This window comes from Cupressus sempervirens, chromosome 4 (assembly GCF_028749045.1).
Source record: "Cupressus sempervirens isolate cs-2001-9-10 chromosome 4, ASM2874904v1, whole genome shotgun sequence".
Lineage (NCBI taxonomy): Eukaryota > Viridiplantae > Streptophyta > Pinopsida > Cupressales > Cupressaceae > Cupressus > Cupressus sempervirens.
Window position 1 is genome coordinate 622,013,973 of NC_143121.1, and position 144,179 is coordinate 622,158,151.

The following is a 144,179-nucleotide window of genomic DNA, read 5'->3' on the forward strand; positions in this document are numbered from 1 at the left end:
ACTCACTTTTACATTAAAATATTCTATTATTTTATTTCTCCCACTTTAGTATTTAATGCAAGTAGATTAAAAGCAATATTTATTATTTTAATCAATAAAGTTATTTAAAGTGCATTATTTAAATGTAACCCTAATTTAATCAATTTTAATTAAACCTTCATAATAAAGTAATATTTAATATTTAATACTTAAATTCTTTTTACTTTAATTTTCTAAATTAGAACTTTAAACTAAATCATTTAAATTAAGCATATAATCAAATAATTCCAATGAATTAAACATCATCTTATTTTAATAATTTCCCTTTTTAATCAAATAATATTTAATAATTCAAATATTAAAATTAAACCAAGCATCACGATTAAACCATTTACGCAACAGAAATGAAAAGTCAAAACCACATAAAACACATAAGCAAAATTGACCAAAGTGAAAGTTAACCAACATACAAAAAGAAAGACTCGCATGTTTAAAAAGGTTAGACAATCAGATATGAGTCTTCCTTCTTAGGATAAGTATTTAGGTAATGGTTGGGATTGCATCTGGTCATTATCTTCCCATTCCTATCATTGACTTATTGTGATCAAGCACACTCATCCTGGCAATTCAAGGAAGTCGATGTTTGGTATCTACAACTTGCATAAAATACGAGTATGCATGTATACGCACGCACACACACACACAAAAGCTAAACAGACAATGACACAAAGTGCTACATCATGTAAATCTTGACTAGCAGGTGATTACGACTCCCTCCCTCAATCCCATCAGACGTGTCAAACAGAAAAGTAAATCATTCATGCACACCATACACATGCAAGTATGGGGTAAGTACCATTATGAATCATGAGAAAATCATTACATATTTAAACATAACAACTCATCATCATGAATATAAAATAATTACCATTTAGAGACCTATCATATGACATCATCATGAGAGCAATCACATTTACTAATTATGAGTGATTAAAGTATCATTGATACAAAAGTAATCATAATCATCAAATAACACACATAATGAAACCAACTAGATAATCATCACTGATATATAATCCAAGTCATGAAACAATATCATACCAAAAATCTTTGAAACTAACACATGCATGAAAATAAGCCTAAAAGAGTTCAACAGATAGATCATGAAAGCAAACTATAGGTGGGCATTACAACACAATAGAGAATCGTGTGATCCAAAAATCACTCTCAACATCATCGACCTCAAGTGTGTATATATATATATATATATATATATATATATATATATATATATATATATATATATATATATATATATATATATATATATATCTTTTAATTACTATATATAATTCCAAAAATTACAAGTGAACTAGAAAATAATAAATTATTATTTAAATTATCTAATAGAAATATAAAAGTTAGTAGTTCATATGTAACTTTTAGAATTGTTTGGTATATTTATGATAGATTTGATGACAAGATTATGATATATTCTATGATTGTCCATAAATAAAGAATTAAAACAAAACAAAATAAAATCACATGATATACAATATATTTAATTTAGCATAATAGACAAGTCAAACATTTATTGAAATAACCTTAAATCATTACAAAAAAATTACAAATTTTGTTTACAAGTTAAAGATTAAATTTTAAAAATTTGTGAGCATAGTTAACGTTCAACATTTAAAATAAAATAAAATATTATAAATTTTTTAATAAAGAATCTAAAAATAGAAATGAACTTCAATCGTGTAAAAATCATAGCAATAAAATTTAATAAAATTATGTTTTATTGCTCTGCTCTGCGAAAATGATGAATATGATGAAATACCAAAGAAAGCGGGAAAAATGATCAGCTCTAAAAATAGGCCTCCCTTAATCCACTAGGCGAATCAACACCAAGAGACGGAGAGAAGCACTCTCCAAGTTAAAAATCAATTTGAAGTGCTCACCACGATTTAGGATGAACATCGAATTTGCAAATCATCAAAAAAATTGAAAGGCTTTGAAACCCTAATCTGGCTCCACGCTAAACAAAACACAGTCATTCACAAAAATTAGAATAGCAAAAATGAAAATGGACGGCAGATTGTTCAAAACAGAAAGAAGCATAGACAGGAAGGAAAAAAATAGAGCACAATACCATATAATAGGATCGAAGGTATGGACCAACAAATGAAGAATCAAAAGGTCTTCTTTAATAAAACCAAATACATCAGCAGAGAAGATCAAAAGTCTTTATCAAGGCAAATCAAACATAAAAAGCAAATATATCAACCCTTACTAATCTCCAAGCCCAACAACATACCCTTAGGCCCATCCTCGTCTTGAACACAAGCTCCAATAGGGAGACATAAAATATGCATGTTTCTATACTAAAAAACCATCCAAATAAGCTAATTTAGAAAGGAGCTAAAACATTAGTATAATTTAAGCGATTCAACTGAAATAGAGAATATCAACACTATAATCATCAGCAACATATACAATGAATAAAAATGGCAAGAATGCTCCGAGAAATGTGTTCATGCATATTGGAATAGTCCAACAAAATTCAAAAACAATTTGGAACGGAACCTGGCCAAAATTTGTGGACTAAAGGTAAGTAACATAACTCCTCATGCCAATTTTGATTAGGAGGTGACCAACAGTATGGTGGGGTCCTGGAAAGACGGCAAGGTTAAGGTGAATGGCATCAACTTTCAAATAACGAAGGAGGTGATCGCGGCTGTCACCGAGATCCCTATCGAGGGTTGCAAATTCTTCAGGGATAAGAAGCTCTCAGCCAATGCGGTTAGGGATTTTGTGGAGAGTGAGAAGGAATTTAAGGCGTTGAAAAAAATTGACACCTACTATGTCCCCAACTCCATGAAGAGGCGGTGGAGGTATGTTTTGAAAGCTATTATTGAGTATATCACTTTGGACCCAAGGTTTGATAGAGCCCGAACCCACCACTTTGTTATTTTAAATCATTTCTAGAAGAAAGCCAGAATTTCTTTTCCTTTTTATCTGTTAACCTCTATGAGTAAGGCGATGGACAGCTTCAAAAAGAAGCCCATTACAAACCTGGCTCTAGATGAGGGGCTGCTGCTACTTATCCATGAGCACTTCAAAGCTCAAACTATTAGCAATGCCCCCCCTTAGACAGAGATTGTGGAGTCTGGAAGTTCCAGTTACTCCTCTGACTCGGATGATATTTAGAGCCTCAATTCTGAGAAAGGTGGGATCTCCTCTTTAGGGAAAGTAGCGACTTATCATGTTAAAAAATCCCCCTCCCCCATAACCCCAAGCAGGAAAAGCCCTAGGGATCTTGGGCAGAAGCAAGCTAAGAAGGCTAAGGAGGGAAGTAGCGACAATGAGGAGGATCTGGAGTCTGAGGAGGTGGTGAAGGAGATGCAGGAGGAAACAAAAGTGGACAGTGGAAGGAAGAAGTGCAAGAGGGAGAGTCTGGAGGATGTGCACTCTCAATATGAGCAGGCGTCGGTGCTACCCCTTTCTCTTGTCCATCTCCACCCTGAGGAGCAAAAAGAGGAGAAAGTTGGGTATGCAGAAGGGGAAGTGCATACCAATGACAGGAGGAAAGTGTGGATCAACTTCAATGTCAAGACTGCCAAAAGGGGAATCTTTAGGGAGGCCATGAATCCCCAAATCCTCGTGGATAATCAAGAAGAGCAGCGGCTAGAAGAATTAATTGATTCAATGATTGTGGCTATTTTGGATAGAGCCAGGGAGATAGGGATGAACCTTTTAAATAATGCTCACAATAGCATGATTGATAATTTCAGATCAATCAAATGGCTTTTCCACGAGCTTGAGGAGGTTAAAGACTAGGTGAAACACATTGAGGCAACAAGGAAAGGAATGGATGCCAACAGGAGGACGGATTCGGCTGATAGGTTCACTCTGGCAGAATAGAGGATACACAATCTGGAAAACTACAATCACAACCTTGCGAATCAGATGTTTTCCTTGTTAAGCTCCATCAACAACAACATCATCTCTCTCATGGGCTGGATCAAAGACAGAGAAATGCACGATGATGAGGATGGAAATGACAAGGATGAGGCCAAAATGGAGGACGACCCTGCAAAGGACAACTCCACTCCTGCTCAGGACCAAGGGAATCAAAGGATGCAACAGATGGAAATAGAGGAGAATCAACAAGCCTTTGAGGCTGCTCAGATGATGCATGATCTGGAGCGAAAGAACGAGGAATAACTTTTGCCTGTTCTTTTGTTTATCGCTATCTTTTGGCTTTTTGTTCTGGCTTTTGGCCATGGCTTTGATAGTTTCCTTTTCCTGGTCTTTTCTTAGTACTCTTTCCTTTGACTGGGCGTAATGCTTATTATCAGCTTTTGAACTTATACTTTTTTGGCTGGGTTGTCACGCTTATTATCAACCTTCTTATGTACTATCTTTCGAGTTTCAGGTTCCCTATAAAACCTGTTTATCTAATAAAAAACATAACTCCTCATGCAAATTAATATTGGTTTATGCAATGTTAGGATATAGAATCTAGAATGAACTATTAGAATTATCAAATTGTTTTTATAAAGGGCATCATAGAAATTTCGCAGTATGGTAGCCCAACTTCAATAAAAACTAAAATAAACAAAACTAGGCAATCAAATGGATGGAATGTGCAAACATACCATTTGAACTAAATGAGATTCACATTATTAAAAAAGTATGTGAATCTCTAGGAACTCTAATAGGATTTGAAATTAGTAAATTAAAAACAAGTAAGATAAGATTCTTAGTAAAAACACAACAAAGCAAAACCATAAATAGGAAAATTATAACAAACAAATCAATATATAAATGAACATTTATTGAATATATAGGAGAAATAAATTAAATTATGGGAACACATTTTAATAGAATTAACATCAAGAACAATCTAAAGAAAATACAAAGGGCAAGCGGGAAAAAGGATTAAAAAAAGTAGAGGAAAATAGGGCAAAAAGAACATCAGAGAAGAAAAGAAATCAAGACATGAAGAAAATAGAGATAGTCTAAGAGACTCAAAATGATAGTCCAAAAAGAGAAGAAGAGGCTAAATATGGATGGATGACAAATACAGATTATCAAAATTCTTTAGAAAAATTCAAAAACTGTAAAAATTGCAGAGCAGAGAAGGATACTGTAAGAATTTTCCTTAGGGAAAAATTCACCCAAGATCAAAGAACTCAAACACAAGCACAACTGTAGGCCAAAAGAGTATGATCAATATATCAAAGCACTCCATTTGTGATAGTTGTTTGTTGTCAACTTTGGTCTTATACCAAACTGACATATCTGAGAAGACTCCATGAGATCAATTAATGAACCCCCCACAATGCAAGAATAATGAATCAAATAACCCCCCCTAATTTATGACTTAGGCACTTTATAACCACTTGCCAATTTAGGGCCTATTTATGAAAGTAGTATTTTTGTCCACAGAACCTATAATCTAATTGCAGATCTGGAAAGTAGACAAAAAAAAATGTACTTCAAAAAAAATGCAACCTAATTATGTGTCTAGATGAGCTCGTACTAAGCATTTGAAGTGGCAAAAATAGGGATTTTCGAGTTGTAGAAAAATTTAGGAACGGAGATCTCAAACCACCTACACAATGTGTAGATCACGAAATTCTACCCCAAAACAAAAAAAATTTGCTCGAAAAAATGAGTCTATATGAGGGAGATATCATTGTTTGAAAATCATGTTGGCATTAAATCATGTTTGTTATTAGTAACAACACTGATTCAAATTTTGTATGGTTACCGAGCTCTTCATTCAGTATCCAGTGGTTACCAAGTTTCACAGTTCATACCGTGCATTCCAATGGTTACCGAGTGAATACAGGTAGAATGGAGTCCAGTAGTTCAGACTGAGTAGTTTAGCTCTTACCGAGTAGTCAGTGGTTATCAAGCTTCACAATGTCTACTAAGTCATCAATTCTTGTGATGTGAAGCCTGTGTTAACCAAGTGATGTAATGAGTAGTGTTTAATGAGTGCAAGCGTGGTAAACATGATATTTAGTTTCTACCGATTGACACTATATCTATCGAGTCTCCAATGTTCATCGAGTTTGAAGCTACATTGAGTGATTAGTATGGATTGAGCCTCTACTTCTACTAATTGCATGACAATGTCAAGTAATGCAATGGACACCGAGTATCAGAACTTCACCAAGTTAGCTTTCAGAACCCGAGTTTCTACATTTGGGCTGACTCAATAATATTGGTGTTATCTTGTGTTTTAGTCGACCTTGTAATTATGAGAACTGGATTTGTATATATGAAATGTATTGTATCATACCCAATGTAATGAAGTAGTAATGTTTTGAGAAGAGTGAAAAGTGAATGTAATGATCAACATGCGAATGTGAATAAACAACAAAACAAAGTGTTGTGCAAGGTCAAATTAGGAGCAGTCAAGTTACATCTATCACAAAGAGGTGATCAACATTTCAAGGATCTAAATCAGCAATTCTGTTGTAAGTCAGATCTACTGTTTCATCCTAACAGGTGAATTAGCTTCAAATCCTTTAACAGGGTAGACTTAATAGTCTTTGCTTAAATCTCTTTACTGAGTGCACACTTCATTGTATGTTTGTAAAACCTCTAACAAGGTGGACCTAGCAATCCTAATTGCTCCTAACAGGGCAGATCATCAGAAGTGATCATCATAAGCCTTAATAGGCTAACTTTATACTGCAGTATTGAAGTCTTGTGGATATCATCCCCACCCCAGTTTTACTTTCTATTTGGAAGGTTTTTGGGTCACCAAATATTGTGTTCATGTTCCATGAATGTTTATGTTTTAGTTTCTCATGCATGCAGTAGATTAGATATATTAATGGTGAATGGATTATGTTAGTAAGTGTTGAATTTGTCAAAAAATTTTGAGGTTACTGATTCAACCCATCCCTCTTAGTAATCTAGCTAGTCTTGATTATTTCTAACAAATCACTCCTGTAATTATTTTCCCAGAATCGTCGTCGCACCTCCAAAAATCAAGCAACTCTAGATTTCATCTAGATGTTCGATTTTGATGAAACAAAAGTTGATTTGGGGGTTTTTTGACCTTTTGAATGTGATGCAAATATCTAATTTGCACTAGCAAGAACCAATCTTCACCTGCAAAAAATCTCTCCTATGGCTTGATGGCCAATTTTTTTTTGGAAAATAATGCAGATCTGAAAAAAATAGCATAGATGCAAATTTAAAAATTAAATGTGTAGATTTGAAATGATAATACCAATTATAAATCGGTCCTTCGGGCGCCAGTTTGCAAAAAAAATTGCCTCAATTTTGGCTATGCCTAGGGTAGGCAAAATTATAGTCAAATTTCACCAAATCAACATTGCAGACACAATGGCGAGGTCTATTTTGGCTCTAGACATTCCCAATGACTGCGAAACTCCAGATTTGGGTCAAGGTGTCGAAACAAGAAAATGGTCTTGAATGACTATGTGAAGAGAAATTCCCTAAGAGCTCTGATACCATGTAAGAATTTGCCTTAGGGCAAACTTCACCCAAGATCAAAGAACTTAAACACAAGCACAATTGTAGACCAAAAAGAGTATGATCAATATATCAAAGCATGTCGTCATACATCGCTCTATGTACAAACACACTAGGAGTGCATGTATATAAAGGCCTCTCAAGATACATCTAGAATGGGTCTAGAAAGAACTAGGATATAAGATAAGCATGCTAACTAAGCACACATCTTATCTTTCATTCTAGATGAGAGGACAAGAATGAAAAGGTGTACCTCAAGTGGAGATGTTGTAGACACCATGTGCATAAAAGAGGTGTGAACTCTTGTGTTGTCAACATGACAACTCACAAGAGTACGCATACTCCTAGGTGATTAATAAATAAATAATAAAACTAATGCATTAACCTAAGTAAACTTAAGTAAGTGTAAATAGTAAATATTTATTTAGACCAACAGATACAATAGAAGAAATGGAAACTAATGTTAAAAAACTAAAGATTCTTTCCCATGAGATACTATTATTACAGAATGATCTATAAGACCAATGTATTATTGCATAAGCCAATCATACAAAACATAAAGGCAAGAAGATGTTGAAGCCAAACTCAGAGAAAGAATAAAAAAACAGAGGCAATACACAATTCAAAACAATAGAAGAAGAGAAATTGGTAGAATAGGAAGGGAAGCATGGTAATAATCAAACAGAAATAGGGTTTTCTAGAGAAATAGAATTAGAGCAACAAGTGAATCAAGAACAAGATCAAATATTAGAGAAGAATGAATAGAATCTTAACATCCCGACAGTAGAATCAACACATCAGAGTAATGTCACTATCAAGAAAAAGAAGAAGAAGAAGAGTTATAAATTCTAGTAGACATTGAGCAATGGAAAGGCTATGTTTGACCAAGACAGAGAAGAAATAAGAAAGGAGACAGATACAGGAAAAATATCCTTAGAAATAGAACAAACTAGAAAGAAAATAAGCATGCAAGAAAAAGAATAGGAAAATATGAGAGGAGAACAATTAACTTGGGAAGATTATAGAGCTATGGTGAAAAGTCCCAATTGGAAGGATGGAACAGAGGAAAAAATATTGGAGGAAGAAGGGAAAAACCTACAAGTAGAAGATTACCAAATGAATAAACTACTACTTAAAGAAATTTTAGCAAAGGATAACTAGATAATAGAAGAATTAGAAATAGCAGAAAGAGTAAACAATCAACTAAATTTGGAAAATTTGGGTATATCCATGAATCGGGAAGGGTTAAAGACACTCATCTATGGAAAACCAAAATAGAAGTGAGGATGAAAATCATAAAAAAAATTAAGGGAGGCAACAGGATAGGCAAAGGACCAAACCAAAATTATAGAAATTCTACAAGGCGAGAAGGGGAAGAACCTTCCCAAGGAACAATGACAATTGTTAAATGGAATGCTAGGGGCCTAAATGCCCCTAGCAAGAAACACTTATTAAAGTGTAACCTAACACTATTTGACACAAAAATTCTATTATTTCAAGAAACAAAATTAAGCAAAGAAGAAAGCTTAAAGTTAGGATAGAGACTAGGAACTTGGAAATTAGAATTTAAACCATCACAAGGGGCCTCAGGAGGACTGAGAATTATTTGGAATACTTGGAAAGTCAACATAGAAGGCATAACCTGCCATGCTAATTGGATGGGAAGCAAAGTTTCCAACACAAAACCTAATCTCCAAATGACAGTAATAAACTTCTACGAGCTCACTCAAACAACAAACAAATTAGTAGTTTGGAGCGAGATCAACACCTTCTTCAACACATTACAGGATGAGAACATTATTATTGGGGTAGATTTTAATGTAATATTAAAGAGAGATGAGAAATATGGTGGGATAAGGACAATATCTAGAGCTACAAAAGATTTCAAAGAATGGATAGAAAGGAATTCTCTTGTAGACATTCTTACAAAAAATGGAATGTATACATAGAATAACAAAAGAAAATATTTTAGCTACATAGCAGAAAGACTGGATAGATTTTTCTTTAAAGGAGAGTTAAGTAACCTGGACATAGAAATTAATGCACAAATTCTACCAATGGCAGGATCAAATCACTTTCCTATCAAAATTGAAATCAAGGAGCAAGCTAAGCTCAGCAGGAACCCATTCAAATGTGAAAAGATGTAATTTTTGGAAAAAAATTTATGGATAAGATAAAAAATTGGTGGCAAGAACATTTTCAAGGCTCTAAAATGTTATGCTTTGTATCCAAACTAAAAAGCATAAAAGAAAATATATTAAAATGGAATAAAACACAATTCAAAAACATATTTAAAGGAAAAATAGACATAGAAGAGGAACTGGAAAAACTAAACAAAGAAGTTATCAAAAAAGGAATAAATAATGAAACATACCAACTAGAAAAAGGATATCTACTAAAACAAGAAGAAATTATAGCTAAAGAAGAGGTATATTGGAAGCAAAATTCCAGACAAAAATGGTTGACAGAAGGAGATCAGAATAGGAAATTCTTTCACAACAAAACACTGCATCATAGAGCACATAATAATATATCAAAAATAAAAAATACTCAAGGTGAATCAACAAAAAATCCAGATAAAATAGCAAAAAAAATTGTAGAATATTTTAAAGATATCCTTAATAATTATGATACTTCTAATAGAATAGAACAAGAAGAAATGCTAAAAACAATACCTGAAGTGATTTCATTTGACGATAATAAAGTTCTTAATGAGTCATTCACATTGCAAGAAATCAAAATGGCTCTCTTTAATATTAACCTAGACAAATCGCCTGGACCTGATGGATTCCAAGCATTTTTCTTCCAAAAATGTTGGGAAATAATAGGTGTAGACTTATGGAAAGCATTGGAAGCATCTAGGAATGGAGAAACCCTCTTAATAAAAATCAATCACAACTTATTAACTCTTATACCCAAAAAAAACAAGAGTGAAGCACAAGGAGACTTCAGACCTACATCACTATGCAACACTGTCTACAAAGTTTTCAAAATCTTTAGCTAACCATCTCAAAAAACTCCTCCCTAAATTAATATCACAAGAACAAATATGATTTGTACCTAGGAGATCTATCCTAGATGGTATTTCTATCATTCAAGAAATGACTCATTCAACAAACAAAAATAACAAAGCATGTATGTTATTAAAATTAGATATACAAAAAGCTTATGATAAAGTAGACTAGAGATTCCTATGTAAAACACTCGAAGCTTTTAGGTTCATGAAACAATGGATAAACATCATTTTTCAATGCATCTCTACCTTGAAAATCTCACACCTCATCAATGGAACTCTAGGATTCTTTAGCATATCTAGGGGGCTCCAACAAGGCAACCCAATTTCCCCTTTTCTATTCATCATCATGGCAGAATCCCTTGGAAGAGCAATTAAAACAATGCAAATTCCAAACAAAATTAAAGGAGTATAGGTCACCAAAAATGTGGAAAACACCACACACTAGCAATAAGCTGATGATACAATATTAGCCGGAGCAAGTACTAAGAAAGAGGCAGACCACTTTGAAACAATTCTGAACAATTATACAAAAGCCTTTGGTCAAAAAATCAATGTAGAAAAATCTGAAATCTTTTTCTTAAACATGATAGCAGATAGAGAAGACTACATATGCAACAAACTAGGATTTAAAAAGGGCACCTTTCTATTTAAATATCTAGGAATATATTTGGGAAAAGGAAATAAAAATAGCCTAGGATGGGAACAAACCTTAAGAAAAATAGACAACCAAACTGAAGGTTGGAAAGGTAAATGGCTGACTAAGGTAGGGAGAGCAACAAAAATCAGAGCAGTGTTATCAGCTATACCTACATATCAACTCTCATGTTTACAACTACCTAAGAACATAATTCAAAAAATTGAAAAGAAATTAAGAGATTTCTTTTGGAATGGCCTAGAAGATAAAAAGAAGGCAACATTAGTCAAATGGAAAAAAATATGTAGGCCTAAAGAAGCTAGAGGAGTAGGAATTAAAAACCTAAATTGGCAAAATGAAGCATTAGGAGCTAAACAAGTATGGAGAATGTATTAAGAAAGAGACAGTAAATGGGTTAGAATTCTATATAATAAATATCTTAATGCATCTAATAATACTTCACTATTTAGAACTAGGAATCCTCCTAGAGGTTCGATAGCATGGAACTTCTTAATGAAGTGTCATCCCCTCATAACCAAATTTGTGACATGGGATATCAAGAAAGGTGATAAAACATTATTCTAGGAAGATTCTTGGAATGGGTACCCCCCCTTGAACACACTAATGTAACCTGTAACACTAAAATACATTTAAAATAATTTGGGGCTCTAAAGCTGAAGATTATATCCAAGTAATCCAATTCAACAAAGAAACCTCCTAGGAATGGAAATCCTTAGCCAATTGTGGTCTTAATTAGGAAGATCAGGAAATCCTATAAAATATACTTAAAGATCATCTGATCAAAGTTAAAAATAGGGAGGATAGACTTATCTGGGTAGCTTCCAAAGATGGAAGTTATAAAGTAAAAGAAGGTTATAAACAAATTATTAATTCAAAGAGATGGGGAACAATAAACATTCTGATGAACCTCTACTGGGACCCAGGAGGGCTTCCTAAAGCAGGTATTTTCCTATGTGCAACCATCCAAAAAAGAATCCTAACAATAGATAGAATTATAAAAATGAGATTTGAAGGCCCATCAAGATGTACTCTCTATAAAGAAGATTCAGAAACAATAGAGAATCTTCTATATCAATGCAAATTTGCAAAGGAATGTTGGACGTGGCTCAAATCAAAACTAAAATGGACAACCCCTCAACCGAAAAAATAGCATGATCACTTGATAAGATGGCCAAAAAAAGTAGACAAGAAAGTTTATGGAAAGCTTTGGAGTATCACTCTAGCAATTCTAGTTTGGGAGATATAGAAAGATAGAAATAAACGAATATTTCAAGACAAAGAACTAAATACACTATCGCTCTGCAACAAAATTGAGGCTAACATAGTGGAGTTTATAAATAGCGACCTAAGGAAAATTTTGAAAGAAGAAGGATCATTCATAGAGTGGGATGCTAAAATTTTAAAACAATGAAAACATCTAATCAATCCACCCTCTACATATAAAAGGAATAATAGTGCAGCCAGAAAAGAATGCAAATGGGAACCACCACTGAAAGGATGGAAGAAATTGAACTTCGATGGGGCCTCTTGTCATGCCCAAAATTTTGGAGCAAAACACAACAATTTATTATTATTATTATTTTTACAAATCTATACTTCTTATAAAGTTCTATATAGAATGAGTTGTTTTACACACGACCAAGATCTCTGGTTGTAATGAATTTTCACCTACCAATCTTTCTCTTAAAGCCCTAGTAATGCATGTGGGGTTTGAATTTCTTTGGGTGATAATAGTTGTGAAGTTACGAACATGGAAGTGTTTATAATGATACAATTGCTCTAGACTACAAGATACTTCATACCGTACTATTTATTTATTTATTATTATTTTTAATTAGGAAGATAATAAACTTACCCAACTTTTGACCCTGCCCACTTGACATCTTTCTGTTGACCCCTTCAATTATTTTATTGGTTATTATGTGATTAATTGTAGAAGCTATCAATTTCTAAAATACATTCTGAGAATGATCCGCTAAATGAAACACCTAATCATTTAATAGCCCTTAATTCACTTTCCTTTTATTAGTATTACAATCTCTTCATTTCAACTTTATCTTTACAAATTCGACCACTTAGATCACTAGTTTTATATCAGTCAATATACGAATTCTTGTAATTATGTAGTTAACTATTGTTCATTTGCTAGCCTTATTACTATATAACATATACATGTCTCCTCATGACATAGGATATACCAATAATTAAGAACACCTTAGTGTCATCAACAAAATAGTCCTCAGTTACATAGTTTGTTAGCTATTTAATCAGGTTTACTAAACTTTATTATTATTTAAATGATTTAGTAGATTTATATATTATAACATTGTTATCATAATACAATAATATTGGTACAATATTAACACAATATTACACTATTTATTTATTTTTCAATAATAATACAATATTGACACAATTTATATTATTTATTTCTTTTTGTTTTAAATTGCCATTCCAAAAGTTTTCCTATTATTATTTACCCCACTCCTAATTAATTTAACACATAACACATGAAAAATGCCATCCTAACAACTCACCTATTCCTAACTAATTTAGGATTGGACACCTATCAAATACTAATTTAAAAAATATATATTCCTTACTATATATTTGAACCCTTCCCAATGACTAGTCCTAAGTGGATGCCTAAACAACACATCCCATCACGATTGAGGTCAACAAAGTCTCCCAAGTGCCAAACTCAAGGATATTATGGGAAGAGATCATTGGTGGGACCAAAAACCTGACATGTGTCAGTCCTTTGCAAGTCCTTTCCCCATCATCACAAGATACTAGGAGGTGGACATTGAAGGGGACCACCTGTCCCATCGAAGCCTATCCCCATTTCTTTCCTCACTTTTATTGGGAAGGTAGGCATGGCTAGAGAAAACCTTTCCTTGGGATGTTGCATGGACTTAAATTCATAAACCATACTAGCATATGACGCCTCCTTAAGGGGGATTTTAGACTACAACTTGTGTTGTTTATTGTTATACTTTTTTTCTTTTTGAAATTATTTTCCCCTAGGCTTATCATTGCATGAAAAGGTCATTTTGTACTTGTTGCTTGTGGGTATATGTATAGGTTTCTCTGCCCTATGTTAAGTCATGAACAACATTTTAATATAAAAAATTTCCATGCTCACAAAGAGTCACTAGTCTGATGTGAGTTTTTTTTTTTGAGATCTTAGGTAGTAGGTGCTTAATAGGACAAGTATTATTTAATTTATCCTCCAATCTCAAGATTCATGGAATATTTTATTTGATTATAATATTACTCTATAATTTTGGGGAAGGAATAAATTTCTTCTCCATTCATTTTCCAGAGAGGTGGATACTCACCTTTAGCATGATTATCTAGTTTGTTCTAAGTGTCTACTTTCCCAACTAACTCTTTTGTGATGACTTATACTATTCCAAAATTTACAATTGAATACATTTGTTTGATAGAGTAGTAATGTTTCCTATTAAATACAAATAGTTGGAAACTTGAAAAAAAATGCAATGACTCATTAAATAATGATACATAAGAAATGGTCTATCAATCATGGAGATTTTCTTTCAACTTATAACTGCACAATTCGTAACCTTTTAATACAACATATAAATCTCAATATGAATGTGATCATCTTTACTTGTAACATTCTTCCTCATATCATTGATGAAACTTAGCTTGGCATTAGTTTGATGCTATTTTGATACTTCAACATAAAACCAATTTTAATGGATCTATTGGGAAGCACTTGTATAATTACCTAGCACATGAATTTCCTTTTAACAAGAACATTTTTGAGCTAACAGGTTAAGCTATTCTATCAAATAATGGAACTTGTAAAGATATTTCTGACTGAACTAAGGTATCATGAGATTGTTTTATATGAACAATATTTTAGAAAAGTATCGATTCATGATTCCAACTGTGAGAGATTCAAATAATTCAAGTTCATTACATGAACATCAACAATGAGATAAAATGAGTTTCCTTTACATTCCAATCATGACTATTATGATTTTCAACCTTTCTATTTCATTGCAACTAAATACATGACATTGAATTTTACAAAATTAATACATATGACCATATCCAAATTTCTTCGTGGATCCATTCTTCACAAAAGGTACTAAAATGAAGACCTCACTTTTACAATACAATACACAAATGATAAAATTGAAGGGTTCATCACAACACAAAGGAAGACTCCATCCTTTCTAATACGATCTATGCAATACCCAGGACAAGTTTTCTCCTTCAAGCACATCTACAAGATGATCCCAGCAAGCTTTTTCCATCACTCCCTTGAGCACAAAATCTGCAAGAACATCACAAAGGAAACAAAAAAAAAACCATGGGTGCTTTCCACCCAACCATAGGCCTTCAAAGAGACCACCCCTGCGCTAGGGGAACAAGGCTCAAACTGGGTTACACAAACAATCATTCCAATGCATACACATTACATTTCAAAACTTGAACAACTCCCTCCCAAGGCTATTTTAGAATGGTTTCACAAATGGGACCATGTACATAGGGTGAAGGTGTGCTTTAGAATGGAGACTTGCCATACCAAACTATATCCACAATAAACAATTTTCATGCCCTCTCGGGGCCTCCACAAATCATCCTCCAAACCCACTACCATTAGTTGTAGCCTCCATACTTCATAAACTTCCTCTCTACACCATACTTTCCTTATCACCCCCAACAAGATATGAATGGTTATGGCATAAAATGGAGCCCATACTCCAAGGTTCTCAATACATTTTCAAGTCCAACTAAAGCCCTTCACCCTAGACTTCTCTTCCCTTCCCAAAGGGTGAGTGAAGTCCCACACCCATAACAACACTCATGCACAAACATGGAAGATTAAAAATAAGAAAACAAGGAAAATCCAAACTTTATGTTCAATACCACACAACACAACACAACACAACAAGTTATAATATGGTAACACACATTTCCTTCACAATGCCATACTCACTACCTACAATCTCATGAATGCAATCTTAAGATTCCACTTCAAAATGAAATAAAAATAACTACATGGAAAGAATACCATACAAACATTCACATGAACACTACATCACAATACAATGCCATGAAATCTACTCACAATATGACTCACACCCCTACATGTTCATGAATGCAATACCATTATGAAAGTTTTTGAAGAAACATAATACATAGGCAAGAAGAAACCAACCTTGAATCCTTTTGTAAAATGGCAATGGATGGTTGTGGAAGAGCTCCCTCCTAAGCTTACAAACCCTAAGAGTCTCTAAAGTTAGAGAGTGGGTGGACAACCCACTAACTTTTCCCCAAGCCCTCTAAAAAGCCTCCAAACTCTCACTCAGCTAAAAATGGCCCAAACAAGAAGCCTCCCTTTTCTTACATCCTTGCCCCTTTCTAAATTTGCACCTTGACCAAGTGGAAGAAAAACATGTGACTCTTCAATTTCGAAATTATAATAAAATGACATGTTTGGAGGGTTCCCAAGGTCACCAGGCCTACTAAAGATTAGATTTAGACCCCCAACCCATAGTACTATCATGAGAGCACTTATTTTTCACCAAAATAACCCCCTAGGACCTCTTTTTGACCCTGACAAGTTAGTAGGAAGTTGGAATTCGAATTTCCCCTGATGGGGACTCCTCATGGCATGTTTCTATGTGAGGTTAACTTGGGTACTACATTGGGGTTAGGTTTAGGCTAGGTTACTTCTTGCGAAACCCTGAATGACATGGCATCTCCACAAGGACAACACAAGTGTCAAGTGACACACAAAACAACACATTACACTAAAAGTGACTTGTCTCCAATAATACATGAACTAAGCTACCACACACATACACTGCACATATACAAAGCAAAACACACTACAATGATGTTCGAATCTTTTCCATTGACTCAATCTTGGCTATATCATGTTTGTAGTAGTTTGAGCCTTGGTTTCCCATTAAACCCATGGTCAAATCCCTGCACACTAAACTCGAGCATCAACAGTCCAAGAAATCACGTAAGCAATAAGTACATATGTGAAATAAATCATTACCTCATTCAACATTAGGCTTGCATATATTTCATAATCTCAAATTAACTTTCCCTTTCTTAATTATTTCATATATAGCATTCAAAATATTAAAATACCAAAATTTTCATATCACATTTACATTTGGGTTCCATGCTTCATCATTTTTGATTAACTTACTTTTTCTAATAATTTTCATGTAAAATGCTCAGAATACTATACTATCAAACTTTTCTTATCAACATAGCATGGTCAATTTAATATTATAAATAACTTCATAATCTATTTGTATCATTGTGACAAGATGTTGAAACCACAACTAATGAATCCTTAGGTATGCGGGTTAGGTCTTAGTGCATAACACAATCTATCCTTTTTACTCTAATTTCCATTATTTCATTCTTGCATTACAAGCATTTCTACCATTCAATTTCTATTAAAGCGATGTCAATAATTTAGAACATGAAATGGAGTCATTAAATGCATTAATTAGGTCATAATATGCAGAAGTAAATGTGGATCATCAAAATGCAGATATTAAATTGATATAACCCTATATTCTCAAAAGTGTATCAAAACATAGAATTATAATCATTATAATGCAATTATATCATATATACTATGACAGTTTGGGTGGGGCCTCACACCTCTAAAGGCAATCCTAGAAAGGTAAGAATAGGGTGCATAATCAGGGAAGAAACGGGGAACTGGCTAGCAAAAAGAGAAAAGCTTCTGTGAGTAACTTCAAATAACATGGTAGAACTAGAAGTAGTAGAAGAAGATCTAAAAATTTGTATCAATGTAAGAATCAAGAAAATTATAATCGAAGGAGACTCACAAATAGTTCTAAACGCACTTAGGAAAGGGAAAATGCCAAACTCGATTTTAACCTCCCGACTAGAAGTAACCTTAAAACTACTGGAAGGATTTGAAGAAGTTAGATTTTCTCATATATTTAGAGAAGGCAATATTGAAGTAGATAGTTTAGAAAACAAAAGTACAGATGGAGAAAACATATCAACATTTAATCATAGCTAGCTCAAGATTATTATACTTAGTTTATATCCATTATTGTCATTCCCTTCGACACTTGGATTCATGATTTTCCATATTAGCGCAAATCTTGGCTCACATATGTGCGCATAATTATGATATGCTTCTCCAGGATATCGTGAACATAACTTTAATTATGAATTTAAGAGGGAAAAATCATTCGAAAGCATGAAGATGGCATCACCATCCATCGTTCTAGACCCTTCCCCTTGCCACTATATTAACACGAGTCAGTTTTCACTTTTCTCATATTATCCCTTTTGCTTGAATTTGGCATTGTGTTGCCTCTCCCTACGGATATGAACATCTACTTGTATCATGCCTATGAAAATAGAACCATGGCCTTATGTGGTCCAATTAAACTTGAAAGATGGAACGGGTTATGTTGATCGATAGACGACATGAATAGAGTTGCAGTTAGTAGGGTTTTGGGGGAAGGGGTTTTTAACTACAACTACTTGTGGCACACTAATAGCAACATCATGGGGTTATGGATTGGATGCCTAGCTAGGACTAGAGTAGAAAAATGGGACATTATTAGACTGTGTTATAATCTTTTTGACCCGAGCTGGCTGATAGGTGTTAGAAATCTGATTGAAAAGCTCATTATTGAAGATCAAAGAAAGAAGATTGTTGTTTTCAATCATTGTTTTGTCATTGATGTCAAATCTACTACTCATAGGAATTAAATTTGTTTATAAGATCCAAGTACTATCACTTAGTTGATTGATGAAGAGGATTTGATCAACAAGATGTAACAAGAGTACCCAAGGAAAAGGTTGAGTTATGATGTTGTAATGAAGTGCAAGGATCAGTTAAGACAATGGTTAAATGATGTATTGATAGCATACTCAAAGATACTGAGATTGGTCACACTTATAAATATTGGAGGAAGAAGTTGTAACAAGGTTGACTACAAAGCTTAAACTAAGATCATTAGTGAGTGTTGAGAAAGTTAGTTGAAGCCGAGAAAATTCTCAGTTGGAGCTGAGTAACAGGAAATTCTAGTGTGTGTCGAGTGATCTTCAAGTGCCGTTTAAAGATCAGGTGCTGAGCATCAGAAAATTCTCAGTTGGTGCCAAGTGATCTTCAGGTGCTGAGCATCAGGAAAAACACAGTTGATGCTGAGTAACATAGTATGTGTTGAGCACCAATATTTCAATAGTGTCGAGCTGTTGCATTATTTCAAATGATGAAGATTCACCAAGTCTGAGCCGACAAAGTAGTTACCTTGAATTTTGTGAACGAGTTGGAAGATAAGAATGATGAGCTGGTGGCACAAAATTCTATGTAAACTATTTTTGGGCGAATTCTAAAGGATTATTCAAGAAGTTTCTAGAGGAAACAAAATATGGGTTAGATGTAATGAATCCTACCTAATCCATATGAATTGAAATTAAAGAATGGAAGAATCAAGCGGGAAAATAACTCCAAGACTTCTATTTAAGTAGTCATAGATCAAGAAGCAAAGAGTTGTTGATACTGTTGTTGTTGAAGAGCCAATTTGCGAAGTGGTTAGAAGGGTGTCAAGGAGGAGACATCTAGGAGAAGGAAGAGCATAGAGGCTCTACTTCTATAAGTGGTCATGAAGAGATGATTGCACTAGTACATTGAGTATGGAGACTCAAGGAGACTAAGCTTGAAAGGAGGGCAACCTGTCATGAGTTGCAAAGATTGAAGGCCAGGTAATGGTATGAGTTGAGAAGTGATATGAGATCTGCAAGATAAGTTGTATGTTGTAGTCAGGTCAAGATTTTCTAATACTCTCTAGCAATTGTATTAGATTTGGAAAATCCTATGGACTTAGGTTGGCCTAACAACCATTTGTAAATCCTTTAACAGGGTGGCATTCCAAGTGAATGTTCTAAAGTCCTCTAACTAGGCCCACTTCTAACAGGGCGGTTAAATCCTCTAACAAGGTCACATTTAACAGTGTGTTGTAAGCCTTTAATAGGGCATCACTTCAGAAGAGTGAGAATTGAGTAGCATGTTACTAGTGGTTTTTCCCAAATTGGGTTTCCACGTAAATCACTGTGTTATGTGTTGATTTCTTGTGTGTTATGCTTGCATGTTTATTTACAATAACTTGCTAGTTAGAAAAGTTAAAGCTTGGATGAATGAATAGTTGAATGGGCTCACTATACTTAGTGAAAAGTTTGAATAGGACATTTGGACCTTGAATAACTGATTCACACCCCCCCCCCCCCCCCCGCCTCTTAGTTATTCTAAAGCATTTCTAACAATAGGTTTAGAGGCAGTTGTTTCCAACATGGACGAAAAATTTAAAATCTTGTTGCTTGAAGCTTATATGGAGCATCAATTAGGAATCCCTGAACTCGCCAAAAGCCCTAAATGCCCTTGCTTGGTAATCTGAGACAACATTCTCTTCTTTAGAGAATGGTCAAGGATGGAGACTTGCATGTAATTCTTGCTGCATTGGAGAGGCATTAAAGAGGACCCAACAAGAGAATGGCTCATGAATTACCTACGGGCATTTGACGCGTATATTCACCCATACGTGGATTTGTCAGACCTAGAAGCGGTTGAGTTTTGCCTCCCCAACTATGAGAAATCCAACAAAATGAGGAACACCTATGAATTCCCACCTGGCTCTAGGGCTAAAAAACTCCAAGAAGCCTTAGAGATCATTATGGTCTTCAAGAAGTAGAATCAAGATGCATAGTCAGGATCTCAGGTTGTCTCTCATTTATGCTTTGGTTTTTTCCTAACCCCTTCATAGTTATGGGTTGGTATTACTATTTTTAGTTTAAATTTTTTATAGGTTTAGTTTTGTTGCATTTTCACTAAGCAGCTTATAGAAAATATAAAGGATTATGGTAGGTGTTGACTAGCTACATTTTTCTAAAGCAACCAACAAATTATACATTGTCCATGACCCCCCTTGTATTCAATAGAGTACAACTGGCTTTCTTATGTAAACTTTGTTCATATTAATATATTATCCTTATTTGGATAATTTTGTCTGGAATGGGTTTTGGATGGTTTTGGTTTTTTTGCCCGATCTTGGTCTTTAAATCCATAGTATTTAAAGATCATTTCATGCCCTTTATCATTTTTAATCTATAAACTGATTTATCACATTGGAAATTCAAACACTAAGAATCTTAAATTTGTATTTAACAAGAATGAGATCGGTGTTATCATATATAATCATTTTGTAATTTTCAAAGAATCCAAAGGCTATATGAAATCTGTATAAACATTATAACAAAACATCAATTAGCAAAATAGTTATTAATAAGAACATGCCTCAAAACCAATATAAAAATAATTGTTACATTAACTTCAATATAAACTATAAATAGAACAAAACTTATTTTTGTGGAAGGATTATTTTCTCTTAACTCTGTTCTTGCTCTCAACCGTTGCTTTCTGGATCATTTCCGTGTCAGATGGAGTATTTAGGAAGATTCTTCCCATAAATGATTAATCTAATTTAGTATGCTATTTTCCTTCTATTTGATTAATGCTTAACTCTATTTGGTGGTTTGCCTATGTTGTTCTTTCACTTTTTAGCAGGTATCCTCTCACAACCCAAAGGAAGCATTTCTCCAAGTTCTCTTGGATCATTTCCTCAATTATATTTGTTGCATAACTTTTTTGCTAAACTTTACAAGGATACTTTGATCTTCTTTCTCACTGGGGTATGCTCCTTTTATTTCGTGTATAATAAAGGACATAAGTCCCGAGCTAGACTAGAGGTTTTCTTACTCTGTTCTTTCCTACCGATGCCCGTTAGAATGGAGAATCTTGTAATCTTTTATTTTATTATCTCATAATATATAAGGCTCCGACCATTTACCGATAAATAAATGTCATGTGAAAATCAACAAGGAAAAAATAATAAAAAATATTTAATATTAATTAAAAACTTGATATATAAAATCCTAAATGTTATTAAAAATTAAATTGACAAATAAACTCAATTACCATTTCAAAACTAAAATATATATATATATATATAATTTGTGGTGAGAATCAACATGAGAGTTACACCTCTTACGCATATTTTTCCAATTTAAAAAATTATCTAATTTGAAAATACAAGATGAGAAGTTGAATATTTACATTGTGAAAAAATGAATGATGTAAAAAATAGATAATTTAAATTTATGTTTACTAAAATATATGTTAGAAGAGTAGAAAGAATACTAATTAATTAATAGATTATAATCAAGTTTAATTTATAATAAAATCAAAATTTTAAAAGTCTATGTTCAAAATGTAGCTAAATTTTTATATAAGTATTATAAAATTAACACAAATTTAAATAAATAAATAAACATAATGAAAATTTTACTAAAGTACCAAAAATAAATCTTTAGTATTAAATTAAACACTATAAAAATTATATAATAATAATAATGAGAATATTAGAATAGTAGATAAAATAGATTACGGTAACAAATAATTCAAGACAATTCTAATGACAAAACACAAGAGATAAGTAGGAGATATTTTCTCACACCAAGTCAAATTATGATATTGTCACCAAGATTTAACCATGTAGTTTTTTGAGTCAAACTCATTGACTCATGTTTCATGAGTAGTGATTCACATGAATCCATCTCTCATGAGAATAAATGGAACACTGAGCATTCATTATATGTAGGTGATGCTCACAGAGGTAAAGCACTGAGACTTCTTGGGAAGTCACCCATCCCAATATTACTCTAGCTCGAGCATGCTTAACTACAGATTTCCCCCCATGGTTAAACCCACTCTTTTTGCAATCCCATTTGCAAAATCTTCATCAAGTGTTGTGCCTTACAAACCATTCATTCGAAAGACCCTTAAGCTCATCAACTGATAAGTATGAGATATTTTTCCACATTCCACAACAACTCAAATTATGATATTGCTACCAGGAAATCTTGTGTCTTATGACGTATTCATTTGAAAGCCCTTTAAGTTTATCAATTCATAAGTGGGAGATATTTTTCCACAACAAGACAAATTATGATAATTCTATTAGGACTTAGTTGTGTCATTTTTTATTCAAACTCATTGATTCATGTTTCATGACTAGTGATTCACACAAATCCATCTGTCATGAGAATAGATGCAACACTTAGTACTCATTAGATCTAGGTGATTCTCATAGAGGTGAAGAATCAAACTTCCTGGGAGGTCACCCATCTCAGTACTACTTGACCTTGAGTGGGCTTAACTATTAAACTAAAAGCCCCTTAAGCTCATTGCGAGCTCCTTAAGCGTGCTCGAGCTGGAGTAATACTAGGATGTGTAACCTCTTAGGAAGTCCTGGTGCTTCACCTTTGTGAACATCACCTAGACCCAATGAGTGCTAAGTGTTCCATTTATTCTCACGAGAGATGAATTCGTGCGAATCACTACTCGTGAAACACAAGTCAATGAGTTTGACTAAAAAACTACTTAGTGGGTTTAACCATGGAGAAAAATCCATATTTAAGTGTGCTCGACCTGGAGTAGTACTGGGATGGGTGACCTCCTAGGAAGTCTCGATGCTTCACCTCTGTGAGCATCACCTAGATCTAATGAGTGTTAATTGTTCCATTTATTCTCATGATAGATGGATCCATGTGAATCACTTCTCATGAAACATGAGTCAATGAGTTTGACTCAAAAAATTACACAATTAAATCCTGATAACAATATCATAAAACATAAGAGATATAATACTAAAACGAGGAGGAGGAGGAGGAGGAGAAGGAAAGGGGGATAAGGGATGAGAGAGAGAGAGAGAGAGAGAGAGAGAGAGAGAGAGAGAGAGAGAGAGAGAGAGAGAGAGAGAGAGAGAGAGATGAAGACTAGGAATAAGAGAAGGGTGAGAAAAAGATGAATAAGAAGCAGAGGAGGAGGAGGAAGAGAAGGAGAGCACGAGGAGGAGGAAGATGAGTAGATATAGAAGGGAAACAAGAGACGAAGGAGGAGAAGAATATGAACAAGGAGGATCAAGAGAAGGACAAGAAGGAGAAGAAGGAGGAGGAAAATGAGAGGAGTTGTTGCAGAAGGATGAGAATATGAGGAAGAGGAAGAGGAAGGGGAGAAGACAAGGAAGATGAGTCAGAGAAGATGAAGAAAAAGTGACATTGATAGTTGATTTGACTTTTGTGAATTAGTTGAGATCGTGTCAAAACAATCTTAGAAGCCTCTCCAACAACGTCACCACAAACAATTGAGAGATAATATAGGGCTGAAGAAACCACTAAATTCAAACTATGCAAATGTGTGGACATATCACAATTTACAATGTGAATTAAAATATGGTAAGTATTACAAATTGATAATCTTATTATTATTGAAACATGTAATCAACCTTTTTTGAATGATACAATATATCTTGCCATCAGTGCAATCTTTCACTTAGATAAAGGAGGAAAAAAAAAGAGAATTGCACATCCTATTAATTATTTTTTTATTAAAATAATATAATACAAAACATATTTTGTTATCACCTAAAACATTGCACCTCTTTTAAGTACCATTACTACTTTTAATTATTTTAAATTGTTTTCTCCTTTTAATCTTTTATTCTTTCCCAACTCTCCTCTTATGTTTATTGCTACAGTTGGAATTGTCTAAGATAGACCATTGATTCTGATCAGGAATGTCCAAATGAGAAGCTTGCATCTTAATAAAAAAATTATTTTTATTTATTTAGAAATTTGTATAATCTATTAATTTTTTTTTGGGACACGGTGAGGAAGAGACTTCCTCCAGCCAACTAAAATGTTTCTTTCTTTTAAGATTCCCGATTCAAACAAATCTACCCAGCGGCCAGCTGTACTAACAAATAATAAAATAATCAGAAACTTCCTTACTTGCAGAGGAGGAAGACCAGGGAGTCCAGAGAGATTATACCCAATTTTTATTAAAACTCTTTTTGGTCGCCGCATAAACCCGTCGAATTATCTTTCCCCCGGCGAATGCGTCTTCATAGAATAATCTTTCTTGCCGCCTGCTGGTCCCATGGGGGCCAACTACCCTGTGATCAACCACTCATACGATCAGATCTTTCTCCCGCACACCAGCCTGACTGTGACTCAATTACGAGGTCTCATTAAAACTTCAACTGAATTTCGTGAACATGGGTTCCTCGCAAGACCCCAGTCTAATGTCAGAAACTGTTGAAAAAACTTCATTAATGGCAGAGAATGAGGGAGCCATTAATGGGCTCTTTCTGGATATGCCGCTTTACATGAAGGAACTCATTGCGGGAGGGGCTTCTGGTGCAATTGCAAAAACAGCCGTGGCACCCCTTGAGCGCATTAAAATTTTATTTCAGGTTCAATTTCCGTTCTCAGTTTTTGTCTTCATATTTGGATTACAATTTGATTTTCTTGTTTAATTTTTAATATTTATCTTCCCTTTTTGCTTTTTGGCTTATCTTTGTCATGGTGTTTTTTTATTAGTCCCTAAGATACATAATCGTTGGATAGAAATGCATTTTACATCACTTTCAAAGATTTTAACATGATTACATTGTGGGCCTTTTCCTCAAGCAATGTCCCAGCCCTAAATGCAATGATTCTAAATCTTTCATAAAATTCTTTGGTTAAACTTTGATAAGCAATACCAATTCCTGGTATCCTGAAACGGTTTTTAACCTCTACTTCAATAACGGTGCTAAATGTTTAGGATTTTGTGGTCATTTGAATTTGGTTCAATGCCTTTGAAATTTGAACTCCCTATGCATAATTGATGCAGCGAAGGACTTACTTTCATTTTGTGGCAGACGAGGCGTGGGGAATTTCAATCGCTGGGTATACGGAGATCTTTAGGAAGGATACTTCAGACCGAAGGCATTGGTGGCCTTTACAGGTAAGATTTGTTACTAGCAGCATAGTAGCAGTTTCAGCAAGATTTTGAAATACCCTTTATTTTTTGTGTTCACAGTGGATAATATCTAATTTCAGTGGTTGTCTTAAGGTATCAATTTTCTTAATGCAAAAAGCATAAAAAAATATTTAACAAGAAGTTGAAAGGTCACCTAATGCTTATTTTGTTTCTCGTGGGCATGAACCATCAGTGTCAACACATCTAGGTAGGTAGTGGGTTATTGGATACTCTTTTAATCTATTTAAGAGTTTGATTGCAAAACGAGTAGAAAATTTTAGAACACTGCCCAATTTTAGTTTATGAAATTTCCAAGCATTATATATGATTGATAATAAATATTAGTGTATAGAATATTGTTTTCCTTGTTTCATTTATATATCAGTTTGAAGTTTTTTATGATCAATTGTATAAGTGGGTGGAATTTGAACTTGTCTCCTTTTCTACAAAGAACTAATGGCATATATTATTGTTTCACATTAATTCTTATTGGTTATCATATGATATTTCTTAACTATTAGTGTAGCTTAAAGACTAGTTCACATTCCATAAAGATGAAGACTCCACTGCCTAAATATTTCCTTCAATTTGTCTTGTCCTAATGCTCAAGGATGCTACCCATGGACATTTTTCCCCCAAGTCCAGCTACTTTACATATATGTGTGGTATAGTTTGGAACAATGTTTAGCATTGTTCTGGACAGTTGGAGATGGTCATCTAAGCAATATCAGAGGTCTAGATGTAGTTTTTTTTTGGTTTCAAATTGCATATGTGTTGGCTGGGTTTTCTTGAACTTCTTGTTAAGATATATTCTGAATCTTCATCTGTTGTTTAAGAAGAAATGGGGCTAGACTATTTCTCTTAATTTATGAAATGAAAAGTTTTTTAACTGATCTATAGAAACTTTTAAGAAAGACAGCCAGCCTACAGATTTCATTGACCTTGTCTTGGCTGAATACTCAAGAATGTGACCATAGGATATTTTCATCCAAGGGAACAGTAGCTACTGTTTATTGCTTTGTGTAACAATGCTTAGGACAATATTAGGCATCTCAATTTTTGATTGAAAATGACCACAACAAATGAGAACTGAAAATTTGTCAAGATGATTTGATGCAGTATAAATGTGTTAGATTTGATATGCAGTAGTTTTAATTTTTAATATGTTGTTGATTGAGGAATGTTCTGAGTTTCTCATATAATTGTTTCAGAGGAAATGGGGCAAGTGTTGCTAGAATTATCCCATATGCTGCTCTACATTTTATGACATATGAAGAATATCGCCGCTGGATCATTAACTATTATCCTGGTGTTGGGACTGGTCCAATTGTTGATCTCTGGGCAGGATCCTTGTCAGGAGGGACAGCAGTTATGTGCACATATCCACTGGATTTAGCTCGTACCAGGCTAGCATACCAGGCAAGTTATTTCAGAGCTTTATAGCTGAGAGTACAGTGAAATTCTAAAATGCCAATGGTTTGTTACGGGCTTGCCAATATGTGTATTACCAAATGTTGAGATAAATTTTGTAAACTGCATGTACACGGATGTCAATAAGTATCAAGATAAATACTCTAACTCTGAACATAATTTTTCACTAAATTTGTATGTGCTTGTCTGACAATGTAAAGAGATGTCTCTCTTAGAATATTGAATATTTAATTTAAGTATAAAGTATATAGACTTATTCTTTGTGTACCATATAAGAAAACCTGAGGCAAAAGTTTTCTGATCCGCTTTAAAACAAATATGCACATGTGGCTAACAAGATTTTACAATTGCAATGAACTGGAAACTAGAAGACATCAATTCATATGTAACTTGTTTCTTCTCTTTGTGCTTGTTTTTATGTTCCTGAATTTACTTGTGCAGCTGACAGGATCATACAAAACACATTTGGATAAGAAACTAACACATGCTCATTTTCAGCCAGCCTACAAAGGGATGACGGATGTGTTTGCAAATGTCTACAGGGAGAGTGGGTTACGCGGTCTCTACCGTGGAGTGGGTACGGACTGAGGTTTTCTCTCTCTTTTATATGACTGGTTAGCCTGAAAAATATGTTTGCAAGCATTTTTATTGTTTTTATGGTTACAAGGAAATATATCATTAAGAGTCAATTTCGTTAATTGCTACCGCTTGGTTGCATTTAATATTGCATCCATGTAACTTGTGAACTTGAGCTTTCAAATGAAAACAAAACACTTGCAATGTTGAGTATGTGTTGTTCAGAAAGCTTAATTAAATTATGTGACCTGAGCTGGTACCGTGCTTTGTAGGTACGCACTTCTGTAATTTAAACAGTAACATAATGTGCATTCCATCTGTACAGTAACATAATGTTGGAGTTTTTAGCTGTGATAGAGATTGTCATCTCAGAGCATTGATACCGTAATGGTCACCTTCAGCTGAAAATGACCTTTATGATAAATTGTAATATTAAATATAATGACGTGTCATACAACATGCATTAAGGGATGGAAATACAAAGAGTTGTATTTGAAAATAATAGTTATTGAAGAGACCTTTGGTTGGAATGCGAAGAGTCTCTCTTTATATATTTTATATTGCATCAAGCAAAAGGCATTGTACACTTGAATTCATATTATCAATAAAATGATCTTTTGTTGTGTGGTTGGGTTTTTCCCTTCATTTTCCAAGGGTTCTCCCAGGATATCTCGTGGTGCTGATTGTATCTCTTTTATGGTTTTCTTTACTGCTATTTATCATCTGATTTCTGGGCTCTATCTCTAACATGGTATCACAGCTAGGTTTTGATATCAGCAGACTCTACCTGTAATGGTTGTCATTCAAGATTTGGCATTACTGTTATTTAAGACATTGATTTTTCAATTTGAGTGACGCTTCTCATTTTTATGAAAGTTTGTCCTGTGTATTGTCTTATGCATGCCATGTTTTCCTCTCTGATACCTGCTGCATGCAGGGTTGTGGCTCTTGGTTTTGATTGTCTAGCAATTTATTTTTCTGCCCCGTCAAGAATATGATTCTGATTTATTATCTTTTGTGGTCTCATAATTGTCTCTCTATACTTTTAGTAGCATGATCTGCTCAGAAAATACTTGTTGGGATTTTATTCTCTGTTTTATATTTTATTTCTCATTGCTTTATATTTGGTATGTCCAGCTCAGATATAGTCATTGTTTTTTTTGGTCATCGCATAATTTTTCAGCTCCAAGATTATGAGTCATTTTGCAGAGGATAAATTTGTGTTGATAGGAGATAAGAGAAAGTGAGGGCTGTTGGATGAAGCTTCAGAATCAGAGATCAAACCTTGTCAGGCACAACTCTGTGGCGACAAACGCATCAAGACCCCTTAGTGTATTACTCTTGTTCGGTTCTGCCTCAACCAAAGCTGCAATTTTAAGCCTGGGCAAATATGGACGTGGCCATTCAGCTCCGTCTGCATAAAAAATATTTTTTGAAATAACTGGTGTCATAAATGCTATTAGCATATTGCAACTAAGAGGACTCAGGAATTATCAAGGTAAAATTGTTATTTTTTAATATTGTGGCGTTTTCTATCACTGTTTGTAATGACAGTCCATTATGAGTTGGATTTTCCATGAGCAGTGAAGTATCGTGTGTTGTCTTTTTTGATTGCAGCAGAGTTTCTTGAATTTCTTGTTGTTGTTTGTTTTGATTCTAATATTCATGAATCTTGTGTAGCTAGAGTATTATCACCTCTAGCCATTCACAAATCAAGTCACAAGTATTGTGATCTTGTTGTTCGGTCAGTTAACGAGCATCAAATTGATCATTTTTTGATCCATTATCATCGGTGGACGTAGTTTCCATGAGCAGGCACAAGATATTAATCCACGTCATCTAGAAGCTATCACAACAGTAGGATATTTCCTTCCCGTCAATTTTCTCAATAAATGATTATTGAATTGCCAGATTCCTCAACAGTCATCCGCGGAGTCATAACATCTCACGACGTCATGCTTTCATGCCCCGCTATCTTGAGGAAACTTTTGGTTTCTTTGTTTAATACGGTTGGGCTTTGGTAAGGCTGTGTGGTCTTTAACCTTGCATGATATAGCAGTAAGGACACATGGAAATCCATCTTCATGGGAGTTACCTAAAATTCTGTGGAACTAGTTCAGATTTAATCAGATGAAGCAATCTAATGGGAAGAGGCTAAAAGTTTTGTCTAAAGCAATTCTTCGGAAGTAATTTGGGAAGAAGGGAAGAAGAAGATCCTCTGAAAAAGTAAAAATGGGTTTCATGGATAAGCTGAAGGTGTTCATCATTAAGGAGCCTGTTGCATTGTTGATGAATCTCTACATGTGGAAAAGAGATAAGTATTATATTTTGAATATTGATCATGAATCTGTGCTATATAGTATGATTATTGATTATAGTTGATGTTATCAACTATTAATCTCTCTTGGTTGCAAGATGCATCCTGAATGATTAAAGATTAATGCTGATTGCAATCACGGGGAGATATTTTTTCTAAGGGAGATGTTCAGTCTCAGAGGGAGGTAACATCAACCATCTTATTGTGATTGTTCTTGTTGAGAGGGAGTGTTTATGGAATCCCTATCATTTTTATACGTATTATTAATATTTTGGTATTATAGACTTTTGAGACTCTTGTTGGAAAAGAGTTTCATCTATGGTTTTATGAGTTATTATCTTAGTTACCGGATTCGTGCCCTAGAGGCCGGATCCGGATTCGGGTCCGATCCGGATCCAGATTCGTGCAGATCCGGGCAGTATCCTTGTTTTACACAGTGGATTCGTCCGGATTCATGGCCCACGAATCCTGACGAATCCACTGTGTAAAACAAGGATCTGCCCGGATCTGCATGAATCCAGGCACGAATCCTCAAGGATCCAGCGTGAATCCTCAAGGATCGACAGGTTTAAGTGAGTAAGTTATTTAATATGACTTTTTAAAATATTTTTTTTTGCTTTCTAGTGCTAAAATGACCTTTTTATGCATTATATATACTAATAAATGAGAGAAACAAATATATATATATATATATATATATATATATATATATATATATATATATATATATATATATATATATATATATATATATATATATATATATATATATATATATATATCCGTTACTAGTTGGGGCTTGGGCAAGATCAGTAATATATATATATATATATATTCACGAATCCCCCACGAATCCTAATCGGGGAAAAAAAAAAATCACGAATCCACGGATCCGATTCACGTGCCCGAATCGGATTCGTATCCCGAATCGGTAACTAAGTTTATTATTCATATGAAATTAGTAATAAGTTTTAAGGACAACCTGATAACTCCTTCACTTATGAGAGATTCACAGTGAACACCATGTAGAGAGAGTCCATGACTGTATCATGTTCCGTGATAAAATGCTAGTTTTATGTAGTATTCTTTGCTGGATTTGGTTTTAAAAAATTGGGCTTTGAACCAACAGGAATTTTATCGAATAGTTGTCAAGAAAACAAGTTCTTAAACTATTACCACCAAGTTACTACTCTACTGTCTCAACATACAGATGTGAATTAAAGATATAAATCAATGAAGACTTGGCTCCAAATGAGTGCAATAACACTTGACATTTATGACAGTAAATCAAGATAGTATTCCATGTGTTGAAATAAGAATGTTCTCATTTTCAAATAACTATGCATCGACATACAGCAAGTTAATTAGCAATTCTGGGTGAGTTTAGTACAGACCCGATAAGATGTGGTGCTGCCCTTGAAGGAACCCGACTGTGCTGTCTGCAAGTCCTACGTTACTCTCATAAACCGTGTATAGTGAATCCGTGGTCGACTTCCTCTATAACTGGCTCTGTATGTACCATCCGTGACTTTCCAATCTTCTGCTGCCCGCAGACTATACTGATTGATGGCCAAGGATTTTGCGGAAATATTCTCACTACCTGTAACAGCCTCTGACTCCTATCAAAACACAATGTCACCCTGCAACACTTTCAACTCCACGTGCTTATTGTTTTCTGATATTCCACGGGTCCTATATCTCTGTACTCACTCGTAGTTCCCACTGAAAGGAGTAACCGACTGACCCAGTTCTGCCATATTCCAAAACTTTGCTCCTGTCCTCAAGCAATATAGACACAGGCAAGTATAAATCTAGACTCAAAGGATGCCACTCACGTGGTGTCTTACCTCGGCTTAGAATGGAGAACCTGCCTGTTTGACGTCCAACCTTGCTGGTATTCTTTTAGTTCTGTCACTCTACCCTTCTATCTTTCTCCAGCTTCCCTTTACATGTACAATATCTCGAGATCGAATTTTCAGTTCTGTAAAACTGTGAGTTACTGGGATTTCGTTTAGTCTCACCAATCTCCAATAAGGGGTTTCGTCCTTTGGGGGAAATCCAGTCACATTGAAGCAACCCGATTTAATATTTGAATCTTAGCATATATTCGTTGTGTCTTTCCCAAGACTGAGCCTCTTATTTATAACCTCAAAGTGAGGGAAGAGTGTTGGAATAAGAGATGTGGGATAAAACACCAATTTCGTCTTCTAGTCACTTAAGTCACTTTATAAAGTGAATGTCTTAATAAAATATAAAGTAACTTTATTAAAGTACTTTAATACATTAAATGACGAACTTAAGGCAAATCTTCCCTTGTGACTGGCAGGCATCCTTAGGGGTAATGCAGTTAAGCTATCCGGATGTGGAGATAGATTAACCAGGCGCCAAAAGAACTAGTGCGAAAGAGGGGACATCACATTGTAAACCTTAATTAACTTGTCATGTTGAGAAATTCCATGACAACATCACGTTGAGTGAGTCCGTGATGAAAATTGAATTTGATTTTTGCAGCTGTGCATGTTGAGTGAGTTCGTGATGGAAGTTGAATGTGATTTTTGCAGTTTTTTCATGTTGAGCAATTCCATGATTATGAGTAATTGTTATAGGCCTATCATGTTGAGCAATTCCATGATTATTAACAATGAATAAATTGGTCTCTTAGTGTCATGTTGAGAGATTCCATAACAAGATGAAAGCTGGTTGTGTTTCTTGCAGGGTTTTCATGTCGAGTGATACTATGAAATAGGATCTATATGATTAGATTTTATCATTGACATTTTGGTTGCAGCCATCTGTGACTTTTCAGATAAAGATCTCTCTCTCGCTAAGAGGGAGTGTTGGAGTTTGTAACTGCGATAGAAATATTCATCTGAGGGCTTTAATACCGTTATGGTCACCTTCAGCTGAAAATGACCTTTATGATAAATTGTTATATTAAATATAATGACATGTGTCATACAACATGCGTTAAGGCATGTAAATACGAAGAGTTGTATTTGAAAATAATAGTTATTGAAGAGACCTTCAGTTGGAATGTGAAGAGTCTCTTTTTATGTTATTTATATCGCATCAAGCAAAAGGCATTGTACACTTGAATTCATATTATCAATAAAATGATCTTTTGTTGTGTGGTTGGGTAAATGAAGGGTTTTTCCCAGGATATCTTGTGGTGTTGATTGTATCTCGTTTATGGTTTTCTTTACTACTATCTATTATCTGATTTCTGTTCTCTATCTCTAACAGGGAATAATGAATTCTACCTAGCTAGTCCGTTATGAGGTCCTAAGAAGTCTTCATAGAAGCTGCTAGTTGTCGTATAGTGTTATAACTTATTGATATTTAATAGCTAGAGTCCTGGGGTCATTTAATAATTGTCACTATAGTTGTCTCATTGCATAGGATTAAGACAAATGTCACAATCTTGTCTATTCCTACTCAACCTTGTCTGTATAAGAAAGGCATTTTATGTAAATTTTATATTTTATCTATCATTCAAGGATCCACAATCAAGCAAGCTGTTCTTTCCATTTTTCTCTTATGGAAGGCTACTTTTGTCTTATAGGTGATCTTGGGGCATAGTTTTTAAACTTTGTGAGTAATCTTTGAGTTGCCAAGTACTCTCTCCTTTTTTAGCTAGGTGAGTATTTTTTTGATGGGTAATGAGCCAAAGCTGAAAATAATAATAATAATTTGTTCAGATTAATTATTATTACTTGTTAAGCTTAATTATTATTACCTTTGTGTTTAGGTTGTTGCCTTTTGCTAGGTGAAATTTTACATGTTAAACTCTAATTCTTTATAGATGCAGAAAAATGAGGGTAAAAATGTCGATGCAAGTAAAATGTTGGTTAAAATACATTTTCACACATTGTTTTTGCTATAAAGTCATGCATTTGCTCTTTTGAGATGCCAATTTTTAATTAAAATATATTTTGTAATTGAATTTTGCCAAAGAAAAAATGTTTCTTTGAGAGATTTAATTTTGAGTACTTTCTAAGTTGCCGACCGAGTATTTGCCAAATGTTTGTCGAGTACTCTCCAAGTTCGAGTCTATAAATTGTGTCTTGGGTTGTAGGGAGTTCACAATACAACTCCTAACAAACATCATATAGATAAACTAGCAATATCCTGTTCAGCAAAGAAGAATAGAGGGAGAGTAGGGTGATGCCAAAGTAGCTAAGTCATGATGTGTTCGACCTCAATGGAATCTCATTTACAAGAAGAGAACATCGATAAGCTATAAGTGTGGGTGTGTACTTTTTAAAAAGCCAGACCCAAATGTGACTTTTTCTTCTGTAAGGAAACTCAGGTGCGGAAACAGCTTCCTACGCTAATCTCATAAGGAAAGTATGGTGCAAATCCTATTAAAATCTTCTACACTTACAGATTCAATATCATGTAAACAACAATATAGCAGCCAACCATGCATACAGAAAATAGACAGAGAAAGAAACACATAACACAAAGATTTGCCAGTGGGGAAAAACCTTTCGGTAAAACAACCCCACCCCTCCAGAACCTGCACAATGTATTATCTTCAACACAAGATTACAATACACTTGCAATGCAAGTTCAATAGCAACAATAGAAGACTCCAGCAGCACCTCAGTACCTGCACAATCTCCTCTTCCTCTCTCATACATTTACGACATGCAATACTCATTTTATGAACATCTTAAGACCCAACAAAATGCCCACAAAGAAGTTAGGCGTTTTTCATGGCTCAACCACCAAGAACCATGCACAATGCCACATGTACATCCAATACCAAGAAAAGGGCGTCCATCCCTTGAATAGGCAATGACAGCTTGTCATAGAATCCACCAAAAATAGCGGTCACAAGAGAAGTGTAAGGGAATCCGTCATACCAACCTATTTTTGGCATATTCTCTTATACACACCAACCACTCATTCTTGGGCGCCCAAATAGGCCTTATGTCATAAGATGCTCTTACACCTGTCATAGCTCATTCCTTAAATAGCTCTTACACGTCATAGGAATCCGTCATAACTATTTCAGCCATGATCTCCTTCACACACTTCAAGATGCCGACACATGTAAGTGATCAACATGCCAACTAGACATGTACACTCACATTTACATATTATTTGCAAAAATACATTTTACAAAACAAATAATAATAAGAATAGGAATTATACAAGGTTGAGACACCTTATTCCTAACATTCTCCCACTTGTCGAACACCTTGTAAGAGCAACAGGAACATAACAGGAACTAACCGCTATAGGCCGAAAGGCCCATAGACTCCGAACACCATCTGAACTTCTCAGTGCCTACTGGTTTCGTTAATGCATCTGCAACATTCTTCACAGTATCTACCTTTTCCAAATTTACCTTTCCATCTTACACCATATCTCTCACAAAGTGAAACTGCACATCAGTGTGCTTCGTTCTGGCATGGAAAGTTGGATTCTTCGCAAGGCAAATAGCACTCTGACTGTCACACCAAATAGTAATCTGTTTTGCATCAACACCAACATTAGAACACAATCTCTTAAGCCAAATGGCTTCCTTACAAGCATGAGTAGCAGCCATGTACTCAGCTTCTGTAGTGGACAAAGCAACCACAGGTTGCCGCTTACTCATCCAACTGATGGCACCACCAAACATAGTGAACACATAACCACTGGTGGATCTCCTACGGTCAATATCACCTGCCCAATCTGAATCCACAAACCCATGAGTACAAACTGAATGCGGAGAACCAGAAGAGTTACCATGATAACATATGAAGTAATCTGATGTACCCCTCAAATATCTGAATATTCGCTTAACTGCATCCCAATGTACCTGTCCAGGATTAGCCATAAACAGACTCAGGACTCCCACTGCTTGGGCAATGTCTGGTCTAGTACAGACCATAGCATACATAAGACTGCCAACTGCACTAGCATAAGGTACTCTACTCATGTCCTCCACCTCACTAGGAGATTTTGGACAATCATCTACAGATAACTTTGTTCCCACAGAAACAAGAACACATAGTGGTCTACAATCTGCCATGCTGAACCTCTCCAACACAGACTTCAGATACTTACTCTGACTCAACCAAAGTTTTCTGTTAGACCTGTCTCTACTGATTTCCATACCCAAGATGTACCTAGCTGCCCCAAGATCTTTCATCTCAAACTATGCTGACAACTGAGATTTAAAATCAGAAATCATACCCTCACCCTTCCCAAACAACAACATATCATCAACATATAATGCAACAATAAGAAGGCGATCATTTTCAACTCTGAAATAAACACAATGATCTGATTTCGATCTTACAAATCCAATTGACAACACAAAGGCATCAAACTTAAGGTACCACATCCTAGGAGATTGCTTCAAACCATATAGAGATTTCTTTAATCTGCAAACTAAGGATTCTTTACCTTTAACAATGTAGTGCTCAGGCTGTGACATATAAATCTCTTCCTCCAAATCACCATGAAGGAAAGCTGTCTTCACATCCATCTGTTCTATCTCTAAATCATATGATGCAGCAAGAGATAATGGAAATCTAATGGATGTCAACTTTGCAACAGGAGAGAATATTTCACCATAATCTATTCCCTCTACCTGTGAATACCCCTTTGCAACCAATCTACCTTTGTACCTTTCAACACTGCCATCTGCACAGAATTTCTTCTTGAACACCCATTTACAGCCAACAGATTTTCTCCCTTTAGGCAAAGGTACAAGGTCCCATGTTTTGTTTTTCTCTAATGAAGCCATCTCATCATCCATAGCCTCAATCCAAGAACCTGCATCTTCCATGCCCAAAGCCTCTTTCACAGATCTAGGCTCATCAGTGTTAGTAATCAAAGCAAAAGCACAACTGGAATCTAACATAGAATAACCAAACCTTTCTGGTTGCTTTCTTTCTCTCGTGGATCTCTTCAAGGGCTGAGGTTGAGGTTGTTCTTCCTCTTCTTCTGAACTTTCAGAGCTGCTAGAGTTCTCCTCATCATTAGACCCAACATGGTCTCTCTGTTCAGTCTTCTCAAGGGTAGGAGGCAACTGAACAACATCTTTTTCCTTTTCTTTTTCTTCTGGTTGTAGCACAATAGGAGAAGATGTTAGCTCTCTAAAAATAACATTTCTGCTATACAACACCTTGCTAGTCACAGGATCCCAAAGCTTGTATCCTTTCACACTAGCACTGTACCCGATGGAAATACATTTAACAGCTTTGTTTTCCAACTTAGATCTTTTCTCCTTTGGAACATGTGCATAAGCTTCACAACCAAAAACACGAAGATGTCTAATTGAAGGCTTCATACCAAACCATACCTCCATAGGTGTCTTACCAACAAGAGCTGATGTAGGAGATCTGTTAACCAGATAGCAAGCAGTGGCCACAGCTTCGGCCCAAAACCTTTGTTCTAAACCAGCTCCACTAAGCATACTCCTAGCCTTCTCCATCAGTGTCTTGTTCATTCTCTCTGCAACTCCATTTTGCTTTGGGGTATAATGAGTTGTCTTATGCCTCTCGATACCTTGTTCTTTACAGAACTGTTCAAACTCTGCTGAGCAAAACTCACCACCACTGTCAGTTCTCACACACTTAATCTTCTTACTAGTCTGATTCTCTACAAGGGCTTTAAATTCCTTGAATCGACTAAAGACTTGTGTCTTACTTTTAAGGAAATAAATCCATGTCCTTCTACTGTAATCATCTATGAAAGATACAAAAAATACAGACTTGGAGATCGAAGGAACTTTTACAGGACCAAATATATCAGAATGAATAAGATCCAAAACATCAAAAGATTTGTGAGAACTAGAGTAAAACTGAACACGATTTTGTTTACCATATACACACTGTTCACAGAAGTCGAACTCGAGATTGCAATCATTTAATCCCTCAACGAGATTCTTATTTTTCAGGGTTCTGAGACCCTTCTCACCAATGTGGCCAAATCTCATATGCCACAACATTGTCTTTTCTGCAGGAAGCTTTCCTTCCAAAGTGTTTGCATTGCCATCGGAACCAATAACCACAGAATTCTTCATTGCTCGTTCAGATGGTGAGGATGAAGAACTATTACATAGAGGAATACATGCATCTAGCTGAAATAAGGTACCTCTCCTAGTACCCCTTGCAAGCACTATCGATCCTCTAATCATCTTACATCCATCTTTAGAAAAAACAACTTGCACACCTACATCGTTCAACATACTTACAGATAATAGGTTTCGTGCCAAACCTGGAATGTGCATAACTCCATTGATTCCCTTAACTCGTCCATCAGGAAATTTGATAGTGACCCTTCCGCGTCCAACTATCTTTAGGTGAGAATCATCACCCAAGTACACCTTTCCACCATCGAACTCTTCATATCTTGAGAACCAGTTTCGATGAGAGGTCATGTGAAAAGATGCACCCGAGTCAACCAACCACACATCATCAGATGCATGGGCTGCCAAAGCTACGATGAATGCATCGCCATCTTCTTGAGATTTTTCAGATCCAGAATCTGAGGCTTTCTTCTTCTTCTTAGGCTCTGTACAGTCTTTACGGAAGTGCCCAGTCTTATTACAGTTCCAACATTTTGCCTTGGACTTATTGGAAGTCTTTGACTTCCCACGGGATTTGGATCTACCCTTATTGTCAGACTTATTGTCATTTTTCTTTCCTCTTTCCGTGGATCTCCCACGAACAGCAAGGGCTTCTTTTTCCGAAACGGAAGCCTTTCTCTGCATCTCCTCTGATAGCAGCGAAGACACCACATCATCCATTTTGAAGGTGACTAATGTGCTTCCGAGAGCCATCACAAGATGGTCCCATGAATCCGGTAAAGAACACAAAAGTGTGTAGCAACGATCCTCCCCCTCTAACTTGACACCAACAGATGTAACTGTGCAGCCAGCAGATTAAATGCATTTAAATGATCCGTTAAGGATCCACCTTCCTCCATTCGCAAAGAATACAACTTCTTCCTCAGGAACAACTTGTTCACCAAAGATTTGGCCTGATACACGGCCCCAAGTCTCTCCCACAAACTATATGCGGTTTTCTCATCTAGAACATTCAGAAGGACTGCATCGGTTAAACAGAGTCTTATGAGACCCTTAGCTTTACGATCTTTGATATCCCAATCTGCTTGAGCTATAGTTGCTGGTCTTGTAGCAGTTGTAGTCGCTTCCCATAGATCACAATCTTCCAACATGTCTTCCATCTTGAGTTTCCACAACTCAAAATTAGTGCCATTAAATTTCTCCACCTCCATTCTTCCATATGATGAACTCGTCATCTCAATCTGCAAATAAGATTCAGGATGCTCTGCACAAGACTCCCACTCAACTTGAGATTAGCTCAAAAAACCCTACTCAACAACTAGGATCAAAAGTTGATCAAGCTCTGATACCACTTGTAAGGAAACTCAGGTGCGAAAACAGCTTCCTACGCTAATCTCATAAGGAAAGTATGGTGCAAATCCAATTAAAATCTTCTACACTTACAAATTCAATATCATGTAAACAACAATATAGCAGCCAACCATGCATACAGAAAATAGACAGAGAAAGAAACACATAACACAAAGATTTGCCGGTGGGGAAAAACATTTCGGTAAAACAACCCCACCCCTCCAGAACCTGCACAATGTATTGTCTTCAACATAGGATTACAATACACTTGCAATGCAAGTTCAATAGCAACAATAGAAGACTCCAGCAACACCTCAGTATTGTGATATGAATATCAGGATTTAACTGTGTGATTTTGAGTCAAACTCGATGACCCATGTTTCATGAGTAGTGATTCAACATGAATCCATCTCTCATGAGAATAAATGGAACACTTAGCACTCATTGGATCTAGGTGATGCTCACAGGGGTGAAGCACCGGGACTTCCCGGGAGGTCACCCATCCCAGTACTACTCCAGCCTGAGCGCGCTTAACTACAGAGTTTCCTCCATAGTTAAACCCAAAGCTTGCAACCCCATTTGCAAAACCTTCACCAAGTGTTGTGCCTTATGAACCATTCATTAGAAAGCCCCTTAAGCTCATCAATTGATAAGTAGGAGATAATTTCCACAGCTAGTCAAATTGTGATATGAATATCAGGATTTAACTGTGTGATTTTGAGTCAAACTCGATGACCCATGTTTCATGAGTAGTGATTCAACATGAATCCATCTCTCATGAGAATAAATGGAACACTTAGCACTCATTGGATCTAGGTGATGCTCACAGGGGTGAAGCACCGGGACTTCCCGGGAGGTCACCCATCCCAGTACTACTCCAGCCTGAGCGCGCTTAACTACAGAGTTTCCTCCATAGTTAAACCCAAAGCTTGCAACCCCATTTGCAAAACCTTCACCAAGTGTTGTGCCTTATGAACCATTCATTAGAAAGCCCCTTAAGCTCATCAATTGATAAGTAGGAGATAATTTCCACAGCTAGTCAAATTGTGATATGAATATCAGGATTTAACTGTGTGATTTTGAGTCAAACTCGATGACCCATGTTTCATGAGTAGTGATTCAACATGAATCCATCTCTCATGAGAATAAATGGAACACTTAGCACTCATTGGATCTAGGTGATGCTCACAGGGGTGAAGCACCGGGACTTCCCGGGAGGTCACCCATCCCAGTACTACTCCAGCCTGAGCGCGCTTAACTACAGAGTTTCCTCCATAGTTAAACCCAAAGCTTGCAACCCCATTTGCAAAACCTTCACCAAGTGTTGTGCCTTATGACTAGCTGTGGAAATTATCTCCTACTTATCAATTGATGAGCTTAAGGGGCTTTCTAATGAATGGTTCATAAGGCACAACACTTGGTGAAGGTTTTGCAAATGGGGTTGCAAGCTTTGGGTTTAACTATGGAGGAAACTCTGTAGTTAAGCGCGCTCAGGCTGGAGTAGTACTGGGATGGGTGACCTCCCGGGAAGTCCCGGTGCTTCACCCCTGTGAGCATCACCTAGATCCAATGAGTGCTAAGTGTTCCATTTATTCTCATGAGAGATGGATTCATGTTGAATCACTACTCATGAAACATGGGTCATCGAGTTTGACTCAAAATCACACAGTTAAATCCTGATATTCATATCACAATTTGACTAGCTGTGGAAATTATCTCCTACTTATCAACACCTCAGTACCTGCACAATCTCCTCTTCCTCTCTCATACATTCACGACATGCAATACTCATTTTATGAACATCTTAAGACCCAACAAAATGCCCACAAAGAAGTTGGGCGTTTTTCATAGCTCAACCACCAAGAACCATGCACGATGCCACATGTACATCCAATACCAAGAAAAGGGCGTCCATCCCTTGAATAGGCAATGACAGCTTGTCATAGAATCCACCAAAAATAGCAGTCACAAGAGAAGTGTAAGGGAATCCGTCATACCAACCTATTTTTGGCATATTCTCTTACATACACCAACCACTCATTCTTGGGCGCCCAAATAGGCCTCATGTCATAAGATGCTCTTACACCTGTCATAGCTCATTCCTTAAATAGCTCTTACACGTCATAGGAATCCGTCATAACCGTTTCAGCCATGATCTCCTTGACACACTTCAAGATGCCGACACATGTAAGTGATCAACATGCCAACTAGACATGTACACTCACATTTACATATTATTTGTAAAAATACATTTTACAAAACAAATAATAATAAGAATAGGAATTATACAAGGTTGAGACACCTTATTCCTAACATCTTCATGCTCAATGGACTCTTTTTTTAAGGAGAGCATAGTGCTGAGCTGTTAGCTGGTGTGTGTACTTTTCAGAGAGGCAGTCTTGAAATATGACTTACAGTTTATGGTTTTCTAATTAGAGTTTGCTAATGCCTCTAACTAACGATACCTGTTTGAATCATTTCTCTATGATCTAAGTTGCCGATTTGTATTCCTTTAGAATTTTTTTATATCAAATATAATTTTACAAAATATAAATATTATCAAGTTTCTCATGGCTATATGAAACCACATATGGCCAGCTATTCATGCTAGAGCTATACAGAAGATTGTTATTCAAAAAAATATCTACGTCTGATATAAAAATATACAAAGCATTGCATATAACTATTCAAAACTGAAATTTATGAACAAAATATAGCTGTCCGGATATACAAAATGTAGCTTATATTTAGGACTATCTACTTATAAACTACTGTATGGTTCTTCTCAATAGTTTTTGCTGAGGCTGTAATCATCCAGTCCATTCCAGTTCAGTGGTTGATTAATCTTGGACGTCTCATCACTTGACTGCACTGCCTCTACTAAAAAATTTTCACCTTGTTTAATATGGAATCTTACCTTACATTGTACACTAAGGTCCTTAACTGTCTCTGCTCGTTTCAGTCATTGTATTTCATCTGAAATTTCAGGTAGCTTAACGAGTGTTCTTAATTTTATTGAATGGCCACATTTGACCATGCTTGATTTCAGCTTCCTTAATGTCCTTTATGACCTTGCTGAGCAGCTTGAAGAATTTATACCTGCACAGAAACATTATAGAACATGAGTCTATTTGCAGACTCAGTAAGTATCCTCTTAAACCCTTTAAACTTTTCCACATTTCTTGCTTTCCAATTATTCAATAATATCTCAGCTCAAAAACAAAAGCAAAACGAATTGTATTCCATATCTCATTTATTCATAGTTCTGGCAAACACTTTCTTCCAATTAGTATCGCCTGAATTCCCTCAATTATTAAGCCCAATACGAAATTTTTTCCAGATTTCCCTGCATAAAACATTGAAAAAAAATCTGTCATACAGATTCAGGTTTTCTACATTTGGAACATCATTCATTGTCAGAAGAATTTTCAATTTATATGGTAATCTTTCCAAAATGAATAACCACTCAAATAAGCCATTTTAATCTAAAGCATGTTAGATCCCAGTAAATAAAAAATTCTTTGCCAGTGATTATTTTCTTAACTTACATTCCAACATTTATTAACATATTCAGTAATGGAAGCACTATTGTATAAAAACTTATAAACCGTCTTTGTTTTCTCTTTATTAAGAGATATGTCATCATACAATTTAAGAGCCTTATAATAATCAATATCCTTAATATGGTTAGTAGGAAAATGAAAGTACTTGCAGACCTTTTTAACTCGTTCCCATGCTTTCCAAAGACTCTCTTTAGTCTGCTTAGGGACAAGAAGCTAAATGCTGTTTCTTACAAGAACTTTCCAAGGTTCATCACCTTCTAGAGCCTAAATGATCCATTTAACTACAAGTGCAATTCCGTTGATTTTTTAGGTCCATAAGACCTAAACAACCTGGGGCTTTATCCATACCACATTAGTCCCATTTGATAGATTGCCTCTTTCTCTTCTTTTCTTTCTGTCAAACCATTGGAAATTTCTATTGTAACATGGGGACGCATCCCCCCCCCAAAAATCCCAACGTCCCTGAGACAGGGATGCTATTCCGGCATTTCCTGTGGCACCAACAGTTTGTTACTATTTAGATAAAACGAAAAGTTAATACAACATTCTAATTACATCTTCCTCTTCTCAACTTTAGTCAAAACTAAGGGAGAGGTAGAACAAGAGGATCTATTCCTAGAAGTTTGCATTGGGCATGACTGTGCCTCCTTGCTCAGAATGTCTGCCTTAGTTTGTTGCTCGTCCTCCATTTTGGATGTAGCTTTACCTCTAGCTTCTCCTAGCAGTAGCAATGACTACTCATTCAACTCAACATCATCTAGTGTGAAACAAAATTGACCTCCCTTCTCCATAGCCTGCGTTTCAAATCATTGATGTCATCGTCTTCTTCAAATTGCCTCAAATCCACTTCAAATTGATAGAAATTAATTTGCAAGTGTTTGGAAGAATATTTTCCCCCTTAGCAAAATACAAGTGAAGAAATGAGAAATGAAATTAATTTGGGTCATTTTTTTTTCCTTTAAGTGATGCTATAAAACTAAGACTGAGTTTATAACAAAATCTCCCCAAGTTTCAGGAAAAACTCGACAAGTACTTGACAAGATTTTGCCAAAAACAAGGCAAGTTTTTGGCGCCAGTGAAAGGTGTAAAAACTTGCCGCGCCAAAAAACTCAGCCATTTTTTGCAACTTGGTGACTACTCTGCCAGTAGTACATCTATGGTATATACACCCCCCATCCTGTCCCTTGCTGCCGTCCCTAAATTGGGGCCCCTTTGTTCCCTTCTCCTGATGTACCCCCGTCCCCTAGGGCGGTGTAACCATGGAAATTTCTGATTTTATTTTGGATCTCATTAACCTTGATACTACTAAAAAGCCATACAAAAAATAGTACAAAATATGAGAAGATATTATCTTTTGACAGATTTGGATCCTTCCCCATAAGGAGAAGAATCGTCTATTTTATCCATCCAGCTTTCTATTAATCTTAGTTTTGATCTATAATCACATATCTTTTAGACTAAGGCTGATTGTGAAGGGACTTCCCATGTATTTGGCTTGGCTATGCACTCATTCCCCTGGCCCCCCTCAGCTCCCACACTTTTCTTATTGAAACCCATACTTAGTAAGCCACACTGAGGGGTATCAACCATAGATGGAAGACTCGTCGGTTACTCGGCGAGTTTTTAAAACTCGCCGAGTATTTTGGGACGGCGAGTAAATCGCCCAAAAACTCGCCTGCCAAAAAACTCGGCGTGAGTCCAAAAACTCGGCGAGTTATGTAAAAAAACTCGCGGTTCAGGGAACCCACGGCCAATGACGCCTAAATAGGTCAAAATGCATTGTTTCTTTCATTTGTGTGGAGCAAAGAAGGTTTTAGCTGATTGCAAGTGATTAAAGGCAGATTGGAGTGGATTTTGAAGGATTCTAACCGAATTTAGAAGAGAAATTTCTTTCCAGGTATGTTCATCTTATCATTGTTTGAAAACTTTTTATAGTTTTAAGCAAAGCTTTTATTGTTTTTGTTATTGTTTGTAAATGATTTCAAATCATTTGAAAGTTGAAACCCTAGTTGTTCTAAACTTCTAGCTTCTAAGTTCTAACTCTAAGTTCTAACTTTGTTTATTCGTTTTTCTATAAATTTAATTATTTATGTGTAGGGCAGCGGACAAGCATTAAGAAAACATGACAAACCCGCAAGAAAAGTGGCCACAAACACCATGCCCATCTGGATATATAGGCACTCGGCCTAAAAATGCAAGAGATAAGGCATGGCGGTATGCCAATGAAGCTCCAAGTCCAAATGATATTGGGAAGGTGATATGCATTCCCTGTGAGAGAATTATTTCTGGAGGCATAAACCGCCTCAAATACCACCTTGCAGGCATAAAGAAACATGACTCAAATCCTTGTCTCAAGGTAACTGATGAAGAAAAAAGATTCATCCATGCCTTACTTGCAGCTGCTGAAGAGAAAAAATTGAATAGGGAGAGGGCAAAATTATCTATGAGGGCAGCCATAGCTGAATCTGAAGGAGCTCCTTTTGATATGCAAGAGGAAGAAGAAGCACTTGAGAACATACCAGGATCTCTTCGTGGCCCACGGATCCGCAAACAAAATTTCTCTTTACGGGTTCCACTTCTTCTACATCTCCTACTTCTTCATCATCACCATCTGGATCCCCATCAGGGATAGGTGGTTATTTTGTGCCCAGGAACACACTTGGAGCACAGCCATCATTAGAGGGCACTGCATGGTTTAAGGAGGTGCATGAGCAAACTGATATTGCAGCAGCTGATTTTTGGTTTTTCAACAATATCTCAATGAATGCCGCTGATAGTCCCTATTGGGTCAATATGGTGAATGCAATGACAATATCAGGCAAAGGGTACAAGCCACCTAATCGCAAGGATATGAGTGGAAGGTTAGTATTTTACTATTTAGTAATTGTAAATAATTGTGATTCACTTTAGTTCATTGTTATATTTTAAATCTTAATTGTTATAACTTATTTCCTAATTTTTTACTAACACTTACACTTTATTTAATATTACACCTAAATTTTGTAGGTTGCTTGACAAAGCGGTTGGTAGGGCAACATTGTTGATAGAAGACCAAAAGAAAGAGTGGAAGAAGTATGGCTGCACCATTTTATCTGATGGGTGGACAGATGGAAGAAGTAGAACCATTATTAACTTCTTGATTGCTTGCAAAGATGATGTGGTGTTTTGGAAATCTGTCGATGCCTCCAACAAAGTGAAAAATGCAGCCACATTGGCTTTAATGTTGGAGAATGTTGTCATGGAGGTGGGAATAGAGAATGTGGTGCAAATAATCATAGATAATGCAGCAGCATATGTGGCAGTAGGTAGATTTAATTTTTTATATTTGAATCAATATGAATCATGAATGTAATGCTATGGTATTATTCAATTTAGATTTGATGTAATTTGTAAATACTAAATATGGAAAGTTTGTTATTGATTATTGATTTTTTGCTAATCTTTTAGGTAGAATCCTCCAAGAGAGGCATCCCACACTTTTTTGGTCACCTTGTGCAGCACATGTCCTTGACCTTCTTTTGGAGGACATAGGAAAACTTGATTGGGTGAGTCCAGTTGTGGAAGATGCTAGGCGAGTCACGAAATATATCTATAATCACCCATGGGTTCTCAGTTTGATGAGAAAAGCCACTAAAGGCAAAGATTTGATGAGACTTGCTATGACAAGGTTTGCAACGGTCTTCTTGACATTGCAAAGTATTCTTGACCACATATTGGCTTTGAAGCAAATGTTTGTGTGTGCTGATTGGGTTGCTTCACCTTACTCAAAGAAGCCCGAAGGAGAGTCTGTGGCACGAATAGTCTTTGATGATAGCTTTTTTGCAAAGGCTAAGGAGATTGTGGAGGTAACTTCATTATATTTTTAGTTTATTCAAGTTTCATTATCAATTCATAACTTACTATGTTATTAACTAATTTGTATTTTTCAAATTTCAAATGTAGATGTCTCTGCCCCTGGTTCTAGTCTTGCGCACATGTGATGGGCAAAAATCCCCAATGGGAAGTCTTTATGAGGCCATGGATAGGGCGAAAGAGGCTGTTAGAAGTTACTATCACGGGGACAGTCTCAGATTTGACCCCATTTGGGAAATAATTGATAGGAGGTGGAACAATATGCTCCACCAACCTATTCATGCAGCAGGCTACTTTCTCAATCCCAAATTCAGGTACTATGATAATTGATTGTCCTTGAAGTTGGAATTTTAATAAGTCTTTATTTTACTTTACTTTTTAAGGTTGTGTAGTAAGACTTGATATCATTTTCTATTTGTTTTAGGGCTGATGGTTCCTACTCAGATTCTAATGGAGAGGTCATGGAAGGTCTCTCTAAATGCATTGAGAGAATGATATCAAGTGAAGAGGAGAGAGACCTTATTGTGACCGAACAACAAATCTATGTGGAATCAAGGGGTCCTTTGTTCTCTTCTATGCTAGCAAAGAGAGCAAGATCTACTCAAGCACCAGGTAAAGCATCAAACTTTAAAACTTTTGCTAATTGATAAGTTGTGCTTCTGATTTTTTTATTTATTGCTTTATAACTTTTTTAAATTTGTTTTGCAGATGCTTGGTGGGCAAGTTGGGGTGGCAATACCCCCAATTTAAGGAAATTTGCTCTTAGAGTCCTATCCCAACCTTGTAGCTCATCCCATTGTGAGCGCAATTGGAGCTTATTTGAGTCCATCCATACAAAGAAAAGAAACAGAATGACTCAAAAACGGCTTAATGATCTTGTTTATGTGCACTATAATCTTAAGTTGCGCATAAAAAAGGCACAACTCTTAGAACTACCTGGTCCGCTTGATCTAGATGAGATAGATCCTTATTCTGATTGGACAGCACAGGAGTCAAGTCCATTGTTTACGCCAGATGAGATCGTTGATTTGGAGAGGCAGGCCATGGAGGGGGAGGCTAACACTGATTTTCAGTTCACTATGGATGACATTGAGGATGAGGACGAGGATGATGATGATTCAGGCGAGGATCAGGCATTACCATTAGGAGGAGATGCATCCTCTTCTAGGACGCCGAGCCAGTCAGTAGGGACATCGAGCGAGGGGGCACAGCCACAGAGTTCACAGTCACGTAGCTCACGCCCTATCCCAGTGTGGGGCACTTCTTCTATGACTAGACCCCCTCGCTTTCCTGCTAGTGCAAGTGGAAAGAGGAAGATGTGATTGACATTGTATTGATGTATTTAGACTTTTAGTATTTACTTCTAGTTTGACAGATTGAAACTATTTAGTAATTTACTATTTTGCTTCCTACCATGAGCATTCTGCATGAGAATGCAATTTTGTACGCATTATGCATTTATATATATCTAAACTTTGTTTCTTTCTTTTGTATTGTCTTTAATTAACTTATTAGATTCATCTTCTCATTAAATTTTGCAAAATAAATGTATTTTTAATTAAATTTCAGCGGTTTTTTAGGTTCCCGAGTTTTTTTTTAAAATCGCCGAGTTTTTCCCGATTAAACTTTTGGGGGGCTGGGCGAGTTTTTGCATTTGGCGAGTTTTCCAACTATGGTATCAACCCACTAAGCATGATTGCACTGGAAATCTTTGCATCTCAAATAGTGCAATAAAAATCTCATTTCTGAATCAGATTATTCACATTGTTTTTTTCGAGATCAACAACTAAGACAATATCATAGGATATTGAATGTTTGACAAATCATTTTTTGTCAGAAATTGAGAGTCTTCTATTCCTAGGGGTTAGATAGATTCTCTCAATAGCTATTGAATAACATAAGAGGCTATTACAAAGAGAACACGGGCAAGGGGGCATCACTGTTTGTTTGATCTTTCTAGTGCAAACACCTCAGAGAGAGGACCTTTAACTTCCACTTATGCTATTGCATCTTTCAACAATGTATTAACCATTTAACAAAAAATAAAAGGAAAACCAAATGCCTCAAGTGTCATTTTCAAAAGGGCCATTCTACCTTGTCATATGCTTTATGAAAATCTAATAGGAACATAGCGATATCTTGATTAGAGTATGTAGCCCACTCCATTGCTTTGCAGCTGGTTAATAAGTTTTCTTAGATATATATATTTTTAACAAAACTAGTTTGAGTGCAGTTGATGAACGTTGGAAGGATGTACCTGTGAGAATAAGCTGAACTGGTTGAATAATGGAGATAAAGGGACCAAATAATTTTTTAGATACATAAAGGATAAAGTCATCAAAGAGCAAATAGACAAATTTTGGCATGAGCATTAGTTTGTTACCAACCAAGAGAATATCAAAAGACAAATTTTCCTCTTTTATGGGAACCTCTTTATATTTGAAGGGGATAATGTAGATAGCCACAATGCTAGAGCCTATCTCAAACTTACCATTCCAAATAAGATCTTTAAGGAGGATGCAATCAGATCAAGTAAAGAAATATCTAAAGAAGAAATTAGAAAAGTTATTAATACCTTGGATAATGACAAATCTCTTGGGTAGATGAATTGCAAACTTGTTTCAAGCATTTAAGGAGGCTCTATTTAAATGGTCCATGGGTAAAAAGTAAAAGATTAACAAGGGAATTTACAAAGATAAAGATAACGCATTGATTAAGAATTGGATGCCAATCACCTTTTTTTGTATTGAAGATGATTTGAACTCAGTACCATCCAACTTTCAAGCACCTATGACATGATTTTTCCATTAAACCATGTGTTTCTCCTACATAAATAAAATGATTTAATACCACCCAAAATTTCAATGTTACATGAATGCATTGAGTCCTCAAGATTAATTTCCAATATTTCAGTAATATCCACCTTTGGTGACAAGGGAATGAGAACCCTAGCATTCATGTGCGAGAGCATAGATTTTGATTCATTAACCCCGAGGACGTTGTCAACTGGAGCTATCACTTGAGGTAGTAAGTTCCACAACAACGGAGTAATATTTATAATATTAACCATCTTAGGTAGGATAGAGCTAGGATCTTTTCATTTAGGGCTTCCAACGATCTTGTTAGGGCACATAATAGATAGTGCCCAGTAGTCCACAATTGTTTTTGAACAACTATTTCCTACATCTTATGTTTTTGAACAATTAAAAATTTAGAAGTAAGCCACGTGTCATTCTACAAATGGAAATCTGAAAGGCCAACGTGTTTGTCTAGACATTCAAAACCCGCTCATCTAGGTATTTTCTTGCAGGGTAAGAAGTATCAACAACTGCCATGAAAACAACAATGCCTCCTGATCTATCATTTCAATTTGATAATGCAGTTTTCATTTCAGAATTTAGTGAAATGTAGAGTTTTTTAGGGTTTCCATTTTGGCTTCCTTCCTCGCTGTCCAACCATTGAATTGTGCAACGAACTTAATAGAGGATGGAAACTTAGCTTTTTAATTTGCAACCATATCATTTGAAGGATCTGGGTTGGTCACTATTACTAGATGACTCTTCTAGTCTGTTTGCACAGCTGGGGCTGTTCATACCCACATTTATAAGCAATTAGGTTACCCAAAGTTATGAACCCAGGCAACATAAATGCATTCGAAGTGTTAAATTTTCAAACTAGAATACATAGAAATGCAATAAACTGAAATTCACAACACAAAAGAACAGGGAACACAACAGCTTATCCTGGGAAAACCCTTCATTCAAGGGTGAAAAGCCCTGCCCCACAAAAGATAGATTCTTTATTGTCTTCTCAAAACAAAATACAATGCTCTTAAATTTATGATTGTTAACTCTTAACAGTTAAACTACCAGCCCTATTCACAACTCAATAATTCTTGTTATGCAATTACAAAATATAAAACACTCCAAGTATATCCTAGGTACTTTTAACAGACATATTGTCTTATATACACAAAATGATCATGCATTGATCAATATCAGAATGATCATGTAACATACAAAAGCTATCGAAACACATGTCAGATATACAAAAACTAGAACTTTTCATATTCTGAGATTTCTCCTTTTAATTCTTTGAATGGAACACCACACAATAATTGTTACGTCACACCTACATGCCACTAATGCTCCAACATATTATGAAGTAATTGGTAAAATTCTTGTTTTTTATTAATAGAGACCAAGAGGTCATTATATACAAAAGAATGGAATGATGTTTCATTAGGAAACAATTGTAAAGAATAGAACTGAAAGAAAGCTTAAAAAGCTAATAGATAACTACAACTAACTAAATACTAGAAACATCTCAATATTTACAATAGATTACAAATAGATTACCATTAACTAATAATAGACGTTTATCTATTATCGTAATACCCTCCCTTAATGGTTCATCTATCCACAACACCAAGTTGTCCTCTGAATTTGACAAACTTATTAGGATCAAAAGGCTTGGTGAGAATGTTTGCAGTCTGATTTGTGGTAGGAACATATTGCAACTCTATTGTTCCCTTTTCAACCAGCCAACATATGTAGTGACAGTGAACATCCACATGCTTGGTTCGTTCATGGAAGATTGGATTTCGGGCTAACTTGATAACACCTTTGTTATCAACAAACAGAGTAGTTGGTCTTGCTGGTACATCTGCATATTCCCAAGCATCTGATGAAGCCAAACAACTTAACATCTTGCCTTAACAATCCCTATGTATTTGGCCTCTGTAGAGGAGAGAGAAACTGCTTGCTGCTTCTTACTGGGCCATGTGATGACATCGGATCCCAAACTGAACACATACCTAGAAGTTGACTTCTTATCGTCAACAAAGCCTGCCCAATCTGAGTCTGTGAACCCACATAGTCTAGGAGTAGTAAAAAAGTCCATAATCTGAAGTGTCCTTCACATAACGAAACACGTGCTTTGATGCCATCCAATGATTAGCCTTAGGAGCTAGCATATTGTGTGATATATAGCTATCTGTGAAGCTAATTTCAAGCCTAGTAGCAGAGTGGTAGATGAGGTGGCCTACTAGTTGCCTGTATGTAGTATCATCAACGGGAGGAGAATCAGACTTGGCTAATAACTTCAGCCCTTTCTCCATGGGTGTAGATGCAGGCTTACAACCCTGCATACGAAATTTGTCTAACATAGCCCTGACATATTTGGATTGAGAGAAGAATATACCAAAAGACTCTTGCCAAACTTCAACACTTAGGCAATAGTGCATGAGCGCAAGGTCAATCATATCAAAAGATTGGCATAAATTCTGTTTGATTCCTTGAATCAAAGATGTCAAACTACCAGTAATGATCAAATCATCCACATAAATAATCAGAAAGATGATGTCACTGTTAGTAGTCTTGATGTACAAATTTGAGTCTGAAGAACTCCTCTTGAAGCTTTGATCACTAAGGTACTTTTTGATTTTTTATGTACCATGCCCAAGGGGCCTGCTTTAGGCCATAGATAACTTTTACCAATATGAGAACTTGATGGTCTTTACCAGCAACCTTGAAACCAGGAGGCTGTGTCATCTAGAACACTTCATGGAGATTACCATTTGATGTCTTGACGTCCATCTGAAGGACCTTCCAGCCAAACTGTGCTACCACCATGGCTTGGACTAATTTGATTGTACTCATCTTTGCAATAGGAGCAAAGGTCTCCTCATAATCAATGCCCTGATGCTAAGAAAAACCCTTCACAACTAAACGAGCTTTGTACTTATCCAAAGTACCATCAGATTTGTATTTGATTTTGTTTGATTTTGTAAACCCATTTGCAGCCAATGGATTTCTTCCTTGGTGGAAGATCAGTAAGGACCCAGGTGTTATTCTTCAATAGGCTTTGGTGTTCAAATGTCATGGCTTGTTCCCATGCTGGAATTCCTTTAGCCTCGGAATATGTTTGGGGTTCAAACATACTATGAATGTTGGCCATGAGAGAAAAGTTAATAGACTCTGTAGGTTTGCTCTTTTTCCGAGTAGTTCTCCCATCAATGAGCCCATCATCACAAAGATCAGCAAGTGTCTTAGCCCACCACTTAGGCTAGAGAGGAGAATGACCAACATTAGTATCAGGAGATGCTTGGTGACCAGGTTCCTCATCAGAAGAATCTGGATCAAACTTAGATGAAGCATTTACAAATCGAGGTGATCCTACAGGAGAAGTTGGAGGTGTCTGTACAGGGATCACTGGTATAACTGGAGCTGTAGGAGCTATTGGAGCCCTCCCATCAGGTGGACCTAATGAGAGACTAACTCCCAAATCACGAGCCTTCATAGGCTGGTATGCTAGATCAGGAATAGGAGAAACGAGCATGAAGGGTCCTTGTTGCTCATCAAAGACTACATCACGACTGTAGATGAGACGAGATATCTTAGTGTCGATCAAGCGGTAGGCTTTGTGAAGACTACTGTATCCAGCAAGCATGAGTTTCTGACTCTTGGCATCCAACTTGGTACGTGACACATCAGGGATCCAAACAAAAGCAAGCGAGCCAAAAACTTTCAAGTGACTGATTCTGGGCTTGGGACCTAACTATCTTCCAAAGTTTTACCTTTGACCATCATTGTGGGTGATCGGTTCAAAAGATAAACTGCAGTGTTGACTACTTCTGCCCAGAACTTCTTCAGAACATGTCTGTGTTCGAGCATGGATCGAGCCATCTCGGTGATTGTATTGTTTTGCCGTTCAACTACACTGTTTTGTTGTGGTGTGTGGGGTGTGGTTAACTGGCGTTTGATGCCATGAGTATCCAAGAACCTAGAGAAATCATTAGAACAAAATTCACCTCAATTGTCTGATCTAAGAGTTATAATAGATTTCCCAGACTCTTTTTCAACTAAAGTTTTAAACTTTTGAAATACAGGAAACACAACGGATTTCTTTTTAAGGAAACACACCCATATTTTTCTACTGAAATCATCAACAAACAACAAAAAATACTTGGACCCAAGAATAGAAAGAGCGGCCATAGGACTGTAGATATCAGCATGAACAAGCTGAAGTACCTAAGAAGCTCACCATGAATCGCCACTTGTGAAAGGTGTGCGATGTTGCTTCCCGGCCTAACATGCATCACAAACTCCAAGCTGCTGAGTCTGAATCTCTGGCAATCCAAGGACAAGCTCATCCCAAGCAAGCTGAGAGAGATAATGCACATTTAAGTGCCCATATCGCTGATGCCAAAGTGTGCTAACGGAAGACTGTCGAGTAGCCATAGCTAAAACCCGAGAATCACTTGAATCAATAAGTTGGAAAAGACCATGATCCTCAAGACCTACTGCAACAGTAGATTGAGTTGCCCAATCAGTGATGGAACATTGATGTGAACTAAAGGTGACATCCAAGTGTGGAGAATGTCGCAGTAACTAACTAATTAAGAGTAAGTTTAGTTCCATCTTTGGAACATAGTACGCATCGAGGAAAATGAGATTCCTACCAGTAGATTGAATCTGAATGTTGCCTTTGTCAACAACAGTGTACTCTTATTCACCACAAAAAATAACGGAATTTGAATAAGGCTGGTAGTCAGTAAACCAGTCTCCGCAGTGAGTGAAATGACGAGAGGCACCTGAATCAATGTACTAGGCAGATAACTTCACATGATTTGCAAGTCTTTTAGCCATGAAGGCATAAAAGATAGATTTCGTCTGCTCAGTGTGCTCTGCACTGTTTGCTTTGGGCTGCCAACTTAATTGTTTAGATTGGGCAGCTAAGCGTTTCCGACATTCAACTTTCATGTGACCAAACTTGTGGCAATAGTTGCATTGAATGTTCTTCTTCCGAGAGCCTTTTGAAGCTGGAGCAAAAGACTTCTGCTGAAACTTGCCTTTATCCTTCTGAAAGGATTTAGCATCAAAGGCTTGCTCTGTGGAGGTGGAGCTGTAACTGCTACTGAACTGTTGTTTCCATCGATCTTGCTGAAGCAGAAGTGTGCAGAGATCGGTGAACTTTAGATCAACACTAGAAGACGTAATGTTGAGAATCTCGATAAAATGCTCTTAGGACTTTGGAAAACTTTGGAGAGTGATAATCACAATGTCCTCTTCCTCCATTTTGCGACTGATGGCAAGTAATTGATCACAGATTTCCTGAATCCTATTTAGGTGTGCTTGGAGCGAGGTTCGCTCATCCATGATAATAGCAAACAGAGTGTTCTTCAAAACGAAAGCTCTGTTGTTGTCAAAAGTCTCATGAAGACCTTTGCGACCCATATCTCGACAGTTGTTTGTCGGATGGAATCTGAGAAAGCTGATCATGAGCCACGGATAATTTGAGAAGCATCATCGCCTTTCGATTATTTAGATCCCATGTATCCTGATCAGTACTAGGAATAGTTCGACGCTTTGAAACACCAAAAACAATTTGATCGGTATTTCGATATTAAAAAGTTGCTATGATCCACTGCTTCCAAGTGCCATAATTTCAACCATTGAATTTTGAGTTGTGCTTGAGCAGAATGTTTGTTAGAGATGCCATGACACGTTTGGCACTGAAAAAATGTGAAAATCTTTGAAGGCACATTCTTCGAGGCAAAAAATGGAAGACCCAAAAAATTTAAGGATGTCCCTAAAGAGAACTTGAAAAACCCAGAAAGAATATGTTGTTGGTTTTTGGATTTGCTGGCTTGAAAATCGAGGCACCCATAAAATTTGACGAGAACTCAATTGAGCTCCCTTAAAACCCATCAAGAATATGTAAAAATATTTTGGATCTAGTACGAAATATTAGGGTTTTGATCAAAACCCTAGCCAGCTGCAAAAAAAATCCAAATAATGGTGGATTTGGACAAAATAATTGTAGAATTGGACCAGAAAATTGGTGGATTCAATAGGTGACCATTGTTGGATGAAGATCGCAACAATATGGAGAGAAAAAACATAGCAATCACCCTCCAGATTTGAGAAAACGATGAAGGTTGGTGTGAGAAAAAGAATGATGAGTTTGAGGTCGCACTTTGTGATTTTTCAGTCATCTAAAGCTCTTTCAATGTGTTTTTAATGGACGTCGTTGGTTTGCAAATTCGGGCAAAACAAGAAATCGCGAATTTGGCAGATTGCGAGTTTCAAAAAAATCCACAGTTTTGCCAAAAAATATGAATCATCAAACAAAACCCTAGTTCAAAATGCTCAGGTTTTGATATTACGAAGCAAGTATCACAAAATAATTTTGAAAATAGGGTCTAATAATTTCGGAAAAGAAATTATGATTTTCGAAAAAACTTTAAAATATTGGCTCTGATACCATATTACTTAGTAATTGGTAAAATGCTTGCTTGTTATTAACAGAGACCAAGAGGTCATTATATACAAAAGAATGGAACGATGTTACCTTAGGAAACGATCATAAAGAATAGAAACATCTATTCTTAGCTGAAAGAAAGCTAAAAAAGCTAACAGATGACTACAACTAACTAAATACTAGAAACATTTTAATATTTACAATAGATTACAAATAGATTACCATTAACTAATAATAGACGTTTATCTATTATCATAATACAACATACACAAATAGGCTTTCTCGTGGAATGCAAAGATACCACGATTACTTTCAATGAAACATCAATAATTATCACCATCGACCATGAGCACAACCCTCACAAAACAGGAAGCATCATGATGCCAAGTCATTCTATACCCAAATTCAAGAAACAATATGAATGATAAGTGATAATAAGATAAGGTATAAAGACAAATAGACAGTGATAAAGTTAGAATTTCCAGCTCAATAACTATTACACACCATTACTGTAAAGCTAGGTGGTGACTAATAGTAATAATGAATGAACTCGATTCACCTTCAGCAGTATACAAAGCGAATGATTAGAATCTACAGTCACAATAGGATCTTCATTGGAAGTAAGAAACAACTCTCTATAACTACAATATTTATAAACATTGCACAGGAAAAAGCTGCAAACTTAAGATGACCAACAAAAATTAAAACAAGGTTTAACACTGAACATATACTTTTGCTATAAATGATTTCTCTTGCAGATACCAAAGCATTAGCACTCCTTAGCAAAGGAGAGATTATTTAATGGCAAAACTTATTACAAATTCTCTCAACGTGATATCATCATCTCAGCATGACGTTCACTGTGGCTACTCCCAATAGGTGAATAAGCTCAAGTGCTAAGTTTTTGAGTCTCACATGGCATCCACTATGTCTACTCTCAAAGGGTGGAACAAGTGCTTTCACCTCAAACTTCTCTTGCAAAGAAGAATGCGTTAACAAGGGTTTGCACCTCAATCTTCTTTCACAGAGAAGAATGCAGTAACAACATAAAATAAGAATCACTGAAGTTGAGACTCTCTCTTAGCAAGAGCATCATTCTCCACAATACCAATCTTATCTCAAAATTAAGAAAACTTCATTCAAGGAAGTGGCTTAGGGAGAATTTCTGTTGTTTGCTCTTCGATGCAAATGTACTTGAGCTCAACTACTTTCCTTTGAACAATATCTGTTGAATAATGATATTTGATTTCCACATGTTCGGTTCTATCATAAAAAACATGACTAACCAAAAGCTTCATGCAACTTTGGTTACAGAAAGAATTATTGTAGGTTCCAAAGGTTGCCCAAGTGGTCTTGCAAGAAGCTTTTGAAGCCACACTGCTTCTCTTTTTGCCACCCAAGCTGCAACATATTCAACTTTAGCTTTAGCTGTACTCTGAACCACACATGACTATTTCATGTTGCCCTAAGAAATCATAGTTGAACCTAGGCTGAAACAAGTGGAGGTGCTCTTCCTGTTAGGCACACATCTTGTCCAATCTAAATCAGAAAAGCCCTGGAAATCCAGATCTTCACAAGAAGAATATTTCAAACCATAGCCCACAATACCACACACATATCTCAAAATATGTTTGGCTGCAACAAGGTGAATCAGTCTAGGTTCACACATGAATTGACTAAGAGTGTACAACATAATATATATCAAACCTTATATTAACCAAATTCATTAATGAACCAATTAATTGTCTATACACAGTGGGATCAATTAAATCTGAATTGCTTGCAACCTATTGTAACTTTTTAAAATTCTCTTCCATTTGAGTTGCCATGGACTTGTAGTCTAACACACCTAAACTTTTCAAGTGTCAATAGCATATTTCCCTTGACTCATGATAAGCTCACTTGGTCTTTGCCATACTTCAAATTCAAGGAAGTAGTGCATAAGACTGAGATCTTTCATTTCAAATTTAGAAGCTAACTCTTTCTTATATTTAGCAATAAGATCATCCTTTCTAGTGAGAAACAAATCATCAATATAAAGTATCGAGATTAAAGCTTTATCATCAATTACCTTGAAATATAGGTTTGGATCAACATCATTCTTGAGGAAGCCCAGGCTCAATAAATAGTCATCAATTCTCTGATGTGGAGCTTTCTTAAGACCATATAAAGCCTTTTTCTATCTGCGTAGTTGTGATTCCTTCCCATGAATTAAAAAACCCTCTGATTTCTCAATGATGACTTCTTCTTCAATTACACCTTTCCAGAATGTTGTCTACATCCATTTGATGTAGTTTCTATTCTTTAACTGTTGCAACAACAGTGATAGTTTTGATAGAAGTCTATCATGCTATAGGAGCAAAAGTCTTCTCATAATCTATAGCTTCTTTTTGAGAAAATCCTCTAGCTACAAATCTTCCCTTTTATTTTTTAACACTTATATCAACTGCATGTTTTAATTTTGAACTACCACTTAGAAGAAACAATAGATTTACCTTTAGGCTTAGGATCAATGTCTCAAACACCATTCTTGATAATGGATTGATACTCTTCCATCTTGACATCCTTCCAAACTTTCTGTTTTGAAGGCTCCTCAAAACTTAAAAGCTCTAATAGCTTCTTTTTGAGAAATTCCTCTAGCTACAAATCTAGCCTTTTATTTTTTAACACTTCCATCAACTACATGTTTTAATTTTGAACTACCATGCAGAAGAAACAATAGATTTACCTTTAGGCTTAGGATCAATGTCTCAAACATCATTCTTGATAATGGATTGATACTCCATCATGACATCCTTGCATGTTTTATATTTGAACTATTGCTTAGAAGAAACAATAGATTTACCTTTAGGCTTAGGATCAATGTCTTAAACATCATTCTTGATAATGGATTGATACTACATCATGTCATCCTTCCAAACTTTCTGTTTTGAAGGCTCCTCAGAACTTAAAAGCTCTAATGCAATAATACGACTCATCAAAGCAACAAATCTTGCAAAGTTTGTGAGGTCTCTTACTTTGAATGTGCCATGTGGGGCTGCATATTTTTCAGCCTCTTGCATAGTATGCCTAAGCCACAAAGGTCTTGTCTTGTCAAATGAAACATTACCTTGACCAACAGTGGAGTCTATAGGATCAACAAGATCAATAAGATCTTCTAACTCAGGATTCTCCCTCTAAATCTCGGAAGGGGAAGTAGGGACAGCAATATCCATATCTTGGGAAGGCTCAAGATCTTCTCTATCAAGTTCCATATTAGTCTCTTTTTAGATCTTTTGCAAGCCACATCTTCTTCATAAAAATAATTTTGTTAATTTCAATATGCTTTTGACCTAGAATGTAGACTTTGTAAGCTTTTGATGATTCATTGTAACCAACAAAATACCCTCCTTGCTTGATGCTTCCAATTTAGTCCTTTTATCTTTTGGAACATGCATATAAACTAGACATTAATTTTTTTTTGAGATGACTAAAGAACCTATGAATGCTTCTTCATGAGTCATATTGTGTAGGAATTCGGACTACAATTCTAAACATAGACTGTTGTCTTGCAAACTTCTGCCCATAAAAATGTTTGAAGACCTTGATCACGAATCATGGCTTTGGCTGCCTAAACAGTAGACCTGTTCTTTCTTTCTGCTACACCATTTTGTTGTGGATTATGAGGGAATAAAACTCCCTCTTAATCCTAGCTTCAAAATAGAAATTTTGAAATATTCCAGAAATATATTCATCCCCATTGTCAGATCCTAAAACTTTGACCCTCTTATTGGATGAACCTTCTACAAGAGCTTTGAACTCTTTAAATCTAAACAACACTTCATTAGATTCTTTAATTTTCAAAAAAAAATCTGTTACTTGTTTGAGAAGTCATCAATAAAAGTAACATAATACCAAAAATTACTTAATGAAGCAACAAACATAGGACCACACAAGTCAGAATGAATCAGCTCTAGGATTTCCTTTGCTCTACTTTCACTATTATGAAAAGGACTTTTAGAGTTCAGAAATTTGGATGAGCAAATCTTTATGCCATAGCTCACTGGTACTCATGGAATAATGTGGTAAGGCTTGAATAGGATGAGCTGAAAGTCTATATAAGTTCTCATGTCGAACACTGAGATGTCTTGATGCTAGTGTTCTTCTTCCATGCAAGAACTTTGCCTTCAACAGACTCTACATGGTATCCTTTATCTTCCAATGCTGAAATAGAAATCGGATTTCGCTTGATTCTAGGAACAAATAGTACATCACTCAGAGGAAAAGGAATTCCTGAATCTAAATGAAAAGATGTAGTTTCAACACCCTTCATAGAGTAACATGCACCATCACCAATAATAACTTGTAAATGAGTATCCTTTTCAATGAAATTAGAGAGATGCTCATGAGAACCTGTAATATGACAAGAAGCTACACTGTCAATTAGCCAAGTATCACTATCAGTGGGAACATTACTTGAAAGAGCAGAAATAAATAAGAAGTCCTCTGAATTTTCACTTGACCTAATGCTTGGGTCTTGTTGTGCAATCTCTAGCAAGGTGACCATACTTGTCACATCCGAAGCACTAAATTCTAGAGAGATCCTTCTTTGTCTTAGGTTCAGGAGCAGAATCATAATTCCTATCTATGAATCTCTTGAAATTTCCTTTCCCTTTAGAGGTATAGGCAACAAGGACATGATCTTCTTCATGGTGAGATTTACGTCCATTTCCTCTAGCCTCCAATTTGCATTACTCTTAAATGTAATCAGTTCTCATCCAATCAAATTTGGGTACTTCAATTCTACCACTAATTCCTTGAATGAAGGATTCTCAAGAGTGAGCAAAGCCATTCATGGCCAACATAACTAGGTCTTTGTCCTCAATGGAATCTCCATTAGCATTGAATTGATCCTTCAACTTTGAAAACTTTATAAAGAAAGAAACAACATATTCTCCTCTAGCCATTTTAATATGGAGCAGTTGTCGTCTCAAGGCCAGAGCTCTGCTTGTGTTGTTGAATTCATACAAACTTTTAAGACACTCAAACATCTCCTTAGCTGAATTCAAATTGGATATGCCAGGTACCAGATGATGCTTGAGCTCTACTTGTGTTGTTGACTACATACAAACTTTTAAGACATTCAAACTTCTACTTAGCTGAATTCAAATTGTATATGACAGGTGTTGTCACGAAATTTTTTCGACTTAGTTCCGCATTTTGCTGAGCTTAGTTTGTTATTTAATTGGTTAGTATTGATCTACCAATCGATTCCAATTGCTATAATGAATCCTTGTATTGAAGGCTGTCGTCAAATCTTTTTAGTTTTTCTATTTTTTGAGCCTATGCTTGATTTTTGAAGCCTTCAACATCCTTTTTCTTATTTTTGAGTGTGTGTTGGCTTTTGGTCCATTGGTTTTACTCCTTTTGGTTTTCCCGTTGATTTGATCCATCTTAGTGCATAATCGAAGTTAGCAATCAAAAGATATGATCATTTTAGTGCCCAAAAAGTGGACCTTTTAGGTGCAATTGCACGAATTAGAAATATCATGTTTTAAGTTGACATTCACTTTTTGAAAAATATAACATGAATTCATTTTATGTTATGTTTTTAAGTTACTTTAAGTCTTTATCATTTCAAATTTTCACTTAAAGTAACTATAGAGCACTTTATGTTATATTTTTAACTTAAGTTGCTTTTTAATTTTTCACTTAAGTGACTATATTAACTATATAGTTTAATTTAATTTTTGATTTTTAAATCAAAATATCGTGATAAATATTACTTTTAAGATGATATTTGCACATACTATATTAATTGTATAGTGTAAATATTATTTATGACCCATTTGACTAATATTTATTCAAAATTAAAATTGACACGTGCTTAATTCATCACTTAAGTTGTGCAAACATGTCTACAAACACATTTTCATTTAAAATATGCAATTGCAGCTAAAAGGTGCGATTTTGAATGAAAATGCCTTTGAGACTAATTAAAACAGGTAATTACATGTATTTCAAAAGCGTGTAATAGCACCTAAAAGGTGCATGTTGCCCATAGACACATTTTTGTGCAAAATTCAAAACATGCAATTGCACCTAAAAGGTGCATTTTCACTTATGGCTCCCATTGCTTAATGCAGTAGCACCTAAAAGGTGCATTTTGCCTTTTGACTCGTTTTTTGAAGTTTTTAAAATATGCATTTGCACAAAAGGTTCGTTTTTGATAAGGAAGCCATATTTGAAGTTTTTAACACATGTAAATCACACCTTTTTAGGTGTGATTTGTCTCCATTGCATGCATTTGCCTCCAAGAAACCCCTTTTTGAAGATTGAAGGCAAAACTACATGCACTTGCCCTTCAAGAACACATTTTTGCTTGGAATCTCCAAATTTCTTCATTCCAAGTCCAAGAAATCTTCTCTATAGGGTCATTTTTGCATTTGAAGGCATTTCCATGCATTAAACGTTGAAACTCAATGCAAGGAATGTCATTTTCACTCCATTTTAGGGCACGTTTTGATAAAAAAATGTCCAGATTTGACCGTTTTTGAATCACGTTTTTGCATATAGAAGAGGAATTTTGTGATATTAATCCATATCATTGCTATTGGAAGACACGTTTTTGCCCTTCAATGCCAAAAATGACTTATGTAATGGCAGATTGAAACCACGTTTTTATCCAAAAACGTCCCAAGAACTTGCAATTATTGAAAACATTGGATTTGAGAGGGATTTCAGGGCACGTTTTGGGCATTCTCATCCAAAAATGTCTCATTGGATGCTCATTTCGAATTCATCATTGCTAGGTTGAAGATGTCAAAGTTTGTTTGAGAATTTGTCAAAGTTGGAACTTCATTCCCTTCATATTTGGCATATTAATCTTCAAGTGGACATTTTCAATTTTGTTAATTAATTCATGCTTATATTGCTGATTTGATGCATGTTTTATCTTGATGTTACACGCTTGTTGATATAGATGCCATGAAAAGTGCATTTTCTCTTTAAAAATGATGAATAATCTCATTTTCATACTTTTGGTTTTTTCCCAAATTCCAAATTCGAATTTGCATTTTGAAGTAACTTGCTTGTTAACATGTTTTGAGTCTAAGACCAAAGGTATGTGTTTTCTTTGTGCTTGTTTTTGTTGTTTGTTTGCTTGCTTTCTTGTTTTTCTTCTTTTGGAAGAAATTGCAAGTTCTTTGAGTACGTTTCACTTCACTCCACCTTCCACCTCTTCGTGCAAGTGCATCATTTCATCCCATATTTGTCATTACATGCCAAGGCACATTGCATCCATTCCTTTCATATACAATTACACTTCAAGAGCAATTACATGTAATTCCACTTTCCATGTCATGGCACACTACATCTCATTCTCCACATGCGATTACATGTAATCTCACCCTCCATCCACATTTATGTGCAATATCATCCTTCGTTCCCATTTACACACACTTCCATCTTCCAAACCTAAATGTATGTTCGTTTTGCATGTAATCCACTTTACGTGTAATGACATCCAGAGAACCCGTCTTTTGTCTAAAGGTCACACTTTTAAAGTCAAAAGTTATCATTTGCACACATTCATATGCATCCCAACTTGCATTCTTGGCCATACCCATGAAAGCCCATCATTTCCCACATGCAATCCATCTTTCCAAGTCTGACTTTGACCCTTTCCATTCAAATACATATGCTTTTTGGTTCATTTCCAGCCATCATACGTGTTCCCTAAGTGTCTAATCCATGCTTTGAATACCCACCCCTCATGGATTCGTCATTGTAAATCAAATCCCAAAGTTCTCAATGATTAATCTCATTGGAAGATGATAACATCTTCATGTTGTGGCACACACTTCAAGATATGTCAAGACTTATTCAAAAAACCAGAGATATCCCGTCAAGAAGGCATGTTTTGATTCTCAAGAAGTTGTAATTCATTTAATTTTCATTTGCCCAATAGTTGCCCGAGAACCTGAGTTCGTGTGGGAATGCGTCGAGCACTTTGTTTCAAAAAAATAAATTTGCAGATGCTTGTCGGAAAGTTGTTCCAAGTTGACCTCTGGACATCATTAAGAAAGTCTTCAAAGTGCCGAAAAATCCAGAATGTGCAAGTCTGACAAGATAAATCACAACTTGGAATGAGGAAAAGCTTAATCACGTCGAGTTTTCAAATAACAATTAGAAGCTCATCATGGTGAATGTAGTGGCATAGAATACAACAATCCTCGACCCCGTGATCATCATCAAGTACAAGGCCTTTGCCGACAATCCACAGGATTGATTCATTTAGAATCAATAGCCTCAACTCTTTCTTCTTCTTCTTTCATATTTGTAGTTGAAGAGGATGTATTGTAGGAAATTGTGTAATTACATGTAATGCGATTTACATGTGTAATGACATGTAATCCAATAATTTCTCTTGTTAGTTAGACTGGGTCAAAGTTGGTTGAGTTGCTCCCACTTTTCCTCCTCAATTCCTTTGCTATTTAAAGGAGTGCTCTCTTATTGTAAAACCATCTTTTGTTGTATGCAAGAAAGCTCTGCTAGACTTGTGCAAGCATAATTTTGATTGTGTAGTACGAATTTGGGAGAAAAGTAAATTTAAAAAACATTTGGATTCGAAGCTTTGATTGGAAGTGATTATGATAGAGAAAATTAGAAGCTTTGACTGTAATTTGTGCCTATTGTCTTTGATTTATGTTATTATTGTGTGTTCAATAATAGAGCATAGTGATTTAAGAAGCAATTAGAGCTGAGCGGTTGTGGCAATACACTAACTAGGAGCTTTGATTGTAGCTTGTATTATCATCTCAAATTCACGAAAAATAGTTAGAATTCCCTACTTTTGGAAGTCTTTGTGCCCTAATGGTAGAGGTTATTCTTATAAAATAGGTTAAAACAAGACTTAGAGTTAAATTGGTATGCTTTCAACTAGCCTTTGAGTTAGTGTTGGTTTATCGGTATCACCATTTACAACTTTAGATACAAGTGTAGTTTGAGGTTTCATCTTGCCCATTACTCACTCCACGACTAAGTGGATTCTTTCCTGAAAGCTAAGAGGAAAGAATATTGGTAACACCCCTTACAAAATGTCTCAACTTTTTGCTTACCTTGAGTTGATCCAAGGAACGTTGAGAAGGGGGAGCCTTCCCTTTAAGGTAGGATTGACTTTGTCTCACACGCTGTGGCTGGTCATCCTATTTTGCTACTGTATTTTACCCAAAACCGTCGGTTGCAAATATTCACCCAATAACTGGTACTAGGTGATACTTAACAGAGTCAATTAGAATCTTTCTTGCCATGATATTGTTCTTTTTCCACTGTGTTTTCTCTGTGTTATCAAAAGGCTCAGCTACACCAGACTTCATGTAGTTAAGAAGATCATTCTCTTTGAGTACAATTAGGACTCTGAATTTCCATGAAGTTGGATGCCTCATCCCTGACTTCAACTTTGAGTCTATTCACTATTGTAGGGAGAAGAAACAAGCACACCAAAAATAGAGCAAAGAATAATTTGAAGTTAAAAAAAATTCTGGTTTTGGATTGTTTCCTTAGACCCTCTCTGATGCCATGTTAAATTTTCAAACCAGAATACATAAAAATAAAAAAATGCAATAAACTGAAACTCACAACACTAAAGAATAGAGGACACAATAACTTTTTCTGGGAAAACCCTCCACTTGAGGGTGAAAAACCAGCCCCACAAAAGATAGAATTTTTATTGTCTTCTCAAAAAAAAATACAATATTCTCAAGTTTATGACTATTATTTCTTAACAGTTGAACAACCAGCCTCATTCACATTTCAATAATTCTTATTATGCAATTGCATAATATAAAATACTCCAAGCACCTCCCAGATACTTCCATAGACAGAATGTCTTATACACACAAAATGATCATGCATTGATCAATAGCAGAATGATCCTGTAGCATAAAAAGATTATGCCCTCTTACAAAAGATATCAAAACATGTCATACACAAAAACCAGAAATATGCTTAGATCTCTCCTTTTGATCCTCTGAATGGACACCACACAATAATTGATCTATCACAAATACATGCTGTGAATGCTCCAACGTACACAAACAATCTTTCCTGTGGAATGCAACGAGACCACCATTACTTTCAATGAAATGTTGTCAGTTATCACCACTGAACATGAGCGCAACCCACATGGAATGGGAAGCATCATGATGCCAGGTCATCCTATACCCGACTTTGAGAAGCAACACATAATATGGATAATTATTAATAAATGAGAATAAGGCAAAGCACGAAGACAAATTGACAGTGATAACAGTTAGAGTTTCCAGCTCAAGAACTATTACACACCGTTACCATAAAGCTGGGTGGTGACTAATAATGAACGAACCAGATTCACCATCAGCAGTATTTAAAGCCAATATTAGAATTCACAGTCACGATAACATCTTTGCTGCAAGTAAGAAACAGCTCCTGATAATCACAATATTGAAATACATTGCACAGGAAAAAGCTGTGAACTGCAGACGGCCAATAGAATGGAAAACAAGGTTCAGCACTGAACATATACTTATGCGAAAGATGAGAATGTTAGAATCACCATCGAAGTAAATGAGAAGCACAACACAGCTATGATTTCTACTGCAGCTACCAGAACATTAACTGATTCTACTGCAGCTACCAGAACATTAACTGAAACACAAAACAATCACACTAAGAAAGCACACCATAAATCTCATAGAAAAAATGTGAGGATTTAAGTGAAAAATGAATAAAATGAAAGGGGAAGAACAGGGACACCTACAGGGCAGAATTCAAATCTTTATGGAGGAGTTTTCTGCCTCCACCAAAGCAATTGCAGAATCCAAACCCTTGGTCACTGCTGCTCATACTACGCCCTTCGATCAGTTTATCCCCTAGCATTCTTTAAGTTTTATTTACATTTGCAGACTCTTATAACTACCAATTAGTGAGACTTTTTAATATTATTTTTTTGTGACCTTTATCATGTGTTTATGTTTCCAGTTGAAGTAATTATATTAGCTAATTACATGGTGTTCTTTTCTTTTATGTCATAATATTAGAAATGATGTTAAATCTTTTCAGACAACAGCTGTGCCTTTTCATTTGATTGCTGAAGGATTTGATGTTTATGAACAGTTCCTTCTCTTTATGGAATATTTCCATATGCTGGATTAAAGTTCTACGTCTTTGAGGAAATGAAGAGACATATTCCTAAGAAGCATGAAAAATCTGTCTTGGCAAAGCTTGCTTGTGGAGCCTTGGCTGGTTTGATGGGTCAGACAATCACATATCCTCTGGATGTTGTTAGACGACAGATGCAGGTTTATATTTGTAGTGACTAGAGTAAAGAGTTTTCAGTTGTATAAATGAATATTACATACAGCATTTCAGTTTTAAAAAACGAAGATTAAGATTCCAATGCTAGAGATTCACATTTATGGTTTGATTGCCACTTTAGGTACAAACATTAGCTGTCATCAAAGATAGTGCCTCTTCTGTTCGGTCAATGGAATATGAATTCAAGGGGACCTGGGATGGATTGATTACCATTGTTCAAAGACAAGGTTGGAAGCAACTGTTTGCTGGACTGAGTATCAACTATGTAAAGGTAAATGGCAAAAACATATAATTCATCTCGATTTTTTAATGGACACTGATTATTGATTGCAGTTAAAATATCATAATCATCCACCCATTCATTTCTATTTCCAGTTATTTTTATTTATTTTAACACAATTTTCTTCGAGAAGTTACTCTCATTCAGTAAATGTATCTATCCAGTATTATTCCATCTATGAAATTGTTTTAAATGCTGCACGTACTTGTTGCTGTGACATTCACTAGGAACTTCAAAGTAAAGGGATCTACTAATTGAAAATTAAGCTGCTAGTTGGCAACAGTTGTGTCAAGAAATACATACTATATTAAATTGGTTTTTGAAATTTTCTTGAAGTGGGTAGCAAATGTTTTTCGTAGGACTGGCTTTTAATCTTCAGTATTTTAACAGGTTGTTCCTACAGTAGCAATTGGATTTGCTTCTTATGATGGCATGAAATCTTTGCTTGGAATTCCGTCTCGAGAAAATGCTCATGGTCGAAGTAAAGACTAAGAGAATGCAGAGTCTATTGTATTTTGTTACCTTGACAAGGTCATTTATTCGCTCAGTCTGGTCCAGTGTTTTTTTGGAGATGATACACTCTCTGTCATGAATCAGTCTGGAGAAACTGGTTATTAAGATTGGACACTCAACAAAAGCGAGGATGCACTGGTAAATGGAACGAAAGACTGACAATAGAAATGGTTCATTTGAAGAAATATCTTAATCATTCATCCCTCTTCCTTTTGTCTCGATATATCTTCATTTTTTAATTCTTTACAAGGTTGTAATCTTTATCTATATGAATTATAAACTATTGATGTTTTAGTTAATAACATTTAAAATATCCTCAAGTGGGGTATTATTTATATTCAATTGTAAAAAGATTATTTGATAAATTTTTTTTACTGCATTTTATTCTTGTACAGAATGCTGTGATTGCCTGGTTAGTTACTGTTTTGGATGTTATTTCTTAATTCATTTTCCTTCATGCAGTCTACTAGGTTTTCTTTAGCATGTTTATTGTTGCCAGTGTTTTTATAGCCTGTTACAAGGAATTTTTAGAAACATCAATTAAACTCACTATAAGACAGTTGGCATTTAGATTAGAGTGCTTTGTCAAGCATCTTTCTATTCACGGAGTTAGTAGTTACCTGTTACCTTGCTTTATCTGGGGAAAACCTTGTCTATGAATTAATAAAAATCTCACACAAGTATCTTAAGCCTGCAAAACTACCATGCATTTTTGAAAAGTTTTAGCAGTAAATTTATTATCTTGGTAATCCAGGTCACAAGTCTTACAATTATATTACTATGGCATTGTAAATAGATGTGTAAAAGGATTGTAGCATTTTATTGGTATCTTAACCCTTACTCGAGCACAACAGAGCTGATATTTAATTGATATTTTTGACTACTGTATATCAAGGTAATTTATGTTACAGCTGGATTAGCAGAGTTCTCCAAACAGGTTGTGGACTTCCTACCTTTTACAATGAGTCACTATTTGGCATTCGCATTGTTTTTAATTTTTTCCCTTTGCTCCCTATTACTGTACAAAGTTGCTATGAATAAAGAGCATTAAAGGAAGCTACTTTGAACATATTTTTTACTGAGAACTAGTTCATGGACTTAAAATTCCAAAAAATTGTCTTCCGTAGTATAATTTGTTCCTTTTAGTTAAGGTGGTTATTGGTTTGGACGTTTCGTTAGCATGTTGAATAATGAACCATGATACACTTGCAAGAGCAGATCATGAATACGTAAATTTTGGTTATTATATTTTGACCTTTTCAAGTTGCATACTAGTCTTTTCCATTTGACACTTGTTGCAAGGTTCTCACACCATCGCCCCAAAACTTTGGGGACCCCTTTTTTTTTTAATTGCCTTGGCAAAATTTTGGATTGTCTAACAATTTTGATTTGATTTTTATTTGGGACTTTTTGGACACCTTTAGGCCAGTGGGAGGGGTTTAGCTTATTTTCATCGGGTTCTAACTTGATTTTCCAAAACAACCAATTTCATCCTTAGGCCGGACAAAATTGTTAAAAACAACATTTGGAAGGATAAAATTGTAAAATTTGTACTTAAACGATTTCTTTTGAAAATTTGGATATAACTCTATGAATTTGAATAATTTTCAAAAGGAAAATTTTGTTAGATTTGAGTTTTGGAAAATCTTAAATTTTTCTTTGGTGAAAAAATTAATTTTGTGGAGATGAAGTCAAAATTTCAAAATCGATTTTAAACTCTAGAAGTGATTTTATTTTTGTCAAATTTTTTTAAAAATGGCATAGCAAAATTGATTTGGAGGAAAATTGCAAAAATTGGCTTTAATGGATTAAAATTGCCTTGAATTTTTTTTTAAGCCTTTAATGAAATTAGTAATTTAGTATTGAAAATGGCTTATGGTTAGCCAAAATCTGATTTTAATGATGTATTAATTATTAAATCTTCATTAAATGAAAATATTTAACATCTCTAAGGCATTATTTAGTTTTTTTTTGCAATTTGGCTCTAATTGGCAATTTAAAAAATTAATTTTCATCATGGCAAAGTTAATTTTGGTTAAGCATTTATTTTTGAGTTAGATTTATGATTTAATTTCTTGTTTTTTCCCCCCCTCTAGGTCCAAGTCGGCCAACTGGGGTAGGCATGTGGAGTTGGGTATAAGAGGAAACTTTTTCCTCTTCTCTCCTCACTTCTCATCTTCTCCTTTTTGGTGTTTGGGCAATTTTTGGCTAAGGGCAAATTTCTTCTTTCTTAAATGATTTTTGCAAGGGCAGATTTCTTCTTCCTTGGACAATTTTTGTAAGGGCAGATTGGTATTTTCCTTGGATGATTTTTTTGCAAGAGCAAATTTGCACTCTTCTTGCTAGGTGAATTTTGTAGGAGCTGAATTTTGTGGAAGGCGAATTTTGTGGGAGCCGAAATTTGTGGGAGCTGAATTTTGTGGGAGCTGAAATTCGTGGAAGATAAAATTTTGATTTTCAAGAGGGGTGTGATTTTCTCCTAGAGCTGGGGCTTCAAGATTTGCAAGGGGTTTGAAATTTTCGAAGTCTGATCCTAAATTCCAAAAAGAAGATTCGACTATTGGTAAAAGTAATTTCAAATCATTTAGAGTTTAAAGGGGTCCTTAAACTAATTTCCTTCTTTCGTTCTTGTCTAGTTATTGTCTCCTTTGGTTCTTTTTGCTTTCATTGTCCACCACTTTACCATCTCGTAATAGGGTGACGAGATGGAAGATGATAGTGCAAGCAAGAATCCTAAGGGAACAAACACTAAGAAAGACAAAAAGGATACGATGTCCAAAACAACTTTCTTCTTGAAAATGAGGTGAATAATTGATACCAATATAGATACAATAAATATGTTACAAGTAAAGGATAGACTAAAGGAAGGACAATTCCCCTTGGCTATTGGTAAATGTAATTTCAAATCATTTAGTGTTGAAAGGGGGTTCTTAAGCTAACTTCTTTCTTTCGTTCTAGCCTAAGGATTGTCTCCCTTGGTTCTGTTAGTCTAATTGTCCACCACTTTACCATCCCGTAATAGAGCGACAAGATGGAGGATGTTAGTACAAGCAAAAATCCTAAGGGGACAAACACTAAGAAAAACAAAGAGGATATGATGCCTAAAACATCTTTCTTCTAAAAAATGAAGCGAATAAACGACACCAATATCAGTATAGTAGACATGATACAGGTAAAGGATAGACTAAAGGAAGGACAATCCCCCTTAGCAAAGAAGAGATATACAGAAGGCAATTGCATAACACAACACAAGTGTCGACACTTCCATTTCAACCATGATGAGTGACATTGGAGTAGCACTTGATTTTGAAGATATCAGAGAAGAGGATATCAATGAGACAAGACCTGGATCAAGATTGGATGAGTTAGGAAATGTTGCTATTAGGAAGAAACATTTGAACAACATTTCCTCCCTCAATGTCTTTATCATATTTGCAAAAGAATATGAGAAGGATCATGAAAAGACACTACGGGCAACAAGCAACATGATGAAATCGGTTGAGCTCAAGATAAATCATACACCTTGTCCTCCCATGGAGGAAGTCAATGAGAGGCTAGCTAGGTTCATTGCCTTAGCTAAAGAATGAAAGATAAAAGGAGACTTATATTAGAAGATCATTTAATGTAAGCCGAAATGGCAATTTCTCTTTCTTTTAGGATAGGACAAGTGTTTAATTGTGATTGGCCACCATTTTGGTGCCTTCTCATTTGTTGCCACTTTTGCACTTTTTTCATTGGTCCATTGATGAGGTGATGTCTTCTCATTGGTCGATGGGGTGGCAACTCTAATTAGGGTTTCTAGGATTCAATCTGGATCGTCAATTTTGCCTTTTCATCTCTATTGTCGGTTGTACATTTTGGCATCTATAAAAGGCCATTTGCTCTCATCTGTATGGGTTGGAGAAAATTGTTGCATAAGATAATACCAAAATTCGCTATTTCTTTCTCATTGTTGTGACTTGCATGGTGATTAAGGGCCTTTGGTATTATTGCATGGTTTCTACTTCCAAAAGTTAGAGTAGACTTCTTTTCAAGTTGTTGAAGCAAATTTCATTTCAAGTTGCTAAGTAAGAGTAAAGTAGATGGATAGTTGCATGATAGCATTAGTAGGTGTTTGATAGGGATCAATACTAGACCACTAGCATTTTAGCGGCTTGTTGGGAAGCCTTGTGTGGCAAACTAGTTTATCTTTCCTTTGAATCATTGCACCTATGGAAGTGAGGCCGCTGGTTAACTTTCATTAAGTTTGATTCCAGTCCATTTGCTAGTCTTCCATCCATAGGAGTAGGAGTAGGATAGCAAGTAATTTAGGACTTAGAATTTAGGAGAAGAGAGTTTAAAAACACACCATTTGTAAGAACCATTAACCCTTCACCACCATCACTGTCACCATCAACACCATCAAGCATTCACACCGAACCACCAACTCCATCATCCCACCAAAGTCCAAGTCATCCTTGAATGAATAGTGTAAGGCCGCCTACGTGATTACCAACAAATCACATCAATAAAACTAAGCGAGTATCCACAAGTGTAAGGAATATTGGAGTTATTCTCATATCCCATGAGCAATAACTTTTCAAGAGAGGAATTGTGTGTTTGATACTTCGTATCAGATATTCAATTACTAATATGTTATGTAAGTGATACAAAGCTCGCATCAACAACACTTCATCATGATAACAATTGGTTGCACATTATAAAGAGAGTACATTTGGTTAACCCAGTTAATAAGTTTCAAAATAAAGTAACTAGAACATCCTTTTCATTGAATTACCATGTTGAGAAGAAAAGGAAGCATCAAGGTAATTTAGTGCATTTGGAAAGTTGATTTGAAGAGTTGAGGCGCTGCTACACACACTTGAAAAGCTAGATGACTATTGAAGGTTCTTTTTCCCTTCACTTTGTTACATGTTATTGCAGATAGATTGATTATTGAAGCTTTTTTTGCTTGATTGTACTTATGTTTAATACGGAGGGTTGTTTTGCTTGATATTGCTTATGTTTAATACTTAGTTACCAGATTCGCGCTCTAGAGGCCGGATTTGGAGGCCATGAATCCGGACGAATCCACTGTGTAAAACAAAGATCCTGCCCAGATCTGCACAAATCTAGACACGAATCCTCAAAGATCTAGTGCGAAACTTAAAGGATCGACAGTTTTAAGTGGGTCTAAGTTATTTAATGACTTCAAAATTTATTTATTTGCTTTCTAATCCTAAATTGACCCTTTCATGCATATATATATATATATATATATATACATGAATCCTAAGTGGGGAAAAAAAATTGCGAATCCACAGATACGAACGTGCCCGAATCGGTAACTAAGGCATATGCAAATGTTAAGTTCACACCTAACCCAATTGCTTTTGTCTCTCCCATAAAAGCTCGAAGAAATTTTCATTGCTATAAATATGTCTGCTATTTTAATTGTACTCATTAGTAGAGTGATTACTGGCACGTAGTATCTTAAACTTGTATTAATTATGTTGTTTGCATGAACTTGATAGCCCAAGAACATATTATGTCTCATATAACAAACTATATAAATCTGTCTAATGTTAGATTGTCTAACAAAATGACACTTTACATATAATGTTGATGCAAAAAAAGCCTATGCAATGAATCCAGAAACAACACAACAAACTCAGAAGTCATATTAAGCTTCTAAGATATGCAACATACTTTGCAAAAGCATATCATAAATTAGCATACATTCAATATATATGTTGCGTATGTGAATTGTAGGTTCAAATTCTTCAATAGATCCCTTCTTATAGAGATTCTGTAACTACCTTATCACTAAACTAGGAGACATACCGGTAAGAATATATACTTGAGAAACGAGTTAAATATGTTGTGGTTTTGGGATACATGTCATCGAAATATTTTGGCTTCATAGCAACCATGTCATCTAAACCATAATCAGATCTGTAGACTAAACCATCCATATTGACAAATTCAAATATTTGACCACTTTCCACATTTGAAAGCAAATTCTTCCATTCCATGGTACCCATCATCCAATAAGATGTAGTGCCTGCCCCTAGTTTACATTTTCGAGCTACATTTCTGATATCATTGCCAAACTCTTTTAGGCCAATTTATGTTTGATGATTAGTATTATTATTTTAGAGATTATCAGATGATGTTTACACTCAATTTATTATATGATGAGATTACTTGGTACTCTATATTTCATTCATGTATGATGATTATTCAATGGTTTCAGATATCGATGATGATTAGTTAGATGGTTTATTATTCCATGTGCTTCTTATGGATACTTACCCCATACTGCATGTGTATGGTGTGCGTGTTGTTTTATTTATGTATGGTGTTTCTGATATGGTTAAGGAAGGGAGTCGTAGTCACCTGCTAGTCGGGATCTACACGATGCACCACTTCCTGCCATTGTCTGTTTAGCTTAGAATATTGTGTTTGTACATGCGTGAATTTTATGCAGGTTGCAGGTACCGGGTATCGACTTTCCTGAATTGTTAGGATGAGCGTACCCTATCGCACTATCTCAATGGTAAGAGAGGGGAGATAAACTCTTAAGTCCAAATCCTAAACCCTTTAGCCAATTGTCCTAATTGATAATTAGGACAAGTATCTGAGTTAAGTACCCTCCGAATGCATCAAATGATGTAATTTCGTGATTATAACCCTTTTGTTTGATTTGGTATGTATTTTTCTATGATGGGTTTTCGTATGTTGCTTTATGAGTCCTTGGTGTATTTTCTATTAATAAAGTCTAATTAAAAAGATTAATTAATGATTTAATTTAATAGAGAATTATTATGATATCTTTATATTTAATTAATTAATTAATTAAATAAAAAAATTAAATTTGGAGATTAAAGTTCAAAGATGAATTTAGAACACGGTAATATTTATTTAATTTAATAATAATATATTTGGAGTTCATTTTTAAATAAATGCTAAATATTATTGTTATTTAAATTAATTAAATATGTTATCAATTAAGTTCTAAAATAAATTAAAAGTTGAAAGATATTAAATTATTAAGAATTCTAGATCGCATGATCTAAGCATGAGTTTAAATATGAGAACTAAATTAAAAGATTAAATTATAGAAATTAATACTGTTATTTTAATTTCTTAAAAGTGCACATAAGATTAAAGTAATAAATTAATTTAAAATAGAAGTCAAGTGGAATATTAAATAAAGTTATTTATTAATTCAACTTAATGTGCATGAAAGTTGAATGCAAAATAAAAGAAAAGATAATAAAGGTTAATTTGGAGTTAACTGAGTTGTGCAAAGAGTCTTCTCGAGTAAACGCACAATTAGTGCCCCGATTTGAGGAGAAATTGCTTATCACAACTTTGGGAGTTCATTTTTGAGATATACGAAGTTGGATGGGAATTTTCGGGGAGACAATTTTTGGAAGCAAATTTTAGAAGGCTGATACCAAAAAAGTTTTCCAAAGGAAGGTTATTGAGAGGAGCGAATTCTCATACAGTTCCTGGAGATTGCATAATAGCATTAGGATCAGGTAGGGTCTTGTGTTTTTGATTATCCATTAAATACACAATTATCCCTTCCTGTCTTCGTCGTGTCTAGGGTTTGTAAATCCGAATTCTCTGTGATGAAAGTTTTAACTTTTCAATATTGTGAATTTATTAATTGCTCTTCAATAATTTCTATATCCATGGAGACTGGAAGAGTTATTAGAACCCTTGTTTTCTAGATTAAGAAATTAAGATTTAATTTGGTAAGGGTTTTGTTTTGAAATTGAAAATTCTAGATTTAAAAAATAAAATAAAATAAAATATATATATATATATATATATATATATATATATATATATATATATATATATATATATATATATATATATATATATATATATATATATATATATATATATATATATTTCCTTTGGAGGAAATTGTTTTAATAAAATTAAACAAAACTAATTTAAGATAAAACTTAATTTGTTTTATATATATTAAAATAATGATGAAAATTTAAAACAAAAAAAATATATATATAAAATATATTGGAGTGGGGCGGGGCCACCACTTCCCACGCCCCACATCCACGCTGCCGCGACAGGTGGTACTTCTGCCTGCGGCAACAGGGTATGGCAGGCTGGCGGGCCTTTAAACACGCCATTATTTTATTAAAAGAAAATAATAACGATTTACTTTTTATTAATCATTTTTTTTAAAAAACGTTTTAAAATTGTTTTAATTAATATAATTATTATTTAATTTAAACTTTATTAAATTTTAAATTATATTGAAATTTTATTAATATTTATTAATAATTTTATAAATAAATAAATTATTAATAAATGTAATATGGTCCTTTATGTATTATTAATTAATTTTATTTAAAGTTTGATTTAAATTAAGATTAATTAAATCAAAAATTTGTTTAAGCAAGTTTAATATTATAATACTATTTTTAATGAAAGTGTAGATCATTATAATCAAAGATCAACAAGTATTATTATTAATTTAAATATTACCCTTAGATTGTTTTAGGACTTTGACTTAAAATCAACTAGGGGTAATTAAGTGTTTCATTTGGAGTTAAGAACGGGATAATTTGTAAAGGTGAACTATGGATTCTATCTGTTTAAAACATACGTTCAACTGGAAATGGAAATCTCACATTAACTCAATAGTATATTATCAATCAAATTGAACTATAAAACTTTTTACTTGAATATAAACACTAAAAACTGAAACTTTATTGTTTAACTCAACTGTATGTTTTCAAATCAAAACCAATTGTGAGACTATGATGTTTTCTATATATTGTCTATGCTTTGAGTGTTATGGGGTTGGTTTAGCGTTGGCCAGTTTAGGTAGTTACCAGAGGCTCGGGGTTGTGAATGTGATGTCATGATGATTTGGTCTCAATCTTTCTTAACCCGACCATGGTAATGTGATGAAGTGCTCGATGACATGATTGTGTTTACTGTTTGTTATTGCTTTCCAGTTTCCTTGTGTGAAGCTGAGATGTACGTATTTGAGATACTTGACTTAACCATTTTCGAGTCTCGATCAGTTATATTTGATAACCATTTTTGAGTCTCGATCAGTTATACTTGGATTGCTTTTCAGTCGCTTGAAAGGACTGAAGTATTTGTTATGTTCTTGATGATGTCATGTGTTGACTTGACCATTTTGGAGTCTTTGATCAGTATTGTAATTTACTACTGGGATACTTTCTGGTTGCTCATTGGAGAACCATTGGATTTTGTGACTTATCATTGATGCCTTCAGTTGCTGATAGAGAACTGTCGTGATCATATGATTACTAATTGATATTATCTGTTGCTCATGAAGAACTGATGTAATTTTGTGGCTTATCTTTTATGATGTTTTTCAGTTGCTTATATAGGACTGAGGTGGTTTTATTATGATTCTTTGATTTATGATTTTATGAGCCTAGGGTAGGTTATCTATGTGTAGAGTCGGGAAGTGGCTTGCAATGGGGGTCGGAGCCCTAAGAGGCTGCCTTGAGAAACCCATTGTAAGTCGTTTTTAATAAGTGAAAACATTTACACTAAATGAGAGAAAATGACCCTAACAAGATAATTGTATGTTCTCTCCTATGCCTTGAGTGCTAGTACAGACTAGGATGGGGTAGAGAGAACCTTGGTTACGACCTTGCATTCCATAGTAGGCCTCGTCAGTACGAGAGGATACTAGTGGCCGCAGGATCAGTAGGGACCCGGGATTCCTAAGGGATTGCTCGGGTAACTTCTACATGACTTTTGCGATGACACTTTCCCGCTTGCATATTAGGTTTCCTACGTGTCTTGTGGTACCTCTGGGATTTAGATGTCGATCTTTTTAGGAACCCTTGAGTTAGCATACTTATATGATTTCTTGGACTTAGAGAGTATTTATGATTATAGGTTTTGTTATCCTATTTGGGACTTGAGACTATCTCCTCAGCGCGGTGGGAGTGGACCATTTAGGTTCCACGCGGTCGGGTGGTAGTGCTTTTACTCTTACCATTGAGATCCGTCCTGTGGTCACCGTGGCTGGAATTTTCGTGATTGGCATTTACCTTCACTATGTTCTTGGATTATTATGATGGATGGTTAGATTTTAAGATAGATGTTTTATCATTATGGATGTATGGATGTATCATGTATGGTGAATAGTTTCATATATTTTTACTGTACTTTGTATCATGGATTTGAGGATGTTGTATCTTGATCTTTACATATGTATATTCTTTTAAGCCTTTCATACCCTGTGACTTGTACAGTGGATGATTGAGCATTCCGAATTAATTTGCCGAGAGGCATTCGGAACAAATGTATATTATGGACATGGGACTTTCTGATTATTCTTTCATATGTATGTGATAGATGTTAGAATTAGATTTAATTAAATTTAAACGTGACTCAACGTCTTGGGATCTTTAAGAAATGTAACTTGCAATGTATGTTTGTCGATGATTAAATGTTATTGCTTCCGCTACTATGTGTTTGATGTGTATGTTATACTTTCTTACAACAAAAAAAAAAATAAAAAAAAAATAAAATAAAAAAATGTTTAGCAAACTTAGTGAAACTTTAGGTTAATTCTTTTGGATCCCTTGGCGGGGCGTTACATAAGATAATTCTTTGAATTGCTGAAGGCTGGTGACAATAATGACTGATTATACAAAGAACCAAAAGAGTCTATAGAGCCGCCATGATTGAAAAAGTTATAGACGATAATTCATCTTTGCCAACAGGGATTCAGTCTTTATTGGATAGGCATAACAGATCATCAGAACAGCGAAGCAATTGATCTTATTCCTCGCGAAAAATGTTCTTTATTCCCCTTCACTTGTTTCACATTATTAAACAAAACGAAACAAATTTGTATGTAAGTAATTATTAAACAATTCAAGTAGAATATATAGATATCCCACTACGCAATCACTTTGTATGAGGCAAAGCAAAGCATCTTTGGTATCTTGGTGGTCATATTTCTATCATTGGAAAACTTTATTTCAAACATTTTATTATAAAATATACGATGTCTTTCATTAGAGAGTAATATTGTGTTATTAGGACAATAATTATGCTTTTTTTTATAACAGAATATACAATAACCATTTTCAAAGGGATTATCTATCAGAATGAACTTATGATGTACGAGTGTGATTAGATCTTGTGTTTTACTTTTCATAAGAAGGCATTCTTTTGGAAGTGATTGAGTTGCGAAATAACTTATATCAGATCTGTTAAGTATTCTAATATTTTGATAGCTGCGATATTTAAGATAGAAAATAATGTTAAAGATAGAAAATTTGTTTCAATTTATTAGGATATACTTTTCTAATTATAAGATTTGAGTATTTATTCTTGGGTCAACATTTCATTTTAAAATTTTTTTTAAAAAAAAAAATTTATTTATTTGGAGGAAAGTGGGGATACTTTTGAAATCAAAATGAATAGTCATTCATGTTTCGTGTGATTAGTAGATTTTGGCTTGAAGTGTTATTTTAAAATAATATTTCATAAAAAAATACTAATTTTCATTATTGAACATCTTATTTGTCAAAAGAAAAAACAAGAGGCATGTCTATTTGTTCAAAAATGCATTTTCTTTTGACTTACCATGCCAAAAAAAAGGTGACTGTATTTGTTTGTTTGTTTTTTTTTTTTTTTTGGCCTAATATCTTCAATAGATTTTTCTCTTCATTTTCCCTATATGACCCATTTTCATCTTGCATTGACAAGGTATATGGAAATTACAATTGAAGTATTTAAGATGAACTATAGATTACATTACATTTATTAATCAATGTTGTGGGTAAGGTTTTAGTGTACGTGGATTTGTTGGATTGAATATTTAGATAACTAAAAATTAATTAGTGGTTATGATTGTGATATTAATATTAGGATTTAACTGTGTGATTTTGAGTCAAACTCATTGACCCATGTTTCATGGGTAGTGATTCAACATTAATACATCTCTCATGATAATAAATGGAAGACTTAGCACTCATTGGATCTAGGTGATGCTCACAGGGGTGAAGCACTGGGACTTCCCGGGAGGTCACCCATCCCAGTACTTAAGGGGATTTCTAATGAGTGGTTCATAAGGCACAACACTTGGTGAAGGTTTTGCAAATGGGGTTGCAAGCTTTGGGTTTAACCATGGAGAAAACTATGTAGTTAAGTGCGCTCAGGCTAGAGTAGTACTGAGATGAGTGACCTCCCGGGAAGTCCTGATGATTCACCCCTATGAGCATCACCTAGATACAATGAGTGCTAAGTGTTCCATTTATTCTCATGAGAGATGGATTCATGTTGAATCACTACTCATGAAACATGGGTCAATGAGTTTGACTCAAAATCACATAGTTAAATCCTGATATTAATATCACAATTTGACTTGCTGTGAAAATTATCTCCTACTTATCAATTGATGAGCTTAAGGGGCTTTCTAATGAATGGTTCATAAGGCACAACACTTGGTGAATGTTTTGCAAATGGGGTTTCAAATGGGGTTGCAAGCTTTGGGTTTAACCATGGAAAAAACTCTGTAGTTGAGCGCGCTCAGGCTGGAGTAGTACTAAGATGGGTGACCTCCAGAGAAGTCCTGGTGCTTCACCCCTGTGAGCATCACCTAGATCCAATGAGTGCTAAGTGTTCCATTTATTCTCATGAGATGTTGAATCACTACTCATGAAACATGGGTCAATGAGTTTGACTCAAAATCACACAGTTAAATCTTGATATTAATATCACAATTTGATTTGCTATGGAAATTATCTCCTACTTATCGGTGGTTATGATTTTATTTTGGTTGGAGGTTTGAATATCCATCTGACCAAGCCATAAAATAATGTTAGACCTTCCACAAATAAATAAATGGTTGTAACACATAGTTGTAAACATGCAATATGGTTAAAATGATGATGTGATACTATTTAATTTGAAGAACCCACATTATTGAAATATGATTCAACTTTCTCTAGAAATAAATCACGCTTACCATGCTAAAATGAAGAATATTGACATGCAATGTCATTTTGGAAGGATAAATTCTAGATGGAAAACAATGACATTTAGGACATATACGCTGTTGTTTCTTTGAATAAACTTGTAAATACTACCAATTTTATGTAGTGTGACAACTAGATGTGCTTTTCCCATTCCCATACACACGGTTAATTTATTGAGTTATATACTGCACTCTCTTCTATGGTAAATATCAAGTGGGAGAGACTAATGTTTTATTCACCTACAAATAGTTCTCAAAGAATGTGTTTACCTACAAATAAGTAGGTAAACAAATAATATAGAACTTACAAATAGTTTGATAGTTGCATGTAGCCAAGGTACACAGGTTGAGACTCTCTCTCTATCTCTCTAAAACATATATTTTTAAAACCAATTTTGCTTCTTGAATTAGATAGACAATTTTTTTCCAGCTATAAGAATTTGCCTAAGGGAAATGATGAAAATGCCAAGATCTAGAAGCTTAATTGATAACAAAAGGGAGACAAAATGATGATCAAATGATAATGGATAATCATATACAATGCATATAGATATGCTTGAATAATAAGCAATGCAAGATGACTAAGAGTTATGCAAGTGATAAGCACAACAACTAAGCACATGTCCACGAAAGCTAAATTATCCTCCATTATACATGAAAGTATGTACACCAATGAGAGGATAATGATACAAAGGTATATCACGCAAAGATAGGTGTGAGGCAACATGTGCTCAAATAAAGTGCAAACTCCTATGTGTCTACATGACAACTGATATGAAAATGCAAGATCACTTATGTTTGAGATGACAAAGAAGCTCCCTGCACTGCTCTTGTCACCCACTTCGCCTATGTAGAATGTGGATGGGCCTGTTATGCCTACGTTGCTAGTGCATGGGCCTTTGAAGCCCATGAATCATTCGCCTACTCCTGGCCCTGGCCCCGCCGCCTCTACCCTGAAAACGCCTTTTGCCCTGGCTTTTGGGTTGCGCAGTGGTGCCCTAACCCCTCCTCTGGTTGATCTTGCTTGGTCAGTGGTTGAGGCTTGTAGATCCGCCTTATCTTATGTAGATGTTGTAGCTTACGAGGCTAACTTAGGTGGTCAAAATGTGAGGATAGGCTTCTCGGGCGACATTGGTGGTCCAAGCGAGGTCGGGGTCCTAGGTTGCTAAACCTGTTATTGTTGGCAACTCATTGGTATTGGAGTTAGATCCAAACATTGTTGAGGATATTTTTGAACAGTTGGATAGTTTCTCCTCTACTGTCACCATTTTCTTCTTTAAGAGTTTTTGGCCCTTCCTTCTGGACTTGCACGCATGGATTGGTCATGTATGGGAACCCTTCATTTCAAGTACAACTCAGATATACCTAGTTGCTAGGGGTATTTTTATTGTGAAGTTTGATTCGACTGAAGATAGAAATGCTATTCTATGTTGGAGTTTCTCTTGGGAAGAGAAATATCCCTTGATGGCTAAACCCTGGTTCAAGGATTTTGACTCGTCGACAGAATCCTTTAACAAGGTCCCTCTGTGGGTCAAGTTGCTAAATCTTCCCTTTCACGTTTGGGTGGATTCTGTCCTGGAGGCGGTGGGGGAGGCCCTCGTGGATTTCTTGCTAGTAGATTATGCTTCTTCCAATGTGTATCGCACCACATATGCTTGGATCCTAGTTGAGGTCGACATCTCCAAGGGTCTCCCGACGATGATTTGTTTGGCCTCTCTGATTGTATCTTGGATCTAGTGTCTTGATTATGAAGGAATCCCTTTTCGATGCAGGAAGTGCCACAAGACCGGTCACCTTGCTGCTCGCTGCTCCTCTGAAAAACCTAGACCGAAGAAGACTCCTTGGTGGAAGAATGTTTCAGATGATCATTAGACTATTCTCAAAGCCCCCTCTGTTGGGGATGGTGACTCTTCTTAGGACACTCTGGTGGCTGCCACGACTGCTATCCCGGATGGCTCTCCTGTTGCCCCTTCGTTGGACGCCTCCTCTGTTCTACCCTTGTTTGCGGATGTTTCCTCTCCCGATGATCCTTCGATGGAGAAGGAGTTTGCCCCTGTTCTGGATGTTCCTCCTGGTCTTGTTGGGAGCCAAGATCCTGTTCCCTCTCGTGCCCCTGTCCTTGTATTGGACTTTCCTCCTATTTCAGTGGGGGGCCAGTTGGCTTTGGGCTCTTCTAGGGAGATTTTTGTTTTCTCAGATTCCCCTGGGCTCCATTGTTTTGTTTCTTTAGGGGATTGGATTGCTGAGGCAACTAAGGTGGAGGATGGCTAGATTGCACTAAAAAGAAAGAAAACTAGGCCATTTGCTCCTTCTTTAGAAATGAATCTACGATCATGCAAGGGAGGCTCTAAATCAAAGGGCAAATCGTGATGTATCTAGCTCTGCCTCCTTGTTGGATATTTTCTTTTGGTTGGTGACTGGATTTTTGTCACCTTGGTTACCCTTAGTTTGGGGGGTGACTAGTTCCACTTTGGTTTTTTGTACCTTTTGTTTATGCACTCATTGAAAATCTTTAGACTTGTACAGGGTTTCAGGCACTCTTCAAAACCTATTTTACTTAATCAAAAACTGATATGAAAATGCATTATCCTAAGTAAACTTAAGTAAAGTGTAATTAGTAATATTTAGCTACACCAACACCAATGAACATAAAATCTCTCTTTTGTTGTTTTTTTGCTAAATTTTCCAATAGATTTTTCAGTAATTAAATTCTTTACTTTAATGGAGAAATATATACATAGTTATATAGAAAATTCCTCACAATAGATTCCATATTCTAACTATAAAATTTCTCACATTTTCTAAATTTCCATATTGAATTTTTCCTACTATTGAGAGGGTTATCAAATGCATAATTATTGATAGTTTTCTGATTCCTTCTTTAGGTTTTCTAGCACTGTTGATTTCCAATCAAGTTTTCTATAACAAAGACCAAACAAGTTTTTCTCTCGAATTGCATAACACATTCATTGATCTAGAGAAAAAGGCAATAGTTTTAATTAATTAATTCATAAGCACTCTGGGAGATAGTAATTTGAATAAAATTCTATAATGGGGTTTTCAAACCCTTCCTCAAAACTAAAAAATAAGAAGCATTATGTCCTTATGATTTTTGATGAATTTCGAGACCTCATTCATTTCTTTGGGTGTTGTAGGAGAGATGGGTACTGGTCTAGATCTGTTGCTATGGGTCGTAGTTTAGCACGTGGTAGAGCTCATAGGAGGGACATATGTCAAAGCCCTCCTTTGACCCACAAAGAGGACACTATATAGGAAAAAGATATAAGGCGTACTAGTGGTGAACAACATGCTAAGTTAGAAGATCTTGAGACTAGGCAGTTGCTTAGAGCTATCCTAGAACACTTACCTGTGCATGAGAGAGTTGATTAGGAGGGATCAAAACATTTTGGGAATGAAGAGAGTCCTAGGTCCAAGAGTCCTATAAGAGGGTGCACAAAGGATATACAAGACCTTATGAAGGCTACACAGATAAGGACCTCCTGAGGACCAAGCCTCCTTCATTTGATGGATTGAATACATGGTATGAGGCAAAGAATTGGCTTATAGCATTTGATTAGTATTTTTCCATGCAAGACTTTGATACCAATGTGAAGGCAAGGTTTTCTATCACACACTTAGAGAGTTTTGCAACAAACTTATGAAAGTTTGAAGAGGAAAAACATGATTTGAATATGAAGAATATCACTTTGGAATTTTTCCTCAAGAAATTCTATGAGTGATTCCTATTAGATCAATGACACCGACAATGAATAGATGAATTTGATTATCTACAATAGTTGACTATGAGTGTCTGAGAGTATTAGCACAAGTTTGGAGCTTAAACCATATGCAGGGTATAATAACAAATCGCCTTTGATGGTCCAACACTTCATTAAAAGGTTTAATTATAGCATCATCAAGAGTGTTAAGGTTTTCAAACCTAAAACCCTCAAAGATGCAATCATTCAAGCTACATTAGTATCTAGACAAATTTGGCTTTGGGTCATGATGGTCAACTAGGTGTCTAGGTTAGATGATCTTCTTTTTCAAGACCTAAGAGCAGCCAGTCTAAGAGAACTAGGAGTGCCAAGAACTCTCTTACCTTCTTGAAGGGTAATCAGAACCAATAGTAGGTTAGGAAGTTCTTCCATGGTAACCATGGTGGTTCACAATCAGGGAACAATCGCAACTCACAATGTAGTAAACACAATTGATTAGATTTAACCACTAAAGGTTATAATCAATATGTTAGTGGAGATAATTTTCAATGGTCTAGTAGACTTGGAGATTAGGGAGGTTTTAGTAGAAATTGCTGCTCTTGTGCAAACCCATTTTACCCAACCTTTTTTCCATTTTTCTATGTGCAATGATAAATTAAAAATGTGTTAGAACATTTTTGAAAAGATCAAGAATAGTAAAAGAGACCCTACGAATTCCAATCAAAAGCATCATGTACTGGAAGAAAAAATAATTCAAATAGGTACAAAACATCTAAAATATTTTGTATCCAATAACTTCAACCCAAATTGATACCACATTCCATTACAATAGTTTGGACCCCAATTTATCTCACTTTTTATTTCTAGCAGTTAGTTATTAAAGTATAATTTCTAGATCTAACTATATTTCTCTATTTAGCATTTTACATTACATTCTTCCTCTTTCGAATTCATAATTTACACATTTTTAGCAAAATATCATTGTCTCATTCAAAACGTAGGTCCTATTTGAGCCTGTTAGAGTAAATGATTAATATAGTTTCATTTATTAAATTACCTTTGCTCCCTTCTTAAGATTTCACTCTATGCACATGAATTTATTTTTAATAATTAAATATGAATTATTAAATATCTTTTACTTCTTAAGGTTTCCCTATTAGGGTTTTACGATCTCCTTTATTAGGATTGATCCATTATATTTTCATTTTTTTTTTTTGTCTGATAATATATTCTTCCATATTTTTAGAGCCAAACCCTTTCCTTCTCTTGTCTTTTTCTTCTCTATGACAAGTTCTTGCATGCAGGTGTTCTATTAGATCCATGAATTTTTCCTCATAAAATCCTTCATGCTATCAGAGCCTAATCTGTTGTAGCTTGTTCTTATTTGGAGAAAAAGAGGAACGAGGGTTTGACAAAATATATCTAGCTATTTTTCACGTATTTCTTGTAAAAATAAGGGGGTCTCTGAATTTCAGAGCACTTTAAGGCCAAATAGACCTCATGGTTGGATTTAGAGGATGTCAAAACCCATATTTTCATATAAAATATATCCATTTTGGCCAACTTTGTATTCTGAAGCAAAATATTTTTTGCCTACCACGACCCTTAGCACATAAAACAAGATGGAAAAATGTAATATTTTTATTTAAAAAATGCACTTTTAAAAAGCGTAGGTGGTTTACTTTTATCGCAATGGTTGCCAAAACCACTGGCAGTTTGTATCACCCTTGATTGTCACCCAAGCCCGTTCCTCCACTGCAGTCGACGAGCTCCACTACTACTACCGAGCACCATCACCTTCACCACTGAGCTCCATCGTTGTCGAGCTCCTCCTCTGTTGCCGGGCCACCTCCACCCAACCTAGCTTGCTTGTTGTCACGTGGGGGTCGACGGTTAATTTTTTAGCCCCTTGGCAATTTTTTTCAGTGTTTCAAAATTTGTTTTTCCTTTTGGAGTACCTAGTGGTTTTTTGGCTCTAACTTGAGCATAATAGTCTCTTTTGGGCAAACGAGATATCATTGGAAAGTTGATTTTGAGACAGACATGATAGTGAAGGTAATTTTTTGGATTTTTTCTAGTTTGGTACTTTTTTTTCAGTCAAAGTTTGATGATTCTTTCTACATTCTGGGGGGCATAACTTACTCGTTTTAGCTCCACTTTCTGATTAGAAAGAAGCACCGAAAAGATCTTCTCAAGCAATTACCATATTCTCTATTATTTTAATTAGTATTTTTCAAAGGTATGTGTGATTCAAAAATTGAATATTTTTTTTTCTCTTTGCTTGTATACACATTCTTTTTGGCATTTGGGGTTTGGTTTTTTGCATTGTGGGGGTATCTTATATTATTCAATCTGTAATTTACATAAGCAAACTAGACCTTTAAAACAAAATTTATACACCTAAAACAATGGGTGAGACCTCTTCTTGTCTTGTTCCTCTAAACCCACATAACTATCATACACAGACATCTTCTATGACACGAGTTCTCCATTCAAAGGGTTTGTGGTCTTGTTTAGATAAAGTACAACCAATTTTATAGATGCCTTTTGAGGTAATGCAACACTAGAATAAGATGGATGAGGCCATGGGTTTGATTTATTTGAATGTTTCAGACAACTTGCAGTTTCATCTTGATGGGTTGAATTCCCCTCAAGAAATGTGGGCCAAGTTCAAGGACTTTTTTAGTATCATCAATGAGTTTAGGGTACTTCAGATTGAGGTGGAGCTTTCATCACTTTTACCAGATGCTTTTCCTTCTATTGAGGACTTTCTGCTGAGGTTTAAATAATAAAGATCTTTACTATAGGGTTGTGGGAAAGTGAATATTGATAAGGAGTGCACTTATTTGATCCCGTCAAAGCTTCAAGAAAAAAATCACATTTTCTCTTCTACCTTCCATTCCACTATGGATGCTTTGGGTCCTACATTTACCATGTCCACTTTTGAGGTATTCTATGATCGGTTGACTAGAGAGATAGAAAATATTTCACAATTTGATTCTCTCACAAGACCAAAGAACTAGGCATTGGTTTCTCAGACATCTAAGTTTGGTGAGTCTTCCTCCAAGACTAAGAAGTTTACAAGTGATCCTTGCAAATTTTTTTGCAAGGAAGGACATCCAGTTTCTAGGTGTTGAAAACGTCTTGAGGATTTAGAGGAGGCCTTGCAATAGCATACTATTGCTTCTCCAAAGCCACCATCTCCTCCTTCAGGGAAAGGACATGTCCTTTCTACATGACCATTGTCTTCATCAACTACTTGCATTTTTGATTTAGGTGCTTTTCACCATATGACACATACACCCGATTTGGTTACCTGACTTGCTTAGAGTGGTACTACACAGATTGTAGTTGGTGACTCCACACAACTTTCAATTTCAAGTTTAGGCACTATCTCTTTCAAAGGTGGTTCCCTACATGAAATTCTCTTGGTTTTGGCTATTTCTATGAACCTCCTATCTGTCTTTCAGATTTTTCATTTTGCCTCTGGTAAGACATTTGAGTTCTCACCACATGATGTGGTTATTCAAGATCTCCATGATCCTGACTTGGTTGTTTCTATTAGGAGCGTTGATCTTTAGTCTCACTTATATTAGTTTGATGGGTTTGAGAGCTTCAATTCTACAGGTGTTTCTCTTATTGCTCATGTAAACAGAATGAGCAAGCTTTGACATGAACATTTTGGCTGTGTCGACTACATATATCTACAACAGATGAGTACACAGGAGCTAGTGATTAGGCTACCTCAGATCTCTTGTATTAACGATGTTTGTGAAGGTTGTGCACATGGAAAACATCACAAAGATCCATTTTTGACAGTTAGATCCACACATACTAAGGCTGGTAGAATATATAGTCCACCAATATAACTAAGAGCGGGGGGGGGTGTGAATCAATTATCCAACTAATATCACAATTATCAACCTTATTAAATCTTAACCATGTGAGAAATATAATTAGAAACCACAACAAGATACTCATGCACAATAACACCAGATATGTTCACTAGGGAAACCCTTAATTAGAGGAAAAATATTGGTGGGGATGGTACCCACAAGATGATGCACTAATATAAATATTCCTTGTTAGAGGATGGACCCTATTAGAAGTCTATCAAATATCTAGTACATACCAGTCCTTGTTAGGAGACTTTGAATCCCTGTTAGGAGATTCCAACCCTATTAGAAGTTATGCCAACCCTATTAGGAGTTGTGGAAGGTAGATAGATCCACTGTCCAAATATCTTCAGGGGCAAGACCAATGAACCCACTATCCAAATGATCTTTGTATTGTTTCTTGCAGAATAATAGAATTGAATTGTACTGCTCCTTCCTCTTTCTCTGTCCTATCAACTGAACTTATGCTCCTTCTGATCTTGATGCTAGATCACAAACTTTACATCCAACAATCTCTTGGATCTCTTACTCACATTTATTAAATACTCTACTTTTGTTCGCACTTCCTTGAACACTTCAAATTTCACACACTCTTAAAAATTCTTACAAACAAGGAAAAATACTTTATATCATAGCTTAAAAATAATTCCTTGAATTGGCCTTCAGGCTTTCCTAATTAATTATAATAAGATAATTAATTATTTTGCAATTACAAAAGCACTATTGGCTCACAGTCTATGCAACTTCTCACACGTATAACTTTAGGGCTTGCACACTTACATACGTCATCATCAAACTGTCTTCTTCCATTGTATAAGGTCACGAATCCTGATTATATCTCAATAAAGAGATAAATCATAATCATCAGAAATTGGTTTATAGGTACTCTATTTCTGCACTTCTCTCTATAAATCACATATAACTTTTGTAATTCTTCAACTTAGATTACATGCACTTAACCTTGTTATTAGGACACTATGGAGAACATGACCTTAACTTTAAGTAATCTGATTGTCAAACCTCTGTCGATATGGACACAATCTCTATCTGCTATTCTGCCAATCTTTACAAAATTACTGCTATGTTGACATCAATGAAAAACACAGTCATGAATTCAATATGTCAATACTGCCACATGCTTTCCAATGCTTAGGATAACCCCCCCAAAGGAATACCATCAACATTCATGCTAACAAATGCACCATTGGATTTGATACACAATGATCTTATGCCATTCCTAACTCCATCCTTTATAGGTGCTTGATATGTGTTTACCTTCATAGATGACTTATCTAGACACACATGGGTGCACTTTTTGAAGTACAAATCTGATATCTTTGATTAATTTTGAATCATTAAGACATTTGTGGAGAAGTAGTCTAGTCTTTTTGTCAGGCGTATATGCACTAACAATGACAAGGAATATGTGAATCAGTCTTTTTGAGATTTTTTCACCGAGCATGGTTTACAACATTAGTTCATAGTTTCCCATATCCCTCAACATAATGAGATTGCAAAGAGAAATAATAGAACATTATGAGAATTGGCCAATTGTATGATATAGTCTCAAGCTATGAGTTCTTCATTTTGGGCTAAGGCTATCAATTGTGCCAACTATATTTAGAATGGGATGCCTCACAAGGTATTGCAATATTTGACTCCTGAGGAGGCTTGGAATCATGTCAAGCCCTATGTTTCTACATTTTGCATTTTTGGTAGTGAGGCTTGGGAATTTATTCTAGATGCTTAGAGGAAATCCATGGAGAGGAAGAGCTGACCACTCATATTTTTTGGCTGTTGTGAGGATGTGAAGGAGTATAGATTATTTGATCCTAATTCCAAAGAGGTCTCATTTTAGCAAGATGTCTAGTTTGATGAGTGTTACCCTCAGATGGAGGCTCCATCACCAACTTCTCCCTCACTACCTAGTACTTCCTCTTCTCCTCTATAGCATTACATATCCTTTGAGGAAGATCTTAATGTTGATCTCCCATCACCACCTCCACCAGATGTTCAATGAGTGCCTAAGTGGGCTTGTAATACTATTGATGTAGCAGGACCTATGGCATGGGATCCTTCAGATTCTGGTCACACTCATGCTTAGACATTTGGTACTGGACTATTGAGTCATGCCATTCTAGATTATCCATAAAGTTTTTCACATGCGAAAGGACACTTAGAGTGGGATAGGGCTATGGATGAGTACTCTTCTTTGATGGAGAACCACACATGAGATCTTTGTCCTCTTTTGAAAGGAAGAAAGTTGGTTTGGTGCCAGTTGGTGTACCGTACCAAGTATGTTGCAGATGGTTCTATTGATAGGTACAAGGCACATCTTTTTCTGAAGGGGTTTTCACAAGTTGAGGGTATTGATTATTCCTTGACCTTTGCTCTTATTGCCAAGATGAATTCTATTTGCCTTGTACTCTCTCTTGCAACTTCTTAGGGATGGACAATATTTTAGATGGACACGAAGAGTGCCTTTTTTCATGGAGACCTACATGAGGAGATCTATATGGAGCAACCTTGTGGTTTTGTGTAGGACTCTTCTATGGTATGCAAGCTCCAAAGGTCTTTATATGGTCTCAAACAAGCCCCTCGAGTTTGGTATGAGAAGATGGATTCCTTCTTGCCTACTTCACAGTTTACTTAGAGTCATTGCAATCCTACAATGTATATTTAACATCATGGGGATGAATTATTAATACTTGTGCTATATGTAGATGATCTCATTATTGTAGGTAGCTCATCCTCTATGATTCAAAGTGTTCAATGAGCTTTGAGAGAGTAGTCTGAGATGACAAACCTTGGACTTTTGCACTATTTTTTGGGCCTACAGGTTGTTTAGTCTTCAGATGGGATAACTATATTCCAACATAAGTATGCTCTCTATATGCTTTGGAGATTCAATGTACTCTATTGCAGGCCTTCTCCCACATATTTTTTAGTTAGAAGTTGTTTTATTTACCACTTGCACTACTACAGTGAATTTCAATTTATATAGATAGCTTGTGGGTAGTTTGTTGTACTTGACACACACATCCTAATATTTCCTTTGCGGTTGGACTTGCCTCTAGATTCTCATATGATCCACATGAGAGTCATTGGCAAGCTTCCAAACGTATCTTGAGGTACATCTGGGATACTACATGTTATGGAACTCACTACAAATCAGGGGATCCTCACATTTTTGGTTATACAAACTCAGATTGGGCTGGTGATATTGATGATCAAAAGTTTACTTCTGAATTTTTTTTCTATCTTGGATCTGGTCCTATCACATGGCCTAGCAAGAAGTAGCATGCTTACACATTATCATCTACAGAGGTAGAGTACAAGGAAATTGTGCTAGCTAGTTAAGAGGTTTTATGGCTTTGATAATTGATGACAGAGTTTGTATTTCCTCTTGATAATTTTATCCTATCTATGGTGTTACAATCAAAGTGCTATACACATTTATTGCAACCCAGTTGAGCATCATAGGACCAAGCACATTGAGCTTCACATGCACTTCATCAAGCATCTAATTCAGGATGACTCTCTTAGCTTGGAGTACATTCCCACTACTGAGCAAGTTGTAGACATCTTCACTAAACCTTTTGCATCCCCGCAGTATCTTCAGATGCGTTCTATTGTTGGGGTGAAGGAAGTTGTCCTTTGGGGGTCTCAGTGATGAGTCTTTCCTTCTTTTAGTTCTTCTTTGCTTCTTCTATCTCTTTTTGGAGTAGGGTTTTCCCATGTGGTTTTCCCTATTTCTTCATTTTTTAAAGATTTGGTTGTGGTGGGTACCTTATTAAGCCATGTTGTCGGGACCCATTTATGCTTTCAACATTGTAGTTTCCTTTTTTTTTTTTGCATTGTTTGTAGCTATATTGTTGCTCATCTTAAAGGGGGGTATTAGAGTAAACGATTAATTTAATTTAATTTATTAAATTACCTTTACTCCCTTCTTAAGATTTCACTTTATGCACCAATTTCATTTAATAATTTAATTATTAATTATTAAATGTATTTTATCTCTTAGGGTTTTATGATCTCCTTTATTAGGATTGATCCATTGCATTTTAATTTATTCTTTTTAGTTTGATAATATATTCTTCCATATTTTCATAGCCAAACCCTTGCCTTCTATTGTTTTCTTCTTCTCTATGACAAGTTCTTGCATGGAGGTGTTCTATTGGATCTATGGATTTGTTCTCATCAAATTCTTCAAAGCCTTTTGGGACATCTTCCTTCCAAGCGTGGACATTTTAAAATGAGTAGTCCACCCCTTTTAATTTTTCCCCTTTTCTTAGTGTACATATTCAAAAAATTCCATAGTTGTAAATTTAATAAATCTAGATTTGTAAGTATTTTTTTCCATATATAAATTTGTTGTAGGAGAGATCTTTGCAATTATAGCAGAAAATGGAAATGTGACAAGAGTTAGTTACTATTTATTATGTTGCATAGAAGAGAGAAATAAGTGAACTAAACTAGAAGAAAGTGATGCAATGTTATTTCTCACAGGTTTAATGCTTTATCTTGAATTTCCTTTCAAATGAATATATGCATGTACACAGAGAAAGAAGTGAAGTAAACTAGAAGAAAGTGATGCAATATTATTTACCATATGTTTGATACTTTATCTTGATTTTCTTTTTCAAATGTACACGTACATATACATATACATATACACATATGTATGTATGTATCATGTGTGTATATATATGTATATTTATATGTACATATACCTATATCTAAATGTAGACACATACACATACAAGTACACATACATATACATATACAAATATGCATACACGTACATGTACATGTACACACATGCATACACATACGCATACACATACACATGCACATGCACATGCACATGCACATACACACACATATGTATGGACACATACACATGACACATAGATATATAAATATATACATACATATACACATATATATACATACACACATAGATATGTGTGCATGTGTGTGTGCATGCATGCATGGACACACGTGTACACGTAGATAAATGCATATGTATACATACATACATATACACACAGACACAAATATTGCTGGTTAAAAGAGAAAAGGAAAATAGTTTAGGGCTCTCCTTCCTAAACACAAGTTGTTTTCTATTTGTGGGGTTAAGGAACTTTGATCAAAGGGAAGACTTCAAGTGAAGGCCTTGTTTATGTGGCCTCCATGCCCACATATTTGTGCTTTGTGGAAAAAATTGCAACCCATTATTATGGTGTAACCCAAGTTTTTTAAAAACAATTTTCACTGTGTGGAAGATTGTATTTATACATGATGATTATCCTTGCATATATATCAAGTTTAGGGCATGTGTAGGATCATGGTGGGCCAAAAATTGGTGATGTGAAAAAAACTAGTCCAAAAATGTAAAAAGAGATTTGAAATTCGCTTTGAATTTTTCCCCCAATCCTAATACCAATGTTAAAAAAATTTACCTTGGCATATTAAGTATCCTATATATCGGATACCCCTGCACATAAGTTTAAAACAAAAATTCGAACATTGTTTTGTTATTTTCCTTCAACATAACAACCTTTGGTATCAAGTATAGGGTGAAAAATGGGTATACGATAATATCTTGCCATTTTATAGCTCCACCTTGCATCTAACCATAGGTAGGTTCAATTTTTATTGTTTTTCAATTTATTTATTTTCTTTTTTAAACTTTAAATTTAGGTTTTTGTAATGAAAATGGAAGTTTTTTAGATTGATTTATAAATTGTTCATTAAAATTGTAATTCTATGTTTATTTACATTATAGGCAAGCAAGGTAGACCCGAACCAACCTCCAAAAAATCCATTTCCAAATAATGATCTCAAAATAATCCAGAACCACCACCACCCCCTTAAAACCCTCCCCGAATTCAAGACCTAATTGAAGAGAATCTGAATCAATTGAGGATTGTGCAAAAAACATATAACACTATCCCTGGTTTATCTCTCATACTAGCCACCCTTAATACTATTGTGGGTAATATTCACACCCTTACCAAGCAACATGATGCAACTCTTCGTTGGCATGATGAGATGCACCAACAATTTTATGATGGCTTGGATTATGATGGGGTTGCGACCCTTAATATTAGTAAAAAGGAATTAACAAACCTATTTTCCGACCCCAAAACTGGTAAAATAGTTGATCCTTAAAAACCAAACTTGTCAATCGAATGGTGCACTAATGAGGTGATTAGAACTCATTTTTAGAATCATTGGTGGATGGTTCTTGAAAAAACACTAGACATCAATTTGGAGGTGCCCATATGTTTCTTAAGAAAATTATGTGTTGAGTTTATCAAAGTGCTTAAAGTTAATTATTGGAGCATGAGGCCAAATATTGGCGTAGGGGGTGGAGCTTCGCAAGATAGACCCAAGGCAAAGTGGAGGAAAGACACCACCTTTGTCCCTCCTTAATATTAATGCCCCTCCTCTAATGCAACATCCTGATGTCATTACTGAGGTTAGTACAATATCTATTAGAGCCATTCATCATTTGAGAAGTCTACTAGTCACCTAGACTAGGTCATTGTTGCATCCTCGTGTTGATGATGACAATGCTAGTACATTTGGCAGTTCTTCACATGTCTGCATGTCGCATACTTGTGCTATGTGCAAAAGTCTTTTTTTGGGTCTCATTACTAGTACTGATTTTCAGTTTGATCTTTGAGACGACAACACACAAACATGGTTGCAAAGGCTCACATAGCTCTTGTGAGAGAGGATGGGCAGGTAGAGACATGGACTCGTTCTGTTATGATAAGTCTATACATTTTATTTGAAATAACATTGTTAATTTAAAATCAATATTTATATTTGAAAATTTGACAACTTCATACTTATGTAGATTATGTGATTCATTTATGTCCAGTTGATGACAGAGGAGGAGATGAGAGATATGGATGCTGTCACAATTTTGACCATTTCATTTGGCCTTGAGACCTCTATGGTATGTATTATCTAATTGCTCATTAATTTCTTGTTTCATGTTGTATTTTACATAATTTCTCATCTTCTCTTTCTCTTGCAAGTTCCACCTATCGATGGGGGACAATGTGAGCGGGTTGCACCACCGACCATTGACAAGGGGAAGGTAATTATATGTTTTAAAGTCATTAAATGCATATATAAATAGATATGTACTTTTCAGTTGTTTTTTTCTAATGAAATGTTATTGTATTTTTAATTTTATAGGGGGTGGCCAACTTTGATGATGCACATATCTAGATTCACCATCGCAAACTCTCAGGCATTTCCACTTGCAGTGGGAGTCCTATAGTATGTATATTTATCATTTATTTTTTACTCATCTTAATGTTCTTAGATTATAAAGAAATGATTGTCATCATTGTAACAACTAAATTTTTAACTATTGTAGGAAACACCTGATGCAATGGAAGGGGATTGGTAGGGCTTTGCAATGCAAGGGGATTGGTAGGGCTTTGCAATGGAAGGGGGTTGGTAGGGCTTTTTATTTTCTCACTCAGCAAAAATTTGTCGATGGGCAATCACCTAAGGTAAATTATAATTTGAATTCTTGATTATGTTATTAATTTATTATGTTATCATTAATAACATTATATTTTAAATATTAGATCAATTTGACAACCATACAAACATGTTTAGGTTGAACTTGGCAAGGTTCATGGTTTTCTAAGGACATATGTGAGGACTTCAGAGTGGCAAAGGAAAGTGTGGAGAGAGGTAAATAAAGTTTCCTTCATCATTGATCAATACACATTTGAATACGTTTATATTTGATATGTACAAATCATTTAATTAACTAGTTTAACTTGGATTTTCTCTTTTTTGTTCATACAAGATCTATCGAGTTTAGAGAGCGCATTGAAGAGGCTCCATTTTGATGATCCTCCACCAGTTTAGGATATAGTAGTTTTTAGGGATGGCTTAGGATGCATTTTCAAATGGTATATGCCACATTTTATGTATAAAATTTGATTTCATCGACATATTTTGATGGCATTGGCCATATTTTGTATACATATGTACATTTTTACATACATTTGCATTGAATATATATATCTGGTGAAACTTTATATTTATATTAATAATAAAATCTAGTTCAAAAAAGACTCCTAGAGAAAAGAACCAGAAAAGAAAAACTCTGGTCATTGCCTGATACAAAAAGGATGCAGAAGAAAAAAGACTACATCTAAAGAGAGTATCTATTACCACTATTGAATCTTATCATTGTGAATCTCAAATCTAGAACATTGTGATTACAAAGAGCCCAAAACTTATAAGAATACAATTAAAATTCATTGTTTGATGTCGAAGACAACACCAAGAGCCAAGCCAAAATCTATCATAAAAATTTCCATCATTGATCTTCATCCAAAACTTCAATTGAGATCGTGATATTAGAAAAAAGCCATCTGATGCAAGAGATATATGATTATATATTTTTATATATTATATTATTATGAATTTTTGTGCATGTGTATTTGTATAGTGTATGTAATCTTTTTTGTTTTAAGAATATTCATTAGAATCTTGTTAATTGGATTCTCATTCTTTAGAATCTTGTACATGGTTTGAGAAAACTTATTCATTTTAGTCTTGTTCATTAGAATCTTGTTCAAGGTTTATGAAATCAATATCACAATAATATAAAAGAATTGAAGTCCTTCAAAGATTTAAGCAACCCCAAAATAAAAATCCCCCCTTAAGAAAAAATAGCCAGAGGCAAAGCAATCCCTGTTGAGATAATGGGTGTTGCACACATTGCATAATATTGTTATATCTTATTATTTTATTTTATTATGTAAAGTTGCACCTAGATGAAAATGCAACATGTAAAGATTCTCATGGGATATACTCGATGAGTTGTATTGTAACATTGTGATAATATTTCATGTAATTATTTAATATTGGGTAAAAGAACTAAATTTCCAATATTAAATGTGCGATCAATGGGTTAGATCAAACATAGTTTATGTAATACCACTTGGTGGTTTTGTGGGACTTGCTACTATATAAGTAGCCCCAAGGGTAGTTGTTGGTGAGCAAGAAAGGGAAAGAGTCAAGTGGGACAAGGCTTGACAGGTTAGCCAAGGGAGCATTTCTGAAGGATGGAAGCATGACATGGGATGTGTGGATTCATGTTTGTTCACATAGTTTGCTCGGTGCTGGCTATGGCTTTGAAAGTTTCTATGGTTGTATTGCAATGGTGTTTTTTTGCTGAATGATACATGATGATAGATGCTTTTGGAGGATGGGTTTTTCCCTCAACAAGGGTTTCTCAGGGTATATCTTGTGTCACATTTTTGTGGGTATGTTGTCTATTCTCTTGCATGTGGATTTTAATTTCGTGTTTATTTTAGATCTATTATGGGTTATGTGGAAAATATTATATTATTTGTTGCAAGTTTACTTACAAGTGGTATCAGAGCTATGGAATTATTATTGTAACCCAAGATTGAATCCATGGGAATGCATAAGAGGATAAAAGAAAGGGCAAGATATATGAGTTTTTTATTGCAGATTTGAAGGTTTTGGGTTTGCCATTATGATGGGATGTTGAAAGATTTTGGGCATGTGAAATTATTGGATAAAAGAGTTTTTTAGATGTTTCATTTAAATGAGGTTTTTAGGGGGTGGCTTTTGGTAATGACCTCTTGGATAAAAACATACCTTACCATGTTCAGAGGAAATGAAAGAATTTTTTAATTTCAGCCCGTGATGGCTGTCAAATTTAATTTCATCAGAATTTTCACCACAAAAAAAAATCAGACTAAAAATGGTAAAAAGACTGTCTTAATAAAATGACCATAACTTTCTCTCAGGAATTGGAAAGCTAATTCAGAGCACTACAAGTTGGTGTAGGTTTGGTTCTGTGATTTTGACATTTTGTCAGGTTTTAAAAGCCCAAAAGTCAGATGTTGTTCATCTAGAGCATAGATTAGGGCATAACTTGGGCATACAGAGTCTGATTTTGGACTTTGAGTAGTCAACGAAAAGTTCTTGGAGAGCTCTACACATTGGTTTAGATTTGATGCAGGTTTGGCATGGTTTATTTGATGATATTTTTATTTGAACAATTTATGGTATATATTGACTATGGTAGCATTGTGAGTTTATGACATTGTATATTTTGGAGATTTAAGATTTAATGTCATTGTATACTCAGTTCATATTTTAGATTGGTCTCATGATGATATGATTATTGGTATTTGGTTTGGATAGGTATGATGACTCGTTGGGTCTACAAGTTGTGCAGTGTTGTAAGCGGTCTATACTTATAGGTTGCATTTATAGCTTGGTTATGGGTTGTCTTTGCCCATTGATCTTTCATTATTGATGCATATTTAGATTGGTGGCTTGAATTTGGGTTGTCTATGCCCTAAGTCACATGGTTTGCTATTTTTTTCTTCATGTAGAAGGGATGAGATGTTGTTACCAGGTATAGTCATGACAGAGGATTGTGGTTGACTATTTAATGCTGACAGGATGGACAGATTGAGAGCCAAATGCTCGGTTCATGGATGTGATCATGGTGCCATAGATTTTGGCATGACATGATTGAATATATAGGTAAATATTTGATGCTCATTGGCTTGAATTTCTGATTTGGTTATGGTGGTATATATCTTATTGGTTGAGGATCATGGTTATTTGGTTTTCTTTTGAGGAGCTCATGATGTCCACTTTGAGTTCTTTGATGGTTTGACGCCTTGGTTGATTCTTATGGTTAGAGGATGGATTTTTTCATCATGATGTTATGGATAGCTTGGATACACAGTTTAGTGGGAGCTTGTGATAGTGCAGGATTATTTCCTAGTTTGGTTTGTATCTTCTTGGTTTGGAAATCTTGGTACTAACACTTTGGTTGTGTGAGTGTAGACTTGGAGGATCTTCATGTAGGAGATGGATTTTTTGATGCCATGGGTGATTTAGTATTGCGATTGAGTGGGAGTTATTGGCATTGATATATTTATTGAGTTTTTGCAAATGTTGGAGGTTTGTCTTAGATCTTGTTGCTATAGAAGCACCTTTGACATTTGCATGGTGCACTTGTTATCTTCATGGTGTATGAAGATGGTTAGATCTTGAGGACTCATAGAGTTTTTGGTTATCTTCATGGTGTGTGGAGATGGTTCTTCATGGCATGTGGAGATGGTTTTCTTCATGGTGTGTGGAGATGGTTGCATCTTGAGGACTAATGGGGTTCTTGGTAAAGGTTTGGTTTATGTTTTCATTTGACATGTTATCCTTGGAGTTAGGATAGTTTCATTTTTTTTGTCATGGTATAATGTTGATATATGTTTAAAGTTTTGACATGTTATAGTATGTTCTTATGGAGCATGCTATCTCTTTTGAGATGTTTTAGATCATGTTGTTATGTTTATGTTCCTGAGGCCATGGTTGAAACTTTGACAATGATCTTGGTTTAGTTTCTCGATATTGAGCACATTGATCATAAGCTGGATACTTCATGATATTGATATGTTGCATTTGGAGTTGGCATGGATTGATTGGTTACAAGTGCTCATGGATACTTAGAGACAGTGGCGATGCTAATTTCTCTTGGATTAGAGAAATATTTGTTGGGACAGTTGATGGTTTCAACAGGAAGTCCGAGGGGTAGTCACTTGATATGGACTTGAGAGGAGATTGTTCTTAGATGAGTTTTGATCGGAGACTTGGATATCTTGATGAACATTCTCATTTCCCACTCTTGGTCTACTTGGCAGTTTGCTACTTGAGAGCTATAGCCTATAATTTTTCTCAAGGGCATTATATTTAAATTCTTTTCTTTCATGGATATGGATCTTGAGCTATGGTACATGAGTTAGTTCTAGAGGGTTCATTTTAGAGATGGTTTAGCATTGGTTATCTCCATTTGCATATGTTGTTATGCTAGTTGAGTTTGGAAGATAGTTTTATATTGGGCATATTCCTTGGATTAGGAATGGTTTATGAGTTTGATCTTCTTGTGAGAGGCTTACATCCATGAGTGGTTATATGGTATGGTTTGGGTGTTGTTGAGGCTTCTTGTTGGGGATTTATGTAGGAGATCATATTTGCACAGTTTACATCTAGAGGTGTGTGTAGAAGGATATGATACATGTTATGATTTGCATGGTTTCTCTTTGGTCTTGGTTATCTTCCTGGATGTTCTGTTTCACTTACATTGGATTTGAGGTTGGTTAGAGATTGTGATCACTAGTTTGTGCTCATGTATGTCATGTGAGAGATGACATGGTTATTCCTTTATCTCTTTCCTCTATTGTTTGTGGAGAACTTGAGAGATTGTTGGAGACTTGTTATGAGAGTTGTTTTAGCAGGTTATTGGTTTATGTGTTGCAGATGTCCTTGAGACTACATGGATTCATTTCTTTGAGATGTTGTGAGTGGATTGGTTATAGATTTGACATTATCTTTTGCAGTGGGAGCTTCTTGGTATATATGTGGTAGGCATTTCTCTTGAGGTTGTGATTGTAGGTTGTAGATTGGAGATGTTGATGATGTGAGATTCACTTGGTATACCTTTGGAAGTATGGATAGTTGGATGGGTTTGGCACTTGTTGTGGGTGATATTTCAGCTATGGATATTTTGACAACTACAGATACATGTGATTACCCTTGGATCAAGTTTTTGTGCTTGGAATTTTAGTTGGTACAAGATTTTATGATCTTCTACACCGACAGGTTGGGTGGCTTTCTCTTTGGATGGCTTATATGTATGTTCAGTGGCAGTGACATAATAGGAGGTGAGATCATTCATGTTTGAGATGCTAGATATTTTGATTTTGTGGTTGGTACCAGGATGGAGCACTTATGTGTACTTTGATCCATGATGGTGGATGTACTAGAAGGGATTGTTCCCTTGTTTATTTATGTGGCTACGGATTGACCCTATGCAATGTATACAACAAGTGGGAGATTGTTGAGATAATGAGTGTTGCACACATTGCATAATATTGTTATATTTTATTATGTAATGTTGCACCTAGATGGACGTGCAACATGTAAAGATTCTCATGGGATATACTTGATGAGTTGTATTGTAACATTGTGATAATATTTTATGTAACTATTTAATATTGGAAAAAATAACTAGATTTCCAATATTAAATGTGGGGTCAATGAGTTAGGTAGCACATGGTTTTAGCACATGGTTTATGTAATATCACTTGGTGGTTTTGTGGGATTTGCTACTATATAAGCAGCCACAAGGGTAGTTTTTGGTGAGCAAGAAAGGGAAAGAGTTGAGTGGGACAAGGCTTGACAAGTTAGCTAAGGGAGCATTTATGAAGGTTGGAAGCATGACATGGGATGTGTAGATTCATGCTTGTTCACATAGTTTGCTCAGGTGGCTATGAATTTGAAGGCTTCCATGGTTGTATTGCAATGGTGTTTTTTTGCTGAATAATAATAGATGTTTTTGAAGGTTGCATTTTTCCCTCAATGAGGGTTTCCCAGGGTATATCTTGTATCATATTTTTGTGGGTATGTTGTCTATTCTCTTGCATGTGGGTTTTAATTCCGTGTTTATTTCAAATCTATTATAGGTTATGTGGAAACAGTTATATTATTTGTTGCAAGTTTCCTTACAATCCCTTGAAAAATTTCAACATCCAACTAACCATGAACACAATGAAAAAAATAACAAGGCCTCTAAGTTACGAACCTCAAAGATCATTGCTCAAATGTGCTTAATGCACCTTGTGGGCACTTCGATGAGCGGAGCTCATGAATGTTCAGTGATTGTGGATGAAATAATGGTGTCAATGGGGTTCACTCAACCATCTAGAGCTAATGATGCCGACAGAATGATGCCACAAAAAAATGGTTCAAAATTTGCACAATGGTGCACCAATTCACTAAGGAGCATTTTGAATTTTGTTGTTTAGTGTGGAGCCTGATTAGTCCCCAAGTGGGAGATTGTTAGATTGTGGTGACTGATCAGGAAAGTACTGTACATACTTCATAAATTTTTTGTGAATAAATAAATAAATTTGGGCCTTATTTTATCAAAAATTTGGGCTGACATGTAATTATTAATTATAACCCTAAAGCGGTTAAAATACTTGTATAAAAGGGCTTAGGGTTAGGGATTGTTTCAAAAAAGTGTGATGCAAAATTGGTTCTTGCGACAGTATTGAGCTATAAGGGATTACAGATTGTACTCAGGTTGTAATCACTAGATCATAAAAGTATTGGACTTGCTATTTGGTGGATGTAGCCCATGGATTGGGTGAACTACATTAAATTTTGGTGACTTGTGTTCTTTTCTGTGTGATATATTATTTTCTGTTATTGGTTATATTTTCATGTAATTGTTATTTCTGTCTGTGGTTTAATCCTAACAAGTGGTATTAGAGCAAGGTTTTTTTTTAGTTATCCTCTACAAAAAAATTTCACGATTGAGTGGGAGCAATGCTAGATGAGGGTAAGATGAGGGTTGATAGGTTTAATGGGCAAAACTTCCAGTTATGAAAGATGCAAATGGAAGACTCTGTATCAAAAGGATTTATGGAAGCCGTTGGAAGGCAAATCCAAGAATCAGGGATCTATGTCAAATGATGAATGGGATCTTTTAGACAAAAAGGCACTTGGAAGCATTCGATTATGCTTGGCACCATCAGTGGCATTTAATACTACAAAAGAAAAGACGATAGAAGAATTGATGAAAAACCTAGCGACACTGTATGAAAAGCCCTCCACTTCAAACAAGGTATTTCTCATGAAGCATTTATTTAATATGAAAATGGTAGAAGGTGGATCTATTACAAATCATTTAAATGAGTTTAGTACTATTACTAGTCAGTTATTTTCTGTGGGTATCAATTTTGAAGAAGAAATTATGGCTCTCTTGATTTTGTGTTCTTTGCCTAAAAGTTGGAATGGCTTGGTAATGGTTGTGAGTAATTTTATTCCTGGATCTAGTACCCTAAAATATGATGATGTCATTGGTGTTATTTTGAGTGAGAAAACTCATAGGAAAACCTCAGGTTGATCTACATCAGAAAGTGCTTTGAATGCACAAAGCAGGGTTAGAACGACTGAGAGATGAAGTAATTCTGGAAATCATGAGAAATCAAGAGGAAAGTCAAAGGGGAGGAGGTCTCAATCGAGAGGATTGAATGACTGCTGGTATAGTGGGAAACCAAGGCACAAAAAGAAAGATTGCTAGAATCAAAAGAAAAATGAAGGAGATAAATCAGATGAAGACAAGGAGGCAAATGTGGTAAGTAACAAATTATAAGAGGATGCTTTTCTTTTGTCTTTAAAAAGTTTTGATGATTCATGGGTTTTAGATTCTGTTGCTTCATTTCATGCTACACCTCATAGAGATTATTTCATTGATTATATCCAAGGAGATTTCAGACTTGTTTATTTGGGAGATAATGAACCCTGTTAGATTGTTGGAAAGGGACGAATTAAGATTAAGTTGCAGAATGGGAATCATGGGCTACTACATGAGGTAAGACATGTTCCAAGGCTAAGTAGGAATTTAATCTCGGTAGGGCAACTCGATGATGAGGGCTGTGTAGTTACTTTTAATGATAAAAATTGAAAGGTTTCAAAAGGTTCCCTTGTAGTAGAAAAAGGTGTTAAAATAGTCACTTTATATATTTGTACAGGTCATATTGTTCCATCTACTTTAATTATTTTAGAGAAAAATGAATGTTTAGGAACAATTGCTGCGGTTGAGCAAGGAGAACAAATAGCTGTTGTAGATTTTGATACAGTGCTATGGCACAATAGACTTGGGCACATGAGTGAGAAAGGTATGAAAGTACTTCATTCAAAGAAAGTTTTACCAGGTCTAAAATGTGTTAATATGGATTTCTGTGAAAGTTGTGTGTATGGAAAACAAAAGAGAGTGAGTTTTGCAAAGACTAGGAAGGAAAATAAAAGGGAGAAATTAGAGCTTGTGCATATCGATGTATGGGGACTGGCTCAGGTATCTTCCCTCGGTGGCTCTCATTACTATGTTACATTTTTTGATGACACAACTAGAAAAGCATAGGTTTATTTCCTTAGACATAAATTTGATGTATTTCAAACTTTTAAGAAATGGAAATGCTTGGTTGAAATTGAAATTGGTAAAAAATTAAAATGTCTCAGATCTGATAATGGTGGTGAGTATTGTAGTCATGAATTTGAAGATTATTGCTCCACTAATGGTATTCGTAGATATAAAACTATTCCAAGGACTCCAAAGGAAAATGGAGTGGCTGAATGCATGAACTAGACTATAATGGAATGTGCAAGGAGCATTAGGTTGCATGCTGGGTTGCCCTTACACATGTGGGTGGAGGTTATCAATACTACTATTTATTTGATTAATAGAGGTCCCTCTACTCCTTTAGGTTATGGTATTCTAGAGAAAGTATGGATTGGTAAGAAGGTGAGTTATTCTTTTCTCAAAACTTTCGGTTGTGAAGCTTTTGCTCATATAGAATCTGAAAATAGAACTAAGTTGAAAGCTAAGTTAAAGAAATGTGTATTTTTTGGATATGGCATTAATGAGTTTGGTTATAGGCTTTAGGATTTTGAAAATCATAAAATTGTAAGAAGCAAGGATGTTATATTCAATGAGAAAGTGTTGTACAAAGATCTGTTGCAGCAACATGAGAAGAAAGAAGGTGATTATGTAGTGCTAGATGATACTCCAAAAGCTGATGTTCCAACCATTCCTCATGATGTGCAACAACCGCAACAATAAATACCATATACACTGATGGATGTTAGACGGTCAACAAGGCAAATTAGACCTACACAAAGATTTTCTCCGTCTTTGTATTCTATTTTACTTACTGATTCTGTTGAACCTGAAAGTTATGATGAAGCTATGCAAGTGGATACTAAGATTTAGTGGGAGTCTGCAATGAAAGATGAAATTAACTCTTTGCTGAAGAATAAGACATGGGATTTGTGCAAGTTGCTTGCAGGAAAAAAAAAAAGCTTTACAGAATAAGTGGGTTTACAGGTTAAAAGAAGAGGAAGGAGGTAAGAAAATATTTAAAGCCATGTTAGTTGTAAAAGGATTTTCACAGAAAAGAGGAATTGATTTTGATGAGATATTTTCTCTTGTTGTTAAGATGACTTCTATCCATACTATTTTAAGTCTTGTGGCTCCTGAAGATTTGCATTTAGAGAAGCTTGATGTTAAAACAACCTTCCTTCATGGTGATTTGGATGAAGAGATATATATGGCTCAGCCACAAGGATTTGCGTTCAAAGGTAAGGAGAACTTAGTCTACAAATTGAAGAAAAGCTTATATGGCTTGAAGCAAGCACCTCGGCAATGGTATTTGAAATTTGACAGTTTTATGCATGAGCATGGTTATAGTAGTCATTCAAATCATTGTGTTTATTTTAAAAGGTTGGATAATGACAACTACATTATTTTATATGTATATGTTGATGATATGCTTGTAGTTGGGTCTAACATGGATCACATTAAGGGGCTAAAAAGCCAATTAGCACATGCATTTGCTATGAATGATTTTGGAACAACAAAACAAATCCTTGGTATGAAGATTTGTAGAGATAGGAAGAATAGAACATTGATGCTATCCCAGGCTGATTATGTGGAGAAGGTTTTGCAATGTTTCTCTATGGAGAATGCTAAAGCTATTAGCACACCTTTACCTAGTCATTTGAAGTTGACTAAGAAGAGGAGGATAATATGTCCAAAGTACCCTATGCTTCAGCTATAGGAAGCTTGATGTATGCTATGGTATGAACTAGGCCAAATATTGCACATGCAGTGGGAGTTGTTAGTAGGTATATGAGTCATCCAAGAATTGAGCATTGGAATGCAGTCAAATGGATTCTCTGATATTTGAGAGGAACATCCAATAAGTGTCTACACTTTGGGGGCTCTACTACTGATTTAAAGGGCTATGTTGACTCAGATTTGGCAGGGGATATTGATACTAGGTGGAGTACTACAAGTTACGTCTTTACTATTGGTGGGGCAGCCGTGAGTTGGGTTTCTAAGTTACAAAAGGTTAATGCTTTATCCACCATAGAGGTAGAGTATGTAGCTACTATAGAGACAACCAAGGAGATGATACGACTTTAGTTCTTCTTGCAAGAATTGGGACATCCTTAGAAGGATAATTATTTGTTCACAAATAGTTTAGCTTTGAATTCAAAGACCAAAAAAATACAGTTGCGGTACCATTTCATTCTGTCAATTTTGGAGGATGGACAATTAAAGCTAGAGAAGATACATACCAATGATAGTCTAGTAGATATGTTAAAAAAGGTAGTAACAAGGGAGAAGCTGGACTCCTCTTCAACTTTAGTTAGTCTTCTAGACTGAACATGAATAAAAGAACAAAAGAGTCCAGTGTGGTTTGATCCAATGGGAGCCCCATGTGGTAGCAGTATTTCTATAGGATCAATCTCCAAGAGGGAGATTGTTGTTTAGTGTGGAGCCTGATCAGTCCCCAAGTGGGAGATTGTTAGATTGTGGTGACTGATCAAGAAAGTATTGTACATACTTCATAATTTTTTTTAAAAATAAGGTCCTATTTTATCGAGATTTTGGGCCGACATGTAATTATTAATTATAACCCTAAAGTGGTTAAAATACTTGTAGAAGAGGGCTTAGGGTTAGGGATTGTTTCAAAAGGGTGTGATGTGAAATTGGTTCTTGCAGCGGTATTGAGCTGTAAGGAATTACAGATAGTAATTAGGTTGTAATCACTGAATCATAAAAATATTGGACTTACTATTTGGTGGACGTAGCCTAGGGATTGGGTGAACCACGTTAAATCTTGGTGCCTTGTTTTCTTTTATGTGTGATCTATTATTTTCTGTTATTGGTTATATTTGCATGTAATTGTTATTTCTATCCTTGGTTTAATCCTAACAATTTTTAGCATCGACCGATATTTTTGTACCAATTTCAAACAAAACTAAATCTCCCAGAACTTAATATCACGATCCTGTAACATCTGACAATTCATCTAAAGGCATCACAACCTCCAAGTTACAAGTGTTAGACGGTCATTTTCCAAATGTTCTGAGGACAGCTTGACTCTATGGAGGAAACAATGATGTCACAAGGGTTCACCCGACCATCTAGAGCTAACAATGCTAATGAAATGATGCCATGACAAATGGTTCAAAGTTTTGGCATTGATCGAGATCATAGTGCCAATTGCAAAAAAAATTGAATCTCCCAGAACTGAGAGAGGTTATTATAGATATCAATATCATGGTCCTATAACATTTGAAAGTTCCTCATTAGGCATCATGATCTTTGAGATACAAGCATTGAAAGATCACTAGCCAAACATGCTTAGGGAACTTTGGAGATGCTTCAAATTGAGGTGCTAGTGAACATTATAGTGACTTTATGGATGAAACAATGGTGTCAATAGGGTTCACCTGACCATATACAACTAATGACATTGAAAAAACAATGCCACATCAAATGGTTTAAAATTTGCGCAATGGTGCACCAATTCACTAAGGAACACTACAAGTTTTGGCATCAATTGAGACCGCTATGCCAATTTCAAAAGAAAAAAATCTCCTAGAATTGAGAGAAGTTATTTTTGACATTGATATCACAATCCTATAGCATCTGATAGTTCATCGATATGCATTACAAGCTCTAAGTTACAAGCATTGGAAAATCACTACCCAAACGTGCTTAGGGCACCTTGGAGATGCTTTAGATTGGGGTGCTCGCAAATATTCTAGTGACTATATAGAGGAAACATTGGTGTCACTAGGGTTCACCCAACCATCCAGAGCTAACAACATTGATGAAATGATGCTACATTGCAATTCATAAGTTGCATAGTGGTGCACCAATTCACTAAGGAACATTGTGAGTTTTTGCATTGACTGAGATCATTATGCCAATTTCAAACAAAATTAAATCTCCCAGAACTGAGAGAGTATTTTAGACATTGAAATTATGGTCCTATAGTATCTGATATTTCATCAATAGGTGTCATGAGCTCTGAGTTACTAGCGTCAAAAGATCGTTGTCCAAACGTGCTTAGGGAACCTTGGAGATGCTCCGGTTTGACGGTTTGGGGGCTCGTGAAAATGTTCTAGTGACTCTATGGATGAAATAGTGGTGTCCCTAGGGTTCACCTAGCCATCTATGGACAAAATTGTTTGAACCAAATTATTTGACTTACCTCCAAATAATGTTTTGGATGTGGGGTATGATCTTTATTGCCAATTCTTGACTTCAAAACATCTTTCACATTTGGTGACAGTCTTGAGCTAGAGTGCCAAAATTGTGCAATTTGTTCCTTCACACCTTTAGTTAGTTTCTTATCAGAACGTGGAAGTCTCCAACAATAAGCCCATGTATCACTTTGAAGATGATCTTCAAGTCTCTCTCTTCTTTCAAGTCCTCTACTAAAAGTTGTATGAATTTTGTTCAAGTCAACACGAGTTTGTCTAATAAATATCAATTTTTTCAAATGATGACTTACCTGTTAGAGTAAATAAATAATTAATAATTAATTATTTATTCTATTTACTTAAGCTTACTTAGGTAAATGCATTTCATTAATTAGTTGTAGCCTAGGAGTTTGTTATAAGTTATTGACAATACCGGAGTTTGTTCTCTCCTAAGTCATACTTATCCTCTCACCTTGTTCGAGGACTTTCCTTTATGTATGCTTAGTTGTCACACTTATCTCCTAGCATCTTCTAGCTTGTTCTAGGAGATTCCTTGAGGCCTTTATAAGCAGTCTCTCCCTCATTGTATTATCACACAAATAACATTACATTCTTTCATATTGTAAACACATTTTTTCTTGTGTTGCAATATCATGTTGTCTCTCATGTCCATTTAGGGTTTTTCCTTTGCTCCACGCTCTTCTCTCTTTGGCTTCCCTTTAACAAGTTTTTGCATGTAGGTGATCTTGGGCATCTTTAGAGTTAGATTTCATCAACTCCAACATGGTATCAGAGCCTCCCTGCTGCTGCTTCATTGAAGGATTTTGGAAGCTATAATTTTCAATCACAAACCCTAGTTTGTTTGTGCATTTTTCTTCAAATTAGGGGAACAACAAATTTTTGGAGCACTTTCAGCCCAAATGGACGCTGCCATTAGATTCAAAAGGCACTTTTTTGCTAGGATCCATATAAAATTTGTTGATTTTGGAGATAGGGCTCCGAGAGGCAAAATTATTTTAGTCTAGGCCTATTGTATGGTCAGACAGACGATTTTTGGCATTTAAATTTTTTTAAAAAAGGTAGCGTTGAGCTGCGCCACTGCAACATCGCCCTGCGGCCATCGTGGGGCTGCCCGTGCTCCACCCGCTCCTCGCTAGGGCCTGGCCGCATTGCCCTAACTCCACCCGAATCCTGCCACCACCTACGCTCCACTTATTTGATGGCACAACCTGTATCCTCCGTTGCGATGCCACCTTCTCCCTTAGCTTAGTTCTCGATTCTTCCACTTCCGTCAGTGCAGACTCTTGTCCTGGCCACCGCCTCCTCCAGCTCCTTTCGCCAACTCCTGTAATCTCCTTCAGCTAAGCCACCTCTAGCACTGCTCTGCTCCGCCCATGTACATTCAACATTACATGGAGTACACTCCAGCATAGTCAGCAGGTCCATCTCAGCAGGTCACCAAGTCAGCGAGTGACACGTGGCAGGTCAGCCACGTGGCGCCTGCCACGTCAGCCTTCTTGCCACGTGGCCCTTCCATGTGGCTCCTTTTTTGCGTTGATGGGCTGCAAGCTGTCAAATTTAATTCTGTGGATTGCTGACATCAGCGTGACATCATCTTGCATGATCATCCTCCTTGCACCTCTCCTAGGTCCTTTTTGACCTACCTTCAATTTTTTGGCCATAACTTGAGCATACAGAGGTATTTTTACGATTCGAAAGAAGTGCTAAAAAGCTTGTTCCAAGATGGAGACATTAGTGCAAGTATTTTTAAGTTTTGATGCATTTTCATTGCCCATTTTTTGTCAAAGTTTGAAGTTGTGTTTTTGACTCCGGCAAGCTTTTCTTTTGCATCCCATTGCCATTTTTTGAAAACGTTATATTTATGGAAAGTTGGTTCTATCTAATTTTTAGAAATACTATTATTTCCTTCAGATTCTACCCCATGCTCTTTCTATCATTGTTTTGGCATTTTTGGTCCATGGTGGATATCTTGGGTGTTTTAGGTCTGAGGATCATTTTCTTGGTATGTGATCCTTTGTTTTGGGCTGTACTATCTTTTGTTGTAGCTTGTTTTTGGTTTTGATCATTGTAGCTATCATTTTGAAGCACTTTTATGTATCACACTAAGAAAAAGTGCCACTATTGCATTCCGGGGGTCATGAACGTTGTTTTGAGACAGTTGTACCTGCACTATTTTCATAAAGCACCATGGGGGGATAGTTGTTTGTTGTTTTAGACATTCTCCCTTTGTCAAGTGAGTGTCCCTTCCATGACATTAGCCCCATGTAGCATCAGTGTGACCTTGTCTTTATAGGTGTTTGTACCTCTTCCTCTCTCGTCGTTCTTGGTTCGTCTGTAGGAGACTCTGGCCCACCTTCTCAGTTGACTATCATCTCACCCCGTTTGCATTAAGGGGGGGTTATGCTACTGTTCTAATGCATCCTTGGTTCGATGGTTCATTAGTGTGAGCTATGTATTCAGTGGTTGATCCTATATACAAGGTGATTACAGTGGCTGGCTACCTATGCATTTCAGTGAGATGGATCATCTACCATATAGACATGCTCAATTCATGCCTTCTTATTCCATGGAGGTTCTTCAGATTAGTAGTTTTTCTTCTTGATGGCAGAGTTTTTGCGGCTTCTTCATGCTTCAGTGATGCTCTTCATGATCACTCATTGTTCCTATTTTAGGGGACATTTCCCTAGTTGGAGGCTTCTTTTGTTCTTCACTAGGTTCTTACCTTTTTTTGGGGGAGGGTTTTTCCCACGTGGTTTTCTCTTTTTCCCCATTTTCAAAGGTTGCATTTTGTTGCATTGTACATGGGTACCTAACATGGCCTCATTGTTGGGACCCATTGTACATTCATCTTAGTTTTGTGAGCTTAAGGCATTTCCCTAAGTTGCACTTAAGGGGGGGTGTTAGAGTAAATAATTGATTAATTATTAATTATTTATTCTATTTACATAAGCTTACTTAGGTAAATGCATTTCATTAATTAGTTGTAGTCTAGGAGTTTGTTATAAGTTGTTGACAATACCAGAGTTTGTTCTCTCCTAAGTCATACTTATCCTCTTACCTTGTTCGAGGACTTTCCTTTATGTATGCTTAGTTGTCACACTTATCTCCTAGTGTCTTCTAGCTTGTTCTAGGAGATTCCTTGAGGCCTTTATAAGAAGTCTCTCCCTCATTGTATTATCACACAAATAACATTACATTCTTGCATATTGTAAATACATTTTTTCTTGTGTTGCAATATCATGTTGTCTCTCATGTTCGTTTAGGGTTTTTCCCTTGCTCCACATTCTTCTCTCCTTGGCTTCCCTTTGATAGGTTTTTGCATGCAGGTGATCTTGGGCATCTTTAGAGTTGGATTTCATCAACTCCAACACTACTAAGGAAGTTGTAATAACTCTACGAGTAACTGTCTAGTCCTTTTCTTTGCTATTTTTTTAATGCTATTGAGAGCACTGAAAAGATTCTTCACAATAATGAAATTTCTCTCCATTTTCTTGTTGACATAAATTTTCAATTTGGATAGCATAGTTCTTAATTTTTGCATCCTTAACAATTGCACAAAATGTTGGAATTGCTCCACCAATGTCTTGTTAACAAAAAATTGTTCATATAGACTTGAAGCCCACAAATGAACCATTCTATTCATATAGACTTGAAGCCCAAAAATGAACCATTCTATGTGATTTCTTTCCTTCCAATGTGTTCAAAATGGTCTTATCAATCTCTATTAACCACTTCAATGTTCTTCTAGGTTTAGGGTTAGATGTTTGTCTGCCTTCATTACAAGGAACCTCATTTTGATTATAACAAGGAGACATGTAAGGTTCATTCACAACATTATCACTATCATTCTCAATTGTAATATATTCCCTTTCAAGCTCTACATTTTCCTCTTTGATTAATACAATGTCATTCATATACAACATTACATTGATTCATATTATCAAATTCAACATCATCTTCACTCGAAACTACTATTACAGGCTTGACCTCATTACCATTTAACATACCTTGTCTTTTTCTATGATGCCTTTCCTTAAAAATTTCCCTATACTCTTGTATTCCTTCAATTTTCAAATTCCTATTCCTTTTAGACTTTGGCCTACTACTACTCCCTATAGTGTCAACAATTTTAGGGCACCTAATCAATTGATTCCACCAATTTTTGAAAGTTTGGGCCCCAATTTTTTTTCCTGGAAATCTCTCAAAGCCCGTGAAAAAAGAGTTTGGATATTTGCATGTCGTAGGTAAGGGGACCACATTCATTTTAAAACACGTTCACTAGTAAAATATCTGATACTCAAATCTTATATATCCTGCCCAAACATATGTAATGGATCACATGAAAAAAGGAAGGTAGAGATTAAAAGTTGAGGAAGGGTCATGATTATCCCCTCCATGTTCCATGTGATGTTCAATTCTTGAGCATGTTTTTAATTGTTATGTAAATGAGATCATTTCTTATAGAAATGATGTTTTTGTTTGTTTTATAATATAATATAATATATTATATTATATTATATTAGAGTATTATATATTATATTATGTTATATTTTAAGATATTATATTATATTATATTATATGATATAGTATATAAGATATTTGTTCCTGTTGATGCTCTCAACACATTTTATGACATGTATCCCTAGGGGTCATAGGACCCTTAGGGACACATTGTGTTTGTTCATATAGGTCGAAAGGGGTCATAGGATAACCTATGACCCATTTTGACAGATTTGATGACAACATATGTCCCTAGGGTCCTAGGACCCATAGGGACACATTACACTTGTTCATATGTGTCGAAATGGGTCATACAAATACCTATGACCCCTTTCGACACATTTGATGATGACATGTGTCCCCAGGGGTCCTCGGACCCTAAGAGACACATTACACTTGTTCATATATGCCAAAAGGGGTCATTGGATAACATATGACCCTTTTCAACTCATTTGATGATGACATGTGTCCCTATGGACACATTGCACTTGTTCATATGTGTCCGAATAGGTCATTGGATAAACTATGATACCTTTTCACATATTTAATGATGACATGTGTCCCTAGGGGTAATAGGACTCCTAAGAACCCATTGCGATTGTTCATATGTGTTGAAAGAGGTCATAGGATAACCTATGACCCATTTAAATACATTTTATGACAACATGTGTCCCTAGGGATCCTAGAATCCCTAGGTACACATTGCACATGTTCATATGGGTCGAAAGGGGTCAAAGAATAACCTATGAACCTTTCTGACACATTTTATGATAATAAGTGTCCCCAGGGGTCCTAGGACCCCTAGGGACACATTGTGATTGTTCATATGGGTTGAAAGGGCCTATAGGATAACCTATGACCCCTTTTGACACATTTGATGACTACATGTGTTCGTAGGGGTCCTACAACCCCTAGGGACACATTGTGTTTGTTCATATGGGTTGAATGGGGTCATAGGATAACCTATGACCCCTTCTGACACATTTAATGATGACATGTGTCCCTAGGGATCATAGGACCCCTAGGGACACATTGTTCTTGTTCATAGGGTCGAAAGGGGTCATAGGATAACTTATGACCCCTTCTGACATATTTAATGATGACATGTGTCCCTAGGGGTCCTAGGACCCCTAAGGACACATTGCGCTTATTCATATGGGTCGAAAGGGGTCATAAGATAATTTATGGCCCCTTCCAACATATTTGATGATGACATGTATCCCTAGGGATCCTAGGACCCATAGGGACACATTAATCTTGTTCATATGTGTCAAAATGGGTCATAGGACAACCCATGATCCCTTTTGACACATTTGATGATGACATGTGTCCCTAAGGGTCCTAGGACCCCTAAGGACACGTTGTTCTCATTCATATGTGTTGAAAGGGGTCATTGGATAACTTATGATCCCTTTTGACACATTTAATGATGACATGTGCCCCTTGGGGTCCTAAGACCCCTAGGAACACATTATGCTTGTTCATATGTGTCGAAAGGGGTCTTTGGATAACCTATGACCCCTTTCAACATATTTGATGATGACACATCTCCCTAAGCATCATGGGACTTGTAGGGACACATTGCGCTTATTAATATGGGTTAAAAGGGGTCATCAGATAATCTATGATCCATTTCAACACATTTGATGATGATATTTGTCCCTAAGGGTCCTATGACCCCTAGGGACATAATACATTTGTTCATATGTGTCGAAAGGGGTCATAGGATAACCTATGATCCCCTTTGACACATTTCATGATGACATGTGTCCCTAGGACCCCTAGGGACACAATATGCTTGTTCATATGGGTCGAAAGGGGTCATTACATAAACTATGACCCCTTTCAACACATTTGATGATGGTATGTGTCCCTAAGGGTCCTAGGATGCCTAGGGACACATTGCACTTGTTCATATGTGTTGAAAGGAATCATTAAATAATGTTTGACCCCTTTCGATACATTTGATGACAACATGTGTCCCTAGGGGTCCTAAGACCCCTAAGGACACATTGTCCTTGTTCATATGTGTCAAAAGGGGTTATTAGATAATCAGTGACCCCTTTCAATGCATTTGATGATGACATGTGTCCGAAGTGGTCCTATGACCCCTAGGGACATATTATGCTTGTTCATATGTGTTGAAAGGGGACATTGGATGACCTATGACCCTTTTTGACACATTTGATGATGACATGTGTCCTTAGGGGTCCTAGGACCCCTAGGGATACATTGTGCTTGTTAATATGCATTGAAAGGGGTCATAGGATAACCTATGACTCCTTCTAACATATTTGATGACTACATGTGTCCCTAGGGGTCATAGGACCTGTAGGGACACACTGTGCTTGTTCATATGTGTTGAAAGGGTTCATAGGATAATATATGACCCCTTCTGACATATTTGATGATGACATGTGTCCTTAGGAGTCTTAGGACCCGTAGGGACATGTTGCGCTTGTTTATCACATTTGATGACAACATCTATCCCTAGGACCCCTAGGGACACATTGCACTTGTCCATATGTGTCAAAAGGGTCAAATGATAATCTATGACCCTTTCCAACACATTTGATGATGAGATGTGTCCCTAGGGGTCTTATGACTCCCAAGGACACATTGAGCTTGTTTATATGGGTTGAAAGGAGTCATAGGATAACCTATGACACCATCTGACACATTTGATGATGACATGTGTCCCTAGGGTTCCTAGGACCCCTAGGGATATATTATGCTTGTTCATTTGTGTCAAAATGGGTCATAGAATAACCTATGACCCCTTCTGACACATTTGATGATGACATGTGTCCCTAGGGGTCCTAACACCCATAGGGACACATTACTCTTGTTCATATTTGTCAAAATGGGTCATATGATAACCTATGACCCCTTCCAACATATTTGATGATGCTGTGTGTCTGTAGGGGTCCTAGGACCCCTAGGGACACATTGCACTTGTTTATGTGTGTCGAAAGGGGTCATTGGATAACCTTTGACCCCTTTTGATACATTTGATGATGACATGTGTTCAAAGGGGTCCTAAGATCGCTAGGGACATATTATGCTTGTTCATATGTGTTGAAAGGGAGCATTGGATAACCTATGACCCATTTCAATACATTTGATGACGACATGTGTCTATTGGGCTCCTAGGACCCCTAGGGACACATTGCGCTTGTTCATATGTGTCGAAAGGGTTCATTGGATAATATGTGACCCCTTTTGACACATTGGATGATGACATGTGTTTGAAGGGATCCTAAGACCCCTAGGGACATATTACACTTGTTCATATGTGTTGAAAAGGAGCATTGGATAACCTATGACCCCTTTTGACACTTTTGATGATGACTTGTGTCCCTAGGGGTCCTAGGACCCATAGGGACACATTGTGCTTTTTCATATGTGTTGAAAGGGGTCATAGGATAACCTATGACCCACTCTGGCATATTTGATGACAACATGTGTCCTTAGGGGTCATAGGACCCATAGGGACACATTGTGCTTGTTCATATGTGTCAAAAGGAGTTATAGGATAACTTGTGACCTCTTCCAGCATATTTGATGATGACATGTGTCCCTAGGGACATTAGGACCCGTAGGGACATAGTCTAATTTTTCATATGGGTCAAAAGGGGTCATAAGATGACCTATGACCTATTATGACACATTTGATGATGACATGTGTCCTTAATGATGACATGTGTCCCTAGGGGTACTAGGACCCCTAGGGACACATTGCACTTGTTCATATGGATCAAAAGGGGTCATAGGTCTTTTGACACATTTGATGATGACATGTGTTGAGTCCTAGGGACACATTGCACTCATTCATATGGGTCGAAAGGGGTCATAGGTTATTCTGACATATTTGTCCCTAGGGGTCCTAGGATCCCTAGAGACACATTGTATTTGTTCATATGGGTGGAAAGGGGTCATAGTATAACTTATGACCGCTTTTGACCCATTTGATGACAACATGTGTCCCTAAGGGTCCTAGGACCCCTAGGGACACATTGCACTTGTTCATATGGGTTGAAAAGGGTCATAAGATAACCTATGACCCCTTCAGACACATTTAATTGCGACATGTGTATGACCCTTAGGGACACATTGTGCTTGTTCACATGGGTCAAAATGGGTGATATGATAACCTATGACCACTTCAGACACATTTGATGACAACATGTGTCCTAGGGGTCCTAGGACCCAAGGACCACATTGCTCTTATTCATATGTATTGAAAGGGGACATAGGATAACCTGTGACCCATTTTGAACATTGCACTTGTTCATATGTTTCATAAGGGGTCACCCCTAGGGACACATTGTGCTTGTTCAGATGGGTCAAAAGGGGTCATAGAACAACCTATGATCCATTTCAACACATTTTATGATGACATGAGTCCCTAGGGGTCCTAGGACTCCTAAGGACACATTACACTTTTTCATATGTGCCTATGATCCCTTTTGACACATTTGATGATGACATGTGTCCTTGGGGACCCCTATGGACACATTGCACTTGTTCATATGGGTTGAAAGGGGTCATAGGATAACCTATGATCACTTTCAACACATTTGATGATGACTTGTGGTCCTAGGGGTCCTAGGATCCCTAGAGACACATTAGTTGTTCATATGTGTCAAAAGGGGTCATAGGATAATCTATGACCCCTTTCGACACATTTGTCCCTATATATAATATGGGTTTAATATCCTATATACTATATCATATAATATTTGAAAAATTTATATAGTATAATATAATATTTTACACTATTTACAATAAAATATATTATAAATATATATCTATAAATTATATATATATATATATATATATATATATATATATCACAATTTGTAATCACATGGATCATAGAAATAAAAACACACTTAACTTGGACATCACATGGATGATGGAGAGGATAATCATGACCCTTTCCCAAATTTCAATCCCCACCCTCCATTTTCCATGTGATTCATTTACATATTTGGGCACGAGGATGTCATGTATCCAAGCAGGCTTGGTAATCACCAAGCCTCATTGGTCAACTTAAAAAACATGAATTTGCAACATTTATAGGTGTTCCAGAATTCAATGATGTATCATATGACTTCTATTATGAAAAAAATCATTGAAACAAAAAGGTTCCATAGAGTACATTCTCATCTTTGCCACGATATAATTGCTATCAAGATATTACTTCAATAAGTACTTATTACTTATTTTAAAAATGAAGATACCTATAAGATGTTGATTTACATACTGATTGAAAAATAGCTATAACTTTCAAACCATCAAATATTTTTGAAATCTGAAAGAAATGTGACATTATATGTTTCTCCTAATACAATTAAAAAAAGAAAAGAAAAATCGTAATGTCTTGAATTAGTTAAGGTGGTCAGACACAAGTCTTTTCTTCCTTGATAACGTTGTAATAGAAAATTCATAATTAATTATTTATTTGGAATAAAAATATCCAAAAATATACGTCACATCCAGACATGAGTCTACTTTTGATATCTAAAATTTTATAAAAAATATTAGTATTTAATTATGATTAAGATGACCAAACATACACCTACTTATTTTTGTCCTAAAATTTTTGTAACATTGTATTAAAATATGAATTTTTGTTCAATTAGATTAAATTATTTTTATATAAGGCACAGTAGTTTAGAAACTAAATTCAATTTCCTATAGATTCTATTCTTATAACTTTTTAATATAAACTTCAAAACTAGTTCAAAATTGCATGTTAGATTGACATAAATCTGATTTGTTGATTTTGCACTGCCACCTAAGGGTATAGTTTGGCCTACCATGATCTTGCACATACCCTTTAGTCATATGTAGCATGTTGATGTTACAATAAAGTTTTAATATAGTTGTGTGACTTGGTATCCCATTAGTTAATTGAATAGTTAGATTGTTGGTATTCTACATTGTTGCATATATTTATCTTCTTGTGTGAAGATTCAAAGATTAGGAAAAAAAAAAAAAACAAGTTTGAGTGTGGATAGATAGAAGATGAATTGTAGATAAAGTGTATCCGGTAATACTACACATTAAAAATCTATAAGAAACATGGTGTATTGAATCTTTGTATTTTGAATAATATAAAAATGACTTCATTTTGGATGTAAAATTTCTCTTGTAATGAAATTTTATGTAAATATGAGTGTCTTTTGTAATCTTTATTTTGGATAATATTCCATGTACTCCTACAAATGATTTTAGATATAATAGATGACATGGTTTAGTATTTTTTATCATGTAATTTTACATGTCCATATCACATGCTGTTAGTCATCTACAATGGGGTAATTATTCCTCAAAGCATCCCCTCTGAATGTTCTATGCCATTGCTACCATATCTTCCAACATGAGGGCTATTGAGTCTTCTCCTTTTACACATTGTTTTTCCACATGGAGCTATTTATTTGACATATTATTCGATGTTTATGCATTACATTACAACCCTAACTTGACCCATTTGATTTAATTTGGGGGTGTTGTGTTAAGATTTACCTCTTTTCATCATATTCTTGAAGGTGTTGCACTAAGATTTCTCTTTTTATTATATGTTTCGAGATGTACTAAATGCCCTCCTTTTTCTATTATTTTGAGAAACATTAAACTAAGCACTGTCCTTTTCTATTAAATTGTCCATTTTATTATATTGACCGATATTGTCCTAAATAATCTCCTTTGTAAATTACTACTTGGGAGCATTGTAATACGCGATCTCAATAGAAGTGAGTATTCTTGACGATTGAGAACCACACCACCATCCTTTACCCCTAATGGGAATGACATTATTACTCATGGGTATCATCCATAGCCATGTTCTTCCATGATGCATTCTTTACAATGATTATGGTCCATTCTAATATGGTTGAATAGTTATACAATTACATGCTTAGATTACATTTACTTTTATGCATTATTTTTTCTATTCTAGCAATTCATTGTGTAGTATATTGATATACCCAGTTGTTGGGATGGGGATTATGGGCATTTCCTATTACCAACATTCTTATTTTTAGATATGCAAATAGTTACAATGATTTACAAAGAATCAACTTATAGATAATAGATATACACAAAATAAAACATACATTATCATGTTCTTATGATCCTACTACTTTATATGGATTCCATTGTGATATCTTGTATTTTATTTATTTATTATGTCACATCAATATTTTTGAGTGGTACATACTTTGAGATGCATGATCAGATCTCTTGATTTTCATGCAACTCAAAGCATGGACAAAATATAATACTGAAAAACTCCATTATTTTTCTATCTTTTTTGGTGGAGTTATTTGTGACATAGATATAATGACAAATGCCATAATTTTGTGCAGAGTTGTGTCCCTTTCCTTATTCTATCTAGCTACCTCATTTACACTTCTTTATATGTACCTACATGCATCCTCATCTACAACTTTACACATCCTTATATATTCAACCTATTCTATCATTTATCACATCTATACCCAAACTTATTTTCATGCACACATTATTTACCAAGATCCAACTACTGGTTTTCCAAAGAATAGTTTGTTGTTGTAATGTACTTGTCCTGCATAAATTAAAATTGACCAACTTCTCACCTTTTCCCTTCTTACCTAGTAACAATGGATCACAATTTATTCAATATTTGCACACTTTAACTACTGCTCTAAAAGGATTCTATCTTTGCACAATAATTTGAGAACCAATTGCATGACTAAAGATTAACATCTTAATCATTGACTATTTTTTGGAGATTTATTTGGGATAACTTTACTAGTTATGACTAGTTGAAAATCTTTAGGACATTTTAAAACATTATCAAGACACTATCTATTCAAGAAGAAGAACAAATGAAAGTGTCTTACATAAGACCAATCAAAGAAAAATAAATACAATATTATACAAGATAAATCCTTATATACATGAGAATCATAATATTGAATGTATTCTTAACCTTTAGACTCATGCATAAATAGCAATAAAATACTATTTTAATTATGAAACAACTCACAAATCTAATCCATCATTCTAATAATGAAATGCCACAAATTTGATTCCACATTAATCTTAAAGCGACCTTCATTCCCTATTTCTATCTACATTTAATAATTTTAATAAATTTATCAAAAATATCAATATCTACAATCATTTATTAACTTATTCTTATTCTCCTTTATAACCAGCCAAAAGCATTTTACAATACTTTCCCAACCTACTGAATAAGATGATATTATTCACTTAGGATACTTCATCCTCAACATCAATATCTGGCAACACTTCGCATGAAAAACAAACAGGGAAAACTCTAAAATTCTATTGTTTTCTCTTCTTTTTATGGGACCAACAAACCATCAACTTCCAACATCTGTTTTGAGAAAAGTTGCAGAAAGTTAACGTTTGCTTCAACATTTTTCTGATTGAGGTGGGTTCAATCCATAAGTGCCCATATTCCGATTTGTCCTTTGCTCATAATCTTTGTATGTTTCCTTAAATTTTCTTCACAATATGTGTATTCCTTGTCTTTCACATGGTTGTATTCCTTTTGTACTGAACATTTTTGTTTCATTCAAAGATTGTAATATTTGTTGCATTGCAGGAAGAAACAAAAGAAACAGCTATTCCAATAAGTCCCCAATTGTTGCTTTCTTCATATTCCTCTCACAAACTCCAGATGTCATTTGCTAAGGTGAAATGGTCTGTATGTGTTCAGCCTCAACTTGGCCCATTTCATAACAGGACAATCTGCCCTTGGAACAAGGTTAAAGTTGATACTTCCCACACAATTCAGTCCAGCCAAAGAAATAATAGTCGCATGGATAGCTGATGCATTGTGATTAATACAACCATGTCTTCATTGTATACTATTTTTTTAATCTTTATTTGGTAATATAATTAATGCCAAGTGGGTCATGTTTTTTTCTTATTCACCAAATTGAATGGTTCATAAAGAGTTATCTTAGTTCAATCTTTGATAAATATATAGGCCTCAACATTAAGATAGATGAGGAAGGGATTATGTGTACGGATAATTTGATATTATTTGTAATTTGAAGGAGGCTATTATTTATACATTCATATATTGCATATTTTAGTTTTAAATATTAAAAATGAATTGCAGAGTTGATGTTGAGAATGTTTAAAAATAAAACAATAGTAGTAACAATTAATTAGTATTGTATTTTTAGTTTGAAACATTAAAAAGTTATAAAGTTAGTGTTGAGCATGTTTAAATTTCAATGTGTGAGAAATAAAGAAAGAGAGAGATGTCTAATTGATTAAATCGATCAAATGCAAAAAGATAGAAATGGATAGCAACATGCATAGTCATGTATGATCTTGGATGATCATATCTTCACTATCATGACAATGTCCATTCTAGTGCTCCATTGTTCTACAAATGGTACTGCTATGCCCTTTGTGATTGTTAGAACTATCAAATAAATGTGAGAAAATGGGTATGCAATTGTTGTTGAGGAATTGATAGTAATCAAATCCCTTGGTTGTATTAATAGTACATAACCAACACATTTAGGAGTGTGAGATCATGTGCACCTATTGGGAGTATGCAACAACAAAAATATGTAGTAGATGATTCAATGAATATTTAATGGTCCTATTAAATGTCTATGATGCCCTAACTATTATCTTTGTGATTGGTTGTGCTTGTCGTACCTTCCTAATGATCTTCATTTATCTTTTATAAATACTATGTTTATTTGGAGCCATTGGACTCATATTGGGACCAGGTTACATAAAAAGGGAGGTATTTGAGGAAAAATAATAGAACTTGAGCTTGGGGAATGTCACCAGACATGGTTAGTCCTAGAGGAGATGAGCATATTGTATTTGTGTTCAAGGCACATGAGTAATCAAGAATGGGCACATAGAGGCTCTTAGGAATGAAACAAGTCTAGATTTGAGAGGAAGGAATGAACTTCAAGGAAAATTAACACTCTGAATGGCTAATAAGTCATGTTTATGAAGGAGAGACCTAAACTAAGAACAACATGTGTGGAGGAGATATGAATTCTAATTGACTTTTAATCTCTATATTTTTTGTCAGTTTTATCTATACAAGCAAGATACAATTTTTTATATATGAAAATAAAAATAATCTAAATGTCATAATAAACATGGCATTAAAGAATGGTATTTGACATCATTTATCTGTATCTAGTGAAGGATCACCTCTACATCTACAAAAAACAAACAAGTAAAGAATTGAATATGAAATAAAATCTTTATTCAATTAATTATATATGTTTGAGTTTATTCCATTTTTCTATTAACAAGCTTGTTGACATAAAATATAAACCCAAAATTTTATCTATTTGTGTCCTTAAAATTAACCCTAAAGTAATATAATAAATAGATAAACTATAATAAGTCCATGGTAGATTAAATAGGTAGAAATAAAAAAAAACATACATTCATATAGCAACACATGAGATAGAACCATACTATAGTATTCATTAAATAGATGTTGTATTCATTGTCTGTTTTAATACATGTATGCATATACATATTAGACATACTCTTTTGCCAAGAGTTCTCTTTATGTTTGATATAAATTATCTTTACTCACACTATATCATCTATTCTATATTCTTTACATATTTTGCTTATTAAATATGTTGTGTGCATACACATTCTTATCATGCATATTTTTAATATACCAAACATATCTCTAAGTTCTTGACCTTTTACAAATGTAAAGGTCTACAAATACCACAAAATGTCTAGTTATATCACAACCTTTTTTTAGTAATCCTATGCCACCTTTACTAAGTAATAACAATAATAGATTAATCTCCAAAGCCTTGGCCTTTGGTAACATTTTTTTAACCATTTGACTACCATTATCATCATCTTTATCAATTAACTATTGATCTAAATGTATATTTACTCTCAAAATCTAAACTCCTTCATTTCAATGATTATGTTAAACCTCAATTATTGTACATAGACAAACTAAAATTGTAGGTTTCAAGTAATTTTCTATGCAATCCATCCACTTCAATAATCATATTATAATCTATTAAAGATTAGAATATTAAGGATTCTAACTTGTTGTCTAAAAAACTTGATTTTCATGGTTGATGTCTAATTCAAATATTAATAATATTGTTACAAAATAAACAATTTGGTGCATATGGTTTCAAGCTATTGTATCTTCTTGTTGAGTTATTTTTTAATTTCTTCATTTACTATATTATACGCTATCTTTCATTAGATTAATATGTTTGTTTTCTTCTTATCGTTCTTCATATTGACTTGTCATAATCTAACTCATGTTTTCTCATTGAATTTCTCTTATGTTTTTTTCATGGGATCAATTATGATGTATAAATTTTATTGGTGTATTTCATTAGCTTATGTTCCCATTAATCTCTTTTGTGATTAAGCATCAATATGAACTCAAACCTTGTCATAATTTTTAGAGGGTCTTGTCGATCAATTTTTTGATGAAATGAAAACCCATTAGAGATCTCATTATCTTGATTTCATAAATTTTAATTTTATAGTGTCATGATTTTATTTACTATTTTTGTATTATTTATTAATCAAAAGTGGTACCTAAATGTAAAATAGTTAGGTTTCCTAAAACTTTAATTACTTTCTTAATTTTATATTTTTCTTTAATTAATTTATATGTCATCAATCTACAAATAATTACACTAGAGGTTTCAAAAATTAGATTTGTAGTCGATTAAAAATTAATTTAAAAAACTAATAAATAATTAAGGAAAAATATTATTATCAATCTTAGTGTGTTAGGTTTTTAAATATCCTTAGCACAAACAATTTTTGTCATATGGGTATTGAAATAAATTGCATATATGAAAATTAAAGTCCAAGCACTACAATTTCTACCACTGGAATTTTATAAAATTAAATTTATTAGCACCTCAAATTTTGACATATATTAACAAGAAATTATGAAAACGGGGAAACACTTCCACTTTTTGCCTAAAGGTGAGACCCAACTTCTTGCACTCACCCCATGGTATATATTGTTGTATTTACTACATCTCTCCAATGTGCATGCAACACTTTGCCTTCAATTAACATCCCTTTTTTTCCCTCAAAGTGTATTGTTTCTTCTGTCTACTACTCCATTCTGATGTGTTGTTTTAGGGGTTGAATTTGGTTGGTGAATTCCATTATCCTCACAACATGCATTGAAATTATTAGAGGTAAATACTCCACCTCTTTTAGACCTTAAACATTTTATCTTTAATCCTTATTCATTCTCAATTTTCTCTTTCAAGATCTTAAACTTATCAAAAGCTTCATATTTCTCCCTTAAGAAGGAAACTCACATCATCCTAGTGAAATCGTCAATGAAAAGAATAAAATATCTCTCATCATAGAATGTTCTTGTTTTGGTAGGTCCACAATCTCCAACTTCTCCGAAGTAGTAAATTATTTTCTCTAAAATGTATTCCTTTTTTGTTTATTCATCACACATTCCTTATACATCATGTTAGAAGGTTTTACAATCTTAGCTAGATATTTGACCACTTTGGAATTACTAACCTTCACTATGTTATTAAAGTCTATATGAAAAAATTCCCTATCCAACATATATAATTGTTATCAACTTTGCAATAAAATAACATTTCTCCGAAGGATTCAATTGAAATACATTACCTCTGTTCCTAGTACTAGTTGTAATCATATTTCCTTCCTTATCCTTGATTGAACATTTCTTATTAGTGAATTGTAAATGATAGCCCTTGTCTACACACATACCAACACTTAACATATTTTGTTTCAGTCCATCAACAAATAAAATATCATCACTGTCAGTCTTACCATCAAGTGATATTGAACCTTTTCCTTTTATCGAGAAGGGTGCATTGGTACCAGCTTTGACAAAACCTCGATCATGACTCTTCAACTCTATAAACATGTCTTTGTCACCAGTCATGTAATATGAACATTCATTGTCTATAATCCAATAAGTTCTATTTTTCTCAACATGTTAAATAAGTGTTCTTGCCTCTTTAATAGAACTTTCATCTTTGATAGAAACAAATTTTATTTTATCCTCATTATCACTGTCCTCAAAGTTGATATCCCTATTCACAATCTCATCAACACTAACATAGGAAATCTTTAGGAAATTTTGACTTGTAAGGTCTAGGTTTAAACTTAGGCTCTCTTGTAAGACATCTTGATGCAAAATGACCAATTTTTTTGCAGATATAACAATGTGTAGGTAACTCACCTTTAAATATTCATCTACCTCTGTGTTATTTTTTCTCAATCAAGGCTTCAAGTTCATCTACTTTTCTTTCTTCTTCTTGGATTTATGACCATTCACTTGCATATTCTCCAAGATTTCTACTAGTGGTCCTTGAAATATTGGTTACTACTCTTTTACCTTATGTGCACTAGTTCTAAATGTAGACTCAATCCCAAGAAAATAATCTTTTGATCTTCCATTCTCAAAAGCTTGCAACTTCCTAATAAATGTGAACAATAAAACTTTTAGGATAACATATCCAATAAATATGAACTGATTGATCTGCAACTTATTTGCTAAAATAATTCCTTTGAGGTCTACTTAATCAACCAACATCATCATTGCTTTGCTATGATAATCCAGCATCAAGGCTCATATCATACAACTCTTATACATTCCATTCATACCATACATACTTCCCAGACAAGGAAAATACCTTTCCTCCCCCAATGTATAATAAATTACTTAGGATCATGCTAAGGAATACATGCCTTCATAAACACAAATACAACCATTAGAGTAAGTTTCCCACATGGTACAATGAGAATATATATATGCCAATGATAAACCACATGCTTTCTCAACATAGTTAGTTGCTACTAAAAGATACCACACATTACATACTAGTGACCTTTCCAAAATAATCCAAATGCTTCTCATTTACAAACACACACACACACACACACACACACACACAAGCAAGTATTTAATCACCTTTCATGCTCGCTAGAGTTAATTCTTGTTAGCCAATAAGATATAGCCAAAATACTTGCAACTATCTCTGTCATTATTTCATATACATTGGTTTGCAACTAGTCTTCACCAAACAATCTATAACTTAAATATATCATCACATAGAGTATAGCCAACATAGATATGATAACTATACTCATTCCCCTACACATATCTAAGCTCACATGTCTAATATTGTCAACTATTATCCTCATTGATTTGATTAATAACTTGCGATATACAAAATTTGAGTTTGTTATGGACATAAGAACATATGTGGTCATAAATGAAAAAAAAATCCATCAATAAAACATCTTTTCATCCCATCCAAAATCCAACAAAGGCCTCAACTTCTTACAATTATCTCGTGTCTCAAGTTACTCTCTTTGGATTTGCCTCTATTTCTTTATCATGTAGGGCATGAATGGGAAATTGGATCTCTTCCTCAACTCTAGGCACCTTATCTCTACCTACCTTATCCTTTTGATGATAATTTATAGTAGTTTAGGGAGGTGGGAACTTAGTTTTTACCTACTCTAGAACTAGTTTCATGTACGTTTGTAGGAGCTCATGTAGCCAAATGATCAAAATTGGATTCACAAATTGTTTAGGTGGATGTTGAAATCTAGGAATAGCTTTAAAATCATATTTTTCTAATTCATCTAAACCCATATCACGATTGGCCTCCTTCTCACCCTTTGTGCTCTCATCCAGATCAATGGCATCTTTGGGATCCTGAGACTAAGAGGCTTCAATCTATTTAGCTTTCTTGGCTACCTCTATAGTTATGAACTATCTTGTATTATGGACAAGTGGAACATGCACTCTTCTTCATCTTCCACCTCTTGTTCTTTAGCAAAAAGGTCCCAAATTAGGTGACATTGAAGAACTCTTACTCGTATATAATTTTCCCTTAACTACTAGCTCAACATATTTTTTCTTAGAGGTAGAAGTTTTCTTCACTCATGTCGTAGAGGGTGCCTTGAAAGTGGGATCTTCTTATGTCTCTTGAATATGAGCACTATCTTTCTTTAATTTCTCTCTCTCTACACTTGACCTCTTTGTAGGACCATACAATGCATGACTAACATGTTGATATATTGTCTCTAGCTTTGGAGGAGCAGTTGGTTTAAATGTGGGAATATTAACCTTCTTCCCTTGTCCTTTTTTCCACCTTAGAAGGCATGTCCAATTTTGGCTTCATGGGCATGTGATCAAGCATAAAATGCTTTGCGATCCATATCACTATCAAGTCTATGGTGTGTCTAGCCATGTGTGTTACATCATCATTCTCATCTCAAAAAATCTTCGCATTAAGGATGGGATAAGTTGATATTTTATGTTTATTAAGAAAGTGATTAGAATCCTTGTCTTGGGCCTTAGGAGGAACACTCCCCTCTAGAACATCTTGCACCAAGACCAAGTCCAATCTATAATGGTCTATAATCTCGAGTTCATAGTCATCAAGGTTGTTGATCCACTGATCTCCAAATGTGGCTCATGCTTGTAATACCTCTAGATGATATGAGTATAGCTCCCAATGGGATCAAATCTTGTCCTTATTAACTTGGATTCATCAATAGGAAATTCATCCTATTATGTGTCTATTGATTTACATACTTTGACATTTTATACAAAATGGACTCCAATGAAAATGGGAAATTCCTAGCAATGTTTCTTCTTATGCTTAATATGTTCATAGGAATTTGTTAGTTATCTTGTTATCTTTGTCAATGCCAACCTATCAGAAGGATATCAAAGAAGCTCCTATAGATTTAATGCACATCTTTCCATATGATTATATGTAAAAGTTCATAACTAGATGTAGTATGCTCCAATCACACAAATATTTGCAATTGCTTCTTCATATAATCTCTTTGCATAGTCACCCTTAATGCACCAAACAAAAAAAATAAAAGAGTGTCATTAACAATTTAGAATTCTACATTTGTATCCTTAAGTTCTCCCTTTTCACCAACTGGTGGTACACTGCATAAGGCCATGCATTCAGATCTTGAAAATATCCCCTCTTCATAATCCCCATATATTTAGTCATGGCAACAAACATATACACACTGTTCAAGGTCATATAGAATCTTGGGTTATTCTCAATGTTTGTATCAATTGATCATGTAGGTTGTCACTAATGATAGTGACCTAGTCTATCCTCACTTTTCTTCTTTTTATCCTCTCGATCATATGCACCATTCAAGGATCAAGGTTATGTGATAAAGGAGGACCATACACTCTGCTCAGAAGCATGACTGCATTACCCATGCTTCGATCAAGTATCCTCTCATCATGTTAATCCTTTCCAATTTTTCCTATTTGAGAGGCTTAATCAAATACTTCTCATTAATCATATTGTAGACAATGACCATGTTATCTTAAAACCACAAGGTTCCTCTCTCAATGGAGATTGGATAGAAGGCATCCACCTTGGGAATGTGAAAGATCTCCTTGATTATATTAGGCTTCAAGTCTAAGGCAATATCACCAACTTTTTTCTTCATGACCTTCTCATCTTATACAGTGTTGTGTCAGGGTCACAATGAAGTCAAAAGACTACACTAACATAGGATGGGCAACAACATCGACCAATCCAAGTAGAACCAAAGATAGGCAATGCTTAGATCTAGTATTTGATTGAGCATTGTCACAAAAAAAAATCCCAATCCATATGACCAATGTTTGTGTCTCTAATTTTTATGTGTTATTTTTCCATATTGGAAGGAAGCTTGTGGCCCATGTACTTATACTTCACTAGCCGAGAAGTAGAAAACTTGAAAGTTTATGCATGAAAACACAATTGTCAATATTTAATTAAAATAAAAAAATAGTCACTATTAATCTATCAAGCTAGCTAAGATTGGCAAAGAAATCCCTATAACCTAAAACACTAAGGCTAAACTCAACAAACTGCCAATAAACAAAGGAAAATCAAAATTTTGCAGTTTCAACCTTTCAGAGTGTGAAAGGAATCTTTGACTATGAAGGTTTGAAAGTGCAAAATAATTCAAGAAATTACACTTTATTGTTCATTTAGAAAGATATTGGTGTTTCGGCATTATCGTGCTACTTGACACTATTACAGTGCAACACTCTAACAATGCAAAATGTCTTGAAAAACTTTGTTCATACTATAGGCTTGTGTGGTTTCACGGGGATCAGGGAGCTTCAAATCTAGTGTTGGTCATTGAAGACACTTTGAGATTTTTTTGGAACATGGGGTTTTCAAAGTTTTGGAGGTTTGAAACTCTAAAACATCAAAATATACCTAGACAACTAGATCTTGATGATAGAGTAACATATGACCTAATATGATAATCTAGAAATCCTAGATGTAAAAAATAGATACTATGAAAAATATCGAAACCCCTACCTCAAAAGAAGACAAGGGCGAGAAATTTTTGCAATGGAATGACTCCCAATCGAAATGAGTACTCTCTAGTAAGACATGAATGAATGAGAAGAAAAATAAAGCTCACTAGAAGGTTGGTGCTTAGAAGACACAAATCATAGAATGACCAAAAGAAAGCCCAAATACCCCTCATATAATTACATAGAGTGTGTGATTTCAACACACATTAGCAAATTGTTTGGGATTTTGGATGCTAGAAGTCCAAGATGGGGTAGCTAGAAGTCTAAAAGCACAAAGAAAACTAAAAGAGCCAAAAGAAAGGGGGTCCCCATTTCAGGCAAGTGCTTGATGTAGGGCGTGCACTTGAACCACACCATACAAAAATCCTTCCTAGGGAAAATCTAATTGTCGAGAAGAGCATCATATTTGTTTGATCTCCTTTATCACCTTATCCTAGTTATTGCTTTCATTTTTGTTTTTGAGTTGTTTAAAGTGTTAAAAAATAGTTCTTTTTGAAAGAATATTTCCTACACACATTTATGTCCTATACACATCCTAAATCATTTCCTCATCCCCTATTAACATGTATCACAATGCTCCCTTTTTCTTATGTAGACACCACACAACTATGGTATCTATGCAGTCCCTGTCACCTTCCAAGGCACAAATCCTTTCCTGCATATGCCTACCCATTCAACTTCTCTTTATATTTTTTCCAGATGACCATGGTGCCTACTCTAGCTTTCCCAATTTTCCCCCAACACAAGTACTTCATTAATTTAGTGCCTAGGTTGGCATAGACAATCTTTCCATATATGTAGCACACTACTTTGGTGCCTATATTATCTTACTCAGTCTCCCTCAGAAAAAGTACCACACCACCTTGATGCTTTTAGTAGCCATCTAATATCCCCAAGAATAGATGCCACACAACCTCAATGCTTGCACCTACCTATCCCTATATTTCACTTATACTATACTTATATCTTCATCATGTAGACACCACATATGTGTAATGCATGTGCAAATTCATGTATGACACAACAACTTGACATTTTGTTAATCCTCCTCCTTTCCCTTTTTGGGATAGATGTCATGGATATGTAGCAACTAGGCCAATTCCTATGTTGATTCATGCATAGACACCATTGCACCATGAGTCTTTTATCAAGCCCCCATTCTTCCTTTCTCAATAAGGCATAGGCATGCATAGTACCTATGCCACTTCACGAATGGATGTCATGATGCCACAACTTATGAAAGTCTATCCCTCTTCCATTCCTAAATCCATTGTCCCCACCCATCGCAACCACAAATTGTAGTCATATTCACATATGTGGGGATGCACACACACATGTATATCTAACATCTAGTAATCCTCATCCTTGTCCTCGTCTCCATCTCATCCATTTTATCCAACTCCGTTTCTTCTTAATATATATTCTTTAATTCATTTTCTTCATATTTTTCAATTCCTTCTCCAACCTTGAAAGTAGAAAGTAGTTTTTTACATAAACAAGTATAAGTTTCATTTATTTCAAGAGTGTATTTGTGTTCTTCCAATTCAAACATCTTCTTGAAGAAGCATCACATCATCAAACACAATTTCAAATCCATTTAAATTCCAAATCTTAAACCTATTCAAGCATTGAAGTATTTTTTATGAAAAAATCAAACTCAATCCTTACATTCTCTTGGAATATACAATTTCCACATCAACAATATTATCAATCCATGAGATCTCAATCATTCAATCTCTCATGCTTGAGACATCATTTATCACCAATTTAATACCTCCAAGTACTCATATCAACTTTCTTGAGATGAGAGTTATACAAATCCTCCATCAAGCACAATCGGCATGCAGTTAATACAATGTCATAAGAGTATATCTCCAATACATGATGCTCCTTTTATCTTCTGATCTTTGGAAATACTATCAATTTCTCTTTCTTCATTGTTCGCTCAATGTTCCATCTTCTATGATAAACTTGGAATTGGCATGTAATGTGGAATGGTTGATCATTCAAGTACAAGCAATGATAACGTCTTGACACCGATCAACTAGGAGGTAACAATTCTTCCCATACATAGGATTCAAAACATGTAGGAAAATCATCATAGATGAATATAACTAGCCGTAAGAACTATACCTTGAATGCTCTCCATTAATTGTGAAGAGAGATGTCTAAAAATCATACTATCTCGACATACAAAACCAAGCAGTTTTGGTTTGGTTATCTGAAAAAGATGAAGACAAAAGTATCAAAAATTAAAATCACAAACTTAAAATTTCACTCGGCAATAACTATTCCCTAGTGCCAGTTTTGCTTGGCACGTGAAGGTGCCGAGTGGCAGGAGGGTGTCGAGTGAGCTCGACACAAGAGGAAGCCAAGTGAACTTGACAAATAAAGGCAACTTAGCACAGTGGATGCCGAGTGAGCTCGGCAACAAGGGATGCCAAGTGAGCTCGGTAGCCACTGCAAAGTAGTGCTTGGCAATAACTACAGAGATGGAGCCTAGTCAAAAACTAGATCGAGTGACCAGACTTACAACCTAGATTTTTCCACCATTAAGACCAGAGAGTCGAAGTGTGAAGCTTTCAATAAAGAACTTCTCAAATGCAAGACATCCAATAATGAATAAGAGAAGAACAAAAAAGATATGTATGCCTGCTTGCTTGCTTGCTACTCAAATATGATAAACCATTACAAAATCTGGGAGCATTCGGCTTCAACCAGAGAACCCTAAAATCTTCAAACTCATAAAAAATTTAAACTTTAAACTTATAGCTCTAATGGCTACATACAATAACACCTGGAGTAATCATAGCTTCATAGGTCGAATCAAACAAAGAACTTATAGAATAACCAAGAAGGGATCCAACATGTGCAACTACAAACACAAAACTGGAACTTCTTTCTTTCTTCTGACTTGATCTATTGATCAACTTCTTTTCTTCTCTGCTCTGCAAATCTCTGCTCTGATCTCCTTCTCTTAAACTAATCGAATGAGACTAATTCATTCCTTTTGTCTCTTGCCAAAAATATTTTCCCCTCTTTTCCAAATTAGAAACAACTCACCTACTAAACATTAAATTTTTTGACTATTCTACAGGCCGTTAGGTGGCAGGTGGGTGTTTGGCTCTAGGGGCAATCGACTTGCAACTTTAAATATTTCAACACTCCCCCTTTTTCCCGAGCCAAACAAACAAAGATCATTGCTGATCCAAATCAACTACACCAAGACACTCTCTTAGGTGTACAAAAGTTTCAATGCCTAAAGGCTTTGTGAAAATGTCTGCTACCTTCTGCTCAGACTTGCAAAATTCCATTTTGATATACCCATTCTCCACCAACTCTTTGATGAAGTGATATCTGATCTCTATATGCTTGCTTCTCCCATGGAAGACTAGATTCTTGGACAATGCAATTTACGAGATGTTGTCACAATAAATTGCGGTTCCATCCTCTTGCCTTTCATTCAAATCTGTCAAGATCCGCCTTAACCAAATAGCTTGACATGCTGTTGCATTTTCTTCTATATATTCAGCCTCTGCTGTAGATTGAGCAACAATAGGTTGCTTCTTGAATGCCCATGAAATTGCACCCGATCCCATATGAAACATGTATCCGAAAGTGCTCTTCCTATCATCTAAACTTCTAGCCCAATCACTATCCCTATCCCTGTAACCAACCAACTTGAAATCATTTACTGCAGTATACAAAATTCCAAACCCCTTGGTACCATTCACATACCTTAGGATCCTCTTTCCCGCTTGCCAATGAGAATCCTTTAGTGTTTCCATAAATCTAGAAATCAAACTTATTGCATGCATTATGTCTGGCCGAGTTGTAGTCAAATATATTAAACTTCCAACCATGCTCTTGTAAAGTGTTGGATTCACACTTTTACTGCAATCTTCCTTGCTCAATTGCAGACCTACTACTGTTGGTGTTGGGGCTGCCTTACTGTTATGCATTTTGAACCTCTCCAAGATCTGCCTTGCGTACTTTTTTTGAGAGATGAAAATGCCATCATGAATTTGTTTTACTTCTATGTCCAGAAAATACTTCAAGAGACTTAGGTCTGTCATTTCAAATTCATTTTTCATAGTCTCTTTGAACTCACTAATTAGGAAATTATCATTTCTAGCGAAGATTAAATCATCTACATACAAGACAAAAATCAATACATTACCATTTTCTTCCTTGATGTAAAGTGTGGGCTCGCCATCGCTTTTGCTAAAGTCATTTCTCATCAAATATGAGTCAATCCTACTGTACCATGCTCTTGGAGCTTGCTTGAGCCCATAAAGAGCTCTCTTCAATCTATACACCTTGTTCTCTTCATCTGCAACTTCTTAACCAGGTGGCTGCTCCACATAAACTTCTTCCTTTAATACACAATTTAGGAAGGCAAACTTTACATCCATTTGATATACCTTCCATTTGTGCTGGGCTGCAATTGCTATGACAACATGCACGGTTTCCATTCTTGCAACTGGGGCATATGTCTCATCATAATCTCTGCCATATTGTTGTTTGTACCCCTTGACCACTAAACGTGTCTTATGCCTATCTTTTTTTCCTTCAACATTGCACTTAGTCTTATAAACCCATTTCACTCCAATTACTTGTTTCTTGGGAGGCAATGTAGTTAAATCCCATGTCTCATTTCTTTCAATGGCATCTATTTCTTCATCCATGGCATTACACCATTTCTCCTCTTTCACAACTTCCTCAAAACATATTGGATCACTATGAGAAAATAATGCAAAATTTACACTCTCATCATAATCTTCCTTATACATTTCATCTTGGTATATCTCCCTTAGAATTTTGGTCTTTCTTGGCAATAGGGAGACAAGAGTGGGATCTGAATTCTTAGTATTGTTGCTGCTACTATTTTGCATACAAGTTCGGGGCTGTCTTGAAGTGCAAGGAGTTGTTGCTCGACATGTTAAGGGATGGATGCCTTTTTGCCTTTGTTTGCAATCTATATTTGTTGCTCCATCTTCTTGCCGATCATCAATGCCATCTTCTTCCTCTTCAATGGTAGGCACTTTACTTGAAGTTCTTGAGGATTCATCTATCGAGCCATCCCATGATTGATTTTCAAGAAACTCCACATCTCTTGAAATGATGATCTTCTTATTAATTGGATCATACAATCTATAAGCCTTTGATTTTGAGCTATACCTTGTGAAGATGCACTTCACACCTTTATCATCCAACTTTTTCCTTTGTTCCTTAGGCACATGTGCATATGTTACACATCCAAACACTCTCAAGTGCTCAACTATCCATCTGCCCCTTGACCAAGCCTCAAAAGGTATCTTGTCACGAACTGATTTTGTAGGACACCTATTGACCAAATATACTGCTATTGCTATAGCCTCTCCCCAATATTCAGTTGGAAGTTCTTTTTCTTTCATCATGCTTTTTGCCATTCCAACAATGGTTCTATTCTTTCTCTCAACCACTCCATTTTGCTACAGAGTATAGCTAGCTATCAGCTCTTTTCTTATCCCATTTTTCTTGCAAAAAATTACAAACATATTGGAGCTATACTCCCCTCCTCTATCTGATCTAAGGACTTTTATATAATGTCCACATTCTTTTTTAGCTAGGGCTTTAAATTCAACAAATTTATCAAATGCTTCAGATTTGTTCTTTAAAAAATACACCCATGTCCTATGATTGAAATCATATATTAATGTCATAAAATAAGTACTCCCCCTAGTAGAAGTAGTTTGCATAGGGCCTACCAAATCATAATGCACCAATTCTAACAGTGCTCTAGCCCTTCTAGAATTTTCAGAATTAAAAGGAAGCCTATGTTGCTTACCCAATATGCAAGCCTCACACTTGTCATATGAATTTACAATGCTTGACAAACCATCTACCATTCTTTTTTTGGACAACAAATTTAAACTAGAAAAATCAAGATGTCCATACCTGAGATGCCAAAGCTTGGAGGCGTCTTCAATCATGCTCTGAAGAGTTGATTGCTAGTGTACTATTGTACATGCATGCTTGGGAGGTGCAACACTGACTTGAGAAGAGAAACATGTCTCTATCCTCAATGGGAACATTCGGTTCTTTGTCATTTGGACTGCTGCAAGTAATCTGTTACTCCCATCTTTCTCATGAATGACACACTTGTCATTTTCCATCAACACCTTGTATCCATTTGGAATGAGTTGTCCAACACTCATCAAGTTGTGCTTCATACCAGGGGCAAAATACACATTTTGTATTTCCTTCTTCTCACCTTGCTTGGTGCGGACCATGATAGATCCCTTGCCCACTATGGGAATGGTTCTATTATTTCCCATTTTAATTTCAGACTTAAAAGTCTTATCAATGAAAGAGAATAAACTTTCATTACCACTCATGTGGTTGCTACATCCGCTGTCCAGGTACCATACCTCAAGGCTTCCTTCTTCACCAATGTTACACATGATGAAGGCTGTGGGATTGTTTACATTTCCCATATTCACATCAGCCACATTAGCATTTTGCTTTGACTGATCTCCTTATTTCTTCCAACTTTCACTTGCATAATGGCCATACTTATGACAGTAGTAGCATTCAACATTACTCTTATTGGAGTTGTAATTCTTCTTACCTCCTCTAGAGTTGTTTTCAGAGGTGCTTGCTCCCTCTTGGTTGCTTGCTCTTCCTGAGCTTTCTGCACCAGCATTTCTTTGACCATTCCTTCCACGACCTCTACTTCTTGAGCCTCTATCAGAGCCATTTATTCCTCTCCCCCTACCTTTTGAATTTTCTTGAGCCTTGAAAGATTGCTCATGGGAAGTAGTAGCTGACTTGTTTATCCGGTGCTTATTGGTTTGAAGAGTTCCCATCAACTCATCCATGGTCAATGTGATGAGGTCCTTTACTTCCTCTATGGTCATGACAAGATTGTCATATTTTTGAGGTAAGCTCCTCAATATTTTCTCTACTATTCTCTGCTTATCATATTCTTCTCCATTTGATTTGAGCTGTTTTATCAAAGTGGAGATTCATGATCTGAACTCTACAATAGGTTCATTGTCCCTCATTTGAAGGTTATCAAACTCTCTTCTGACCATCTGTAGCTTCACTACTCTGACCTTATCAGTCCCCTTGAAGTTCGTCTCAAGGATATCCCATGCTTCCTTTGCATAATTTGTTGCTGCAATCTTGGAGAAAATTGTCTTTGTCATAGCTTCCATAATAAGACTTAATGCCTTAGCATCGTTTCTCCTTAACTCTTTCAACTAAGTCTTTTGTAGATTTGAGAGGGCAACATACTGAGTTGGGTCTGTCATTAATCACAAACTCCCACAAATCATTTGCAACCATTATGGTTTTCATCTTCTTTGCCCATGTATCATAGTTCTGTCCATTAAAGGATGGTGGTTGTTGCCATATCTTTCCTGCATCTCGTCACATGTCAAATATCCCAAAAAAAAAGAGCCCTAACTCACTGTGAATGTGGGGCTTCAAAGCTTTGATACCACGTCAAAAATTAAAATCACAAACTTAAAATTTTGCTCAGCAATAACTAGTCCCTAGTGCCAATTTTGCTCGGCACGTGAAGGTGCTGAGTGGTAGGAGGGTGCTGAGTGAGCTCGACACAAGAGGAAGTCGAGTGAACTTGGCAAACAAAGGCAACTCGACATAGTGGATATCGAGTGAGCTCGACAACAAGGGATGCCGAGTGAGTTTGGTAGCCACTACAAAGTGGTGCTTGATAGAAGTGGATGCCAAGTGAGCTCGACAATAACTGTAGAGATGAAGCCCAGTCAAAAACTAGACCGAGTGACCAGACTTACAACTTGGATTTTTCCACCATTAAAACTAGAGAGCCGAAGTGTAAAGCTTTCAACAAAGAACTTCTCAAATGCAAGACATGCAATAATGAATAAGAGAAGAATAATAAAGATATGTATGCCTGCTTGCTTGCTTGCTATTCAAATAAGATAAACTATTACAAAATCTGGGAGCATTCGGCTTCAACCAGAGAACCCTAAAATTTTCAAACTCATAAAAACTTTAAACTTTAAACTTGCAGCTCTAATCGCTGCATACAATAACACCTGGAGCAATCACTACTTCACAGGTCAAATCAAACAAAGAATTTACAGAATAACCAAGAAGGGATCCAACACGTGCAACTGCAAACATGAAACTGGAACTTCTTTCTTTCTTTTGACTTGATCTGTTGATCAACTTCTTTTCTTCTCTACTTTGCAAATCTCTGCTCTGATCTCCTTCTCTTCAACTAATCAAATGAGATTGATTCATTCCTTTTGTCTCTTGCCAAAAATATTTCCCCCTCTTTTCCAAATTTGAAACAACTCACCTATCAAGCATTAAATTTTCTGACTGTTCTACAGGCCGTTAGGTGGTAGGTGGGCGTTTGGCTCTAGGGGCAACCGACTTGCAATATTAAATATTTCAACAAAAACATTTCAGTTTCAGAAAAGGCAATAATATATTCTCTTATAGCAGCTAAAATTAAAGTTCTACTTTGTATCAACCCTTTCTATGAGCAGAGCTTGCAAATTTGTTCCTCCCTTTGTATGATGATGGTTGGTCTCTCAACTCTATTGAAGATGTCTCTCTTTGTTTTCTCTCCATTTCTCTCTAGGTTTGCTTGTTGAGACAAAAAAAATCAATCTTAATTTTACTTTATTTATATTTGATTATTTTTTACAATTTGTAATAATCTTTTGTAAGGAAGCAAAGGTGCACAGAATTGCTTCCTATGCTAATCTTTGAGAGGACAATTATGCAAATTCAACTAACTACTGCAAAGATATCAATAAATGCATAATAACATAATCAAAATAACAAAGAACACATAACATAGTGATTACTGTGGGGAAACCCTTCTGAGAGGAAAACCCCACCCTCCAAAACTCGCACAATGTATTATCAAACCAAGATGATACAATACACTTGCAATGCAAGTTCTTACAGGAGTGCATCACCACAACTCGAACTCGGAGAGACTCCTTCTAGCACCAGTCTTGCAAACTAAACTCAATTACACAAACACCTCCCCAAGCCCTCCTTTTATAGTGATTTTACAACCCGGAAACCACTTGTGGTTTTACAAAACTATGGGCAAAACTATCATGACACATGTTACCCATTTTTGACATTTACATTTCCAAAATGGAAAAACAACCAGGTTAAAATAGTAATCCCGTCCACAATTTGTCTCTTAGTTTAGACCCTCATAAAAGTCACAAAATGAGTCATCAAGGCTCTAAAAATGACCTACCTATATTCTATCATGGACAAGACTCATTGTTGACAACTCGTTAACCAATTTCCAATGTATAAACAAGTGGAAAACTTCCACAAACAAATTCTGAAATTTTCCAAAAGAAGATTGCAAGGTTGAGACACATGTTCTCAACATCTTTTACTCCTCATGAAATTGTCAAACACAACTATGGCAATTTGCAAGAGCATGAAAAGTAAAAAAGTTAAACAAAAGCATGAAGAAGATAAGGAAGATCTGAATGCATAAAATCATAAGACACATATCCATAGCTAAAAGGTTTCAAAAACCATTTGTAATTTGTGGTTTTTCTCATCCCTATAAACTGAATGCTTGAATGAATTTTTTTTTACTTGGTTATATTGAAGCAATGAAATGTTGCAGTGGTTTAAGTCTTAGATCCGGTTTTTAGTGTCGAACTTTTTTCTGAAAGGGTTTTGTGTGTTTAGATAATCTTTTTGTGTTTCTGATTTATGTTTCTTTATTGCTTGATATCTTACCGTGAAGTAAAGGTCATTTATGTGATCTTTTATGTTAGCTGAGATAGATTTATTATGTATGTTGAAGAGTTTTTTTGACATAACAAAAAAGATGACTATCTTGCATTTAATCACAGATTTTCATTAAATAGTCTAAACAATGAATCTCATCAATATTGATGAATAAATTTCTAGCTATTTCCCTATACTAATGTCAAGAGTATGAAATAAGTATGTCACTTTCATGGTACACGGAATTTACATTCTGGTTAACACAATTCATGTCTCTAGAGATGTGTAAGCTCCTCACAATATAAAATCTTAGATAAACTCTTGTCTATGCTTTGCACTATGGTGTGCGTGGACATCTGTGGTATTCATAATTCTAGATAAGAGTAAGCTCCTCGCAAAAGTAAATCTTGTAAAGATAAACTCTTGTCTATGTTTCCCACCTTGGTGTGGGTGGACACCTGTGCTCTTCCTATAGTACTGTATCTTCTTATCAACTGCTACTGACAAGACAGGTATGAATTTTCTCAGCCCCTGCTGCTTATAATGTTTTGGAGTTTAGCAGGGCGTAATATGGTCCCATGTTCATACTAGAAGAAAGCGCATCAAGGAATACTTGCAAGTAAAAATTTAAGCTAAATTGACACTAATTTGCTAAATGCTTTCTGTTTCCTCAGTTGCATGACAAATTCACGCCTCACTTTCAAAGGGGATAAGAATGAAGTCCCAGAAGTTTTCCAGTTGATGAATACAAAGCTTTTAGAGCATTCGGGGATACAATTCCGGTAATAATACTTAACCCGGGCTTTTAGAAGGATGGGTTCTCTCTTAAAAGCGTGCTGAGAATCTACCCTGTCCTCATTAGGTCTCCCTCCCCAGTAATTTTATCAGTCATTTTGCCATGTTTCAAAATTATAATTTAATGAATTCCAGTTAGTAAGGTACTTTCAATCTACCAAATATTACAAATGAAATACAACAGATTCCAGATGAGTTAATTCACTAAAGCAAGTATATTACAACCAGAATTTATTTATAGCAGTTACTAAATGTGAAAAGACTCTTTTGAAAAGGCTTTTTGAGTCGAAATAAATCAATACAATCCAAAAGCTGAAACCTCTTGGTTTGAAATACCAAAGTTGTAGATGCCTATTCAATAATGCTCCTTCTACAAACCATTCGATTATGTATAATACAACCAAGAAGTATTCACAATATTTACCTAATGTCACAAGCCTCTCTTTTGAAAAGGCCCTTTGAGTCGAAGTATATCAACAGTTCTTGAACTCAAAATTTGTATTATAAAGTAAACAAGTTACAGGCGAATATGGTCATTTGATGAGGCCCTGCCTCCAAACCATCTGACTGTGTAAACTTTCAAATACTCTTCACTTATAAACAGAAGAGACAAGCAATGTAAGGTTTTCTTATTGATTTTAAAGCTACAAACCGGAGCAACAATTAACAATATTTATTTGTGTGGATACAAAGGTGGAAATAAAGAAGAATACATGGTAAGAGATCAGTAATATTTGTTAGGGAGAACTAAGACCTTGAGATATTCTAGCACGATGAGCTGCTGCAACTGATTTGCAGATGATTGTCAAATTCCCAAGCAATTCAAATCTCTAATAATGTTAACCTCTCCTGAGGTCGAAGCTAGGCCCTCTCTTTAGTTCAGGAGAAACAATGGATGCAAGCCCACCAAGTGGAGGTTTCATCATTGATCTGTATTTTATTTCATTGTAACGCAATCTGTAATATTTCAAGTATGGTTGAAAATGCTCTAGATTCTTATCCTTTCTGTCTGTTTCACTTCGTTGATTGTCTTTCTTGAATCCACTGAAAAAAGACGCAATGCCGTCCCTTGGAGAGAATATTGATGGTTTAGTTGGTAAGTCATATCTGCTTGGAGTGGTAATATTTTGAGTGGGTGTTAAGTTGTTTATGTTTTTGGTGCCTTCAAATCTAAAGCTTTGAAATTCACCAAATCTTTTACCATTGGGATTATATCTGCTAGTGGCTGGGGATGCAAAAGAAAATGACCGTGCATTCAAGGGAGAAATCAATGCTGGCCCTAATGAGTATGCTAGATATCGATCTTCATCCAGCCCATGAAGAGAAGGGTGCTTGACATTTTCCGAGGCCACTTTGCATGAGAAGCGGAAAGAGCTTCCCAAATTTGCTGCACAATCATGGCGTAAGGATGAGGCTCTTGCGAATCCATTCATAATGAAAGGAGAATCGTAATCTCGAGAAGAGACTAGATGTAAATTTACTGAAAAGTCCAAAAAAGGCCGAACACCCTGCAGTTAACAAAAGGCCAACAACACTTAATTGGCTATAAAATTGCTTATATTAGGAAAAAAGATGTCTTAAACAAGCTGCAAGACTTGCAGTAGCTACAAATTTTGTGTTTGGTACCTTCCAAAGGTAGTTGAACACTGAAGGAGGATCAACAACAAAGGCCTTAGCTAGCCTTCCTGGGTAGTAGTCAGCTGATATCTTTAATGTTGTCATGATTAAACTCAGACATGTAGAGCCTGATCTGAAATAACCTGCAATTGAATATTTGTCAAACAGAAACATCTCCATTATAGGTATTCTCCTTCAAAGGAATGCTGTTAATAGAAAACTTCAATAGCGGGATGCAAACTCCATTTTCATTGAAAAATAGCAAATAATCCAAAAGAAATGACTTGAAACTATTTAGGGAGCTACGCTTCTTATCAGAGAAAATTTCAATTTCTATAGAACATTAGATAGAAATAAAAGAATAAATGTCTTCTACTCAAGCAGAATTAATAAATCAGATAGTGGTGCTACAAGCACTAATAGCTGATATGTCGTTACAGAGGTCCTAGACTCTCAGAAGTACCAAGTGTCCACAATAAGATGATTGTAGAATAAGCAGAAGGATGTTATTTAGCAAAATGTTTTTAAGTTGTAACAGATGCATATAGTACTTTAATGTTTAATGCCACATTAAAGTTGATTGAATGATGATTTGGTTTCATCGAAATATTCAGAAATATCGATGTCCTACTGTTGTTTTAACTATATTTCATTACAATGCCATATATCCTAGTATCAAAGAAAACCAAAGACAATTTAGCATGTCATCATATT

General features: G+C 35.4%; 3 protein-coding genes across 7 annotated transcripts in view; 2 read left to right on the forward strand and 1 right to left on the reverse strand.

Annotated features, from left to right (window-relative positions):
- Positions 1-25,005: 25,005 nt before the first annotated feature.
- LOC149562756 (uncharacterized) lies at positions 25,006-48,697 on the forward strand. 4 transcript variants are annotated; one of them, XM_089826174.1, is made up of 8 exons: positions 25,006-25,537; positions 25,960-26,073; positions 27,300-27,507; positions 27,961-28,096; positions 46,805-47,202; positions 47,300-47,523; positions 47,634-47,821; positions 47,918-48,697. In XM_089826174.1, the coding sequence occupies exons 3-8, from the start codon at positions 27,352-27,354 to the stop codon at positions 48,529-48,531; spliced, it is 1,716 nt and encodes a 571-aa protein (XP_089682300.1). In that variant the 5' UTR covers positions 25,006-25,537; positions 25,960-26,073; positions 27,300-27,351; the 3' UTR covers positions 48,532-48,697. The 4 variants fall into 4 exon arrangements, with proteins under 4 accessions (XP_089682300.1, XP_089682298.1, XP_089682297.1 ...); XM_089826172.1 differs by having other exon boundaries at positions 25,988-26,073; positions 27,300-27,511; positions 28,022-28,096; XM_089826171.1 differs by having other exon boundaries at positions 25,988-26,073.
- LOC149562757 (mitochondrial carrier protein CoAc1-like) lies at positions 29,326-68,979 on the forward strand. Its single transcript, XM_089826175.1, has 4 exons — positions 29,326-29,593; positions 67,607-67,791; positions 67,929-68,078; positions 68,478-68,979. The coding sequence occupies exons 2-4, from the start codon at positions 67,666-67,668 to the stop codon at positions 68,577-68,579; spliced, it is 378 nt and encodes a 125-aa protein (XP_089682301.1). The 5' UTR covers positions 29,326-29,593; positions 67,607-67,665; the 3' UTR covers positions 68,580-68,979.
- Positions 68,980-142,319: 73,340 nt separating this feature from the next.
- Positions 142,320-144,179, reverse strand: part of LOC149562758 (uncharacterized) — a 4,518-nt gene continuing 2,658 nt past the window's right edge. For both annotated transcript variants that reach the window (XM_089826177.1, XM_089826176.1), the window contains 2 exons: positions 143,475-143,608; positions 142,320-143,356 (listed from right to left, as the gene is read on the reverse strand). In XM_089826177.1, the coding sequence (XP_089682303.1) occupies positions 142,688-143,356; positions 143,475-143,608 (803 nt within the window). In that variant the 3' untranslated portion in view covers positions 142,320-142,687. The remainder of the gene's footprint in view (positions 143,357-143,474; positions 143,609-144,179) is intronic.

Bases quoted from the DNA above. Each gene is read 5' to 3' on its own strand.
- LOC149562756 (XM_089826171.1), top strand. From the start codon at position 25,340: ATGGGTTCCTCGCAAGACCCCAGTCTAATGTCAGAAACTGTTGAAAAA. The intron at 26,074-27,299 runs GTAAGATTTGTT...TAATTGTTTCAG, and splicing joins GGCATTGGTGGCCTTTACAG to AGGAAATGGGGCAAGTGTTG. The intron at 28,097-46,804 runs GTACGGACTGAG...CTAATCTTTTAG, and splicing joins CGGTCTCTACCGTGGAGTGG to GTAGAATCCTCCAAGAGAGG.
- LOC149562757 (XM_089826175.1), top strand. From the start codon at position 67,666: ATGAAGAGACATATTCCTAAGAAGCATGAAAAATCTGTCTTGGCAAAG. The intron at 67,792-67,928 runs GTTTATATTTGT...TTGCCACTTTAG, and splicing joins TTGTTAGACGACAGATGCAG to GTACAAACATTAGCTGTCAT. The intron at 68,079-68,477 runs GTAAATGGCAAA...GTATTTTAACAG, and splicing joins TGAGTATCAACTATGTAAAG to GTTGTTCCTACAGTAGCAAT.